Here is a 129181-nt window from a genome sequence, read left to right as displayed (position 1 = left end):
TGTATCTCACAGTCCCAGAGATCTTAATCCCCTAACAGTTATAGCTGAAAAACTTTCCAAAGCACTGCAGAAGGCTTTTACCTTCACTGCAATATTATTCTCCTTAAATGGAAACACGCTCCTCCTCCCAGCTACAGCAGTTTAACATTAAGGTCAGGTTTTCTTTAAAAACTTTGGGGACTCGTTTTAGACCACTTAACCACTTAGTCTGTTTATTATTATTATTATTATTATTATTATTATTATTACCTACCTCTTAACCTTCCCTCCACCATCGGCAGGAGCAGCATCCAGGAGAGGGGCTATGGTCCTTCCTCTGCTGACAGATAGAGGGCAGCACTGCTCCCTGCATGATGTATCCGTGGCTGAGCTGAGCTTTCACACAGCTACGAGCCACGGCTTTAAAGGCTGCAGACTCAGAGCTGTAAATGTGCCGGGACATTGTGTACTGAACGTTGTGTACTGCTGCTCACAACACACACACACACACTCAAACTCTTGTATGTCCAAAGTGTCCACACATCAGGAATCAAATATTGTAGTCAGTTGTTGTATACTGAACAGTAGTTGGACATTATTTATTATTTCATTTGAAATATGTTTTTTATTATTATGTGGGGCTGGTTAAAACCCAAATTAGTCTTTTAAATTCATTTAAAAGCATTTTAATTTCGACAATGTATCGAATGAAGTGGTGAAAACAATGTGACAGTATGTTGGTTTCCATTAAAATGTGGCACAAACTTTAACCTTTTTTGTTTATTTTTCATGGAAAAATATATGCATATTAATGTGCCCCCCCCCCCCCCCCCCCCCCCTACTGTTATGTGACTGTCCGCAGCTGATTTTGCAATTAAACCATTTCAGGAAAAGAGGGTGCAACAAGATGATTTGAAAAATCAGTTTTTTCAAAGTCATTGAAAAAGCATCAGTCAAACCTCAAATGAAGAAAAAAAATGCACATGATGTAGGTGTAACATTTCATGTATTTCTCTGAGGAACACTACAGTCCCCTCATCGCTCCACACAGATCTGTGTGACACCACCATTGTTTTTCACCATCTTTGGGCTCATCAGATGAGCAGCAGCTCACATGCATCATTTCTTCACCAAGTCCATTTCTATGTCATATTGTGTGTCTCACAACACTTACACAGAACATTTTCTCCAAACAACAGATTATGCTGTTGTGTGACCTTCAGCACAGGTTAACAGTGGCTCTGCAACGTCATCAAAGTTCAGGGGAACAGAAAAAAAAATCTTAGGTTATAGGTAGTGACATCAGCTCATTGCTCTGCTAAACTGTTAGGTTTATGTCTATAAGGACACAGAGCAGAGGTACACTCACTTCTATACATATGACAATCACAGCTTCTCTGTTGTTTGGTTGAACGAGAAGGAAAAAAGTTTGAAAACGTATATTCTATATGTACTGTGAAAATTGTGTGCGTGTGTGTGTGTTTGCTGAAGTTCTGTATCATCTGACCAGAGCCTGACAATGACTGTTTGACAGCATCATTTCAAAATCACGTTTCATAATCTTTTTTTTTTTCAAATCAAACAATGGTTGGAATTCAGTGAGGAAAATATGCAGTGTGATGCTTTTATAATCATGATGCAATGCCTAACTTGATAGAGTTGTTGTCATTTTACCTACAATGTAAAACACAAAAAAACATCATGGAAAAGAAAGGAGAGAATGATGACCACACAAAAAGAAATAAAAGGTTAACCAAAAAGAACATGTGGAATTGGAGTGAATCTGTCCTGTCTCTGGGTGCTGACTCCTTCTTCCTGCTGTGTCATCCTCAGCGGAAAGATTACTGTGGGCCGTCATCCAGGCCAGGTCAGACCTGGCAGGGCTATGTTGAGTGCGTCTGCAGCTTGTTCTCACAGCAGATTAAAGGCCTGAGGATTAGGATTAGTCAGATCTATGTTTACCTGTGTACACTTTCATCCTTAGTGCTGGTGGGACAAAGAGAGGTCAGGAAGTGAGGAGTGGGTTAAGAGTGTGTTGGAAATAAAACAGTGACCTGGCTCAGGTGATGATCCTCCCTCTTTTAATTGCACCTTCGTTTTTTAGTCCCACACAGGAGCCAACAACACTAAGGCTGACTCTTTAGTTTTCGTACAGCCAGCAGTTTTATTTAGTGAGCCCTGTTCTTCATACCTGGATAACTGAGTTAACTTTGATTTCATTGTGTAGGATTCGACACGAGCCTGGATTTTTCATTCTCTTCAAAAGTTTATCAGTAACTGTTGTCATAGCAACAAGTCATTCAACCCAGGTGTCTTTTTCACAAAGAAGTGTTAGACTGGTCTGTGTTGTCAGGCCATGTTTTAATTTGGCTCTAAGAACAGCCACTGACTTATTTGAAGCCTAAAAGTTAGCGACTCTACCCCGCAGGCTAACTCAGAGCCATGTTTCCAAGATAACAATCAGAGACACCTGCTGACCACTGGTGCCACATGTCAAACAAGAGGAAACCATGGTTCATTAACAAGTGATTTCACTGACCCACCCTGCCTGTTTCACCCTGGAGCTTCCTCTTGTGTTGCTGGAGGCTGGGTGGGAGATCTCCAATGATGGTGATTACAACTTTGTCTTACTATTTGTCAGTTATCCTCTGTGTCAGTGTTTGCTCGTCTGTAACTGACCCCAGATCTGTAAAAAGTGCAGCTTCTTCACAGTCATCTGGAACCTGATAATTAGACTGAATCTCCATTATTTCGTTTCACTTCATTCCTTCAACCTGACATTATATTCAGCTTAGCCTGGATTAGATAAACCATGTTTGAATGACAGGGCCCTAATGTGCCACAAGCTCAAAGAGCTGCCGGCAGAGTCCCACCTGCTCAATAGACAGGATATAAAATGTAGTTTGTTGTAGAAGTAGTTTATTTTTTCTTTTAGTGAAGCAGTGTCCCGCATATGCCATTGTCTCTGCTCAGCCCTTTGACACAACTGGGCACACAGAGATGAAACTGATGAGACAGAAAACAAGAGCAAAGACACGTTCTTCCTGTTGTTTATAGTATTTATTAATGTTCACGTTTTACACATCAGGCCAGAAACACCATCAGTGTTTTTAATCAGCTGTGCGGTGACACTGTGAGTGTTTCTATGAACAGCAGCTATGGCCACGGGGCTGATCTGAGAACAGAACATCTGATGTGCCTGATACCTTTTAGGCAGACAGAGAGGAGGAGCCACACAGATTTGGATGGAGCAGATTTGGATTTGGAACAGAAGGCAGATCTCAGCTTTGATTCAGCCAGCCTGTGTGTGTGTGTGTGTGTGTGTGTGTGTGAATGTGTGTGTGTGAGCGTGTGTGTGTGTCTGCATGTGTTTGAATACCTATCCAACAGTGGACATCTCAATCACTGCACACTCGCCAGCAGTGGACCAGTGAGCCAACAGGGTCCCAAAGGACTGGTTTGAAAGTTTGAGGTTGTGGCTGAAGTCTGACCTCCAAAGGACAGACTCAAAAGGTCACTGTTGACCGCTCACATGGTTTTTACCGAAGAGCACAAGGAGTCAGAGGACCGTTGAGAAGGTTTGAGGTCCAGTGTTCCATCACGCTGATATTCACTAAAAGTCAATGTCCAAAGGAAAGAAAGAAAAGTTCCAAGAAAAGAAGCAAAAGTGTGTCTGGTCAAACAGCTCAAAGTGGTAGAGGACCACCCTTACATTTTGAAATCAGTCCTCGGGTGCTGCACTGTTTGAAGTCCAGCACTTATAGTGAGGCTCAAGGCTCCAAAAAAAAAATAGGTCAAGTATCTTTCTTACAAAAGACTCAGGGTGTTAGAAGAGTGCTAAAAAGTTTTGAAGACACAGGCTGGATCCTTGTTAGGCTGACTGAATTTTGAAGTCCAACACCAAAGACTCAAACGAGGCTCAGAAGTAAGGGTGTATTTTGTAAGTCCAACGCAGAGATGAAAGACTTCATATGTCTTTGACCCAAATAATTGATAGACAGAGAAGCTCCCAGTGGCAGCATGGAGGGTTAGTTTGCAACAGTAAAGTGCCAGTGGTGCAGGCTCTGGTTCAAATCCTACCTGCTGTTTTGAGACACAAGTAGTGGATTATGGGATGGAAAACCATCAGCGGCTGAGGTTTTACTGAAACATGAAGTTTTTAAAAATGTTGGAAGATTTTTGCAGTTGTAACAAACAGTAGCACTAAAGTAACAACAGCTAATCCACAGCGTACTATATCAGTGGCCGATAATATAAACAGCACACACTAAATATAGTAATGATTTACATACTTTGTATGTCCAAACAACATGAAGTACAGTTCCAATTAGAATTCCAAGAGTGTAACACTACATGATTATTTTCAGATCATTTGTCAAACCAATGAATGTTAAAAATGTTAAAAAACAATATAGATCAATGGTCCATCTTTGATAAAACCTTTTAATAAAAAAAAAACAAAAAATGTGTATTTCTATTTCTGTCTTCAAACCGACTGGAAACAGTGATCTGACAGTCCACTGTTGGTAAGATAAGAAAGTACAGTTTGTGTGTCTGTGTGTATGTGTCTGCGTGTATCCACCACGTGCCGCCCTGGAACAAGGCAGCAGCACAGCAGAAGTGGGTCAGCCTGGTCTGAGACAGGCAGACAGACAGACAGCAGCTCACTGCAGCCTGTTTGTGTGGGGCTGAACCCACGTGTTCAGCTCCTGTGCCACTGCTGATATTTTTGGATTGGTCTGGTGTTTTTTTTTTTTTTTTTTTTTTTGTCAGTATGTATCTTTGAACTGGATCATTTTCATGACAAAAACATGAAGCCAAATTCAGAGAGACAGAGAGAGTGTTTCCAAAACTGTCTTCATGGCAAGCAAGCAAAACGTGACGAAATCCACAGTCCTCATCCCGTGAAACAGTGTATTTCAAAATGTATCTGATGTTAATGTGAGGTGTCAGCAGTCTGTGTTCATCTGATCAGGTTGACTATCTTCCCAAGTCGGTGTTGTTTTAGTACTAAATTCCCTCTTTGTGTTTCCCCAGACAGTGTTTCTATGCTGAGCACATACACACACGCGCACGCACACACGCACGCACGCACGCACACACGCACACACACACACACACACACACACAGGGAGTTTGTACTGAAAAGACAGTAAGGGTGGAAGATATTCACTGGATTTTTTCTAACACACTGCTGAAGCCTCAGATTCATTTACAGAAAGAAGACTCTCTCTCTCTCTCTCTCTCTCTCTCTCTCTCTCTCTCTATCTATCTATCTATCTATCTATCTATCTATCTCTGTGTCTCTCTTTCTATCTCTCTTTGCCTGTGTCTGTTCAGTTGGGTTCAGTTCACTAAGCTTTACTGTCACATTGCCATGAACATCAGGTGAACTATATTGCTATTGAATTAGTGATGTGAGTGATGTGATGATGTGAGAAAAAAGATTCATTAAGTAAACTAAAATATATAAAAAGATAAAAAGATCAGAACACAGTAGACATGTGTTCTGTGTGTGTGTGTGTGTGTGTGTGTGTCTGTCTGTCTCTTCCTTTTTCATCCTCCAACTCAACCAGTTGACTGACAGCGCTCACAGTTTCAGCTAAACCAGTCAGACGTTGTCATGACCTCTGTTAGCCAATCATCTCACCGCTGTCAGACTTTAAAAGTGTTTCTTTCAAATCACAGTTCATCAGACATCCTGCTCCACATTACATCCAACCAGATGTTCAGTTAGTGCTCCTCACCACCACCACCGGTGTCTGGACTCCACTGGGAGGGATGATCCTGGTTAGTCAGTCTTAGCATAAAGACTGGAAATGGGGAAACATCTAGACCACTCTGTCCACAGATCAGCTGAACTGTTAGAGACAGGACAGCTGGACTGTTAGAGACAAAAAAAAATCCCAGCTGTCTTAGGTCTCGTTCAGATCTGTTAAAGGTAAAAGTAGGAGAACATGTGAGAAAGACAGTGACAAGTGCAAAACTACAGGTTCACATCCTTCAGTCTGGACCACCATCACTGTTTGGATTCCCAATTAATCACAGCTTTGGAAAGGGCTAGAGGTTTTTTGGTTTTTTTTTCATCAACCAGAATATTTATTTTCCTTCAAAGCAGTGGTGAGTGTCAGCAAACAACCTTTATTTCTCAGAGATGTCTGGTATTTATTTTGTCAGAAAAACAGATTAGCTCTGAGACTGACATGAAATCAGCGTAGTTCCTCCTCAGCGCCTCCACCTCTGACAGACCAACAGGTCACCTCAGATTCCTGTCATGTTAACGTCACGGCCTGATCTGATCTTTATCTGTGTCCTTTTCCATGTGTGGGGTTGAATCCAAATGCTTCCATAGGTGCTCAGTCGACTTGGTATCACGATTATCTGTGTTAATCCGTTCAGCACAGCTTGCTAGTTTCCACACTGAAGCACACGGACCTGTTCCTCTGTAAACTTTGAATTCAAACAGATCAGAACAGAAAGGACTGTGACGTTCTCATGGCTGAGCTGTAGTTTGAATTTTAAATGAAACCGCCCTCCTGCCAGAACCTCCAACTTTGGCAATAAGTTTCAGAAGTTATTACTGCTCTTGGACTGATGAACATAGAGAGGACTGTATCTGAACAAGGCTGTTTTTTTTTTTATTCTTGTGTGAAAAGGTGACATTTCAGACCGGAACAACCTACGAACATAGAGCAACTGAACTGAGGTTCAAACCAAACTAACAAAACCCTCAAACGTCACCAGTCACTCCCCTGTGTCCTTTAACAAAATGACTCATAAAGGCATAACTCGAAAGGCATCAACCCAGATCAATACTTCTTTTATGAGGAGATGAAGCCTAAACAGAAAGAGAGAAGCCATTAGTCCCATTAATTAGCACGCTAACGATATCAAACAGCACACTGAGAGCATTATTTTTGCTCCTGAACACGTCCAGACTGAGCAGAAAAATCAGTTACCAAGTGTCTCAGTCACCACATTAGAGAGCATGCAGCTGAAAATACAGGAGCTAATGGAAGACTTGAAGATGAAGAAATCATTTGATGGTGTGACTGTTTTCACTGACACCTTCTCTGAACAGCTTTACAACACTGACCAAAACCCATGGAAGAGATTTCTAAACTGACATTCAGTCATATAATAAATGGAAGGTATACAAACTGCTATAGATCCTTTAGTAAGCTATGCTGAATTGATAATGTAAATGTAAATGTAAATGTAAATGACCTGATAATCAGATTTAATTGCTTCTTATTCCTTTCATGCTCTTTGTGTTTGCTGCTTCCTGTTTGCAAGAGAGATTATTTCTGCTCCAGCCGTTCAGCGGTGATTGACGTATCTGTCCCCAGCAGTATCAATTTTCAGTCTTCAACGCTGAAGACAAACTATAGCATCTGCTGGGAGCATGTTAACCCAACATTTGTCATGTGTTTATGATGGACTACACAAATGTTTCTTACTACTCAGGTGGTGTTTTTAAAGCTCTGGCCACTGGTTAAGATGACACCGTACTGATCAATGTGAGATTTTACTGCAAATAAACCAAAATGACTTGGAATAAAACCCAAGGATGGACAGTAAAATGATCACTTCCTGGTCCAACTTTGACTCACTGGACATTCTACAGTTGTTCACACTGTTTTCATCTACACTGAGGGATTATTACCAACACAATGGGTGTGACCACTTTTCATTGACCTGAAATTAAAGTCACTTAGATCTCACCTGGTTAAGCTGACAGTTTAACAGTTAGTTTACTACCTGTCTGATTGCCTGGCTGATCATGTTTCTTGCCTTCTTCTGTTGGACCTCTATTTTTTTGTCATTTCCATATCTTCCAGATCTATTTGTGGTGATTCAGAGGTCAGGAGCCTTTATATAAACAATACAAACTATAACAACCAACTGAAAACAAGAATAATAATGATGAAATTGAGGGCTGAGAGGACTAAGGGCCTGTAAGTTTCTATTTAGGGGCCCAAAAAAGCTTGTGTCAGCCCCCGTGGTAATCTGTGTTTGTAGCCTGAGATTAGAAATTTGGACTTAACAGTTACAAAGGAGCCCCTCTCTCTCACCGCTGAGTTTACCTTTTACTTTTCCAACACAGCTGCTCCTCACACACCCCTGGGTCTCGACGTGTTACTGACGTGTTCTGTTATTCTCACTGTGCTGCTGCTGCTGCTCTGTAGCCTCTCGTCCCAGTACACCAGTACACACACCCCAAGGCTGTTTGTGCATATTGTACATTTTCCTTTCCAAACAACTTTCAGTTTCAGTGCGTTGAAGAGGAAACAGAGGGCAGGGAAGAGAGAACATCTTGCTCTTACAGGAAAGTACAACCATTTTTAAGACAGTTTTAAAAAAAAGTTTTTAAGATGAAAAGAGCACAACTGTTAGCATATGCTTCAATTTTCTAAAGCTTATTTCCATCCCACAAGAGGTCAAAAGTCAGAAACATGATCTGACAGACCCAGTCAAACAGCATTATGGGTACTGCATCTCTTCACATGGATTTTTGCACTTCAAACATCCAATCTCATTAACAGCTGAATGCAGCTGCTGTTACTAAGCAGACGTCTGTAGCAATGACATCAGACATCATCATCTGTTTTTGCTGTTGACAAAATGAGATGAATGTGTTCAGTAAAATCAATGTGAGCTGATGTCACTGCGGCACATTTGAACAGTGTGTCGAGGTTTGAGAGAAGAAGAAAAGAATGACTGCAACAGTGACATTAAACGTGCACACCCATCAATGTTAATGCTATAGAGCATAAGTAAAGCAGTCCAAACCAGAGCTGGTACTGAAACTAGGTTTTCTGGAGCGGCCTGATCATCAGTATCCACGGTCAAACCATGAGAGAGGGAAGAGTCTGATTACAGCAGCCAGCTGATATTTACCTGTGGCTGTCATGTCTCCATGATGTTTAAAAGATTTAATTTCTTTTGGAAGATAAATTCTGGCCTCAAAGTTGAAAATTCATTCCTGCAAGATAGTTGACAATGGCTGTACCACGTATGGGTCAGTGTGCGAAACTGAGGATGTAGTTGAAAAGTCGCTAAACATTGTTAGATGATGTAACATGCTTGTTAGCATGTTCACGATGCCATCATGTCATATTTTCACTCTGCCCAGCGTCAGCCAGTTTCAGCCCTTTATCTGGTTGCTTCTCTCTTCCTGTCTGAGCTCACACATAGAGCCAGTTCAGTTTGAAAGAGCCACAGCCAATAGGGAAACTCCATCAGGCAACCAGCCGACCGGTGGTGTAACTTCATCCCTCAGTCAGTCAGTGACAGTCATTCCTGCTGATCCTGCACACAGCTTCACTCTGGAGACACTGAAGACGTTTTAACTTTTTGGCTGGACTGTTGTTTCAGACTGTATCAGTCTTAGCTGCCTGGACCTAATAAACCATCTGAGCGTATCACTAACTGTTGTATTATGATTTTCTAAAACCAGTCTAACTGGAAGAATGAATTGGGAATGACACAAACTAAAATGAAATACAGCACCCACTCATCCACATATTAACGAATCAATGTGTAAACAGACTGTGACAGTGATTGACAAGGTGCTGACTGAAGCCAAAGCTAATCACTTCTCACAGTAGCCACAGCAGATTCATTAAAGCAGTAATGGAACATGTGTTTTAGTCAGATGTGAGACAGTCTGAGTATATGCTGGCACTGATTTCAGGCCTGAGCCCAAGAACAACATGTTCCTGAACATACAGACCAGGAGGGCGGGGCTCAACACACACACACACACACACACACACACACACACACACACACACACACACACACACACACACACACACACACACACACACACAGAGCAACAAACACTCGGATATGTGTGTAGGCAGTGACAGACATATTCATCAGCGTATACAAACATATGGGTGTCAAGTGGCTGTCATTTTACGGCCACTTGACACAACAATAAAAGCTCCTTCATTAAGAGTGAAGAGTTTAGTTTTTGTAGAACCAGGTTTAGAGAAGTGCCGATTCAGCTGTATCGTCATTTGAACAGCGGTGGAGGAAGTATTCAGATCCTTTACTCAAGTAAAAGTACCAACACAGCAAAGTAAAAAAAAATACATCCAAGGAATACAAATGAAAAAAAAATCCAGCATGAAAAATCCTACTTCAGTATAAATACACAAGTATTAGCAGTAAAATGTAGCTAATGTATTAAAGTGAAAGCAGTGGTTTATTCCCTGTGATTATTATATATGACATGATTAGATGATTAATCCTGAAGCACGAGTGCGTCAGCAGCATGTTGTAGCTGCTGCAGGTGGAGCTGGTTCATATACAGCTTTCTACACAGGAAACTAAAGTTCTGATTCATAAATCTGTTTTCAGTTTTTGGACTCTTTCTCTGATCACTGAGTTTTGGTTCAGATGTTGGAACATTTGGATAGCTACTGAAATGAAGACATGAAAGACTGGAAACCACTGGTTTAACCTTTAACGTGTTGTATTTGTAAAGATTGCTACCTTATCCATTCTGTAAAATCTTCATCTTAAAAGTAACTAGCAAGATCAAGAACAAGTTTTTGCTGATGTCTGAAGCAAAATACTTTTCTGTGCCTGTCAGAACAGATCTGATTCACAAATATTTTTGTTTGGTGCAGAAACATATACGTTTGTGTTTGTGTTTGTGAATGACAAACACATGAGCTTTTGTATCAACATCTTACAACAGAACTGTAGAGAAAGTCCTCAGATGCGCTGCTTTCAGCTGATGTGGAACTTTGTTTCCCATAATGCACTGAATGTACTCACCAGAGTTCATATGTTCTTGTTCTTGGGGTGAGCTGATGAAAATGTGGAGAAAAAAAAAACAGTCTGACAGAAAATTCTTAGCTCAAGGTCCAGCTCCTAGAACTCTCTCAGGGACTGAAGGAGCAGCAAAGGATGTGTTCACATATTCCACTGATTTCACACACAAGCACATTAAAAAAAACAAACAAACACACATACATATATATTTTTTGTTTTATTTTATACAATAATTTCTTATTAATTTAATAAGACAAATTGATGAAATAAATAAATATTGATTGCAAATGAATAATTTACCAAATAAAAATAACTGTTAATTTTTTAACATTTAACATCTAAACAACAAACACGCTCAGCAGCTCATATAAATAATAGAGTATTGACTCTTGCAGCCTGATCCTTGGCTGTCGTGTCTGGGATTCGAGGCTTCTTGTGCTGCCATTGGCTGCTTAGAGCTCATGTCACAGCTGTTTCCATCTTCCCCGAGCCACCCTCCCCGCACACCCCCACCCACCCACCTTTTAGCTCCATTTCACTGAGTATAGCTGCCGCTCCCATCGCCAACCCCCCCACAACTCTCAGTACACTGTGTACCCAGCTGAGCATAAAGAGCACAGAACACTGACATATTATTGTCTGCTCTGTATGTGTGTGTGTGTGTGTGTGTGTGTGTGTGTGTGTGTGTGTGTTTGTGTTTGTGTTTGTGTTTGTGTTTGTGTTTGTGTGAGGCATTGTATGAGCGTCTCCATACTGCAGGAACTATCACTGGGGTTTCCCTGCATTATTCTACACATTCCAGTTAATCCAGCAGGCTAATCAGTCCGTGCTGCTCAGCGGTCACATGGAGAAGGGTTTTTGTTTCTGACCAAGACTGTGACACAGCAGCTCTGATCTCCCGTGGAGTTGTTTACAATCCCATACTTACTTATCGAGGCGGGGGGTATTCCACTTTCTCTCAGCCAACAGGATCACTGCCCCCGTTATTCTTTCTTTTTTTCTTTATTCTTAGGCCAGGATATGCTGTTGGTGTAACGCTCGCTGGTTTTTACTCCATTGTGTTATGTACATGTGTACTGTATAAGAGGCTCTGGATTGTGTCTTTGCCTTGGCAGTGAGCGTCCACACTTGCGAAGGGTCCCTGAAGGGAGGAGTGTATTTGTTTGTCTTCTCAGTTCAAATGTCAGCAGTCTCTCTCTAGAATGGCTTACTCCACCTTTAGCAGGACACAGACAACCATCAGTCACCACATCATGATGAGGAAAACCATGATGTTTCACTTCATAATACAGACCTTGATGTACAGAGTAAGTTTATATGACTCAGGTGAAATACTCACTTATTCCTCCTGACACTTAAATGCAGGCACAATGGAAGAAAACAAGACTATGTGAGTAACGACTGTGCATTTTATTAGAGGAAAGGAGAAAACTCTTAGTACCTACTGGCTACACTTCTACTCCACTGCTATTCGGTAGTTTTTATTCCACTGCATTCATCTGTTGACTTGAGTTCCTGGTAACTTTGGGGATTTGGACTAATTAAATAAAACACATTCAACATTAAACTGTAATGAAGTTAAGACCCTACTGATCCCTGTGGGGAAGCCACTCAGCAGGGTATAGAGTAATAAAAATGAGTTTCACCAGTCTTACCAGCTGCAACATTAAAATAATGTACACATTAATGCATCAATAATTAAAATCTCACTGTAATGTACATTGTTCTGAAACGGCTTATTCTGCATAATGAGTACAACACTTTAACTTTGGGTACTTTCAGTTTATTTTGATGCCAAAACTTTTGTACTTTTACTGGATTCAGATTTTTAAAACAGGTACATGTACTTGTAACCTAGTATTTCCACACTTGGTATTTCTACTTTTTACTTCTGTAAAAGATCTGAGTTCTTCTTGCACCACTGAGACATTCGGGGAAAATGGTGTTAAAACTGTTTTTTCTTATTGTGTAATTAAATAGTAAAAAGGGGGAGACCAGCCACACATTATATTACAGGCCACACACCTTATTCTTACTGTGTAATTAAAGAGTATGGAAAGGAAGAACCAGGGGTTTATAGCACAAAGTTCTGGGTCTCATATATAAGGCGTCTCTGTGGTTCACATTCTGTCCACATGAAGCTGTAGTGGTTATTAGTGCAGTCACTGATGGACTGTTCATTCCACCTTTAAACAGGTCATGATAATGTGAGATATGTGCTTAAGCCTGCACAGTGTGAAATGTCACCACACATCAAGGCTCTTTTCTCAGCTTACTGTAACTTACAGTGACTGTGTGGTACTTTTACAGCGTTAAATGAGGTTTGCCTGGAGAATCATGTTTATGAGAACATGACGTTCCTCAGTTTTGAAAACATTTACTATACTGCAGTAAAACACAACTGGACATGACTTCACCAGAGTCATGTTTTATTTGCAGAAACAAAAAGAATCGGCTTTCCAATAGACACTGGTCCATACCCCGCAGTCTGTACAATTTCAGTACTATTAATCTGTCTCAGGATCCAAGCTTACAGTGCACTGGTTCCAAAGCTGATATATATATATATCTTTTAAATGAAACTAAATATTAAAGTTCAGTTCCAAAATAATTCAACCATCTACAAGAGAAAAACTGAAACAATTATTCTCCTCCTCAGTTCTTTGATTACTTTTAACCCTCTGAAAATGATGGCGGACCAGTCTCCTTTAAACCAGACTGAATATGAAGGAGTTACTTATCGTGCTCCTCAGGCCTCAAGAATTAAATAAAATACACACACACGCACACAGAATATTTCATTATCCAGAAACTTTATTCCAAGAAAAGTTGTCAAACATATTTACAGCAAAAAGAAAACAAATATTGTTTTGATGCTTCCTCAAACATCTAATGGCTCCTGTCAGCTTCATTAACAAAAACTTGCTCTTATTATACAAAACATTTGAAACAAAACACTGTAAATATGCACTAACAAAAAGTTCAAGATATTACACACAATTGTTTGAGCAGGGTGTGGCTCTGTACTTTGTTTACAGTGAGGCAGTGAAACATTTTGCATAGTGTAAAGTGTTTTCAAGTGGAATCATTACTAGTCTGAAGAGAGCTAAAAGAACGGCTCATACAAAAATACAGTGACAGCAGGGAAGGTAGAAAACAAGGGTTAGTAGTGATGATTTTGTTGTAAAGATCCTGTGTTAGCTTATGCACTCTCACCACAGCAATGCAATATACAGTATGTAACCATGCTGAGCTGAACTGAGCTGAGCAGGTCAGAGATTCAACATCCCAAAGGCTAAATGACACACTTTCAGGAACGACACTAGGTCCTTTAGCAGAGAGACAAAAAAAAAAAAATCTAAGTCTCATCCCTAAATTGAACACCTTCATGTTTTATCAACAGCAACAGCTATATCAGCATTACCACAGCTCCCCATGAGCATCAAGGCCAATTACACTGAACACAAATATGAACACTTTGGTCACACTTTCATCCTTATTGCTCCTGCGAGCTCTGAAAGTTCCTGGAGTCCTACGTATGGGAGCTGCAGTTGTTGAACATGATAACTATACTCTGGTCATGAGGCAGGACTCTGCATAGCTCTGTAATACATCCAGAGAGAGAGAGAGAGAGAGGGAGAGAGAGAGAGAGACAGTGAGAGAGACGTGCTGCAGGTGTCATTATAAAGGCAAAAGCTAGATGTTACTGTTAGCTAAGCACAACACCACACAGAGAGGTCAGTCAGAGGTTGGTTCAGGATTGAAGAGATTCAGTCTGAGGTAAAAAAAAAAAAAAAAAAAAAATCTATCCCACACAAGCAAAGTGCCCCTTGTCTCAGAAAGTAAGACAAGGTTTATGAATGAGACCATCAAGGTAGATAGGTAGGTGCTGAAAATGAGGTAGGACCACGCTACAAAATGCCTCAAAGTCTACTACTACTACTACTACTGGTCTGTGCTGCTGCTGAGTCACTGGACTCAACCCAAATGCTACACAGTGCTATGAAACCAAAAGAAGGCTTTGGTCATTCCTCTGGTCTGTGCTGGTCTGAGTCAAAGATACAGGCTTTCTAGGTCTGAACCATACAAACCTTTTTATATCCCCCTTCTCCAGGCTTTTTTTTTTTTTTTTTTTCTGTGAACCTAATCCTAGTTGCTTCAAGTACCATCTCACCCAGTCATGAGACCTGCGGCTCAATATTCTTGTTCTAACCAAAAGTGATGTGTTTGCATGAATTAAAGCCAAAGTAGCTCTGATGTTCTCACAACAACAGGTAACAGGCTACAAGCAACCACTGTCTGACTGTGTTCTACACAGCTACATGCCACTGATTTAAAAAGAGTCTGAAGCACTTCAAAAAAAACAGGAGAAGGAGGGGAAGGGACAGTACGGATGCGCATCCCACTGGCTGCTTTGGGGGATTATTTCCAGATGGCAAATCTTCAAATTTCCTGTGAGAGTCCTCAAAAATCGCATACTCCAGAAAGATTCAGCCACAGATGGCTCAATACTGCTCAGGTGTCAGACTGCTCCCATACAATGATCCATGATCCACTTCACAACAATCAGAAACCTTTCAAACTCAAAAGGTCGCGTAGAGAACAATGCTCGCAATCTACTTCTATCATGTCTAGTGGTGGGGAGTGGTATTTTTTGGTTTTTGTGTAAAAAAAAAAAAAAAAAAAACATTCAGTTCAAGGTTACCAAACACACGCTAGTCTACCAAAAGATGATGATTGTTTCTTTGTCATAGGTTAATTCAGAAAATGTGTTCATGCTAAGCTTTGCAGTGATGATAGACACATACACAAAGAATTTGTCCAACAGATGCTCTTTGGATTGGACAGAAACTAATGTCCCATTCCCTGCTGGACACAGTTTGGTAATAACAGCACAGTGCTGAATGGAGCTGATACAGGCCTGTTATTTCTACAACAGCATTAATATTCCCATCTGCTGTGAAGCGTGTGGCACAGATGTATGAAACGTCCTTGTAAACCTGCGAGGATGATATCTGTCAGCTCCTGCATCGTGATTGTTCTCGAGCTTTTGGGTAGAGGAAGGAAACCGAATGATCACATTCTAACATTGACATTATTGCAGCCTGGGACGTTGTTTAAAAACGTGTGACATCACTGAAAGCAATTTCTGCAGACGTAAACCCGCATGAGACACAAAAGTAGTTCCAGACGCGTGAGGTTTGTCTTGGTGTGTGTGAGCTTCAACTGAAACCCACAGAATCATGTTACTGAAAAAAATCCAATCGCACTTGGTGTGAATCGTATTTAAGGCACGAGGCTGAACGGGGCAGCGAAGCGGTGTCTGTTCATGGTCGTTCACGTACTATCATCACTGGCTATCCCACGCTCTGACTTTAAAACACTGATACAGCACAGTACAGTGACCTGTGCCACAGCCCTATACACATTACACATGAAGAAGAGCAGGCAGCGGGGCTGCTGGGAAAAAAAAAAAAAAAAGAAAATCAACAAATCTAACAACATGTCATGAACCTGGTTGTCACATACAGTGTGATCTCAGAGACACTGGCATCATCCATCAGTTAAACATCCTCAGCTCCATGGAGACAGCCTCTTCAATGCAGGAATGTTATTCTGTCTCGTTCTGTATGAAGGGTACAAACACGGAATGGGTGGGGTGGGGGTGGTGGGGGGCATTGTTGTTGTTCCGGCACAAAGCCGCCGGCAGAGGTAGTCACAGAGCCGGATCGAAGTCTGTGTAAAAGGGAGAACCAGCACTGGTGGGACAGACACCGACACTGTTGTGTTACACGGACACACACTCTGAAAATCACACACTGAGGCAGCAGCATCACGCCGGCTTTGTTTGGTTCAGTGTAAACAAGCAAAGCCGCCATAACGCAGAGTCCTCTTAACAGCAAACACAGTCAATCCGTTTAAAAGAGGCTACTGATTGTAAGTGAGTGGTGCTGGAAGTACACTGCTGAGGTCTGATCTGCACCCTGATCCTGTCCCAGAGGTCTGGAATCAGCAGCCTGTTCGTCGCTTCCCACTCAAGATTATGATTGTGGATTCTTCACAGTTCAGTTTTTCCACTAGAGTCCACATCCATGTAGTAAACAAAGCTGCGGAGACACAAAGCATAAACATATCAGCAACATTTCTTCAAGAAAACCATTTCTAACAAACATAAGGTTTAACTGTCTTTAGCGATGTCATAGCTAATTAGAAACCAGCACTTTTTGGATATAATGGGCTGATTTCTACACGTTTAAATCCGACCACTGATAATCCAATAATCTAATCTGATTTGTTGCTCAAGTGCAGCAGAGGAGACACAGCAGTCGTTCTACAGCCCAGTCCAGGACGAGGCTGTGTGGGCTGTTCATCTTTATGTCAACTCAACAACTCAGTTCTCATTTGTTCAAAGTGACAACACAACAATTAACAACAAACCAACTAAGAAAATGGAAATTTGTTTTTAGGTGAAGACGTCAGAATCAAGACCTCAGTAGGTCCGGCTACAGTCTCACATTCTTCTCCCCAACTTAACAGCTAAACCTGACCTGTTGGACTTTTTTTTTTTTTAGGTCAAACTGGACTAAAATAATACAGCTTCTAAACACACAACCAGGTTAGACAGTTGCTAATAACCGTAACATGACAATGCCACCTGACACCTGACAGTACTTCCTACCCTGCAGATGTGTCAAGGCTCAGTTTAGTGCTAGTAATAGCCCATAGCGGCTGACGTGCCACAGCTATGGGCCAGCAGCAGTTTGTTCCTCTTTGCATGCATTGCATAACCTCACTGCACATGGTACAAACACAAGTGGGTCAGCTTAGCAGGAAGCGCGCATGTTGGAGATGCTGAATGAGGGATGATGTGCTGAATGGAGACATGGAAAGTGCTTATGTCACTGCTGAGGAGGAGCATGTTTAATACCATGTATATACAGTGTCCATAAATACAGCTTACTATTCTCAGGGTGGTGCCACTGGGAAAAAAAAAAGCAGATATCGGCCATGAAAACACAGAATTCATCTTCAGAGTGAGTTCAGTCCACATCCTAAAGGTTCCTCTCAGGGCTTTTCATACAGAGCAGGTCTAGACCGTCCTCTTTGTGACATTATTTACAGAGACCCAACATGTCCCCCATGAGCAGCACTTGGAGACAATGGAGATGAACAACTCCCCTTAACAGGTAGAAACCTTGAACAGGACCCGGCTCATGGTCGGTGGCCATCTGCCTCCACAGGCTGGGTGAGTACAGATGGAGAGGGAGAGGAGAGAAGATCTCAGTGCATCATTGGAAGTCCCCCCAGCAGTCAAGGCCTAAAGGATTCCATTCATTTCTGATATGGACTCTGTTTTCCTGTCACAGTGAACACAATGACGTGGCTCTAATGTTTGTCATCTCTTCGTTTTCCAGAGGCACCTCTGAGCGTCCTCTCTGAACAACTGTTGGACGCGTGTGAACTTTCTGAACTCTCCGACCTGACACACACGTTTTACGAACATGCCTCTCATACCTGAGGATTTACCTCAGGTTACACAACTCTACACTCTCTGACTGCAGGCTACACAGGGCAGTTTCTTTTTTTCCTTCCAAACTGAAGTGGATCCAAATGATAATTCTTACGTGATCACTAATAAAATGGTTGTTTTCAGGTGTCCCAGACTGCAGCACACCTCCATCAGCCAAGGTCTGACAAAGAAGACGCTCTGGTTTCCTTTGGAAGATTTACTGGTTAACTGCTTATCAAAGTAAAAGCTGGTATTAACCAGGAGAAAAGCAATCTCTCTGATGTGGATTCCCTCAGTAACCACAACAGGTGTCATGGTCGCACACACACAGAGAATCTTTGAAGAAGAGTTTGCAGGAACAAAGGTGCAGAGTAAGAGCAGCTGTTGGGTACATTTTCAATACATAATGAACCCAGTAACACAGAAAGTGTTGGAAGCCATGACCAGCCGTGCTGTCAGAGGGCGATGAGCACTTTGAAGCAAACTGAGCCTTCGGGTGTTGTCATTTGTATTCTGCTGTTAGGACGCATGACTGGGGACATGGTAGAGGACCCTGACAACTATTTCCTCTACACAGCAGCAGAGAAGCACATTACCGACCAGACCCAGACAAACTTTCCCTGTCTGCATAACTGCACAGATCATGATGTACGTTTCATCACCTGCTCATGACTTATGAGTGTGTCTGTAACTTTCAGTTTTTAGTTTTCTGATTGTTGATTAAGATGAATTATTTTTTTTAACAGACGGTTCAGTTGTAGTTTGCTGTGCTGTGGTCTGAATGCTGAACCCTGATAAAACTAACTGCTATATAAATAACCAAAACAAAGGAAACGAGGTGAAGGTCAAAGCCCAGCAAATCTGGACAAACGTAGGCCTGCTACCTCCTCAGCCACCCTGCCAGCCCTTTGTTGTTGCATAACACAAAGGCAGACTAACTCGTTAAAAAAAAACCAGCAGAGACCGGTATCTTTGGGGAAGTGGTGGGGGCTGGTCTCTCATGAGCCCCAGCAGCTCTCTATGATTACCACTCAGAGAGAGAGAGAGCGTTGGCTTTTACGAGCTTGGGGCGGTTTTGTGGCTGTGGAGCATGCGAAGCAACACATTCCACAAGGCTTGGCATTCACAAAAACTGTTTATTACATAAGTTTAGGTGTGTGCCCTCAACAGGGTAACATCTGATGGGTTGGGATGACATTCAGTCAAATGGGTGCTTCTGCTTTCTAATAAAACACAGCTGCCAATAAGAGATGTGTCATTCTGTCATGATCACTTATCTAGAGTATTTTTGCTACTAAAATTGTGTAAATAAAAGTCAAGAGAACTCTGCTGGGAATACTGGCCAAACTGGCCAAGACAAAGGGGGGACAAACAGCAGCAGAGTCAGGCCAAAATGAAAAACAAGCATTAGATTTTCCAGGATGGAAGGCAGACATCAGGAAAACATGCAGATCTTATTTGGCTGCCACACAAATTGTCAGTTGACCTGTCAGTCATTTTTTTAATTACTCGATTAATGTAGTAATAATCCCTGGTGACATCGTCAGTGCCTTGTATTGTTCAACCAACAGTCTGAAACCCAGTTTCCCAGTGTACCGTGAGATATATATCTATATATCTATCTATACATATATACATACACACACACACACACACACACACACACACACACACACACACATATATATATATTTGAGGGTTTTTTTTGTTTTTTTTTTTTGCTATTTAATACATTAAAATCTAAATCAATCAAAATTAATTTTCTCTTCATCTACTAATCTTGTTTCAGGTCTATATGAGAAAACCTTAGAGCCAAAAACAATTTGAATTTTCATTTATCCAAATAAAATCTGGAGAACAGAGAAATTTGAAATCTGGTCCTGAAAGAAAATGTTTCAATCATACAATCAAACAGCTGCACATTTGACCAAGCACCAATATTTTCCAAGGCCGAGTCTCACATCAGTTCAAGGTGTGTTTCACTGTTAGTTTCACCATCTGCATCCCTCAGGTGATCCTGCCATCTTCAAAGCTCTTCTGTGCGGCTGTCGATAACAGCAGTGACACAGCAAATCTCTGCTTTCTGCAACAGATGCTGGCCGCGCCTCTTTTCATCTATTATTTACAGGTCAAAACGAACCCTGTCGGCTTTGTTAGAACCATTCAAACAACACACACGAGTGAAAACCACAAAAGTACCACAGAGGATCCACCGAGAGGTCAAAACACTGCCACGCACAGCACCTGCAGTTAGCTGTGAGTACGCAGACTGTGAGGAGATTAACACGGTGTAAAGAGTTTACAACCCATTAGATCCAACATAGCCACCATGAATGGGGACGGTGGAGTGGAAAAAATGTGGATCCATGTTATTCCAAAGCACTGTGGGATCACAGGGTTTCCACACGGTGCTGGAAGGTGCATCCTAAACACTAGATTTTTAAGGACAAATGACATGAAAAATAAAAGGGGTCAGATTACTGAATTCGCTTCCTATTTTTACTCACACTCGTCCTCTTACTCTCTAATTTTCAACCTCTGAATAACCGCGACATAAAGAGGAGCGTCGGCCGAATCATTTGTGTAGGAACTTGTTTTTGCAGTTCTGAACCCTGAGGGCCCCAGAGGAAATATTTACAAGCATTACAGCCACTGAATGCTCACTTTTACAACTACGTTGCATAACAACACCAATGCGCCCATCACACCCAATCCCAAAATCTCGTAAAGGTGGCCTCCCTCTGACATTTCTCTGCCCCTCCATGATACCCCCCCAACTGACTGAGCCAATACAGAACATACCGTACCCTGCCCTCACACTACTGTCCAAACAACCTCACTTCCTACGGAGGAGCAAGATCAGCATTCTCTCAGAGCCTACTGTCTTTATTTAAAATGTACAACGCTTTGAAGTATTAAGATAAGATGGGTGACACATGTGCAGAGCAAAACATCAAACCTGCTTGAAGGCATCAGTATACTCGTTGCCGTACATGGACGCATTCACGGGCGTGGTACGAGGACAACACCCTGAGAATGCCTGGACTTGTAAAAAGCCTGATCCCGCTGTCAATAAAATCAAAAAGGATTCCTAAAGTAAAGACTGTGGATGTGGGGAGGGCCGGGGCTTTCAGTGCTCTGGCCTGGTTTAGACGGGAGGTGACACGAGGCTGGCAGACAGCGAGGGGACAAAATGTTCCCGACGCAAGCCTTCATAAGCCCTGAACCAGCAGCAGAGCTCTCATTGTCCAGCAGAGGAGGAGAGAGAGAGAGGGAGGAGTGATGGACAGGGAGGATGGGTGGGAAAGATGGGCAGGGCGATGACACACAAAACAGAGACACACACGGCTATGGTACGATGCTGACATCAGACATTTTTACAGGGATTTCCTCTATGATCCATTAAATATTCAACATTTCCCAAATACAAATCCTAAATTTATATTTTCTCATAGAAGAACACGAACACATCAGACAGTTTAAGATGAGATGTACAGGTCTGAACTGAAAACAACTAGCACTGATCACAGCATCTCCTTCTGCAGCCAGCATTCATTTTTAAATACAAGTCACCGACCATAACTTACTGCACCTCACATAAGAAGGTCATATTGATTATTATTATTGATTATTATCCCTGTGGCTGTTAGCACCACCTCATCAAACTTTGAGGCTGCAGAAACTACATTAGCCATAGGGCTGCTTTCATTTCTCTGTTTCCTAAGAGTAGAGATGGTTCCACACTTTCATTGTAAGTGCATGCGAACCTTTTAAAGGCAGTGCCCAGCTAATGTAGATGTGGATAATCTCTGTTGGTCACTAACACTTGGCAGCTGTGAAGGCGGAGCACAGTACAGTGAAGTAAACACGTGACTGACAAATGAGCAAGCCAATCAATCCAAATAAGACTTGATTAAATCAAGGACATTCCTACATACTCCTGGTATATCAGTCGGTGTCACTCAGTCCTGGTCTGAGTGTCTGCAGAGAAGTGATAATAAATCCCAGTATAGTAGTCAATGATGAACTTAAGTAAAGCAAGTATCAGTCAGGCTATACAAAAAAAAAAACTTCCACCAAGTCTTTTACTATCATCATCCCATTAATTGCTCTGTTACAGCCCTCAAGCCGAGTCATTCTATCAACAACAAACCAGATGAATACTAGTATAGTATAATAGTAGAGAGAGAGACTTATTCATAGGTAATTTTGATAATTCCAAGCATTTATGAAGTTAAATAACAGTCATTAGGTGGGTCACACACGTCCAGTGTGGAGGAATGGAAGCTTCCCTCTGTCTCTTTTCCACAGAAACTGAATAATAGCTTTGGGTTATTGTAATGTTGGTCAGACCGAATACACAAATTAAACGCATCCCTTCGGGAACTGCTGATGAGAGCTGGGGGGAAAACAGTTAGTGCATTAATCAATAACCAAGGAAATAATATCAGCCCCTTAGCCGTCCCATCAGACCAGAGATTGTCTCTGTGTTGTTTTTTTGTCTTCAGTCTCACCAGTGATTTGAGTATCGTCACTGTGCCGTCATCAGCCGTCCCCTCAGCAAACCAGCTCCTCAAATAAATACACACATGTAGCAGAAACAACAACCCCCCCGCCCCCATCCCCTCTCTATTTACTGCCACTAATCCCTCTCTCCAACAGATGACAGGTTTTCCCATTGAACCAGTGCAATGCTGTGGGCCTGTTGCGTAACGTCCTATCCCATCATGCAAGAGAACAAAGGCAATCTGCAGCCGCGAGCTAACACGCAGCACAGGGTCCATGGCCGGGTCGGCCGAGAACCGAGCAGTGTTACGTCACAGAGCTGCGCAGAGGGTCTCTGTGAGAGGAGGCGGGGCACGGTGACGCAGACACTCCAGCGTTCAGGGGTTATAACGGAGAATGGTTGCAGGACCGCACAGCTAATTGTCAAACAAAGGCTGGGATTAGTCCTGGTCAATGGAGGGTTCAAGTTCAAACAAACTGACGGAGGGTCCGGGTCACTGAGCAATCCACTCAGCGGCTGATTGATGTGCTACAAGGAGTTTCTGCTCTAAATAGCAATACTGGGACAATTAACATCCTAAAGGGACACTTTTCCTGCATTGTCACTACTGCAGGCAAAGTTATTTCCTGCTGAGTGTGCATGTTTGTTGGCGAGTGAGGGAGATTTCTGCCTGATATCTAAAATAGCAGTCTTTTGAATGTAGGGAAATCAGTGAGGCTGCGTCACGACTCTTAAAGTAAAAGTTAAGATCTTTTTTTTACCCCACATAAAGAAGCAGCTGACTTTCTGTTGGAGCGTTTCCAAAAACTCTGAGCTGAAAATATTATCACTGATAGCTGAAGAAAGAAAGGTATAAGGCTGAGTACTTATCCAGACACAATCTTTATATTTCCATACACAAAAGCAGATGAGAATTCAAATAGCAGCTTGACTTTAAAAGTACTTTTCAGTGGAAAAATATTTCCTGAACTTTGTTAACTATGGTAAGTTAGCAGCATCCCGCTGTGTAATTGGTTATATTTAAATACACCAGTACACCAATGATCCAATCATAAAGTGATGCTGATGCTGTGTTTTGTAATCTAATGGTAATAAGTGAAGTGCTAACTTTTCACAGGAAGCTGCACGTAGTGATGCATGTGTCAAAAGTTTCTCATTGGGATATTCTCTGAAAATAGAGATCACAGGAGGAACTTTGATGGAAACAGAAGTCAGTCAGGAGATGTAATTCACCTGCCAGGTGTGAATATGAATCAGATAAAGCACGTGTCCTGTGCACGTCAGGTTAATGCCAAGAAACTTAACTGTTAGTGCATCTCTGCCAATAGCTCATTGTTTTCTGCTTCACTCTCCTACTGTCTCTCTCTCTCTCTCTCTCTCTCTCTCTCTCTCTCACACACACACACACTCAGACACACACACACACGCACATCCTGACTGTGTGCATTTAATCAAAGCCAGGCTGTTTGCCCTCAGGCCCAGGGTGTACCAATCTCAAAAGCTGTCCTTCCTCCTGCTCACATAGCTGTGCCCTTACGCCACCGCCACCGCCCCCCTCCCCCACCCCCCGCCTTGGCTACACTTTAGTATTTGTTAATTCGCTTTAAGCAAGATTCACGCAGTGACAGTCACCGCTGAAGAACCTGTGTTAACAGTCACCTTGTTTACCCTATCAGTAGCTCAGCTTCGTCTCTAGACGTCAGTGCTCTGCAGTAGGTGCTTTCACTCTTCTTAATCCTGATTCTTCGACAGTGACGTGGGAAGCTTTGGCAGAAATCGGGAGCAGCAGGACTTAGGAACTATTTGGAGTGAAGGGACTAGGCCAACATGTCGTCTGAGGCCTTGTAACTAGAAGCTCCCATGGCTCAATCGATCACCAGGTTCACTGACAGAGATGCTGTTCATGAAATGTTTCTTATTTCTTTGTCATTTTCTTAAAGGTCAGGATTTATGGATTCTCTTCCAAATAAGGAGGAGAACACAAAAGGTGAAAATTAAAAAAAAAATCATCTCCCAAACTGTCTGTTGTAACCTGAGCTGTAATCATTATTTTCATTATCGATTAATCTGAGGATTATTTTCTTGATGAATGGATTGTTTTGTCCAGAAAATGTGAAATGTGAAAATAGTGAAACGCCTGTTTTAGTTTCCATATCATGTGCAACAAAGAAATTCTCACATTTGGCATTTTTTTATAATAAAAATGACTAAAACAATTACAGTTAATATAACAGTTACTATAACAACTACAGTTAATTCTGTCGACCAACTGATCGATTAATCAACCAATCCTAGCCACTGCTACAAACCTCACTGTAATATTATAAAGAGTACTAGACCTGCTCTGTAAGAAAAGTGCCCTGACATAACTTCTGTTCTGATTCGATGCTAAACAAATAAACCTGACATGACTGGACTTGACTGTAGCAGTAACATCCATCACAGCTTACAGACCCACTTCCAGGTTCAGCTTTGACCTACTCTACTTACTGTAGCTGTGCACACAGTTTCCCTCTGCGGGGAGGATTATTAGCAACATGTCAGCTGGACTAACTCTCAGCTTCACCTCCTGATAAAGTGGTTTAGGTGACATGTTTTGCCTTGTTTTATTCCTGGAATTTCTCGCCTAAAAAGCAGTGAACCACATTCAACCACTGACTTCGCACCACGGATAGCTAATAAATGAGAGATGTCCCAGCCGACATGACCAGGACAAGAAAGGCTAATGGCGTCAGCTGAAAGGAAGATTACCTGTGCTCAGCCCCGAGTTACCAAAGGCCAATGTTCCCTTTAAGCCAGTGGTGGTGAGTCCTGTGTCACAGAGGAGTCTGCATGAGGAGTCTAATGAGTTATTAAGGGATTCGAGCTTACCTCAGAAAGAAAGAGGTCCCTTCTTTGACTGGTCAGGGTAAAAAAAAAAAAGTAGAGGAGGGGGCGGTCAGGCAGTACACGTCACTTTGTCCATCCGCACCTCCAGCTGGAAGGCGTCTGGTCGGTCCTGAGGGTTGACGGCGAGCATGTCCTGGAGGAGTTTCTTCACCCCCTCAGACATGCAGCTCCTGGCCTTCTGAGGGATGTGGAGAACCATCTTGGGGTTCTCCAGCAGAGCCTCCCCGACAGGTACAATCTCTGTGCCCTGCCGTATGTAGGTGCCCAGCAATTCACGCTTGGACTCTGCATCGATGAAAGTGATCCGCTCGATCATTGCCCAGATGATGATGCCCAGGGCGAAGATGTCAGCCTTGGCTGTGTAGTGGCCCTCCCACACCTCGGGGGCCATGTAGAAGTCGGAGCCACAAGCTGACGACAACCAGAACTTGTTTATGTTGACGATGTTGTTCTGGTTGCTGCCTTTGCCACCCGCTCCTGCTGCCGGGTGCTCTTCACTGTTCCTGCAGTTTAGGCCAGCACAGACTTTACTGAGGCCAAAGTCTGCTACTTTGAGAACAGGCGAACCAGATTTCTGGGAGATGAGAATGTTGTCTGGTTTCAGATCACGGTGAACAATGTTGTTTTTGTGCAGGAAAGCTACTGCACTCGTCAACTGCCGCATAAAGCTCCTGTTGGTCTGGGGGTCGGGCCGGCGAGACAGGACGTACTGGTTGAGGTCCCCACCCTCGCAAAACTCCATGACGAACCAGAGGTAGCACGGCTCCTCTGGGCAGCCCAGGATGCGCTCCCCTGCAGCAGGCAGATCGGAGAGGGACAGATATGACCTGATCAGTGAGATACCAGCATTCAAACTGAGGCATTTAGTCAGTTCATCAGACCTCAAAACCCAGTTGTGCTCCAGGCCAGGATGATTATAAGTGCACAAACCCTCAGTCCATACCTCAAGACCACAAGAGTGAATCACAGACAAGTCAAGTACACACAAGCACAGCACTACTTTCACTACCACTTCAGCTCAGTATTTAACATGTTACTAATTTTCTGTCTGAGCTATGAGATTCTGATGTACACGCTCTTTGTCAGTCGACGACTTTTTTAAATTTCAATGCAACCAAAGAAAATAATAAATCCTCCACAGGTTTTTCACTGGGTTCTTGGTATGTTGAGAGACAGCTTTAAGACTTTAGTTCGTTTTTTTTTTTTCCCCTGAGGAAGCAACACCATTATGTGTGGTTTGGAACTGCACGCAACTGACAGTGTCGTGATCTGGCACATACTGTCACTGCCACTTCAAAGAGCTTCACGTGTGAGGTTTCAAACCGCAAACTTTTGCAAACTTTGTGCATTTCACATGCAACCAATGGCTCTCAGCTGACTGCCCTGCCCTGGTCTGAAGACATGACAGTCAGGTTTAATTGAAGTGATGAGCCACCTTGATCCTGACACATCACTATATTGTAATCAATTTAGTTAACAGATGGCAGCATAAACATATTAAGTAAATATATGGCCTGTGCTGTGAAACAGAACCTCCCCCCGCCCTATGGGTGGTCTGGAGCCCACCTCTGGACTGATATTTGTTTTGTTAGATAAACACACACTTTTTATAAACATCCCTTAAATTTGGTTATTGAAGGTTTGTGACCAAGTCATGTCTATGACACGTTACAGTGTAAAAATAAACTTGTCAAGCTCTCTGGTTGTAGCAGGTTATCAATGCCAACGCATCGCATTTGCAATAAGCTAATATCCGCTGATGTATCACACCAGTTGATTTATCCAGTGCCTAATCAGATTTGTTTGCCTCCCAGAGTCTTTGATTGAAAATGATGGCACTTCCTAATTTCTCCCTCTCTCTTCCACCAGCTCTCAGAAATGGCAGGTAACTTTGAGGCAGCAGTGAAACTGGCTTTCAAAATGTCCAAACAGTGTTGCTCCCCCGCACGACCTCCCCCGATGATCACTGTAGGCTGTCGCGCCGTGACTGCTGACTACTTGGCTTTACACTTGAAAAACTAGGTTAAGTGGAGGAGGACAAAAGCTAAGTGGGAATACATAAAAACAACAAGTCGTCTGAATTGTCATCCAGATCCTACAAACATTAGCACTTGATGGCTGCAAAAGATCTCAGCTCAAGATTAATATTTCATTTCAAGAGCCAGAATGGTGACACTTACATAACGGCCATGCTATTAAAAGAAAAGAAGCAAACACTGTACGTTGATTCAGTTATAACCACGGATTTTTAACTGAACAGGTCAACACTGGTGTTTCAATGCTACATTTCAATTTTGCTAAGATATATTTAACAGTTATTATTCATTTATCTAAGGACTACTGAGCAATAACAATAGAAGTGATAAGTAGGTCAAACTGGACTGATGACAACAATGATTTAAAGTGAATAAAAATGTCCCTGTCATAAGACAAAGCTGCAGTATTTCATTACACTACCCCATTTTAAACTGTAACACCATTTTCAGTCTGAAATTTATTTCAAAAAGTAACGTGTTAACACATTGCCAAGAAGTACACTGTGTTCTCTTATGAGCTGAGGACAACACAGTGTACTCACTGTGCCCACTATAGGTAACCTATAGCGACGTCACTGACACTGACAGAAAACTACAAAAGAAATGACTGTTACTTTTAATTCACAAAATCTTTTTTTAAAAGAATGAGCCTCACTTTACACATAGAGTATACAGTTTGTGCCTCAGAATTTACACATTATTTAGCTTAAGTACAGATAGAACACGTCACTGAAATCATACATTTATATAAATAATCTTTATATTACATAAGTCACTAATATAACTGCAAATCACAATAACAAGCAAGGTTTTTTTTAAAATTATTATTAATTTAATTAGTGATCCATTCGTGGGCTACAATTTTGGTTACACTTGCTTTCATTAATAACAGATTCATAGAGCTGGAAAGACATTTAAGCATTTTGCAGTTTTGTGTGAGTTTATTAAACCATGAAACCCCTGGGCCTTTAATACAAGGGCTCCTAAAGTTTGGATTTGGGGCTTAAGTTGGCAAAACCTGGCCATCACCTTGTAAACTACTTATGAAGACCAATTTTAAAGACATGTTTTTGTATTTAGAGTACGAACTCAAAGAAATGTTTGTAGCTCTCTTTTATTGCCTTATTTCTATATTATTTCATCATTGGTGGTATTAGTGTTAATGAACCAGATGTAAACATGACAGTAGCCTGTACCTTTGAGTGACGTCTCCACCAGGCGCAGGTACTGTTTGGACCTCTTGTTCCCGTGGCTCATCTTCTGGGCCAGGCCGTTCCTCTGAAGGACACACTCCTCCAGCTGGACCACATTCTGGTGTCGGTTCTCCAGGCTCGTCAGGGCCCAGAACTCGGCCAGAGCCAGTTCGACGTTTTCCGGGGCGTCGCACTGGAGCCTCTTCACCGCCACCCTGGCCCCTGTTTTCCGGGCTATAGCCTCATACACCACACCGTAGCTTCCCCGGCCGACCTCCCTAAGCAGACTGTACCGGGGAGACACCACCACGTCGGGCTCCAGTCGGTCATTCCGGAGGAAGCTGATGGAGAAGCAGTCGTCGTCCTCTTCTTCCTCCATGGGCTCCGTGTGATTGTTGTCCTCCACCGTGAGGGAGCGGAGGACTTTGCAAGCCTCCCGCTTCATCTTTCCGGCCGCACTCCGCCTGCAGCCCCGCACACCGCCGCTTACCTTTCTCCTCTTCTTCCCGTTGCATATATCCATAACTTCTTTTTTGTTGAAAGTAAGCATGGAGGGAGGACGTGTTTATCTTTCATTACTTTAACTCTAAACTAATAAAGTTTGACGTCCTTACGTCTCCGTGCGTGTTGTCGTTCGGAGAGGTTAAACGCCAGCCTGTCAGTAGTCTGAAGCTTTCCGCTGTTAACAGAGAGAAAGCCAGTGAAGTGCCACAGGCTGTGCAGCTGTACCAACTAATTTGGCTTCATAAACAAAATGTTCTAGCTCCCGAGAACACGCAGGGAACAGAGGGCGTGGCTTGCGCTGCAGCTCCGCCGCACGCTGATTGGTGGAGACGGGAAACAGCTCGCGGAGATCCTGCTATGGTCAGAGAGGTGGAGAATTGAGCGAGCACGCTACGTTTGTTTTTATTTTGAAACAGGAAACCAGTCGGTCGTGATAAGGATCTATTATATATTACAGTGTGGGTTATGATTTGAAATGCTTTACGGAGCTGATACAGCCTCAGCCGGTACCTGTTCATCTGTCCACGCGGAGCCGTTCAGTGGCAGCGTGGACAAACATGAGGGAGGCGGAGGCACGTGTACATAGGCATGGACAGAGCTACCAGTACAACACAGTCAAACACAGGCACACCATCAGCAAACATGGAACACATGTAGCCTGGGATTTAGGATTACTGAGGTTATTATGAGTGCCAGCACTCACAATGACCTCATAAATAAAAATAAAGTTTACGTAAATAATTGTTTTTATTTTGTGTAATTATTCGTTATTTTGTGTTAACTGTTAAATTGTTTTCATCTATATTTTTGCTACTTCTTTTCAATTTTATTCAAAATATAGATATATTATTTTTACATTATAATATATATTATATTAATTTCATTATATATTTTGTTTCTAAGCAAAATAGAAGGCAACGTTCAAATGCAGGCTCAGTGACAGAACAGACACTGTGAAACAGGTAAACAGAATGTTTAAATAAAAGGATGTAACTACTGTGGCCAGAAAAAGCAAACCCTTCTGAATTATCTGCATTCAGGGGTCTTACACAATATATTTTTTAATATATTTAACACAAATCATTGTATTGTTCTTGTCCATATTGAATACATAATTCAAACATTCACAGTGTTTGTAGGGAAAAGTATGTGAACCCTTCACTTAATGACATCAACAACAGCTAACAGGGGCTAGGAGTAAGTAAGCCTGCAGTCCAGTTAATGAAACCAAGTTGGAGGTGTGTGTTAGAGCCACTTTGACTTATAACAAACACTCAGACATTTTGAGTTTGCTATTCACAAGAAGCATCTGCTGATGTGAACCAGGCCTCACAAGAAAGATATCAGAGGACTTCCCATTAATAACTGTACATTTGCATGAAGCTGGAAAAGCTGGAAGATGATTCAGTTCTGTGGCGGCTCCCCCAGCTCAGATGACTCCAGAGGTATAACAGTGAGATCAAACAGAGGCTCAGAGTCACAGTAACAGCGAAAGGCTTAAAGGAATCATTGGAGCTGGTTAACACCTCTGTTCATGAGTCAATCATACACAAATCAGGGTGCATTCACCAATGAGGAGCTTGGGGCTTTGCTGCCTCTGGGTCTGGACAGAGTAACAACACTGAGGGGGAAATGAATTCCCAGGTTTATCCAGGTATCTCACAGGATAGTGTCAGGGTGACTGAACCAGCTGAAGCTCAGGAGAAGTTGGATGATGCAGCAGGACAATAACTCTAAAAATGGAAGTAAATCTACTACAGAATCTACAGTCACAGCTCAGACCTTTATGATCTCAGAGACCTGTTCCAGAATTCCTCCTGAACGTTGTGCAGGTCTGATCCACAGCTGCTGGAAGCTCTGATCTGAAGTTATTGCAGCCAAAGGACGTTCAACCAGTTATTAAATCCAAGGGTTCACTTACTTTTCTCCTCAGGACTGTGAGAGTTTGATGAGTATGTTTAATAAAGACATGGCAGATTAGAATTGTTTGTGTGTTATTAGCTTCAGCACGTTGTGTTTGTCTGTAGTTGTGACTTAGATCACATTTTATGGCCAGTTAATGCAGAAAACCAGCTTATTCTAAAGGTTTCACACACTTTTTCTTGCCACTGTACTTAATTAAAAATGCAAGGACATACAGTGTTTCTCATCTCCGTGACACAGAGGTGATATCTGTGGGTAAGGTACACATACATACTTTTGAAACTGCTTTTCCATTCAACTCCTTGGAATAACATTCACAGTACATATTACCATGTACTGTTCAACATGTATATAGTTACATGTTTGTTGCGTGAGCACATGTTGACAAAGACATAAATAAGTGGTCATTATATCTGTGAACAAATACCCTGGGGTTGAGTTGACTTTAAACACAAATGTATGTAATGCTATGCTGGGAGTGGGTTGGGAGTGGTTATGTTCACACACACACATACACACACACATATACAAAGCATTTGATTTGTGAGTTGTCACCAGTCCAGCTTCCATAGACCATATCACTATCAATGGTAGCTGATTTAACTACCACAACATCATTTTCTATGAGCCAGTGGAGCTGATCAGCTCACATTGTGCTGGGCCCCAGTCCAGGTTTTACTGTAAGCCTGCATATGAACAGGGTGTTTTTGAAAATGAGAACATCAGTTAACAAAAAGAGAAACAAACAGAGTTATGCTAAAAGTAGCTAAAACTCTGTTAGAGTAGAGCAGCAATAATCAATGACATGGCATCACTGACTTCAGTAGTCATAAGCAGCAGTGTCTTTTGGAGTGTGGAGTGTATACAGGGCTAACCCTCCTGTCCAAATGAGACAGGTCGTCTGTGCAAATAGCTTATTACGACCCATCGTTATGTTTTATTGTTATAATTATTCAGTAATCACAGTCATTATAATGGGAGCAAAGGAGGAAGTCAGGAGACTCTGTATAAAAGCAAGAAAGTCTTCATTAGGAGGAGGTTGGGGTGGGTGAAAACTGTCCAATGAAATGATGTAAATCCTTACTGATCAGTCCACAACCTTAACCACATGTTCATCATTGTAACCATGACAACAACGGTTAAAAGTTATAAACATAATGAAGTTGGTTTTTGTGCCTAAACCAAACCAAATCATCACCACATTTTTTTTTACTGTAACCATGACAACAGTCCGGTACACTTGTGCTATATCAGGAAACACGTCTCTCAGGACAAATTTGGTTGTTTGGGTCAGAGGACTTGTTGTTGCAAACATCAGATTTCAAGTTCCCTCCAGATGATCTACGGAGCACTGAGTCACCTGTAGGAAACACAGGACCTGACAAAATGAAAAAGAAGTTATGGTACAGAGGTCACTGTTATTGTACTGATGTGGTACAATATCTGGTTTTCTGGAGAGCTGACATGCATAAATCCACACTGCCAGTGTGTGTTGCCTGTTAAACTGTCAGAGTCTATGCTCTTCCTTACACCCAGCCGGGCCTGAAGTTGTCAGAAGTGATGTGCCATCCTGAGAGCCCTTTGCTTTTGCTAGCAGGGCTAAAAACCCAGTAGTGTCCGATAAAAACAAGTCCTGCCTTTGTATTATGCCATCCCACTGTAGCATTCATTACCCTGCATACCAGACTGACTGAACTTAGAGGGCAGACCGTCTATTGTCACAGCTCAGTGGCCAGTAAAGCTTTATTTGTGGCTCTAATCAAAAGGGGAATTTACTGAGGCTTATGCCCCTGAACTGTAATCAGCAGGAATCTAACTGAGGACACAGCACCACAGACTCTTTGCAGGGCACGAAAAATATAGTTTATTTCTCAGAGCCTCTACAAGACAGGGGTTTAAAGACTCTGTGATAATGCAGGTGTCGACTTAGTGCCCTGTTATTTCCATTAATATTGTGGTTTTTGTTTTTTGTACCTGCAAAATATCAAAATTCAGTGGCAGACTGCCATCATACTTCCATCAAGCTTTATTACTGACCCTGTAGTCTTCCTGCCAGTGGTCGATGAAGTATTCAGATCCTTCAGATCCGAGTAAAAATAGCAATATAAAAGTACTGTGTTACAAGTAAAAGCCCTTCACTCTACATCTTCCTTAAAAGTATGAAGTATTTTCCACAAAATGTATTTAAAGTATTAAAATATAAATGGCCTCTGTGACTGATGCAAGACTGTCAGATTGTCAGTACTGATGCATTCATGTAGAAGTAGCACTTTATTGTTGAAGCTGTTCATAGTGGAGCTGGATTCATACAGTTCTGTAGCTTGGTTCAAGGATCAGGCAACACAAACCTGAGGGGTCATGAGATGATGCACTGGAGAGAAAGAGAGAGAAAAATGAAAAAACATCTTTACATCTTTTGGCCTCATACAGTTATTTAAATGAAAGCATCTGAGAAGTTTAGAGGGGGAAAGGCATGGACCCGCAACCACTGATGATCCAATTTGTTTTTCATATTTTGTATTTCATTTTCTAAAATATAACATTTTGTGGCTTTGTGCTCTTAGCCTTGTAGGAGTAGGGTTAAATAAAAGGGATCCCACTGCCTGCTGCTCAGCCTTGGTTCTGCCTTCATGGATGAGGTGCTGGAACGCTCCACAGCTCCCCACACTGTTATCACCTTTATTTGAGAGGGGGAAAAAAACAGGACCACACACAATAGAGTGAGAACAAGAAGGGGAGGCAGAAAGAGCACATCTAGAAGGCTGCCTTCCAAAAGATGGAGGAGGTCAAATAATAAGCTGCTTCAGCTCATAAGCCAGATACTATAGAAGGTAGCAGAAAAGGGGAGAGGAGAGGCTGGATTTTGAGCTTACAAAAGACATTTGTAAATTTGGAAAATCTAGCAACTGAAAACCGAAACACTGAAATCAGATCATTGTAACTGAAGGGACAGTGAACCTTGCTGTATTTTGGATGAGCTGAAGGCAAAATGAGGATGACTCACACAGAAAGAGAGCTACAGCAATCAGGACATAAAGAGATGAAAGCCTGTAAAACGGTCTCCAGATCTTCAGAAGAGACTGTTATTTTCACAATAAACCTAATGTGTCAACCACTAATAACAGATGTATTTGTTTGTCATATATTCATATATTATAGCAGGATCACATTTGTTACAAGTTTTCTTGCCCATGTGTGGACATTTGAGGGCTGAGAAAATTGGTTAAACCACCCGAGGAAATTGTGAGACTGATGGTGGAAACCTCTGTCACACCTCTGACTCAGGTTGGATTTGACATCCTGGAGACAAGAGGCTGAATGTTCTTCACCTGGTTTGAAGGAGAAATACAGTTTAAAACAAAGCTAAGGGATGTAGTGTTTTTGATAATAGAAGAGGACAAAATACTACAGTACTTTATATGTTTTTGTAATTAAAAGACAAACTCATCTAAAGACGTAAAGTGCTTGAGAGATAATTGAACCCCGTCATTTCCGCTGGGGACTCACTTTTCAAAATCAGATTTCTGTCTCCCTCACTTTCAACGTCTCAGGTTGATTTTCTGACTGAAGTGTCTCTGAAGGTTATTCTCTCATTGTCGAGCTGCCACATTCCAGATGATGGAGATCTGAGTTGATAAACCTGTTGATCTGTTTATCTGAGGCGCCTCCACTTGTTGTTGCCCTGGGTTTCCACTCACAGGAAACATACAGGCTGCTCTACCTTACTGCTGAAGGTAGCAACTGCCAACAACACATTTTAGGTTAAAAAAAAAAAATCTGCTTTTCTTTACACATGATAGGCTTTTGTAAACATCGAACATCAAAACATAAAAGAAAAGATTAGAAAACATTAATGACTGAGCTCTGTGTTGAAAAGACGCAAACACAACATTAACCATGATAAAGAATCAGGAATCTATCAAAGGGAAACGAAGGGAAAATTAATTTAAGCAGGGGTTACAAGAGGTTTGTATAGCATTTCTACTTCTTTTACCCCCATAATAGCATAATAGCAAATTTTAACAGCCAATTTTATCACAATTTCAGATTTGCTTAATTAATTTAATTGTATACAAGACAGAAAATGAGTGTGTTTAATACAGAAGCTCCACAAACTGCAGCCTCCACAGTGACCATGATATTAACTCTATGTCTGGAGGACTGTTATATAATTAATATCTTTGTGCTTCCCTGAAATAAGGACACAGTGAATGCTCAGGTGGAACAAGGCAGAATTTGAACTTCATCGAGACAAGAGTCTAAGAATATGGAATATGACGCTGTTTGATTGCACTAGTAAACTAAAGAACAATAAAAAACTAAAAGTGATCGGCAAATGTATTGATTCAAGTTCAGAGTTTCAAAGCTTGAATGCACAGTCTGATGTTGCTGTGTTGTTGTACCTGTTTTGGTGGCATAAATAAGCTGCCACAACACCACTACCGTCTCTGGTGTTTTTGTTGCAATGTCCAGCATCCATCCCTGCACATAGGTTTGCAGACTGACTGCTGCAGTCAGCAGCTGACAGGACTCACATGTCTCTGAAATGTCTCGGTGTCTCGGCCTTGGCCTCTTCGCCTATTGAGAGACTCAACTCTGACATTTTCACTGATGATACACAAACGTTTGGAGGCAGATAAATATACTTTATGACTTACATTCACGTCAACTGTATGAGCAACTCACAATTTTCTCTCTTTCAGAGTAGGTTGTCATTTGTCCTATTGATTGGATGCCAACTGTCAAGAAGACGGGTCTTATCCAACATGAGCTGTTCAGAGGGCAGACTCCAGGAAAGAAAGAGAGGCAGAGGAGGAGAAAGGAGACATGAGTGTATGAGAAATCGTCTTTACACTATTATCTGTGCGGCGGCATAATGTTGGTATGATAATATGGAGAATATATGTTGGAAAAAGACAAGACATGGTTTCTACAGTCTCTGTGGGACTCATTATCAGATGCTGGACAATGCTGGACAATACAGTCCTGGGTAAGCCCTCACCACCTGTGTTTTGCTGTTGTTTATATTTGTTTTAATTTTTATTGATTTTTGTCATTTGTATTTAGTGTTGAAGTGTATCAATCAGACGTACAGCATGCACAGGGCAAGGAGGAGCCAGAGATTTCACCTCCATGTGCATTTTTTCTCAGTGACATGTTTTTGTTTTCTAAGTTGATTTTATCTTGTGAAATTTTTTTTATATCTCCAGGAACAATTTAATATATTTATAGCAGAGTGGAAGGCAGTGTTCATTTTTATTTTATTTGAAGTAGTTCTGCCAGTAACAGCCCTGCACTCACATTGTTACTTCACTTCTTTCTACATTCTCATAGCGTGTTGCCTCCTTTTCTTCCTCTCCCATCTTATAAATACTTTTTACCAGACTGAGTGTGGAACACACACACACACACACTCTCATATTATTTACATTAGACAATATATCCCCCTGTTCTTTGTCCTATATTCGTTGTCTTTTTCCTCCTGTTATCTGTTAATGTTAATGTGTGTACTGTCTTTTGTCTTACAATAGTACGACAGCATATAAAAAAATAAAAATAAATAAACACAATATAAAACATTGGGAGAGTGTCTGAAAAGAAAGCCACATTATCTCTCTAACACAAAGACACAATAAGCCTCTTTAAACACAGTTATCCTCTTTTGGACCACTACACATAATGTAATGCATCATACTGTAATGAGCTTAGTGTAACAGAGCTAACAGAGACTGGGAGCACTTGAAAAGCATGCACTCCTGACCTCTTGTGGCTGAGCTGGAATAACATGATGTAAACCTCACCTGTCGTTGTATATTTATCAGATTTATTCTTCACCTGCTGGTGGTGAAGTCAGCAAACTGAGATGTAAGCATCAAAGAAACAAAGAGTGTGACTTAAATGATGCGTGAAGTGTGGACGCACTGAAATACTTTAAACTAGGAGAGTGGTGATCAGTGTACTGCTCTGATAGAACATAATAAAGGTTTCAGAAAACTAAAATCCATGTCAAATGCATGGATGCTTGTCCAACTGAAATCGCCATGAGAATTAAATTCAGTCATATTCCACAGTAACAGGTGTTTGTGTGTGTGTGTGTGTGTGTGTGTGTGTGTGTGTGTGTGTGTGTGTGTGTGTGTGTGTGTGTGTGTGTGTGTGTGTGTGTGTGTGTGTGTGTGTTCAGAGAAAGACATCGTGATGAAGTGGAGGTGGATATTCATGCTCCATTCACACTCGTGGTACAGCTGTGTTTGTGTGTGAGTGTGAGTGTGTGTGTGTGTGTGTGTGTGTGTGTGTGTGTGAGAGAGTGTGTGCGTGTGCGTGTGTGTGTGTGTGGGGGGGGGGGGGGGGGGGGCGTCTGACCTTGCCATCTCTCTGCTCTTGTGTTTGCCTGCAGAGGTTTTGTGTTGGAGCTGTGTTCTGGCTGTATTATTTTGCCTGTTCTGCTCCCAGATAAATATCTTTCACAAGTTTCAGGGACACTCACTTTAGCTTCTGACTCAGTCACGCTCACAACCACATCTCAATGCCCGGTGTTACCACAGCAACCTGAAGGCCAATACTGCTGAGGTAGAACTGCATGGATGCTTGTCTATTGGTGTCTTTTGTCTTTTGTCTTTCCTGTGTCGTTAATTAACTTGGAAGTGATACAGCTCTCTGAATGCAGCACGGAGACCAACTGAAGTCAGTCTGAGATGAAATAATTGCATCCATCCAGAGGTTTCTGAACCATATCTTTGTTTTATGTGTCTTCATTTTTTTATTTTCATGTATATGGTTTCACTCATTGTGATGAATCCACAAAGAATTATCACCACCTCTGCAGTTCCACTCAGCTTTATGTGGCCTTTTCACATCTTTCAGCTCATTATTTGGGTTTTATGACACACAAAACTTTACTCTTTTACTCTCACTGCTCTCATCAGCCTCATTCCCAGCAACAGCAGCAGCAGCAGCTGTTTTCACAGAGAGAGCTCTGATAAACCCTCTGTCCACGACCAGCTCACCAGCAAACACAGAGACCAGCTGGTGAACATGGTGGAACATTTACCAGCTCAAGAGCCAGATCTGTTTCTCATGAGTTGGTGGAGCCTAAAAATAGAGCTAAAAAAACAGAAGGAATATTGGACTTTAACTCATCAGGAATTCCTGCATCTAAATAAGACTCTTTAACTGATGTTCTTTTTAAGTTACATTATTGGGATAGACTTTGCCTTAAAGGCCTGGTAGGTTGCATTTGATGTGCATTTAAAGCAGAATTAATTGGCTTTTTGACCGCTTGGCAACAAGCTGTAAACACAAGCTGACATATCACCTTCTTGTTTTCATGACAAAAATAGGCTAGCAAACACTAGCCTATTTACACAACCAGCTGTAACAGTGAAACATTAGCATTCATGTGTTTTCCACAGCCTCCTGCATGACTTGAAGCCAGCAGGAGGTGACCGACGTTTGACTTAAAACAGCTCTCTGCTGCTGCTTCAGCATCACCATCAGAGTGGTGGTGAGATTAAACTAAACCAGCAGTAATCTTCCAGTTTAGCATTGCACTTCTACAACACTGTCTGACTTGCGATGACTCGCAGGGCATCTGGAAAGTTCTCTGCGTTCTAACATCGCTATACAACTTTTTCAATAAGTCTATGCCTCTGTCAGAAAGCCATGAAAATTCCTGTCTATGAGGTGGTCTGAGCAGGAGAAAATGAAAGTGAGCACACAATCTATTGGCAACAGGAATGACACTATTGCCAACACAGTTTTCCTGCATCATTGCATTGTTCTCTGTTTCTTTGTCTCACTCTCTCTCTCTGCAGCCTTCGTGTGCCCATACAGTGCCCTCTTTCTCTGTTTGTCTATACTGCCTTTGACAGCAGCTCTGCAATAAGATATAACAAGCGCATAACGTCCATGCCATGGCGTCTTCTGCTTCTGTTTGTTGTTTATGTGACATGAATGTGATGTAGCCCTTGGGTGCTTCCAGTGGGTGGAGGCAATGAAGTGAGAGCTGGCTCCTCCACCTCCATGAAGTCCTTCTCACGACTCATACATAGCCTTTAATTTCTCCCTGGGGGGAGCTCTGAAACACACGCTATACTACTGATTTATCAAACCTCCTATCATCATATCCATTCCCTGGGCAACAAATGATTTATGTTTAAAGGAGTGATGTGTAAGTATTTGAGTTTAAAACAGTCAACAGAATGTGAAGACAAAACAGTTTTGACATCATGTCAAAGACGTCTGCGTCTTGTGTTGCAGAGATATCTACTGAAGTTAGCATGCTAACCAGTGAGCCCCAGCTCGTCCCGTCTCATAATACCACTTTATACCTCAGGAGGCGATAGTGAGTCACTGTAGCTTCTAGTCCGACATGAGAAGACAAAGAAGGAGTATCAGTGAGAAGGCTGTAAACTTCGAGCTCAGCTGTTGATGCTGCTGCTCTCCCTCTGTGTTCCTCCACTTTTTGTGGCTCATCCTCTGCTCCTGTGACCACTATATCTTCCCAGTATCTCTTACTGGGCAGACTGGGTGTGAAGTCATCATCTAACAATAACTAAAGGTTTGGCAACAGGTTAACAAATGCCCCATTCTGAGGATAGGTGTATTCAAACCAATTTTAGGTCAACAAGAGGGTGAGGGTTGAAACTTGGTTGTGATTTGCCAGTGAGCCTAGTCCTGCACGCATGCAGCATGCCCTCATGTGCACCCTGAATGACAGGTACACAGAGACAACCTGTAAAAACCTGGAACATGGATTTTTTTGATGGTCCACAGGCTCACCAATGACAACCCATCAGGATCTGTCATGGTTTCCCCAATGGCCAGTCTGACCATGGCACAGGTGAAGGTGAGGGACCAAAGAGTTTCTCAGGAGTGGACAACACAATGTTCTGGTATGCTGCCCCCTATTTGTTTGGAGTATGAATTTGACAATAGGCCCATTCTTTTATATTGCCCCTTTAAGGATTTTTGGTTGTTTTATTTTTAAGGAATAAACTTTTTGTAAATCATTTTACCCTTGACTGTTCTGTTTTCATAAATTTAATATACAGATCTATGGCAGATCACCACATGAGTTATCTAGGTAAGTATTATTTTTAGAATAAGTTAGGGCAGTTGGCTCATCAGTGATGTTCTACATGTGGGACAGCTTTTGTGAGAAAGAAAAAAGTTTTGTACAATTTCTAATTGTTTGTCCACTGATGCTCAACATGGTGCTGATATGTGTGTATATGGACAGTGACTGTACCAGGGATGAGAGTGACCAGATTTTTCCACCAGGATTAACAACACGCAGCAGGTGATGCAGCCAATAAGTATTTTCTTATATGACTGAGTGAGTCGAGTGTGGTCTTTACATTTATGCAAATCAAATCTTAGCACTGCATGTTTGCACTGTAACCATAGAAACAGACAACAGCCACCTGGATTACTTTGATACTGAAAGAAAATTTCTGAATTTAATTATTATGAGACAAGATGGGAGGTTTAAAGCAGGTTTGTGAACATTTATTTTTGATGGAGATGCAGCTGTGGCTGGCACACACTGGCAGTGTGTGAGGGGGTGCAACGAGACCCCACACAGTTTTTAGCAAGAGCTTTTTGCTTTAATGCAGAGGTGCCCAACCCCTGCCCTCAGAATATTTGCTGTCAGGCTGCATACAATATTTTTAATTAAAAATTAAAAAAAAAAAAAAAGAATAATAATCAAAGAACTTCATAGGCACTTTGTGTAGTGATGAATCTGATGTTAGTAAAGTCTGTGCTGCATCCTCTTTAATTTATTGTCTATTTCTTTTCAAATCTTTTTTTTAAAGCTTTCAGATCTTGGTGTTAACAATATTTGTTCAGTTTTATTACATTATTACAACTTACAACAAATGCATACATTTAAAATTAAATAAGTAAAACGTGTTTCTGCCGTCATGAGCCTTAAGTGTGCTGTGCTCTCTGACATCATCATATAAGACAAAGTCAGAGGTATTGAACCATGTGGCTTCCTGACACAGGATTTCACTCCAACCAAACTGACCAGCAGCTCCTGGTGAGAAACCAACATTTTCACCCAGGTAGGGAGCTGATGTGCTGTTTGGTTTGGAAAACTGATGGGCAACTGCTGGAAAAAAAACAAGGCCAGTGATTTCAGGCCAGTAATAAGAGTGAGTTTCCCCAGAGCACACATGAGGCAACTTGTCAACAATCGCTGCCCCCTGCTGTTTGTGAGGAAGAACTCAAACACACACACACACACTGGAGACCAGCTACTGTCTTTAAAAAATAAAACAGGAGAAGAGGAGACAGAACGGGCAGCTGCTTTAAACATCAGCTCTTTTATTGTGAGAAAAGTGTGAAGTGTCAGCCAGTACAGCCATCGTCACATAAAAGAGACACAAAAGACAAACTCTTTACACTGAAAAGGTAATTGACTTTCAGATGATGACATGTAACGGCACTAATTAGGGCAAGTACCATTCACACAGAGAAGGGCACATGAGAGGGGACCAGGCCACTGCAGAGGAAGGACAGAATTACCCAGCTATGTTGAAAAATAAGAAATTAAGCTATCAACAAGCTCTCTGATGGCTAATGTCCCCAGAGCTCAAGAAAAAAGCAGCAGATCCAAAATACTATGAAAGAAGCTCCATCTGAAAAAATAAAATAAAATGCTACTCTGCATTCTAGCTGCTCAGGCTCTGTACTGCAGATCTAGCTGCACACTGCAGTGTGTGAACTGTGTAATACTACATATTAGCAGAGGTATGAACATACAAAGGGTTGAGTTACACCCATCTGTACAAGCAACCATCATACATGTGTCTGTTTCTGTGTTCATTAGCACATACCTGCTTCTTACTGTGAAATCAAAGGAATTAATAATTACTAGGTTCCTCGTTAAACATTAAAGATCAGCCATGTTTGATCCACCTACATCCACATGTTATATTACATGACTCTATCATACTTTCCCCTCCTTGTATCACAGAATAACAGAAACTGTCTGTAGCTGTACACTTGAAAAAGGTGTGTTTGTTTTCTCCTCCAGCATACCTGTCTGGAGCTGCAGCAGTGCTGGACCACATTTAGGAGCACATTTTCAGAGGTGTAGACCCATTTCTCACTTTGTCCCTTTTTCCAGATCATGCAATGAAGTCGAGGTCATGATAATAAATCTCTGTTGTAACCCGATATACAACATTGAGTTGTGGCAAACTGGAGCAATTCCCAATTCCATTTTATTTGACAAAATTATAGTCTTGTTCAAAAACTTCACAGTAAAAAATGCACATTGGGCCAACCAGAAAGACAAAAGTAAACAAAAAAGGGGAAGAAAAAATTCTCAAGCGCACTTCTCAAGAAGAATCAAAATAATACACAATCAACAATCAATAATGACCAATCAACTGCCTGAAGACTGAGATCAGTTGATTAAATGAGTCAAGTCTGGTGTGCTGCTGCTTGGTCAGTAACCTTAGGGGTGTTGGAAAGTGTCTTTTTGAACTGTGGACAGAGCCAGGCTTACTGTTTCCCCTTGCCTCCAGCCTCTATGCTCAGCTAGGTTAACCAGGCCCTGGTTTCTGTTCACTGCTAAGATCTGGAAGCTGCTAAGATCACAGCAGGGTAATGTGGCTAAACTGATGGCTTGTTTACAGTCTGTGTGATGTCTGACTATTTAAAGAAACCAGAGAGGATGGTTGATTTAAACTGAAAATCAAGAGGAAAGAAGTCAAAGATACATGGTCCTGAGGATGTTAGGGAAACCCTCGCTGTGGAGGGTGATACCGCTAACATCCACAGCAACAACGCTTTCTTTCTCTTTAACACGGAACAGTGTGTTTGACAGTGACCTTTGTCAGGTGAGGTCACACACTGAAATAGCCTCCATAGCATGCAGCAGAAGTGAAGTCCTGCTGCTCAGCTCCCAGCAGGGATTTCTGTGTGATCTTGTTGGGATTGAGTGTGCAAGAAAAACTAGTCCATGTAGCAGGAGAGGAAATGACAAAATGCTTTTAGGTGCCTTGCAGGAAGTCTGAACAACACGCTGCGTCGAAGCCACACAAAGGAAACGTGGGAAGTCAAGCAGGTGACTGTCTGATGCAACATTTATTAGTGAGTCTCACAACAATGGAAAGTCACTGTTATCTCCCTCAAACATACAGTGGGATAAATGGGGAAGGCAGATGTCAGAAGGGCATTTCCACCATGTGTCAGCCACTGCACCGGAGAAGAATTAGAAAGTGAACTGTCTTTATGGTGCTCAGTGGAATCACTATTAATCTGAGCTCTGAAATGATCAAGCATTTTTATATACTGTCTATAAAGGTTTCTGTGGTCTCATTACGTTGCCATTATTTACCTTTTGTGGACTGAAACACACACCTCAGCCTTTCAGAGTATGAATGTAGCCAAATATTTTGCTTGTCAAAACTCTGTCTTCAACAAGGAAGATCTCAGAGTTTTCATGGCTTTCTCCAGCATTGTGTGCTATTTAAAAAATGAAGTTTATTTATATTTATTTTATACAGGTCCATCTATTTATTTTATACAGGTCCATCTGTCCAAGAGGTTTCTTCGGTTCTCATAACTGCCAGTCTGCCCTTGTCCAGGCCTTCCGTCCTCACAAAGACAAACCTCGGCTAATTCTGTCTCTACAGAATCAGAGATCGGGCACACTGGGGGAAAAGAGGGAAGAGAGCAGACAGGTAGGCAGGTACCTAGGACTGGGGCTGTGGAGCATAACAGAAAATGCAATGTTTGCCATCATCACATTTAAGTTACCTTAAGTAACTAAGTTACCTTTTTAAACAGCAGAAATTATTTTTTTAAATTAATTTAATGTATCGTTGTAGTTGTTTAATATGTCACAGCCAATGACACGACAACTCAAAGTTGCCTGGAGTTCTTCAGGAACTCAGCAGTCAGAAAAATATCAGAGCCGAAATCCGTCTGAGACATGACCTGACCTGACCATAATTTAGCAAATGAAATGATCTATAGAGTAGAATATAAGGAGAAGTAATAGGATTCAGGACAGGCAGGTCACGTTGAACAGCCCCGTCTCCCTACCCATTATGCTTCTATACACCTAACATGTGCTTTAGTTATGTAAATCACAGACGGGACTGTGCGTGACACAACTGTCACACCTGATTTAGGCGTGACAGGTGAGACAGCACTTTGTACACCCACCATCCACCTCAACCATCGCTGACAGCTCCTAATCCAGCCCGTGAAACACTTCATTTGTATGTGAATGGACTTTCTACGAGACAGGATTGTACTGAACAATCAAATTACCTGAACATTTAGTTCTAAACACTGACACTGCATCTTTGTACCATCCCGTAGCTTCTTTATTTCTTTCTTTATTTAAAATCCTGTTTCATCTTGTGTTCCTGTCTTCAGTGTCTGACTCAGGAAGCTCTTATTCATAAAGTAAAATTTACCCTGCTGCAAAACGACCTTGGGCTTCAAACGAACTGAAAAGAATATGAGAATGTGCCTCAGAGGAAGATCTCCTTCAAATCCAGAGAATTCAATCAGGATTTTTTTTTTTAATTAAATACTCAGGAAATAATTTTTTAAGAGAAACATCTTTCTTTTTCAACTATTCACGTATGTGCTATAAAAGCATTTCATTCCACTCTACAAAGGACGTTCCACTTGTATTTCTAAGGCAGCACCTCAGGTATTTGTCACTACATGGCTCTTTCTCACTTCCATGCTAAGTCAAGGAATAATCCATCACAAGTGGCACAAGGGGTGGAGGTGGTGGTGGGGGTGTTCAGATAAATGGAGCTGATGGTGTTTAACACATGATGCATGTTATCTTACATGAAAGACATGCAGCAGTATTGATTACATATATGTTGTGAAAGGGATCAATAGTTTGCAGATTATCTATACAAAGCCCTGAATCTGAACTGATATTAATCAAACATATTGATTTATTTCCGCACAACTCTGTATGTGTTTAGATTTATTATCGTTAACCTGAGATTTAGTGGAGAGTTTCATGGAGACAAATTAAGATCCAGTGGATGTGACAGTGACAGGAGCAGGGAGAGTCAGGTGGTCTGCCAGGTTGGACTCAGAACCAGGCAGGAGAACTGTAACCAACGTCGTCATCATCATCATTAGGTCTGTTGAATCGCGTAGCTTTCTGAGACATGGTATTGTCCAGGGCATACGATGTGTCATGGTCAGTGCCATGATTCCTGTTTTTCCCTTCCCTCTGTCTCTCCTCAGGCCCCTGCCTCACCTGCCTCACCTGCCTGTGTTTTGGTGCCATTCAAGCAGTTTAGATGTGAGACGAGCTGCACGTCTGTGAAGAGAACCGTTTGAATTTTGTGTTTTGTTTGTTAGCAATAAAACAAAACATCTGTTCAGCTCCATTCAAGGCTACCTGGGTTTTTGAGTTGCCTTTGATTCGAACATGCGGACGCCTGCTTTTCAGCGCTGCACTACTTAGCTGAACTATCACGCCTCATGCCTGCTCCCTGCCTCTATCGCATCAACTCTGACAACTCCAAAAACTCTGCTTTCATAATGTCATTAGCTCTGTACAGGTGGAGAATGACGTCAATGAGAAAGTTCCACGCTCTTATTAAAACATTTAAAGACTTCCCCTGCCTAACAGCGTCTCCACCACCTTGTGATTCACTTTGTCTCTCTATTCAACGAGGTGAAAATGTATAAAGTGATCGAGAAGGTTTATTTATGGTGGTGATGGCAGCTTTTCTTACCGGCTGCTATGGTTACCTTCACACCAGATACGGTGTACAGCTCAGGTTGGCAGTGTTGTTGTCGCTTGTGCACTCAGCTCACTTTTGTCTCATAACAGATCTCTTTCATTGGTGGAGGTGTGAGGCATCACCAAGGAGTCAGTGGGTGGAGGGATGGAGGGGAGCTGTGTTTTTGACGTGTGTGTAATGATGATGATGATGATGATTGTGATGCCTGGAAAAGCCTGAGGAGAGGTCACAGTTTACCCGCGAAGAACTGTGTCATGATTGTGTGTTTCTTGACATACAGGAGCATGTCTCTGAATGAGAGCAAGGAAATGGACAAACAGTGAGGACGTTCATTATTTCATGGTCATTGAACTCAAGACAAACAATACAAGGTTACTATCTGAGTAATTGTGCTGTAAATCATGACACATAAGATAACACCAGGTTTTACAGTGTAAAGTGTGTGTTTGTGTGTGTGTCTAACAGCATGTGGGAGTAGTAAGCTGGTGTTCTGTGTGAGATGCAGGTGTCTCCAGGTTACTGGGGAATGTAAATGCAAACAAGGCTGCTCAAACAGAGGAAGGGGGAGCGTTTATGAAACCCGGGGCTACACACATCATTGAGTATCGTGTGAGAGTGTGTAAGTGCGTGAGTGTGGGTGTGTGTGAGGGTTAGAACGATATCTCATTGGCCGATATATATATATATATATATACATGTGGAAGGTGCGTTCCTTCATCTCCTCATGAAGGAGCTGTTGTTTAATCTGAACCTGATTATTAAAAATGCAGGAGCTGCCTCCTTTTCTGGCCTGACTGACTGACAGTAATAGACACATCCCAGAGTTTCTGTTTAGTATTAGAGAGGGATCTCGAAGCTGGTTATCTAGATCCCTCTCTTCCTCCCATTCCCAGCTCATCCTCTAATAACTGAGAAGGTTGAGGTCCAATTTTTTTCCTGACTGTTTTACCCTCCTCCACCTCCCTGTGATAGAGCTGCCACAAAATTCTTAAAAATCCGTCCTTCTGTCTGTCCTGTCTCTCAAACTGGCCCAGTTAGAGAATTATAGACCAATGTTCAACCAAACATTTTTATCCAAAATCCTTGAAAAAAATCATTATGAGCAAACTGCACAAGTTGGTTCAGGGTCATTAAATCTTTGATTTCATTGAGTTTCATTCTGGCCTTTATAACATAGTACTGAGACCACATCAGTAAGAGTGACCAACAATTTTCTTATGCATGCAGACACAACAAAAAAATTCCTTTCTTATTTTATTTGATTTGACTGCTGCCTTTGATGCCACTGATCATCAGCTTAGGGTTGGTTTCATTGCTATTTTTCAGTGGTTGGATCAAAAGTCTTATGTCCTCCTCATCTCCCCAGGTGTGAGGAGTCCCTCAGGGGTCTGTCCTTGGATACAAGTGTCAAGATGTAGTGAGACCAGACAAGACCCTGTTCTAAAATACTGATGGAAATCATGACAAGTCGGTGGAACTTGAGAGGACCCACCACTCTGTCCCCGAGCCCAAAGGAGGCACTGTTCCCAGAACCACCAGTACATCTTCATCGGAACTAAGACATAGAACGTTCTATGCCCTGGGCTGGACAACACAAACTCAAACAAACGCGACTGGAGACTTTACTGAAAAACACATTTAATGAGGTTAAAGCTCTGCTGCACCACAAAGGCATATGCTCCAGACTCGCCGCACGCCGCCCGGCTCTGAATCACACTCTGAGAGGGAGAAAATGTAACTTTCTACACACCTGAGGAAGCCAAGGCTCTCTACTCTGAACAGAGCGTTAATGCAGAAGCTATGTTAGGAACAGGCAGAATAATAATGTGGTCGCTTGTCTTCCAAGGGTCATTTGCCATGCCACCAGACTGCTCTGTCACTGCTCTGTAGGAGTAACGTGAGCAGCTAATACCTCTGTGTAATCAGCAAAGATCACATGTATTTATTTGACTGTGATTCTGCCTTTGCACAGTAGACATGGGAAAAATACACCTAATACCTCCATTCCCATAGAACACTATACAGTTTAGTCTGGGTCACTCAGTGACAGTGGCGGTTTTTGGCACGGGTGAACCGGAAAGCTGCCCGGGGCGGCATCACATGGGGGGCGGCAAAACCATGTGAAAAAAAAAATCATCTGTGCTGCTAAGCGGTTTTCTGTTATCTATCATATTACTGTGTGGGGAATGAACAAATTGGCGCCCCCTGCAGCTGCAGGCGCCCCTTCTTGCTGAGAAGGTGCCGTGCTCAGAAGCTGTGTGAGGAGGGGAAAGGGGGGGGACAGTTCACCTCTGGGTCTCTCCCAGATGGAACGGACAAGGCGGGGGGTCCACTGTATAGAGGAGGCTTTTCAAAGCTCCTCAATAGGGGAGCAGATTTCGTATGATGACATTATTGATGATTTTGCATCAAGGAAGGTCAGAAAGGTCAGGTTTTAGTTTTAGCTTTTGTTTGCTGCTCTTAGTGCAATAGTGTTATAATTAGATTTCCTGTAGTGTTTTTTCATTTGTGTGATGAAGGATTTGTTATTCAGAATATTTATTCTATATTTCATTTGTATATTATTCTTTTTTTATTATTCTAAAATAATAAAATAATATTATTTTTATTTTATATTATCGTTATTCTCTGCTGTTGTTGTGTGTGATTGTGATTTTTCCCACTTTTATGTATATAGAGTATATTTACCTCCCATGGGCTCACCACCTGTGGGAGATGCTGTAGCACTTCGGTGCATTGTGGACTGGGCGGGAGTTGCCCCCGCGACCTGGGCCTGGTAGATGATAAGCGGCAGATGAATGACATGACATGACATGAGTATATTTATTTAATTTCTGATAACATTAATTTCTAAATTGTTTTGGAAATGTTGGGGTTGGAGACTGTTATAAATATTGTTATAATAAAGTATGGCTGTTCTTAGGTTAGGGGTTAGGGTTGGGGGGGGTGCTCGGAGGGGGTCTCACCCAGGGAGAAATTCAATGTAGAACCGCCACTGCTCAGTGAGGCTGCCTCTGTTCAGTCTGCTACAGTGTCAGTTAAAGCACTGATGAGCTGTGCATTACACAAGGAGTATACGTTCTCTGTTTGTCACCACTGAACATCTGCATTTATTCCAAATATTTTCTTCCATATAGAGCAGGTGTCTGGCGTGCTTTTAATTGCTTTTCATTTTAATTGGGTCTTCAGTTTTCTTCTAGACACAGTTCTTGACGGATCCTCTGAGAAGCCACTTTCTCTCACCAAGGCAGCTGAACGAACTATTTCTTTCATGAGGGATTTCAGTTTGACAGATGTTTGGAGGTGGTTACACCCACGAGACAGAAACGATTCTTTTTATTCACACCCTCGTGGCACCCACGCGCTTATAGCTAACTTTTTGTTATCCACTCCTCATAGAGCGTTGGACGCTCAACACCTTGTTCAATTATTGCCAAACGGAGAAATCCATCATGAGGTCTAAACAAAAATACAATGAGCTCGGAGAAAAAGCTGGTAAAGTGCTGGCATGGCAGATAAATACAGAAGAACGTAAGAGGGCAGTTAATAGAATTGTCAGAATCTCAAACAATCCCACTGAAATTAATGATGCTTTTAGGAAATATTCCAGTGACTCAGCCATGTGGTGACGTGTCAACAACAAACTCTATTAATCTTCCATGTTTATCTGCTGAAGACAGAAAATTCATGAGGAAAACATTTTCAATATCTGAATTATCTGAGGCTTATGCATTTCCACCTTCAAATAAATCTCCCACGGATGTTCGTCACCCCCCAGTTTTGACAAATTGAATGGTCACAAAACTTTCAGTTCAGTTTATAAGCTTGGTGATCCTGGGCCTTCCCCCTGTGCATAATCAGGTTCAAATTTTTAATTTGTCCAAATTTGTAGCTGGAAGTACGGCTCACAGTGTGCACCATTTTTATTAAGTGTTTAAACCAGTCTGAAGAAATCCAATGCCAGTCCAATAAATGTCCTCCTGTGGCAGGACACAGACACAGTACAGATTTAATGTGATTTGCTCTTTTTAAAAAAATCTGTTTTGGTAAGGGAAGAGATCATTTCTCTCTATGGTTGTATCATCGTGTGTTCCACTTCACTTTATGATCTGAAATAATCAGATAAAAAGGCTGCTCTGTGGAGGAGCCGAACCCTAACCCCTCAGTCTGTGCATTATTAATGCTCAGAGGAGAAGTGACAACACAACTGAAGCATCAGCTTGTCTACAAGCAGAGTTTAGTTTGAGGTAACATCAGTATTTTAAAAGCTGCCAGCCTTTTAAAGTGGACTACACTGAAGTAACAATATGTTTTTAGCCCTGTGCAGTGTCTGCATCACCAAATCATATACAGCAAAACCTCAAGACACTTCTGCTGGATCACTCTCTAACTTGCTCTGACTGGAAGTGTCTGTCAATAAAACCCATAACAATAAAATCATCACTCTGGTATGGCTTTCAGTGAACAGCTCTACAGTAACTGTCCCATGATGCACTGAATGTGGTCCATGTATTTTTACTGCAATAACCACTGTGAAGTGGTTCAGTTTAAATGACATGTAAAAGATCAGCTGTTGTCAGAGTCAATAAAAAATTATCGGCATTGCCTTAAATACTGTAATCGGTCAGACCCCGGTGTGCATGTGTGTGTCTGTGTGTGTGTGTGTGTGAGTGTATGTGAAAAGCCTAAGGAGCGGATTAATCATTTATTGAAAAAAAACACAGCAGAAACAAACGCTGGCTTGTCCTTCAGGAGGTGAGCAGAAACATCAGCGTCTTATTTGGTTTGCTGGAACGGAAGCTGCTGTTTCAGGTGACTGGTGCTCAGAGATCCTCCTCCTCCTCACTGTGTCATCTGACTGAGGGGAAAACAGTGCACATAAACTACGGCACAGTGGAATAACATATACCAGTATAGATCTATATTAGAGTGTATGTAACATTTGTGTTGTTCTTTGTGTACAAATGAAACATGCTAAGCTAAGCTAACCACACCCTGACTTCGGCATCTGAACATCTCACTCTCCTAAAGAAAGTGAATAAGTATACCTGACCTGTCCTCAGGTGTCACACACTCACACAAATCACCTGCTGCTTCTTCCCATTTTTAATCTGATAAACTCACTGTTTTCCTATAGTTATTCTCCATCCAGTCAGTGGATTCCTCACTCCATTTTTACTACCAAATCTTTTCCTTCCCAACAATCATTACCTCTGTGTCAAATGTTTATTCCCCTGTCATCAACAGGCAAAGCTCATAGGGAACCAGTCTAAACAGTGATGGTGTTGTTATTCTATGGTCATGACATATGGTCAACATTTACTTCATAATGATAAGTTAAAGCAAAAAACATGTCTATTTCCACTTTAAGAAACAAGTTGAAAGAGGAAAACAGATTTATAAATGAAAGGGAAAAAAACTACATAAAGTATCTCAGTAAAGTGTTGAACCAGCATGTGCTCACTGCTCCTTACCACTGATTCTCCAAGTCTCTGGACTCTAACTGAAGGGATGGACGCAGTTCTTCCTAAAGATGTTCCCTCATGTGCTTTGATGATGGTGGTGGAGAGAACTGTCTAACAGAGTGGTTGAACTGGGTTGAGATCCGGTGACTGTGAAGGCCACAGCATATGATTCATATCATGTTCATACTCATCAAGTCACTCCTGACCCGTGCATGGGGGCGTCTTCGTCAATTTTCAATTCAATTTTATTTCTATAGCTCCTTCCACAATCCTCAGAGCAAGCACTTAAGGCGACAGTGGCAAGAAAAAACTCCCTTGTAACAGGAAGAAGCCTTGAGCAGAACCTGGCTCGTCCTGTTCCTTCATTCAGTTTTTCAGGTTTTTTCCTCACTCTTCTGTTTTGCCTCAGGATAATAACAGAGTGTAAACTGTAGCTGTATGTTTACATTGGTCTCTTTGAGAGTCATTGTGTCATCAGTGTGTATGATCACAGTCCGGTATGTTACCATTAGCCAATGAAACATGTATTTCTAATGGTATCTCTGAGGAGGAGAGAGTTCGCATGCTGTGTGATTTAAATGAGATTAACACAGGCTGATTCAGTGATTAAACAACTGTTCTCCTAAAGAACAAATTTTAATTTTTTTTTTTTTTTTGCCTGATGATAATGAAAGTTGTGTTATAGGACATTACTGTATTTTTTCTGTTCTGTGTGTTATTTGTAGAGCTTGACTGAGGACACAGGATTTTGTCAGTGTAGATGTTTGTGCAGTAATTTTTGTTTTTGCTAAGAAAATCTGTTTCACCACGGCTGATTACACTGTGTGCGTCACAGGGAAAACAAATTCATTCACTTGTCAATAAGCTTCAACTAATATGACTAAAGATGGGTTGAAACCTTTCTACCCTGTTAGAAAGTGAAAGCTGAAAAATCAATTTAAAAATTCATTATATCTATAAAATTACAAAAACAACATTTGAATGTATTGTGAAAAATCCGTATTCACAAAACACACATTAGTTTATACAAAGTCATAGGATAAACGTAAGGAGAGCGTCAGTCCTGACTTTAGTTTTAATTGATGCTCTTGTTGCTGATTTAGTTGATGATGTCTAATCTTTAATTTTGGATTTTTCAGTCTAATCAAATTCAGTTTAATTAAATCTAATTTTCAATTTCAATTTATTTTATTTAATCTTTTTTTTTTTAGATTTTTTTAATTTAATTTAGTTTAATTTTCATTAAGTTTATAATTTTGAAAACATAAAAATAAAAATACAATGCTGAAATCTTCTGAACTCTGTTTTTCTGTTAGATTTGTGCCTTTAGAGCGTCAGTAATAGATTTTTTTTTTTTTACAGCAGAACAAGCTGAACACGATGTGACAATTACCTTTCTAAAGTTATGCTAACAAGCAAAAAAAAAGAAGTGTGAGAAACCACTCTCACTTTCAACATGTTAGTTGATCCATTCTTCATAATAAAACATGAATTAGTGCAGCTTTAAATGTAAAACAAAGAACCTTTCAGACAGGACTAAGTCTAACCACACTTACACTTATACGTCTAATACTTCATGTTACCGCGGCCTTTCAGCTGTCAGTCCACTCAGGTTAGGGATTCACACATGAAAATCCACATCTTCAGGCAGCTCACAGCACAAGACTAGAGGACTAAAGTTAACAAATGTTGGTTTTTGTTCGGAACCTGATTCACACTGTGAATCAAGGTCAGTGTTTTAGGCCATGTTTAGTCCAAAAATAGCTCTGCCTTTAAAAAAAAAAAAAAAAAAAACCTCAAGAGGCTACAGTGGTGTGGGCGTGTTGCTAACAGTCGCAGTGAAGATGGCACACAATGCACGATGTCCGGTTTGACTAATACATCAATCATTTGAAAGCCACGGCACTGCTGCAGATCGGGTTCTAATACTGTGAGACATCATTTTTAGAACTTTGAGAACCGTGACTTTCTCTCAGTAAACAACCTGGGTTAAGCGTGGGTTAACGTTGAGGATATCCCACAGTCCAAGTGTAAAATGACAGTTTCAGAGCTTTAATCTTTGCTTTCACAGTGTCCATGGCAAAGTGTGAAAAGACCTAATCCTGTAAATTCTTTTATCTTCATCTCTCTTTGTGTCTCATTATCTACCTCAGCTGCAGAGAGCGGGGCCAGTATCTGAAACAGGCATCTACTGCTCTGTTATATCTCATTTTAATTAGAACTCTCCCTGTTTTCTGATCTGCTCCTCTTTAATTTGCTCTTCCTGCTGTTTTCTGTTAATTCATGCTTCCAATAAATCAATACGGCAGCCGCCGCTGTTACACACAGTCTCAACCAGCACCTCACTGAGCATCAGATCAAGACATAAACAAGAGAAAAGAGGAAGCACACAAAGAGAAATCCCACTCCAGGTTGCTTAGGAACCTTATAGCAAAGTGACAGATTCTCATTAAGAATGAGATAACGTGATAACGTATTCAAACACTTCACGGTCAGGCCCTTAGAGAAGAATCCAGAAAAGATGAATAACATACAGCTGAGCTTCTTCATCATACAGAGCACATTTTATCACTGTGTATACAGTATGTCTTGAACACATGCTCAGTCCTGTGACAGCCCTTTTTCTTCTTTCATAGATTCTTTTGACCGGAAAGTATCACAATTTCAATTCAACGAAGAATTGTACATTGTACATTCCAAGTCAATGACTGTTGTTTTGTTCTCTGTATGAGAAATGTGTTGACTGATGTTCCACTTGAGTCTGTTCACATTACTTATACACATTACTTATACACTGCATTAACACAGACAGTATCATACCCCTTCACTTTTTGCACACTTTGTGTAGATTTAGTTTTTTAAGAAATAGTTTAGAAAGATTCACACCTGTGTATATAAGGTCCCACAAATTTCCCTCTGAGGGATGAATAAAGTATATCTATCTATATATCTATCTATCTATCTAATTCACACTGCGAGTCAGGACAAAAACCAAACCATGCATAGTCCACGGAACTCTCTGTAGACCTCTGTGAAATTGTAAAATAAAGTTGTGGCATAGATCAGGGTAAGGGTACAAAACCATTTGTAAAGCTCTGAGTGTTCTCAGGAGCTCAGTGGCCTCAATGACTGTGAGATGGAAGAAGTGTGGAATCACCAGGACTCTTCCCAGAGTTGGCCATCCGGACAAACTGGAAGGAAGGGGCTTTGGTCAGGGAGGTGACCAAGAACCCAACAGGCCCTCTAACAGAGTTTCAGAAGTCTACAAAGTCCTGAATTAAGGGTCTGTACCACATAAAAATATTTTAAAGGACAATTTTGTGCCTTGTGCATTAGTTTTTTTATTTTATTTTATTTTAATTTATTTTATTTTATTTTATTTATTTATTTATTTTGAGCTTTTCTCTGAACAGCAGCATCAGTGGTTGGGGTCTGACTGTGGACCTTTCTCTTCGTGGCACTCCCCATCTCTTCCCCCTCACTTCCTGTCAGCTCTGTACTGTTGACGTGACAATCAAGCTATAAAACACCCCCCTGGTGCTGAGCAGGTAGCGTACAGCGGCTTCGGCCAAGCTTTTTCACAGAAAACAATCTGCCTGCTGCTGCGGAAATGCTGCGAGCATTGCTGACTCCAGGAGGTGGAGCATGAGCAGCACGTTAGCAGAGAAGCAACAGCTTCACCCATGTTTTGGCAGCGCTCAGATCCCTCTTCAGATTGCATTCACGGGCATATATCAAAATTTATATGGTGTATGTTCCTAATTAAATCTGCGTGCAACCAAATTTCCACAAACAAGGGACCACAGCTTTTTTTTTTCCAGTGTCGTTCTTTGACTATGGGTTAACCACCTTTTACCAACCACCTTTAACTATGTGTGTATACATGACCATTATGCCTCCCAGGAAAACCAGAACTATCCATAAAGTTCAGTCTGTTGAACTACAACTTCTGAGTCAGGATGACATGCAGGTTCAAAAAAAAAAAAAAAAAAAAAAAAACACCTACATTTTCAGCTCTGACTGGTCTTTGTAGCAGGATAAAAAACAGAAATGAAAGAAAATCCAGGGGAGAACCAGGATTTCCACAAAAAAGTAAAGCTGGACAAATGCAGGTGACAAAATACACCATGGTAACCACAGTAACTGTTGTGCTCTGTGCTATAATTCCATTACAGATCTATGAGAGTTAGTTTGTAGGCTCAGGTTTTGTCTGGTACTGCTGCTTTCAGCGTGTTCAGGCTCTGTTCTCCTTGGTGTGGAGGACGGTTGTCTCACTGCTGTGGAAGAAAAACAGAGGAGCTTGTCAGTGCTGAGGCTTAGAATCGCCAAACTGTGTCCATCGTCTGATTTGTCATGTGACTCACAATAGAGTCTAAATGGCATCATCAAACCAACCCAGTTAACTATGTGTATTTTACTTCAGACTCACAGCTCTTGGTTGAAGTTAGATAAAGATCGTAGTCTGATCTAACACAGAAAATGTTCACACTGACTTCAGACACGTTTATTCATATTTAACCAAAACCGCCATCTTTGCTGAATCTTAACCAAAGAGCTTCAGTTACCTAAACCACGGATGGGACTGTGGATGAACTCAGAACACAGAATCAGTTGTTTTCAGCGACTGCCCCCCCACCTCACACACATACACACACACAAAATACATCTGGTTACATTCAAGAGACCACGCTGAGTCCCTAACACTTCACTAGAGCGTAAAGCTGCATCACTTTGGGCTGGAAACAGGGCATAAAGCACGGGCAATAAACACAGCATTTTCAATCAAGTTTTATTAACAAAACCTCCTCTGTACATGTTTATCTGTGTTTATCTAGTTACAAACCTTTAGTATATTGTTCAAAACCTGAGTGAGGATGGGTTTGACATGTTGCTAAAGGCATCAGCATGTCAGAAAGTGTATGAGGTTATCCCCAGTTATTCATTTATAGTCAGCAACAACAACAAAAACAAACAAAAGAATCAAGTGAGCGCTTCCTGTTTGCCATCATCCTTTTGTTCCTGTTGCTATTGTTCAGTCCTTTAAAGCATGTCTTGAGTCTGTACGCTGCAGTCCTGCAGCACTGGGAGACAGGAGACAGTCTTGTCTCTATTCACTCCTGGAGAGCTGTTAGTAAGAAAAGAAAGAAGGTTAGAGGGTCACCAAAAGCACTCAAATCCATCTTCTGGGGACCATGAATATCTAGAACGGATTTTATGGAAACATGTTCACTTGTTCAAGTTTCTCTTGTGTACAATGTTGACATTTTGAGAGCAGCGCAAGAGAAAACCACAGGAAGGGAAATGGAAAGGGTTCATCCTCTGTGAAGCATCAGTTCAGTAAATTTCATGACAATCTGTTGTTATATTTTGATACAGTATGTCTTTAACAAAAGTGGAAATTAGTCATGTGGTGGTAGAGGGAAGGTCAGGCAGTCACCAAAAACATTAGGATTCATCTTCTGGTGACCAAGAACATCCACAGCAAATTTCACAGCTGTCTGGACAGTAGCTCCAGACCACAGTGCTGGACGGACTGATAGACTGTGACTGTGATTTAATCTCTGTGTTTAAGTCCTGCCACTAGTGTGAGAAACTCACAGTTGGGCCGTGTGAGAGTTCTTTGCATTGAAAAAATATGTTTTAATTTTAGAAGGTGTCAGCCCTCTGAGTATTGCAGAGCAGCACCTTCAACACAACAGAGGAATAGGGCACAGTCGCAGTGTAGTGAGTAATGAAATGTAGAACACAGTTGTCATGGTAGTTACAGAGATTCATTTTTAATCTTAAAGAGATATATTTAAAAAAAAAAGTGAATCTAAAATGAAAGAAAATGTGCAAACAGAAGCAAATGTCAGCAGGTTCTCCACATCAGCAAACCAGAAATCATTTCTGACAGGTATTTTGGAAGAAGAAACATCAACCTCCACCCAAGTAAAAGACTAATCCCAGAGTGAAAAGACAGACCATGCTTTTGTGGGCTGTAGCAGTGTGCTGTATGTTAATGTATTCCCAAGGTTTCTCTTCATTCCTTCTCTAAAACAAAGGCAAGAAATAGTATAGTGTAACCTTGATCTGCCTGTGAGCCTCTACTGGCTTCGGCCTTGAAATGGGATGAGGCTGAGTTGCCCTGTGTGGATCATTTCATCGGGTCCTCCCACTGTACAGCACAGATCACTGGCTGGCCTCGGTACTGCTTGTCTCATACACAAAGCAACCTGAAGGCCTTTAGGCTAACATGGGCCACACAGATGTAATAGTGACAGTGGGTGTAGATTTGCTGAGAGGTGGGGGATGTGTGGGCATAAAAAAACTGTATGTTACACATATAAAAGAATTGTCAGTGACTGAAAGGTCAGGTATATTTTATTTTCTCTTGAAAAATAAAATCAGATTATTGAAACGTTGCTCCACAGCCTGTGCAGGTCCTGTAGGTACACCTCCCTGTCAGCTGATCCAAGACGGAATTGATCTACAACAATAAATTACACCATAAAATGAATACAGGATCAATAAATGACTTGAATATTAGCTGATAAAGACTTGATGTGTAAGAGCTTCAGTATAGCTAGTTTCTCTAAGAGCTTTAAACTTTGAACAAAGGCATTGCTATTTCCAATAAAGAGCAGCTTCATTATCTGTAATTTCAAAGTAATTTTTTCCAACATTAGTGACAAACCCACAGAATTGTCACAAACACTGGTTCTTTTATGTTCTATGGAGCATTTTAGCATCTTTCAGCTCATTGTTTTGGTTTTACAGCCTAAAACTTTACTGTTTTGGTTCAAAGTCAAAGTCTGTTTCAGTCAGGTTTAGGAAGCTGACAAACTCACTGTGCTCTACCTGCTCAGCAGCAAACAGCAGACACAGCAGAAACAGTGGAGCGTTTAACAGCTAAAGAGCCAGATATTCTTATCAGGAGTTGGTGGAGACCAAAAACAGAGCTAAAAGAGACCAAATACTGGACTTAAATTCAGGTGGACACAAACACTTCTCCACATGGTGATTGTGATCATGTTGCTCTGTGTCTGCTGGATGTGTGAACAGGTGACTGTTCTCTAACACATTAGCCATGAAAACGTTATGAGGTGATAATCTTCTGCACAAGTGCAAAAAAAAAAACAGTTCAAGAACCATCAGGTCTGCAAACTTCAAACTCTCACACTAATGCTAAAGTTGGGATAGAAAGGTCAGCCTCCAACTGACTTTTGGATTTTGGTTCACTTCTGAGCCTATTAGCAGTGTTTGGTTTCTGATTTGGGGCGACTAAGTGTTAGAGGAAGGTCCTAAAAGTATGTGGCCAGCCCTGCAACACCACAGCAGTGTCAATCCTTGTTTTTGTTGCATTAACTATCTAGTTACTATTACCCAAACCAACCATTGAGACTATTGAGACTTAAGTGTAAGACATTGTGCTTGTAGCTGTTGAGGTCAGTGTTCAGCTCATGGTTCAGTTCATATCTGAATTCAGTGATTTTTCATTCCCTCTTGAAGGTTCTTTCTTTCAGTCCCACCAAAAGAGACAAAACACTTCGTTCATTGTGTGATTTACAGCCCAGGGTTTGATCCAGGGCCCCCCCAGAGATGGAATGATGCTGATGATGATGGTGATGATGATGATGGTGATGATGGTAATATGCTGATGGGATGAACTGAGCTGCTTCTCCTATACCTTCTCTGTGTGGGCGTTGTTGAAAGCTCCTGAAGCGGGGAGGCGGTGGGATTATTTACGCAGTATATTTCCCTCCCATTGGTCCGTTAATAGAAGCTGCTCTGATGCGCTGCGGTGACACAGCCAAGTCTCCGGCGATAAAAAGAGAAACACAGAGCCGGAGAGCGGACAGCGAGTTAGCGTTTGATGGTCGATGCGCCTCTGCGAGTCTTAACACGGCTGGAAGTATCTGTCCAACTCCTGAGGTACTGACTCTTCACTTTAATCTTTGTAGCCTTGTGAAACTGTAACTTCGACCAGATTTAATTCTTTATTCTTCTGCTTGGTATTAAATAACGAAGTGACAATGGGAAAGACTTGGAGCCAGTGCGCCATTACGCACTGCGCACAGCTCCAGACAAATGTGTAGCTGTAATGAGTTCTTTTTAAAAGAGTCTACATGAAGAATATTTTAAAGCACTGTGCATTAGTACAGGTCAGGTTATTTCATGACTCCCTGTAGACTGAGAATCTTTTAACCAAGCCGGTCCAACTCTGAGCCTTATCTAATCCGCTGTTTTTGTTCGTGTGTGTGTGTGTGTGTGTGTCAGGGATCTGGTGAAGAATGGAGTGGTATGTCCTGGTGCTGATGCTGAGCTTGCCGCCCTCCATCCACTCAGATTGCTCTTCACAGTGTCAGAAATGTACGCAGCAAATGACGCCTGACGCCGCATTCAGCAGCCTGGTAAGACCAACTTTACTCCCGCTCAAGGATGGAGAACTGCTGCTGACTGGATCATTTATTAGGCTTTTTGTTGTGCTTTTTTATTTTATTTGTGTTAATATTAGGCAGCAGAGGGTCGTAGTAGAATTGGGAGGACCTCTGACCTCTGCTTAGTGATTATGATAATTCAAAAGCCTTCACTTGTCTCTCCATCAGAACTTTACTGTTCTTATGTAAATGTATTGCCTAAGTGAGACACACTAGACAACATGTAGAATATGGGTGGAGTAAAAACATGACATCTTGGCTGTGAATTTGTCACTCATACGCTCCAATAAAGCTCTGGAGAAGTAGCTTGTGTGATGGAAGCACTTTAAAGCAACTTACAGAGAAGTGTACCGGGGAGATGAGGGTTCAGGTAGGGGTCTAAGTGTTTCTGTGTGTGTGTGCCCCGCAGTCGTGCAGTGAGGAGTGTGAGGGGCAGCTGGAGAGCTGCGGCCAGGCTCCGGGGATAGCGGACTTCAGCCAGGATGAAGCTGCGGAGGAGGAGGAGAGCCAGCAGGCAGACCTGGTCAAACGCTACGGCGGCTTCATCAAGAGGATCGACAAGAACAAGAACAAAATCTTCACCTCCCCGTGGCGCGACAATTTCATTCTGAAGGCCGCAGCTCTGCCCAAGAAATACGAGGACTTCTTGAAGAGGCTGGAGGAGCGAGACGCTGTTGACGCTCCGGAGGATCAGATGCTCCACAGTTATGTTAAACGTTACGGCGGATTTTTACGCAAATTCGGCCCCAAGTCAAAGAGAAGTAATTCCGTGGAGCAGGAGAGCCAGGAGCCAGAGGAGCTGCAGAAGCGCTACGGAGGCTTCATGAGGAGGATCCGACCAAAGTTGAACAACCTGAAGTGGGACAAGCGGTACGGAGGCTTTCTGCGCCGCCACTTCAAAATCTCTGTGCGCTCAGTCGAGGAGCCGTATTACTCCTATGATGACTCGAGCCTATAGAAGAGCCCTGCTGAAAAAGAAAAACTAGAAGGAACTCGCGCAGGTGCACTTGAAATGCCAACATTTATCAAAACGTGTCATATGCCTGCCTATCTTGCTTGTAGCCTACTCAGTTGCCTTCTGTGTAACAACTCTCGTCTCTGTCATTGGCATCATCGTCTGTCTTTCAATAAAGGATGCTTGTTTAATAAAACCATCAATAAAAAAAAAAAACATTTTTGTTTGTCCAACACGTTCAAAGTGGGGAAAAAAGTATCGGTGCGACTGATTTAGCCTCGGTGCGTCCCGTTACGTCTTACCAGACTCCATTCACAATTTTGGCAATTTTAGATTTTCTTTCTTATTAAATGTATTTTATTAAAAAAAAATACCAAAACACGCTCTTAAACTCTGCATCATGTGCACTGGGTGGCTTTTAAATACATTCTAAACTTTTATCCTAAATTTAGTTGCAGCCTGAGAATATAATTACAGCGGTGCTGTATAAAGGTACAGTGAATTCAGCTAGAAAGGTGGAATTAGAGCAGAAACACGGTCAGGTTACTTCTGTGCCAAATTATTATTATCCCCGATTTTATCATTTTAAAAAAAGAAAATAAAAACGCTGTGTGCCAGCCTATAGCAAATACGGAATCCAACCCAAACAGAAGTCTGATCTCTGTTTGAATAATTTGAATGAATATGGTGAGGCCTGGTTGAGCATCTTTTTTTTTTTTTTTTTGGTCAAACTAGGACATTTGCTGTTTTGTCTTTAGTCGGTGTCCATCGATCTAAACCAGCAATCAATTTATCCGCGATCCAAATCAGACACTGAGCAAAGAATATCACACTGAACCTTTATGTTGCTGCGCCATCTTGTGGCCACTAAAGACAAAGTCACCTGTTGCAGTGGTTTGCGTGACTGACCAAACACTCAGCTTGACTGAGGCAGTCAGTGAGCGGTAATCTGATTACCTGTCCATTTGTTTTTGGTATTTGGAAGATACAACAGAACTAAAGCACAATGTCAGCGGATGTAACGAGGCCTCAGTGTGTCTGCAGCACGATCATGCTCTGATCACTCCTGCTGAATTTATCTGACTGGCCTGGGAAATGTTTCTACCAACAGATGGTCAATATCATTTAACAACAGTACAGTGAATGTAAGCAGCAAATCACTGGTCCTTTATTCTCCTCATTGTTCTTAATGAATTTAGAATCAGTAAGGCTCAGCTGAACACAGCTGACACACTTCCATGACAGCTGATCAAACTCCATGTGATGAGGACAGTGAGATGGAACTGAAACTTCCTGAAAAAGCTAGTAAGTGACGACTTTCTTATTGAATTTAAAATCTTTTTCTCCTCACATTCAAGGCTGAGATACAAAAACAAAAACAAAATTCCCTGTACACATCAGTTACACACGAATGAAAATATTCATATTTACAATATAAAACAATGCACACTTTGTTCTCGAAAACTGAGCATCAGGTCAGGGAATAAACCTGACTGAACATGGAACAAGTCCATACCACTGTATCAAATATATTAGGTACAAATACATATTTACAGTGAAATCACTCATCAAAACCCACACGCCTGACTCCAGACGCCACTCTAACACAAATCTAGGTGCCCTGAAAGTTGAAGGACATTTAAAAGCAACAAATGAACACAATGCAAAGTGTGGGCAAGAAATAAAGGCAAATACAAGCAGAGACACAGGAGAGAGCACAGCTGTCCTTTGTCTCACTGCTGCTCAGCCAACTGCTCCTCATCCTCCTCTTTAACCTGCTCTGGCTGACCTTCATTATCACCATCGGCCTGCTGTTTCTCTTGTGAATCATCGGTAGTCGCCGTGGCATCCACCACACTGATGCTGCCCACCTGCTGTTGGACGGCGGCGCCCTGAGTGGTGGCCAAGCTCTGCAGCGTGGCTGGCAGCGTCACCAGTTGGAACTGAGGGCCGACCACCTTAACGAAGGCCGTGGAGGCTGCGGAGCCGCTGGCGCTGGCTGCGCCCTCCTGACCCGCCGCCGTGGACAGCACAGTCAGGTTAGAAGAGTCGGCCACCAGCTCTGACCCAGAGAGCGTGGAGGTCACGAAGGTGTACCCGCCCAGGTTGGTGCTGGCCGGGGCTCCCGCCATGGTCAGCACCTTGCCCAGCGGCAGGCTGGTCAGCTGGTTGAGAGGCAGAGTGATCTGGGTGGGAGTAGTGCTGACCACGGCCGGGCCGGAGACGGCACGGGTCAGCCGGGGGCGCTTGGGCGCGGGGGGTGTAGGAACCGGGGGAAGGGTCATCAGGACGTTGTTGAGGTGCTGGGATTTGCTCTTCAGCTCCTTGGCTCGCTTCCTATGCTCATCACACTGCTGCTCCAGAGCTGCAGAAGAAGACAACGCGTCATCAACGTGCACTAACACACAGACTGAGTCTGATTAACCCCTTCAAGCCTAAAAAAAAAAAAAAAAGACTCTATACATGAAGACCCTACTGAGGATCCTTGTACTGACCAGCCAGGCTGCGAGTGTACTGCTCTCTGTATCGGTCCATCTGGCTCTTATGACTGGCCAGAACCTTCTTCACCAGGTCCAACATCCCAAAGTTCTGCACTATATTGTTGAGCAAAACTGCATCTGAAACAACAAACGTTAAAGATGTTAAAAGATTTCAGGAGAACTCCACTGATTTTCACACCACAGTCTGCCTCCAGGTGTTCTACTGAAACTACAATGGTTCTACGCCTCCACCAACCAGTCAGGCTGCACTTTTACATCCATGTCTATCCAGACTCTATAAGTCTCTATAATATGTGTAGTGAAGACTCTGAAAGAATTTAATAAAAAGTCATCACTGCACTGACATGTATGATTCCACTGAATAATTACTCCTTGAGTTGTGGCCAAAAACGTGTTTCATGAAGTCACAGTGACCTTGGCCTGTGACCTCCAAATTCCTCCTCGAGTCCAAGTGAACGTTTGTGCAAAACGAAGAATTTCCCTCAATGTGTCTCTGAGACACTGTGTTCATAAGACTGGGATGGACGGATGTCCAACCCAAAAACATAATGAGCACACACACCACAGACAGCACAGCATGTGATCAAATAGGAACTCGTGCTGTGTCAGATATTTTAAAAAGCAGACGGCTCTTTGCTCCAGTTTGTTACAATCCATTTAGGTGAGCCAGTTCAAGAGCTCGGCTATTAGTACAGCCCCCTCACTGACATGGCTTAATAGGACTCTTAATGAAATGGAGCCACAGTTAATGACACACACACACACACACACACACACACACACACCCTGTGCTTCTAACCTTTGACCTGTAGTGGTGGGTCACACACTCTCTCCTGCAGCCCCTTCAGCACCTCCTGCAGCTCCTTCTGGAAGTCCTCCACCACCTCCTCCAGCAGCCCTGCCTCCTTCACTGCACGCCAGAACACCACAGAGTCCTCTGAACACACACACACACACACACACATATATATATCAGAGTAAAACCCTCCACTCAGGCAGTTCCTTCCACATGATGGTGAATGTGTATATGCAGGTTGCTGATCACCTCCGATGGCTGTGACCCACTCTGAAGTTTCCTCTGTCACCTCATGAAACGAGGCTGCGGCTCCGTTCACTACAACACAAACCGTACACAACACTCACTAAAGCACATCGCTAGACATACACTGATGAGAGAATCCATCTGGAATCTGTGTGTGTATTTACTCTGGGTTACAGTGCAGACCTTGGTATTGGTTCAAAAGATTTTCTGTCATTGTGCTCACAGTTTGTCAAACTACATCTGGATTGGTTCTTTTTTTTTTTAAGTGTCCAAACTTTTATTTTGTTAGCTTCATCATCACGGTAACTCCCCAGTAGGAGACAAATCAGGTCCACATTATCTTTAGTCTACTCTGGTCTGCTACTGGTGGTCTGGCACTGCGTCAAAATCAGATGTGATCACACAGTACTTCATCCTGACAGCAGCAAAATGTGTTTTTTAAAGTGACACGTACAGCTGTTTGTTGAACATCAGATCAGAATGAGCCCTGAACTCGTACGATGGCTGAAGCTGGGTAACTTACAGTCAGCTGATGTGGGGGTGGCAGGGACCAGGTCAGCAGACTGATCACTGCTGATGGACACTTTAGTTCCCACCAGGTCTATCTTAGTGCTGCGGCAGGTGTTGGAGCAGACCTTTGTATGCTGGTAGAAGTCCAGTTCACCTGAGTCCATGATCTTCCTGTGAAATGAAATATGATGAGGTCTGATTCACAACATCTGGATCCGCAATTTGTGTTTACTGACAACCATGTGTGAGGGAACAGTGCCACCCTGAGGCACACTGGTCAACTGCACATCAGCCACTGAGAGGAAGGAAGACCTGGAATCACATTTGTTTATGGAATAGGTCTATTCACACGCAAAGTAAGTCGTCTGCACAACCCTGTACAATCCAAAACCATTATCCTCCTGGATGATCCTACTGTAACACCATCCATCCTGGTCCAATGCTGACAAACATCACCACAGTGTGCTAAAGAGAACGTAAAGCAGTGCCAGGCTTGACTTTTGATGAAATCCAACCCAGTTGCAGATGACTCACTAGTCTCAATCACAATATGGTACTTTAAAGCCTTTAAAGGGGTCCGGTCTCACATTCAGCCTGACAGCCACACAGAGTTAGATCCTTTATAGAAGTCAAATTAGCAATGCTACAATTCCAAACCCTTCCATTAAAAGACCTGAACTAAACATCTGACTGAAATAATAATAATATGGACGTACTAGCCAAAAATTGAGATTATTTGTGAAGCTTGGATTTTGTCAAATTCCTGCTGTAATTCTGCAAAGTGACCAAGTCCTTGTTTAAACGTTACTTATCACCATGATTGTTAAAAAAGGGTCCAAGAGCCAATCAAGAGGTTCTGGACACCAGTATCATGATAAACCTCAGTTTCTCTGAGATGTTTGACTTTCCATGAACCCTGCAGCAAATTTAACTTACCTTTAGTTGAAGTGTTGTAAGTGTTGTATAAAAAGGAGGCAGTGGGGTATAAATATCCAATAATATCAAGCCAAGTAAAGTTCACTGTCAGTGTAACATATGAGTCCAGACCTGAGCATGGTGCCGTTGAGGCGGATGGCTCTCTTCCAGTCCTTCAGAGTGGATTTCCCTGCTAAACACACAAACTCCTTCGGGCTGATGAGCTGCTCATTGAACTGATCAGAGAGGAGAGAAAACCAGCGGTGAGCCACTGATGATCCATCTAATCCTCATTAATGTGTTCAGAAAACAGATCTTATACAAGCTCGGCTGTGTCAAAATAAAAGTCCTACCTGGACACATTTGACATTGATCCCAGGACAGACAAACTTCTTCCAGACCAGCGTAGCTTTGGTGTCTCCGCAGGTGATTGGGTAGAAGATATCAGCTTCCACGTCCACCTCCTCAGTTAACTTCACTGCAGAGACAGAAGCAAATTCTCATACACTTCTTTCACCTGGTCATACAAACTGAGGATGTAAAAACTATTTACAACATTATAAGGATTATTATGTGATTTGAATCATTGAGACAAGAAAGTGTAATAAAGTCACATTACCAATGACTGCCTCTTCCTTCGACAGTGAATCTGATCTGCTGCCCTCAGCTTCTGCTTCCACAGGTGCTACTGTGAGGACATCCTCCCTAGAAAACCACATGAACAATCACACAGCGTTTAAGTTTTAATTTAGCAAACTGAAAAACAAGACAATCTCCTCAAAACACTGCTTTCTGTTCAGTGTATCTGTGCTGATGACCACTAAGCTGTGTGTGCAGTGTGTACACCTTACCCTGGCTGAGAGGTCAGCCCTGAAGTCATCAGGACGGCTTTATCCTCCTCCTCGCCCACACCTTCTGGTATGGTCACAATCACAACCTCACTCATTTCCTGCATGCTGACCTCTGATGAAGCCATGGAGGACAGGTGGTGCTTCACAACCAACAATTTGTGGTTAGAAAGTTGCTATTAATATTTATTGTATAATATTTAAAAGAGGGATGGGTATTTCAAGAAAAGGGGTTTCCTGGTAGGGTGAAGTTTCCTGAAGTGGCTAAACATTGTCAAATCAAGAGGCAAATTAAAAACACTGGGGACAGCGAAGGGCAAGAATGTGCAGCGTGAACTAGAGAATTGGAAGCATAGTAACTGCTACTACTAACTACTCAAACGATACCCAGGCTAGTTATACAGTCCTACATCAGGGGTAGATAATACGGGCTACGGCAGTCAATGGAGACAGTATCGTGGAGGGAAGGTTAGAGTTAGGGTACACTCTAGTTGTGAATGTCTTAAATCGCGGATAGCTTCAAATATTTTGCTGTACGTCAAAAGCAATTTAAACTTGTAAGAGTTCTGAATGTAGTTTGGTGTGCCCTCTCATTTAGCAAAGACTGAACAGGACATAATGTGGCTAACGCTTAAAGCCAAAGGCATTTGAGATATTGGACAAGTCTTACTTTTTTATTCTTACCTTAAATCAGTCGTGAGTTGATTGATGCTGCGTCGTCTTGTGGTGAAAAAGGATATGCGACTGTTAGCCTGACAGGATGGTCACTAGCTAGCTTTACTTGGACCTATTCAGCAAGCTAGCTGCAAGGAGATAGCTGCAATTGATCCATGAAGCTAGCAGATGTCTCTTTTATTTTATAAACAATATACCTCTGCTCAGTTCTTATCCTTAAAGATGTTGGAGACTGCTCACAGAACACATCTCATCTCAGCTTCATAAGACTAGCTAGCTAAAAGAGTGTACTGCATCATTTCTTCTTCGTCGTCTTTATTAGCGGGTCTGAAAGCAACGTTAGAGCTATACGTCGCCACCCACTGTACAAGAAAGAGCACAGTCGACTGGTTTCAAATGTATGAATATCAGCACAATTTCACACATACATATATATTTTTGCTGAAACCGTATGTTTACGCTTAACTCTGAATGTACATTAAAACCGAGGCCTTAACCTTCCAGGATTTTCATTATATCCCAAATCAATTTGCTTAAGTCTGTGTTTTGTTTTTGTTTGTTTTTTATCCTGGGTCAGTTTGGAACTGCATACCTCATTTTATGTTTGGCGAAGACAAACATAAACATAAACACAGTGTTCTCTCAACAGAGACCAAAAACAAAAAATGTACCAGGCTGTAAACTTGGCTATTTTAACATGGGCGGTCAATGGAGAATTGCTCACTTCTGGAGCCAGCCCCCAGCGGCAGCCGAGGAACTGCAGCGCGGAAGTGATCCTCACTGGTCTCAGGGAGACACGGTCCTGAGCAGCCACGAAGAAGAAGGAGGGGACATGCGCATCACTGCGGGCTGCAGGGAGAACTTCATGGAGCTTGGTTTAGTGTGAACCACAGACTGCGTTAGCTAAAGGCCATTCGTTTAAAGTTTTTCTTGAGAAGGGATTTATTGACATTACATTTAAAATGTCGAACGCTGCCTGGTCAGAAAAAATACTCCAACTCCTCCGCCGAATGAATAACTTTTATTCACCAGGTAGACGAGTGACACTGTGTGAGAGTATAACATGTAGAGAGTCGCCGGTGTGCAGGGTTTTACAGTAACCACTCGTGACTTGTTCCCACAGGCTCCTGTCTTTCCAGCTGTTTTAGGTTTGAGATAGACGGAGCGCAGGTCGGGTGGATTCCTCCTCACGTAGCTTCGCTGTTGACCCGGTATCAGGAGGTGTTCAGTCCGCCACACGGTGGCGCAGTGTCACTGCGTCAGAGTCTGGACTCACACGGGAGGAGATCTGAGGCTGTGGACTCTGTGCTGCAGGCTCTCAGGCAGGAGGACTCCCTGCCCTGCCTTAAAGGATGGAGAGATGAGGTGAGATACACACACCTCTTGTATCATGGGACTGTCTGATTCTGCTGTCAGGGAGGACAAAGTTGTTGATGTATATCTAGTGACCTCACGACCACCACCACCACCCTTTGTGCTTTGTGTCTTTCAAGTCAAACTTCCTAACAAATGTGCAGTTGATCATCTTACTAAAAATCAGTTTACATTCAAAGAGCCTAGGCTTTGTGGGTCCAATGCGTACAGGGGCCCCAGAGCACTGTGTCCTGCTGGGAGTCCAGCTTGCTCATACAACATCTTTCTTTTAGTCCACTCAATCTTGATTTTTTCTTTTAAATTCAGAGGATAATCATGGTCCTCAGAGGATGATGGTCGTAGTGTGAATCTATTACATTTTGTGTGATACCACTGTAAGGTCTGCACTTTTATTTGTAAATGAGGGGGGGGCGGGCATAAACTGTTCTGAGCACATTCGTGCTCCTCAGAGGATGGACCAGTTCCATTTCTGACCCTCACATCAGATTGTTAAATCTGTACACATGATTTTATTAACTAATGGCTGAATTTCCATTAGTGTTGTTCCACAAGTGTTTTTCTGAATCTTTCAGAAATACAGTGTGATGCCAAAATTCTCAGACCCTCCTTTGATGTGGATGGAAAGAGCAGCTACGAGTAAGTTTTGGCTCGCCATGGCAGCTCCATGTAATGCTGTTTTATGTTCAGGGCTGGCCCAAGCCTCCATGGGGCCCTAAGCAAAATTCAATTTTGGGGCCCTTCATTACTGCCAATAATACTTTTTATTGATCATTCACACACCTAAACGTACACTTCTTATTGTACTCTGTCAATCTGAATACACTTAAAGAGATAAAAGTAAATGTGAGAACTTTTTCTTGTAGTTACATTGTAATCCACAGTCATCAATGCCATGGAAGCAGACACCAGATTTGCAAACTTGCAGAAAAATCTTTCAATTAATATTTGGCAAAGTCAGCAACATTTAAACATTTTAACCAAACTTGGATGATTACAACAGAGTGCAAACCAGATAAGGTATGAAAAAAAAGACATCCACAAACTTAGTAAGAGCTTCATAAATACCTTTATTGAACATTAAAAACGGTTCTTTGCTTCGCTCGGACTTGCGCATCTCCCTCAAAACAGGGCCCCCCTCCGCAAACGTGGGGCCCTACGCACAGTGCGTGGTCTGCGTTATAGGGAGGGGCGGGGCTGTTCATGTTGCATGAGCTGACTGTGATGCTGCACTACAGGTCTGTTTGGGGTGAAGCGGTATGGAGTCCATATCAATGGTTACACTGTCAGTGACAGTGGGGAGGTCAGCATGTGGCTGGCTCGACGCTCCCCAACTAAACAGACGTACCCCGGACTGCTGGATAATGTGGTGAGTACAAAGGAAGCATGTTTCCATGGAAGGAAGAGAAACAGAACTGATGTCAATTTAAAGGGAGAGTTCAGCATTTCAAAATTCACAGTGAATTCCTCAGGTGAATCCAGGAGGCTGATGGTGTTGTGTCTTTGAAGGCAGCAGGTGGTCTGGCTGCTGGTGTTGGCATCAAACACACTGTGGTAAAAGAGTGTGAGGAGGAAGCATGTATCCCAGCATACATTGCTGAAGCGGCTCATCCTGTAACCACAGTAAGGTGAGGTTGATACCAGCACCCATCGATAAAAGAGACGTCTTAGAGGAGGATTAATAATAAAAAGCAGCTGCGTAATGTTTTTAAAAAGTGACGCTCATCACTGAGTGTCACCAACACTAGTGTTATTATCACATTCAGGCTTCTGTACCTTGACTGCCTCCTCTGTCTGTACAGTGCATCTGCTGTTTGCCACGGGCATCAAACCATGTGACGCTACGCAGCTCTGCCGCTGCGTGTTGCACTTGTAGAGTTTTTGCATGATGTCGCAAGATGGGTCTGTTTTGTAAGGAAGGAAGTGCCTTCAACACATTTGTTAAAGCTTAAGGATACACACATTGCACACTGAATGTAGAAATAACTTTTGTGTATTGAGTTTCTTCTTCAGCTCCTCTGTAGAACCACCCTCATGTGCAGTGTCCCTCTGTTCTGCAGGGACTTGTCATTATGAAACAAAGTAAAAGACCTGAATATTACAGAAGTCATGTAAGAAAAAAAAGGCTCTTTAGATTCTATAACTTAACCCACTGCAATATATTTTCTAGCTACACCTACGAGGATGAAGAGGGCGTGTTCCCAGAGTGTCAGTTTGTCTTTGATTTGAAGCTTCCTCTGGAGTTCAGGCCCAGAGTAGGAGATGGAGAGGTGCAAGACTTCTACCTCCTGCCGATGGATAAGGTGAGTATCAGCTAGTAGACAGCACCACCTGTTCTGCTTCTACACAGGAACAACTGAGAGCATCCTCAGAGCAGCTCCGACAGTCAAACCCATAAAACCCACCACACATCACTGCATTAGGGATCTTGTTCTCCCTGGTAAATGAGTTATACATCACTCCCCTGTCAGTCTGCATGTAACTCTTGTGATGTGTGTACAGTTATTTGTTAAATTGGTTAAACGATGCTGGTACCAAATCCCTCCAGCTCCACTTTGTGCTCATTGAAGTGAACCGAAGTGAACAGACGCACCGAGATTTTGATGCCGTGAAACTAAAAGTGCTGTATTTCCTCACTACCCTGTCCTGGTCTCAGGTGAAGGAGCTGCTGGCCACCGATGACTTCAAACCCAACTCTGCCATGGTGGTCTTGGACTTCCTCATTAGACACTCATTTATTGAGCCTGACACAGGTTTGTTTGTTTCTGTCTGCAAAATTTCAACCACTGAAGTCAAAAATCTGTTGATTCTTTTCAGGAAGTCTTGTGTTGATTGTACTCTTTTCATTTCAGAGCCACGCTACCAGGAATTTGTGGCAGGACTCCATCACACATTATAGGGTGACGTTGAGCCTGTTGTCAGAGGCCACATGCTGTGTTTACATGATTGACATTTAACGCAGCAAATCGCCTCACAGAAGCCAACCAAGAAGTGTTGTGTTCCCAGCCTTTGCTTTGAGAGAATATCCATCTGGAAGTGACTGAGCCTGCGCTGAGAAGACTGGTCCACATGATGCTGAGTGATGGATCTGGGACGGACTTTTACCAGGGTGATCTTGTCAGCTGCTAAGGTCTTTCCAGGCTGGCTGTGCAGAGACACAGCAGACTGTCTGAAGAAGTGTGAGTAAATAAACTCACAATACTGAAATATACATCATGTTAAAATATGAAGCAGTCTAATGTACAGATGCAGAACTCCTGTATAACTGTATATGTCAACAACATGAACTTATAAACACCCGATCACTTCGGTGTTGAGTATTCATTTACTTTGTACTAATTAAAGTGGCAGAGATATGAGGACAGAGGAATGCTCACCCCATGTGTTACGACTGTAACTCATCAGTGAGCAGGTCTGCTGTCTGTGCTGTGTTCAGCTGCTGTGCTGAAATACAACGGGCCTCCACAGAGTTTAAGAGGGGGAAGTGTGTGAGCACTGACACAGTGGCGGGGTTTGGTCATTCTGTTACAGTTTATTTCCTGTAGAATACATTAAAAAAGACAACTGGAGAAATGTGAGGATACATTTGTATACAAAAGAATAGTCCTCTTACAAATAACCAATCCTCTTGGAGTTGCTTGCATTTTTTTTTTTTTTTTTTGTATTTCATAATCTGACATCATTTTTTTTTTTCAAAGTGTATAACACACTGACCATTTGTTTGAAGTTGTGTGCAAATAATACAACATAAGCCAGTAGAATATCACAAAGTTAACATAATAACAGAGTACAAAGCAGAAAAAGAAGAATTGTAGACGTCATGAGTGAACAGGCAGAGAGTTCAAACGCCCTGGCGTACAAATATACCATACACCACACATTTAGACAGCAGATTGTTTAACATCTGCAGAACAGCAAATAATGGCTGGGTGAAAAAAACACTGAGGGGCTGGAATTCATTTTAATATCATGTCTTGCAAGTTAAAATTCAGTGTAATGTATATTTCTACAGCATAAACTCCATCAACAAAATCATGTCGTACGCAGCGCTTGGTTCCTCTGAGAGTCACTTCCCTAACAGAAATACTGTTCTCAGTCACTCACTTCCACATTGCAAATTTTTTTTTTTTGTTTTACTTGCTGTTAAGGTACTAGTCACTGAAACTCAATACTTCCTGCAAATGTTTCAAATTAAAAGCCCACTGGTACATAAAATTAGTACATGAACTCAAACATCAAATTCTGACATGGCACGGCATGACTGTGTTGTGTTGGAAGAAGTACCGTAGAAATGTACATTATACTGACAAATCTCAATGGATCAGATCAAAAAACAGGGATGAGTCTTACTAAAATATGATGAAATATTCTTATAGAACAGGAAATGAGAAATAAAGGTCTCTGATATCAACCTGTTTATGGAAGAGTCTGGTCTTCTCTGTAGATTAAGTAAGGCCCTGCAACTGTCTAACAGATAATAGCCAACTGCGTACAGTGTGTTTGTATTAGCCAACAACCTTGTAAAAGCACTCAAATAAGTTGGTCTCATTACCAATGCGTATTTTTGCTCAACTGCAAATAATAAAACTCAGTTTTTTAAACGGATGCACATTGTATCAAATATTAAAGGTTCATAAAAAAAAAAAAAAAAAGAAAAGTTAGTCTGGTCTAACCTTAGAAATAAAGGAGAATGAAAAACTTAGAGAATGACAGGGCAAAACTGAAAAACAAGCACAGTCACACTGCAAGCCATGGAAGTCTGTGGGTGCACTGTCGCCCCTGTGGAGCTCGTCTCAACCACAAACCACAGAGCTACGCTTTAGGACAGAGGAAACTGTTGAACTCCATCCAAAGAACTGGAAACCCTTACTTACAGGACATACCCTACCACACTTTTTTAAGTATGAATGAGAGAGATGCTCCCTTCTCTTAAATTCAGGTTTAATGAATCCTAAACACAAGATTACAGTATTTTTATTTGAAAGCTAGAAGCTATAACCTTGAACTTAAATGTATATATTCCCCTTTTCCATTGCATTTGACTTTCCTTTTTTTTTTTCCTTTGGCCCTGTTTGACTTTTCTCCCTCATCCCTATATTTTCCCATTCGTTAGTGCCCACCATGGTGACAAAGCAGACACGAGGGAGGGATGTTTTTCTTGGCCTTGTTTATTTACCCCTTCCCTCCCATGCCTGTGTGAGCTGACACTATAGGAGAAGGCAGCCGCTCTTCTTGCCTCGTCTCTTGGCCTGCAGCGCTGCCCTGGTGGCCATCTCGAACACCTCCCTCACCCCATCCTTCGTCTTGGCCGAGCACTCCAGGTAACCAAAGGCATTGATCCGGTTAGCCATGTCCCTCGCCTCCTCCGACTTCACTGGTTCCTGTTTGAGTAAATCCAAACCATGAAAGAAAATCCTGTAATACTGTATTATCTCTATGTTGATAACATCTTTGTATCTTTTGAGCCATTTTTTAAAATAGAAGAAGATCCATCCACAGGTTTAAACTTCTCACAGGATTTGAACGAGCATCCTAAAGAAAAAGCCTCACTGACCTGTTTCATCTTAGCTAACTCTCGACGTGTGTGCTCATCATTTCTCAGGTCTTTCTTGTTTCCCACGAGAATAATGGGCACGTTGGGACAGAAGTGCTTGACCTCAGGAGTCCACTTCTCTGGGATGTTCTCTGCATCAGGCACAAGGTTTGCATGTTGAATACGAAAGCAGATGGAATAGAAGAATGTTTGTCAAAAACAATGACAGAGAGGAACTCTCACCTAAACTGTCAGGGCTGTCGATGGAGAAACACATGAGGATGACATCTGTGTCTGGATAGGAGAGAGGCCTCAGTCGGTCGTAGTCCTCCTGACCTGCTGTGTCCCAAAGAGCCAGCTCCACCTACAAGATCCAAGGATGTTACTACGTACATTCATCAGTACATCAATGTGTCTTTATTAGGATTAAATGTCAGGGGGCTCAGAGGCATGCACTAAGAGGCTGTACAGTTTCTACATTCTGAGGTTAGTTACAAAGTTTACTCACTATATTTTGACATTTTGAGATGGAGCAAGTAACGATAGACACCCCTGATTTGCATTAGGAGGCAAATCTCTCTAATATATGCAAACACATGACTCTTTGGAAACTTGTGAAAAATACTCTGCAGGAGAAATTAAAGTTTGTGAATTATTAGAAAAGATTTGAAATCAGTGAAGCTTCACAAGGACACAGAAAATAGAAGAGCTTTGAGGAACATCTTATTTACAATGACACTGAGACGTGGGTATTACACAGTTAATGATGTCTTCACTAATAACGCTTTGAATGTTCACTTGGATTTTTTTTTTTTATATATATTAAAGGACTAGTGCAACATTTTGGAAAATATATTTATTGTCTTTGTTTCTGAAAGTAAGATGTTCAGATGGATCTCAGTCTCATGTCTGTGTGTACAACGCATAAAGACTGGAGGAACAGCTAGCCTGGTTATGTCCAAAGTTAAAGAATACACCTACCAACACCCCTGGTATCTCATTCAAAAACTGAAATGTGAAGTTTTTACAAGGAGTTACACGCTGTTACTATTTCTAGGTAAACAACAGCCACAGTCAGTCACTTCCTAAAGTTTTTGCATTATCTTGATACCAGCAAAGACGCTGCATAGAAATGTTAGGAAGAAGGATCAAACAATTCCTGTAATAATATCAGGTTTAAATGCTAAGGTTCATAAATCAGCTTTTGTTATCCACATAAATAAAAATTTTAAAAAAATTTGTAATGAACAACTTACCTGTTTACCATCCACCTCAATATCTGCCACGTAGTTTTCAAACACAGTGGGCACATAAACCTCTGGGAACTGATCCTTGCTGAACACTATGAGGAGACAGGTTTTGCCACAGGCTCCATCACCAACAATCACTAGTTTCTTTCTGATTGCAGCCATCTGAAAGAAAGAATAAAGACATTTATTCTCTTATTTACTCTGGGTATTCAAACCAAAATCAGTGTATATGCTGGGTGATAAGCAAGAAGAAAGTACAGTACTCAAGATGAAACAGGATCCAGGAAGACTGAAGTTTACAGGTTTATCAGACACCAAAACACTACTGTGGTTTCTAATACGATGAGGAAAGATTTAATAAAACTCTGGAAAGTTGTGATGATCGCGACATAAACTGTGGAATTACACACAAAAATAAAAAATACCACAAATGTTACTGTCAAACCGGTGTCTGCTAGATGATGGCAAATTACCTTGCAGCTAAAATCGTGCAAATGTACGCTTGTTTTTGCAGGAAAACCATGTGGGTTTTTTTTTTTTTTTTTTTTGCTGTTGACCTCTGTGTTGCAACCCTTACTGTGGCCTCACTGAAATGAGTGAGGCGGCTGCATCTTTCATGCAGTGTTGCTGTCAATCTGAACACAGCCTCAATCCCAAAGTAAAGCTGAAGCTGACTAGAATTAAAAGCAGTATTCTGACATCAGCATGTAACACCTCCATTTGTTGTTTTCTATGTACGTTCACACACTGAAATCACTTTGACATGTCATTGCAACTTGAGCACAAATGCTTTATGATACACCGCTCTCCTAACTCTCCAGTGCTAACGTCAGATCTGTCTAATATTTATGATGCTTTCAGTGTTTGCTACTGACAGCAGCAGCAGTGTGTCAGATGACATTCCCCAACACAGCTGCTGTGTGTGTGTGCTGTGCATTTTAGACAGGCAGTAAATGGGACCTACTTGTGGCACTAGATGACACTTCAAGAGATCAACAAAGTCATCAGTCAGCACTCTCAGCTAAAGTGGTGGACTGACCAACACTGATTTTTAAAACTTGTTTCTGGCATAAAACAGCACACTGTACATACATCAGACTTGTCAAATACCTTCCCCTGAGTCCTGCCTCTTGTGTGACAACAAAAAGCTTAACACTGGGCACATCACTACAGACCAAGTTCCACTATAAACAACAAACACACAACAAAATACTAAACATCAAACATCAATGTGGGCCTGACAGCAAAAAAAAATGGGATGAGGCATTGTCCTGTTTACTTTAGATTGTTACCAATAGTCAATTCAATTAACAAAACAAAGCAAAAAAAATCACAATATAACACGATAATTAACAGAATGATTCCTATGCCTTTCATTAAATATAATCAAAAACAACATGAAGATCCTGGATAACATTTGGATTTGGTGTTAACATATGCTGATAAAAATAAAAAATCTCCCAATTAGGCTATTCAATCTCAGCAGCAGGGACATCACCATTTCAGACGCTTCAAAATTGTGCCTGAATTAAGATTCCGTCAGCTCAGACATACATTTTTAGTCGATGCCTCTCACTCAGTTTGCATCATATGCAGCCAGTGCGTTTAAAGCCACCTAAATAAACTATTAACCGCTTTAAAGAATGAACTGAGTTAACGCTACACACTCTAACACACTGTCTGCAAAGGTTAGCTTTTCTGATACAGCCAGCTGGCGTATCTAGACAATTTGGCAAGTTTACGTTGCATTATAACTTCACTTCCTCACTGCTATTTACCTCTAATGTAGAGAGCTATTATATCTGTCAACTCAGCCTTCGGTGAATTGCTTCACGTTACAGATAACCTGCCATTCTAATGTTACCTTATTTTTTAACCAACATTATCTTTTGGCCTATATGAATCAGTGGAGTAGCAGCTAACTTCTAGCTAGCAGCAGGTTCTATTCCATCTAAGGAAGCTTAACTGTTAGCTTGCTAACTTGGCTTAGTTTTTCGGGACAGCTGGCCTCTTAACAAAGCTGGACACAAACAATTTTGAGACCGAAATATTTTGCTTGAATCTAGCAGCTACCCTTACATACAAAGCAATTAAGCAGAGACGGATTCAGAGTAGTTACTTAAACAAAAAATTTTTACCGTTTTTTGATTAAAGATACTCGCCTTTCTTTCGTTTTCCTGTCGGACCTACCAGTCCCGCCCCCGACACTGCCACGAAGATTGCGCCCACCCACATGACATACTTCCAGCCAATGAGACACGACGAAACCATGATGAAGAGGAACTTAGCCAACCAATATAACACATACATGAAACTCGCCCAGGTTTGTTTTACCCCTGAGAGAAAAATAAGGACTATTTTGCCCTGCGTTAAGCCTTGCAGGAATGTTTTTCTCCCAATTTGCTCACAAACCTTGCCCAAGTTGTATTCCATCTTCTGTCTTATCCATGTATAAGTAATTATACGTGTTTTTATCTCAAACAGCAGGTATTATATTAACCTCTTTAGGAGTCGTTATAGTCCACAAAGTTTGGAGACTTGAGGCAGATTTTTAAAACAATGCTTAAAATCTTAGCAGCATGGGCCAAAATATTCAGACTAAAGTTCCTTGTATGGGTCATGTTTGAAAGAAGCTGGATCCTACACTTCCCAGAATGCAACTCAATATCGCCTCTTCATTAAAGCCTACTGCCTGCCTCTATGACCCCTGTTGTCTGTAGTTCAAGCTGAGAAAAACATCATGGTTATAGTCCCAGGGAGAATGGGAGGAAACCCTTTCCAGTGCCAGGTGCTGTGACTATGCACAGCTTCCCAGAATCCTGTCTGTACAGCAGCCGCTACAAAGACCCAAACCAAAACCTGTGCTCACTGTCAGTACTTACCGTACTACTTTTAGCTCATGGCTATGAGGATAATATCTCCTTATCCTCGGAGAGAAAGCCAGTGAGTGTATTTCTCAAAAAATAAAAAATAAAAGTACACGGTGAAGTTTTTTTTACCTCTTGTATGTAACTATGAAGCAATACACTGCACAGAGTGCCTCCATGAGAAGTCACACAACACTGCCCAGTCACAAACATGCGGTGCTGGATTGCTTGTGATTTTGATAACTTTTCCTTACCGTGAGGTTTTTATCAGTACAGCTGTCTTTCTCATTTATCATGTCCTCAACTGATCTCAACCTATTTCTGGAATACCCTCACCATGGCAAGTGCATCCCACTTTACCATCAGGTGATGCAGCAAGTTAAGCATGTTCTGGCGTCACTGCTAACCCTGAACACTGCAGAATAACATTCCCAGGATGGTCAAGTTGTCTATTTCTACACTGCTTTTGGGCAGTTTCCTCATTTTCTTCTCCCCAAACAATGGCTGCATTTTTCAGGTTGATAGGTGAATCTGAGCATGTGGAATTCATGAGTGAATGTGCTGGTTTAGAAGGGTTAGTATGGAGAACAGAACAGGCAGCTGAGGAGGTGATCTGGCCAGCTCTGTTCAGTCCATGCAAGGGAGTTTGACTGCTGGGCTGTTACTTCCTGGATGTAATCAGACTCAGTAAGAACTGTTTCCTCTAGCACACTTGTAATCAAGACATCTAGGGGGTTGGAATCAGAAGAGAAAAGAATGTGAAGTCCCGTTGCTTCTTAATATATCAGGTTTTGACTTCTATAGTATAAAGTTTGATCAAGCTGAGCTGAAAAGTTGGGATTTAATGGGGCATCACTCAAGGGAATCTTCTTTTCTTCTTCTGACTGTTTATCAGTTGAGACTGGTTTACGTGTAGGACTACCACCTTTCCTTACAATGAGTTAAATCTCATACATGAGCCCTCCAAGGTACGAGCAGGACTCTGATGATAGCAACCCAGGGGTGATGTGGAGGATTGTTAACATGGAAGGAAGGTACAACATCTGGACAAAAAACCATCAAGTTAGGGTTCTCAGGCTTCACATGGTACATTGTCTGAACCCAAACTGACTCCAGCAACTTGTAGGAAGCCAGGCCTTTATAGTTTTTAATGGCCTCCCTTGTGTGGACACCTAAAACAGAACAAAAGACATACTGGCCTGCAATAAAATTATGACAATGGACTGTAAAACCCATTCATTTAATTATTTGCAGTCAGATCAATGATTTTTACTCGAGCAGTCATAAGCAAGAAAGAAGAAGAAACTGCTGGGTTAGAATAGAATAGAATAGAATAGAATAGAATAGAATAGAATATACTTTATTAATCCCTTTGGGAGGTCCCTTGGGGAAATTTGGGTACCAGCAGCAGTACAACACCAAAAAACACAGTAAAGCAGCAGTACAAAGTAAAAAGTAAAAAGTAACTAACTAAGTTAAGTTAGTTACTAAAGTAACTAACTAAGGTGCTGGTATAAAAATGGAATGTAAATGAAATAAAATATAAAAGTAACATAAACTCTTTAATAATCTTAGTACTAAAATAGAACAAGGGTGGATTCAAATAAAAAATTAAAATATAAAGTATATACAAACATTGCAAACAAACATTGCACTCTAAGAGGTTACTAAATACTTTTGGGACTTTGCAATCAATGGAATTCAAGTACACACGGTCTAAAACAGATTCAAGTATTTAACAGGTCACAATGTAGTATGCTCATGCTAATATTGTCATTCTCAAATTCCAAAGCTTTATCGTATCATATTTTGTCTTGTCTTTCAAAAAGGATGATTACTCTTGTTCTTTTGTAGAATCTGTATTAGATCAGCATGTACTTTATCTCTCTGGGATTTTGATCCAGATGGCTTCTCTCTTCCTCATATTTCTGACAGCGTAACATTCATCCGTGGTGCCAGTACTTGCACACATATTTCCACATCTTGTTGTTCAGTCTATGACGATCACGTGGTCCGGTCAGAGGAAGTTGACTTGTATGGACCAATAAGAGGCGAGCTGATGAACATGACGTTAGCCATTGGCTGGTTCAAAAGGAAGGCAATTTAAACGCTAACGTTGCATCCGCGCGGCGTCTGCAGTTTTATCAGCTTCGCCCTGAAAACAGACGGCGTCGGTAAGTTTTTTCAACAAATCTTCCTTATTTAGGAATGCATAAGAAAATGTTTTCCTAGTTCAACTTTACTTAACGAGGTCGTTGCATAAATGTAGCAATATTAAAGATGTGCTAATAAAAAATAGCTGGAAGTTTAATTCGTATAATCCTAAGGATGCCTGTGAAGGCAAGTTATGTTTAACGTTAGGCAACGTTAGCCTGTTGTTTCCTCTCGATGGTTACCTTAAAAACTACATCTCATACTAAGAAAATGTGATTTCCAAACGTCATTCAGTAACGTAATGTTACATTAGCACAATAGTTTATGCTTTCTTATGGGCAAAATGCTTGTTCTTTGTAAAGCTTTTCCGGTCCAGTTCGTTTGCTAACTTGGTACAGACAGCCATTTTCCATTAAAAATATGCAATCAGATGCAACTTAGCGCTCGTTAAAATGAAATAAATAGCTAGTCCGGTCAGTGAACTAAATGTAGCCTTTACCAAGAGGGGCTCTAATGTAAGATTTGTTCAATGGTTTATATTTTAGGCGAGTTGTCGAAAAACAGCCTAAGATTATGGCCGAAAGCGACTCCGGTGGAACCTACGAATTTGATGCCCCGTCCCACGTAGTCGACCTCAGAGACATGGAGGATGCAGACAACGACGATAAGTGGTTTGGTGAGTCTGTCTTAAACATTTCAATCTGACTGGTATTCAGTTGGCGTTGTACTTAGAGTGGTAAACACTATACAGTGGTAAACACTTGCTAATTCTCGTTTTCACTCGCGGTATTTAAGTCTTACAACTTAATACTAGCGTTTATTTTCTTTCTCTCTCTGTGTGTGTGTGTGTGTGTGTGTGTGTGTGTGTGTGTGTGTGTGTGTGTGTGTGTGTGTGTGTGTGTGTGTTCCCACTACGCCAAACAGCAAAATGCTCAGGCTTTTTGTGTTTTTTTTTTTTTTTCCCTCTCTCTTTTTGGGGACGATTTCGTCTTCGATTTCTCCTCGTCCAGCCTCCTTGACCGCTGAATGGGCCAAGGAGGCTGAACAGACAGACGAAACAAAATGACCAGAAAGGCGTTTCCATTCACACAACACTGAGTCCTGCAACAGTGGCTTCACTTTGTTCAGCTTTGGCATTACTTTGGTGAAACAATGGTATATTTAGAGTAAAATGTGCAGCTCTACAGTCCCTGTTTGTGTTGAAGGCGTTCCACCTTTTTTGAACTGATCTGTATTGTTTGTGTTTGGGATTCATGTTGCTGTCTTTTTCTGATTCTATAAAGAGTACACGCTTCCAAGGTTTTCTTGAGTAACCCTGGATCTAGAAGTTGTGAAATTACAATGCTGCAAAACATACATGCTGGAAACTCGTTTTTGAGAAGCTGGATCAGATGGTTTAGTATTTTTGGCGATGCATCTGCAGTCTTTTGCACAGTTTGAAATTGAATTAGGAATTTTTTTTAAATGTTGCACTAGGTTCAAATTTAAAAAAACGGTGCAAGTGGATTTCTGTAATCACAAACTTCTGCAGGGATTTATTTGAAATGCTACGTTTTTGGTGTTGGGCATCTCACATAGCCATAATTAGGGTTTCTGTACATGCTAAATTTAATAGACAGTCTCTTGATCTCATATTACTACAGGTGTAATGCTCTGAAATGTGAAACTGATTATGAGAAATGCCCATACTACAGTGGCCTTTGCCTCCTATATTAACCAGTATGTAGGTTAAAACATCCTTTTGAATCTTTAAAGGAGTCCTCACTGACTTTATCTCTGACTGTGTCTCACATGCAGAACAACAGTCCGGGGGAGCAGATGGTCACCTTACTACACCTTCCAGACCTGACTGGCCTTTTATGAGAAGCGATATGCCCAACCTGCCTAGAGCCATTGTAACTCCTCAAGTCAAGACAGATGTGGAATCTGGTTGGTTTTTCTTTTTTTAAGCTTTATATGTAATTACAGAGGATTAACTCCCAATTATTTTGTTAAGATAAATGCATAGAATTAGAATTTGATACTTGTAAGGGTGGTTCTGAAAGGCCTACTTGCTTCTAGTATGTCGTTCTCCAGTCTTCTATTACTCAGTGAGTGTGAACCCATGTGGACTGATCAATGTTCCAGGTCCTGGCACCTCCACCTCCAGGCAGGTGGCTCCATCTCCACCTCCAAACATTGTCACATCATGGGGTGCTGAAACTGATGCTCAAACAAGGAGGAGGACCGCTAATCAACCTCCTGCCCAACCACGCAGGTACAGTTCCTGTGATGGCTACGCTTACACTACAGCATGGAACTGAGTGCTACAATGGGGCTCCACAACATAGCAAATGAAACTATGCTGGTCCATAACTCACACTGGTGGCATCAGCAGTTTGGGGGACTCAGCCTTTACTCGAGATTAAAACTCTTCAGCATCTCACAGTATAGTACAATTTGATATAATTCCAATTTATTTATTTTTGTTTCTTATTTTTTTTTAAGGGTTTCAAAACGTAAAGGGATAAACAGCGGTACAGCTCCACAGTCAGCAGCACCACCACCAACAAAGAAACACAAAACGTAAGTGTCACGACTGTCCTGTCACATCCTCCTCAAGCTGTTCTCCTGCCCTTTACAGCAGCAAGTGCTTTGAACCTAAAAGGCTGTATAGGTCCAGTACCAACTTGTGCCCTATCAAAGCAACTACTCTACATCACCTTTGTTGTTTTTGTTTAAGTTTTCAACTGCAGTTGTTTGTTCTAGGAGTCCTGTTGTCCAACCAGGTCGGAAATCCAATAGCATCCTGCGCAGGAGTGGGCAGCAGAATTCCAGGGCTAGTCTCCGCAGGAGTGGGCTGCCAAATTCCAGAAGTGCACCCAAGACCCGGGCAGCAGCTTCCAATACTGCAAACCCAGAGTAAGACTACTACTTGATCTATTAGTGAAACCAGTGTTTCTCAGCCTCAGCCTCCTGGACTTGGAGGGAAAAGGGGATTATCAGTTCTTGCTTGCAGTGATTCGGTTGATGAGATTAAATGTGATGACATAAATCATCCTGAAGGCTCTGATAGAACTGCTGTGAGGTACAGGCACGTCCAAGCGAACATGTTTTTATACAACCACAGTCTGAACAGCCAGAGAATAAAGAGAAATAAAACTAATACTGTCAAGCCCCATCTCCATCAGCTGGGCGCCTTCATCTACTCATGCAAAACCTGTCAGGACTGGTTTTGTCTTTTCATAAACAGAGGCATGTAGGGAAGTCAAAGCATCTCAACACGGGTATCTTACTGGAATTGAGAGCCCCACCCTCCATGATCAGTATAGCTAATGGATGAATTTCCACTTTAATTGACACTGAAATGGAGAAGCAAGCTAAAGCTGTATTTTTGCCAATGCATGTGTCAAACAGGACATGTAGCTCTGAAGAACAGGAGCTAGAGCGCATCAGGAACCTCCAGAAGGAAGTGGCTCTGCATCGCAAGAAGAACGAGGCCAGCTACAAAGCTGCTCTGGCTGGCAGTGAGTACACACAGCTATAATCAAGCTTAGTCTGTTGTTATAAAAGATCTGAAAGTTTGGATGAGAGTTCACTTTACTTTTTTGAAAGGAAATCTGTGTCACTCTTATTTCAGATCCACCACCAAAGAAGGCAGCAATGTCCACAACTGTGCCTAAAGAATTCCATTTCAACACAGACGCTCGCGTTAAGTCGTCCGCTTCATCCAGTACAGGTCACAAGGAAGTGGACTTTGTTGGTCAGCTTCGCAAACCTTCCTCCCCTGTAAGTACTTCATATATGCTGACACCTTAAATGGTCTGCAGCCTGAGGGCTTTTGACAGAACTGAGACCCAGACCTTATAAAGAAATGTCAGTGGTTCTGTTTTGTGCACAAATGATTCATGTTTAGAATCAGAAATCACATGACAAACACCAGAAACTACAGTTAATATTGATTAATATTAATAGTACATCTGTAGTCTACTATGATATCGATATGTCAAAAACTTTGTCATGGTTTTGATGGTAGACAGTGTTCACTCCTGTGTAATGTGCACTGTAACGTTTTAATTTCATTATTTATTTTTTTTTCCTTTCTGACAGGCAAAGGTCAAGAAAGGTGCCACAGTACCCAAACCCTTTAACCTGTCAACAGGCAGCAAGAGAAAGGCGGAGGGTCCAGATGCATATGTGCCCATGGCTCAGCAGATAGAGCAGTTCCAGAAACGCACCCCTGAACGTTACCATCTCCGCAGTCGCCAGACTCATGAGAGAGGTTGTGCGAGAGCCTTTTCAGTGTCACATTGTTTTTAAGACGTTAACATGCTTTTCTGTGTTGTGGGTTTAAATGTATAACTGACTGATGTTTTGCTTTGTTAAGGTCCATCCCCAGTGAAGGGGGACCACCTGAAGCTCACCCAGCCTCACACCCCACACCTGATGACCCGCCAGAGAAGCCGGCCCCCCACTGTTAAGAGCAGTGCTGAGCTGGAGGCTGAAGAGGTGGACAAACTGCACAAGTAAGGGCCTTTCATTTATCCCCCACTTTTCTTCCCAGCACTTTACATTGACTATGATTTTCTCAAATATCTGGTCAGAATTATCTCGTCCTTCCTGTTGAGTGGACAGGTGTCCTAACTGATTCTAATGCAGCTGAAATCAGATCACTGATTTTGATAAAACCTGTGTTCAGAGCTCCAGGATCCTGACATGTTGAGCCCACAGTGCTTTTCCTCTCACCGTTTCAGGGGGCTGGTCTTTAATGTTGTGTTCTAATCACAGGTTTAAATTCAAGGCCCTGGAGCTCAACAGGAAAATACTGGAAAGTGCAGAGGACTTAAAGAAGCCTGAAGCCAAAGAACCCACTATACCTGAAGGCTTCGAGCTGCAGATTGAAAAGAGGCTCCAGGGGAGACAGGCCACCAAGAAGCCTGAGGAAGGTGAAGAGAAGTCACACAGCTTTAAATCCCAGCCCCTGCCCAAAAAGATCCTGGCAGGAGTGGTGGTAAGTTAAAATCCTGCTGTCAGCAGGTCAGCGTCAAATATACCGAGGCTGGCTTGGTTTTTATTGTTTGGAGAGAACATGAAGCTTTTAAGGTTATTTCCATAGATGAACTTAGTAAAGAGGATTTCCTCCTGTCCACAGGGATTGCCAGAAAAGAAAGTCCTGCATCCAACTGTGCCAGAGTCTCCAGCTTTTGCCCTCAAGAAGAGGGTTCGTGTGGATCGCAAGGTCGAGGAAGTAAGGACACGTTTGGTTCATTTGAATCCAGCAGCTCAGCTTTTCCCTTCACTCATTTAACAGACTTGACTTTTCTTCAGCTCTAAGAAACCAGAGCTGCAACAATGGTGATCATTAGTTGCAGCATCAAAGGTAACTGAACCCTCCACCCCAGCCACACCCATGTGAGTGACCTTAAACCTGGTGTCTCTTGTCAGGTCAAACAGCCCTCGCCTATCAAGCCTCCCCCGGTGCCTCACTTCGGCCTCCCCTTCCAGCCCCGGCTCCCAGAGAACCACCATGTGGAGATCTGTCCTTTCTCCTTTGAAGAGCGGGAGCGAGAGAGGAGGGCACTGAAAGAAAAGAGGCTGGAGGAGAAGCGAAATGAAGAGGTGTAGTTGCACCTCCACAGCCGGTGCTCTTAACACATCCTGAATAAAGACACAGCTGTTAAATCCCTTTCCTTTTCCTGAACGTTTGCAGGTACCCCAGTTCAAGGCTCAGCCACTGCCAGACTTTGACACCGTGGTCCTCCCTGAGAAAAAGAAGCTGGAGACCACAAAGCCTGAGCCCTTCAGACTGCTCCTAGATGAACGTGGTGCTGTGAAGAACAGCCGCTGGGAACAGATGGTATGAGAGGATCTGAAAGCACAAAGAGCTATGCTTATTCTCTGCAGTGCTGGTCTTTAACCTGGAATTCAAACACACGCTGTCCTTTGTAGGTGAAGGAAGAGCAGAAGCACCAGGAGGAAGCAGTGGTGTTCAAAGCCAGGCCCAACACGGTCACTCACAAAGAGCCTTTCCAGCCCAAAAAGGATAGCCGACCTGCAGTTGGTAAGACTATTGACATGCAGAGCATGTGTGTGTCTGAGTGTACATGTCCTATGGTTGTGTAGACAAACTTAGATTCAAAGCAGTTGTTGAGGTTCTCTTGGCCGATCGTCCCTACTGTAAAGGCAAAATTTAGCCCACATTCATTTTAAGAAAAGAAATCTAAGCTCTTTGTCTTTAGTTGCGAGCTGCTTTGCCTGATGTGACAGTCTTGTGATCTCTGTGGCTCAGACCGGTTTATAGCACTGCATCCTGATGAAATGTATGAAGTGTATGACACCATTCAAAGCTGAAGGCTGCTGCAGCTCTGTGCTGTGCAGCGTGCTGTAACTCCATGCTCCTGTCGCCTTCACTGTCATCTGTCGCCGCGCTCTTCAGAAGGCATTCATTCTTCCACAGTTGCGGGGGCCTTCGAGCTGTCGACGGAGCGGCGGGCCCGGGAGCGACAGGAGTACGAGCGACTGGCCAGCGAGAAGGAGGCTCTCAGGGCGCTCATGGAGGAGGAGCAGAGACGGGAGGAGGAGCAGAAGGAGAAGGAGGAGATCGCCAGGCTGCGGCAAGAACAGGTCACTGCAAAAACACTTCATGAATCATGAAAATGTGTTCACTGACTCAGTGGTCGTATATAATGAAGTGTTATAGATTCTAACGTGGTGGAACGGTCAGTGTCTGACGTCGTTTCTCTGCCTCCTCTGCAGGTTCACAAGGCTCAGCCCATCAGACACTACAAGCCTGTGGCAGTGAAGAAGAGTGAGATTCCTCTCACAGTCCCTCAGTCACCAAACTTCTCTGACCGCTTCCGCTTGTGATCCGCCTCCCACCCACCGCCCTGTACAAACATGCATCTTTTACCGCTTCAGATGTTTTGTTGAAGTTTGACTCTCCATCAGTGTTCATCAGTAGAATACAGACTCTGTAAATAGACGTGTATTTTAAATGACTGAAGCTCTGTTTTTCTTTTCCATGTTGAGCTTTAGATTTTAACTCTGTGCTGTAAGGTTTTTCTCTCCCTCTTCTTGTTTTATTAACTTTTCATTAAATGTTATCAAACATCAGTTATGGTTATGGATGTTTAATTTGAAGCTCTGACAGAACTTCCAACATTTAATGCCAGTGTAACATGGGTCAGCTTAAGCTTTTAACTTGGGAAAACTGAAAATTTGAACTGGAAAAAACAGTGCTGAATCCTGACTCTGGGTTTATTGGCTGTATGGAAATTTGCTTGAGGATACACAAGGATAAGTTACCCAGAAGACAAGTGCCCCAAAGGCTCCAGGTTCAGTTTGACTGCTCCACTAAAGCAAAGTAGAATTAAGGACCTTTAAATCAGCACCTATAAAACCATATAATCCTGAGGTTGTGTTCTGATTTGATTTTTTTTATATACTGTGTATATGCTGTAGTGTTGTTAGTTGTGAGAGGGAAGTTTGCAGGAAAATTGATCACCTCAGTCCAAATGGTGCTTATTCACTTTTAGGCTTTTACATTGTTGAAAAAGAAAAAGCTGAGTGTCGACAGAATGTGACCTTTAAACCAGATGTGTCTTTAATCTGAATCGTCAGCTGCACTGGTTCCAGAGGTAAACAGGTTTTCTGGCGTATTTTTGTTTTGGTTCCATGACTGTTGGTGACACGTTTGTTCTGTGACATTAATCCCATCTGTTAGTCACTCACACACCCGACTGACCCGCCATGATTGTTGGAAATAAAGAGTTTATACGTCTTTTTGAAACTGCACTTGTTTGCTGTTTCATGTGATGCTGCTCTGACCAGAGAAGAAGCTCATCTGTGCTGCTCTGTTTATATTCTGTATCTGAGGTTTGGGTCTGATGCTTCTGTGATGTGGAGGCAGAGTGAAGTTTGCTCAGAGTTCACACACACTTCAGTTGGGTTCACGGTTTTATTCAGGTTGAGGTCAAAGCACAGCGATGACTTGAAATGACAGAAAAGTGTGTTAATATGGGGTAGTGATACTCTAAATGCCCAAAAAATAAAAACGAGTGTAGCTTTTATCAAATATACAAAAAAATAAATAAGAGGCTTTGGAGTGTCTCAGTTCAAGAAAGAATCTGAAAAAAAAAAATCTTTGGATACAGAAAAAAGGCACTTTGTGTAACTTACTTTAGTAAAATTCGACAACAGAAAAGTTTTCCTAACACATCTTACAAAAGTCTGAGGCTGAACTCTGGGTGATTTCCTGAGAGACGTCCAGCTCAAGGCACAATTTCTGATCCACACCACACACTCCAGACCAAACAGGAGCCTGCACATTGATCCAGCAGCTGCACCGAACACTACACTTCCCATGATGCATAGCCAGTTTTGGTACTTGCCTGGTGAACTCCACACTCCTGGGTTTGTAACAACAGGTTTTTGTTAAAAAAATTTGGTAACATCATCGAGGGTTATTTTCTCAGGCTGTGTGGAATTTAACTCATGACAAGCAGAAACCGGACGTAACAGCCCTTTAATCTCTGAACTCTGGGATTTGTGACAGTGCTGCTGCATGAACGACACTGATCCAGGTGAAGTACCTGTGCTGCTACACATTTACAGGACATGAGGAAAATCCAACTCATACTCAGATGTCACCCATCATGTCTGATGTCCATCAGGTCTGAAATCACCTGCAGGCTGTCTCTATGTAAAAAGATCTTGTGAGACCTCTAACATGTTCTTGATATGTCCTGGTTCCACTGTGCATCAGTGTTTTTTACGTCTCATCACAGAGCTCTGAAATTCTACTGCTGATGAAGGTCGATCACAAACTGCGTCTAATTCTTCAAGTGACACACAAACGATATCATTGTTAAAACGGGGACATGAATGAATGAATAAAGAAAACAGAGACTAAGGAGCAGCTGGGAGGCTGAAGGATGTGGACAGTGTGGTGTCCTCTTTGGTCTGGACTTGTTGGGTGGGGGGGGTGGCGAGCTGTGCCATCTTTGGGAGTTCAGGGATCCACGAAGGACACCGCGATGTACCGGGTGCCCGCGGTGGTCGGCAGGCCTTCGTGGTAGTGGGTGAGGCGGCCTGGGTGCATGAGGGCCCAGCCTTTCCGAGGAGCCTGAACGGAGCAGTCGTAGCGCAGGAACCTGCATCCACCGCCCTGCAGTCACAGCACAACTCACATTAACATCACACACATAAAGGTGCACATGCTGGTTTTGCTTGTCTTAGCCATGTTTATATCATCCTCCATCTTAAAAACATGTTCCTCTGAACTGAACTGTTATTTAACAGGATGTGATTAGAGTGGATGACGCTGAAGGTGAATACTATGCTTATGTTTAATCTTCCTGAACTCGTTATTAAGAAGACAGCCTGACTTAGTACTAACACTGACACTGTTGCACTTTGCTGCTGCGTTGACCAGCTGCTGTCAGTGAGCCTCAAGCTTCCTGCATACGTAGTTCCTTTCCTCCTGGGCTTTTATTGTGAAAAACCTGTGCAAAGTATTGACTTGCATCAAGTGTATAAGGCCTGTCCTGATAGTGACACAGCTTTTATCTGAGAATTGAGGAACGTGTGATGTCTCCAGCTTAACAAGCAAAACCACCGCTGTTGGTCACCGTCATTAGAATGAGCAGTGACCACATATTAAATATACATTACATCAGTATTCAGCTGTTGTTTCTGATTGTTTAGTCCAGTTTTTTTTTTTTTTTGGAAGATGCAGGGAAACAACATGGATGCAACAATAAAACAAGGCTTCTAGCTTCAGCTTCATGGTGTCATGCAAAGAAAGGCAGACTCACAACTCAGAAACAACACAAATGGAAAGTGTGAGACACCAGCGATGTAGATGAACATGCCGGAAACACGGTGGCGTTCTGTTTTCAGTGACATGACTCTGACTCCAGCATCATGCTTTATCAGAACCTTTGTTCTGCTGTTTGATCTCTTCTGTGTTCACCTGAGAGCTGATATGTTCCAACCTGAAACACGGTGGATTAACCCTGTTAAGAGGCCCCTGAGCCCAAACTGAGGCTTGGACCTTTTTTGGTCCCTCCCTCTCTCTGTACACGGTGTATGTATTATTTAGTAATTTGTTTATGCTAATGTAATTAAGAGCTGGTCAGAACATGTTTCATTCACCACACTGAGCCTTTAAACAGACAGTTATGCTAAATGCATGAAGAGAAAGTGAATGAATGAACGTTCTAAACTGGGTCTGTGTTCTCTACTGTCAGAACCAAATCCCATTGTTCTTTCTAGGAAATTATCAGGACATGAACGAACCATAAGATAAAGATTCCTCCACCCTGAGATGTTGTGTGTCTGATTTACAGTTACATGTTGTCTGTTTGAGGGAAAAGTCCACCTTAAATTAGAATTCACTGCATTTCTATTATAATGTGAATCATTTATTTAACACGCTTGGTATTTTGAATTTTGCAAATGTGAAGCAGACAGGTCACCGTCAGAGGGCCACCCTCAGAGGGCCACTGTCAGAGGGCCACCGTCAGGTGCCACATTCACACACGTCCAGAAGCTACAGGTGATGGACTGAAATGAATCCGTCACTGGGTTTTTCACTGGGACACATTCATCAGTCAGAACTGTCCCACTCCGTGTTCACATGCAACTGTTTCCAAAGGAACAGCCTGCATCGACACAACTGCCCAAACTCATTCTGATTTAAGGTGGATTTGCCTGTGACATAACCCGCTGAGTTTGCCAGGTCTCGTCTAACGTGTCCAGTTGTTTTTGGGGTGTGATGGGATCATATGCTGGGTAAACAACATTTCATGCTACACTAGCGGTGTTTTTTAGGATGCATACCTGTTGGAAATGCCAACCTCTAAACACACTCACCTGGTAATCAAGGCCCACTTGATTGAGTGCAATGTTTATAGTGAATGTGGAGGCGTCATGGTGTGGCCTCAAAGAGGGCTGCTCATCTGGCCTATATCTAACTACAAAGGCCAAGTCAAACTGAGCCTGCAAACACACAGACAGAAAGGAGTCATGCAAGCATTCGCACAGAGAACACAGAGAGTGTGTGTGCGCGTGTGTGTGTGTGTGTGTGTGTGTGTGTGTGTACAGGTGGACGCCCCTCGCAGCCCCTGATCATTAAAGACAAGCACCGGCTCGCTTCCTATTCCAGCATTCACTTCCAGAGATGGAGCAGAGAAGCAGAGAGAGAGAGAGGTGCAGATCACCTGCATCATCATCATCATCATCATCATCATCATGTCCTGTAGCTTCTATTACCTGCCAGCTCCTCCTCATTTACCTGGTAGTCAACGCCTTTGCTGTTGAGAGCTATGTTAATAGTGAATGTGGAGGCGTCGTGGTGAGGGGCGAGCAGGGGCTGCTCGTCAGGTTTGTACCTCACCACAAAGTTCAAGGGAGTGGAACACTGATGAGAGAACACATGTAGGTCAGCAGAACACACAGGCAGCAGCACAGGAGCCAGCGAGAGGGGGGGAGGGGCAACCCGTGGTTGCTCTCATCATCATCATCATCATCATCATCATTCTCATTCTCATTAGTCTGCACATGATTCACTCAGTCCATAGGATGCAGTGATAACTCACACATCACATCTGAACAGTGTCTCTAAAGAAATAAATGATCAGCATTTTTCTATCTGACATATTCTCACAGGTATCTGATCACAACCCTGTGTGTGAACACACACACACACACACACACACACACACACACACACACACACACACACACACAAATGAACTATTTCCTCCTGTTTGTGCAGTCCAGCTGTTTTAGGAAACGACTGAGCCTATTTTTAATGAAGCTGCGTCTCTGTGAGGAATGTTACAGCTTTTATGACATTTGGAACTATCATTAGTCTTTTTTTAACACCAGCTATTTCCCTGTCATTTTAAAATGCTTTCCCCCCTCCCTCCTTCACGTCTTTAACACAAGTTTCAAAATGTTTTCTTCGGAATATTAACTGCTTGTCCCATAGAACCATAAATTCTCAAATCAAATCTCCAAAATTTAGCTCATCAGCCAAGAGAAAGAGGCCTTTATTTTGACACAGGCTTATAATAGAAAGGGGGTTTTATTTCTAATTCCCCCCCTGCTGTGTAAATATATGTCATTATAATTAGACTGCTCCTGCTGACACAAACTCAACGCTAACACCTTGTCTTTTTTTTTTATCTTTGTTAAAAGACTGTCACTAAAAAAAAACCCAACAACTTCCTGCCCAGATGTTTCAAATTAGAAAGTGTGTGGATCAAAGGGCATAATCCCTCCTTTTACTGGTAGGCTTTTAATTTGAAACGTGTGTATTGTTGACAGTAGCTTAGCAATGATTGAAAAAACTGTAATGAATGTAACATGGCTTCCACCTCAGAGCTTTTATCAACATTGTATTGTATTGTATTGTATGGCCTTTGTGCAAGCCAGAGCTTGTCATTTGAGTCTTGGCCCTTATTTGAAAATAACTTTTTATTTGAGAATTTATGGTAACAGCTTGGTTAACCCAACACATCTTGGAGAAGATGTGGGCTCGTTAGCATTAGCTAAAAGCTTAAAAGTACAATCTATCAATTCATCGGCAAAGAATCCACCCACCCAAAAAAATTATTTCACAGTTCGAGCCTATAAAGCAGCAAAGTGGCTGAGGTCACAGGTCACAGTGTGTCTTAAAACAAAGGTCAGGTGCCAATATGAACACTGACACAGGATATAAATATAAAGCTCATAAGGCTTCAGTAGAGTTAGACCAAGTCTAAAGTTTCTGTCTTTCTGGTCCAAAATTCTTTAAATAAGAGCTGCTCCTTTGAGCTGAGATAAAAAGTAACCATTCCCACTTTGCTACTCTATTGGACTAAAAGGTGCACTCTGGGAAATGAAGTACAACCACTACAGTACTGTCACTCTGCAACAAAGCTGGGAGACAAAGAAGAATAAATAGGGACAGTCAGTTTATAACAGACATCAACATTTCTTCTTAATCAAGTTTCAGCCAAGGTGATCGATTAAAGATGTTGAACTGTTGGTATGAGACATGAAGGGATTCAGCTCAGACTTATTTTCATTTCCCTCTGGAACACTGCTGGTTTTGTTCTGAAGTCTTACCTTAGTGTAGTAACCCGGATACATTTTCTCTGTTATCGGTGCTATGAACTCCAGCAGGAATTTATGCCACTCCTTTTCAAAGTTGATCTGATTCATGTGGATGTCGATGGTGGGGACGTTCTCATAGCCACCTTGGATTCTGGTGTCCTGGGAAAAAATAAATAAATAAATAAAATATCAACAAAACTCACTGAAAGACTCTTTTGGCAGTGAAATCAGAGCTGACACTCGAGCTGAGGTGATTTACCTCCAGAATCACTGCACTGATGCAAGAAGGTGACAAACATGTGCTGCCATGTCAGCCATACACACACACTCCTCATATGATGACATACCACATTGCCTCCTCCGGACCACTTCCCAAAGTGCTCCATTTCTTCAACAAGGTGGTTACAGGCAACATTCGAGAAAATTGGGAACCAGTACACATCAGGACAAGGCTGGTGGACAGAAGACACAGCACCATAATAGCACCACTGAGTGACATCAATCCCTCCATACAATCGGTCTGCATCTTTACTCTGTCTCAGAGTGGACAGCTAATGTAGTGACTTCATCTGTGTGTGTAGGACAACTTGTGTCGTGCAACTCACAGTTTCAACCAGCTTGTCTTTCATGATGCGAGTGTAGTTCTCATGAATGTAGCGCTCCTGCCAGTCCTGAAAGAAACACACGCCCCACAGGCTATTCAATGCAAACACAGAGCGTGTTTACCATGCATCAGCACTATCCCTGCTACTGTTGATCCTACCACTGAAATACAGCTGTTACAACTTGCTGCTCAGAGCAGAATTAAAACTCTGTCTCAACAGCTGATGTTAAACAGGTCACCTTTCCAGGCCTGCTATTGGCTGATTCAGTGCGTGAGGGAGGGCACTGTGCACAGACCAAGCTGCGGTCCCTTTAGGATCATTCCTAAAGGGACAACACAAGGAGAACCCCTCCTGCACCCCACACCGAGCCTATCACTACCACTACAGTAGCTAGTAATATAATATATAATAACAGTGGATATTTTCAGGCATTTACTCGAAACAGAGTCTCACCATTGGGTTTTCAAAGATCTGCCACAGATCATTATGAAGGTGGCTGGTCTGGTAGTTTTCTGTGGAGAGGATCCGACCGAAGCTGTGCACGTTGGTTACATACATGAAGATTCCCTGTGAGAAAGATACACAACAGGTCAAATATTATAATGTACAATTTTACATTTACAAATTATAAATATGATTATATTATTCTTATAAAAAATAAAGAATGTAATTCCATTTAGTCGAGTCTCTGTCACCTTGTCGCGCACGTTGTGGCAGTAAGCCATGTCAGGGTCTAAGGTGTGCGAGTTAAACAGATCGTAGTCTATGAGCTCTGATCGAAGGAGGCTGGCCTTCATCAGGTACACATTGGACACGTACGGCACATTCCACACACCCCTAAAAACACAGGACAGTCTAAGACAACTTACACACCCAACACTAGGAAATAATACCACAGACAGACTGTGTTAAAACACTGAGAGAACCAGCCCTATATAAAAACACACAAATTCAACACTTCCTCCATGTTTGGGTACATTCAGCGTAATGTCTGCAGGGATCTGTAAAGCTGTCTCGACCTGTCTTTTGTCGCTAAACACCCTTCTGAGGTCAACGGAACAACGTCTAAGCAACTTACACTCTGCGTCCTTGAACTATGTCCACGTAGTCCTCAGACCTGGCATAGTAGCCTTCTGCACTGAGGGCTCCCCAGAAGTTGCTCCACAGTCGGCCAGCTCGAGTTATCATCGGGGCTACAACAGGACTAAAGGAGCATAAAAGGGAGTGTTATTGTTTATCTTCACTTGGCCAAATACAGAAAGTAAAAATGCCAACTCCTGCTAATAAATCTGTGGAGTGAAGAGATGTACTTTATATGGTTCTAACTACAACAGTCCCAGGACATCAGCAAGCAGAAGATTATCATTAACATTTGAGTACTGATAAATATACGTACAGGTTTTGTTCAATGAGAATTTTCAGTGTGTTCTCATTCTTTAAGACCACCTCAATGTCCAAGCTGAAGAAGTAGTCACAGTCCTTGTCTTTCCGACACAGATCACTGAAAGGAAGGAAACACACTGAAAGGTCAGCATGTGGCGCATCCTCTATATAAAACCATCTGAATGTCATACATCACATTTCATGGTATGTGACAACGTCAAACTCTTGTGTGCACAAAAACTCCTATTTTCAGTCAACAAACATTTAGCATTAAGTCCAACTACAATTAACTGAAGTTTTTTGCTAATAAGTCGATCTATACATTTTCACAGTTCAACTACAATACACAAGAACTTTCCTATTTTACTGTAAAGATGGTTCTCAGTGTGACCTGGAGGCTGATGCACAGAGAAACCTTCGTCCATCACTCTGCACAGTAAGGTTAAAACATCCTAGTGAAGAAGCATTAAGTTTAACACATTCCTGACAAGAGAGAGGACTCTGAAGGTGCTACACAACATAGGAATTTTAGTTAACTGAGATCATCAACAGAATGTGAAGACGTTACTGGTTACAAACTCACAATCCCAGGTTGCGGGAGGCAGGTGCATCCATGTCTTCCTGCCCGACCAACTTAACGTCCTGATAAAGGCTTCCATGATCCTGCAGGAAAGAGCTGACCTGACGCTCGTGATGAGCTTCCTGGAGGGAGAGAAGAGGAGAGGTAACAGGTAGAAAAAGAATTGAAGAGCAGGAGTCTGAGTTCCTGCAGGAGAGAGCAAAAACTCTTTTATTTTAATGTTAAGCTCTTGAATGTTGTTTAATAGGGCATAAAGGAGGCATTATCAGTCAAAGAGGTTCATTCCCGTAGGAGAATTAACCATTTAAATACTTGCCTTTTTGTTTGGTTTTCATTGCCATACACATTGTTATTGTCTTGCCCTCAGTTTGTAAGTGGTTAGTGGACACTTATGAAAACCATAATGTGTCCATAGGTAACACATCTCTGAAATCTGTATATGAATGAACCGAGGAGTGTGTCAGTGTTCAGGCATGTGAGACTTAGTTCTCTTTAACCAAAGACAGTGCAAAGGAAAAATAAAAAAAGCTGTTTAAAGGGTTGGCACTACAGTTCCCATCATGATTTTGGGTGATGAAAACACACAGTATCATGTTGTCATGCAGTCAGTTTGGGTTGGACTTGACCTTTTTTAGCCTTTTACTTTTCTGTGTCGATGAATCAGCACCATTAAACGTGAGGTTAGCAGTTCCTGTTCCCACTGAAATCAGATCAGTGGGGGAAGTCCTCTGCACTGACTGCAGCAGTCCTGAGTGCTGGCTCTATGTGTGTTCAGATTAAAGTTGCATAAATTGGGTTCAAAGGGATTAATTATCTTTTCCTATCCATCTCTTTTTATGTTCATCCTTTTTTTTCATTTCTTTCCAAGTTTGTGTAGCAAATGAAACTAAGAACCCAAATCTATTTTTCTATGGGACAACTCATTTGCAGCCTTGTGAAGTATTTTAAAAGTCTTGTTGATTCCTAACCAGAGCTTTCAATTCCCTATCACTACCTTTTGATTTCAGTGTCCCACTGAATGAGGTGAAGTTTATTTTGCTGCGACAGTTCCAGTAAAAACACTTGTCTTCAACAGGGTTGTTAGGATAACTGTCCTCCTGTTACCTGGTTGTAAATGAAGAGTCTGAGCCTGTTTTTGGGGTACTGGAGCTTCAGCAGGCGTTCAAAAAACACTGTGACAAAGGGGGTGGGCTGCTGAATGAAGATGCCAATCACCACCAGTGGGTATTCACTCTCCTGTTGGGAAAAAAAATAATAATTAAAAATAATTAAATGTAGTTTGTGGGGATCTTGCAAAGACAATTTGCTAATCAGGAGATGTGATTATGAAGATCCTGTGAACAGACCTTCAGAGCAGTGAGAGAGCGGAGGTCCTCATGACACACTGTGCATCCAGTCTCAAATGTCCATGTGTTGGGGATGTAGTTTCCCAGGTAGTTGATCTGGAGCTAGAAAACAAATGTATGTTCTTGTCAGTGTTTATTGATAAGATGAACAAACAGTCCATTAGGAACAGCCCTCTGGGTAGGTGGGCGGGCTAGTATACGTGTTTGATTGACAGCTGAGCCTGCGGTGGCAACAAGACACACTGCAACAAACCTGTGGGGTACACAAGTTTGTGTGATTTCAGTTGGACTTTAGCAGACAACAGGACACGTCATTTGCAGGGGTAGTGTGTACGATGTCTTCAGTGTGAGCAGTGCCTGATTCAGCTGCTCTCATGAGGAAAACACCAGGTCTCGTGCCGGTTTCAGACTCCACAGTGTGAACAGATCTGCTGATTGAAGTACTGGAGTTCGCCTGCACCAGCTGCTTTATCGGGCTGCTGTGTGTTTGGCATGTGATGGGTCAGCATGGTCTGATAGGTCAGTACCTTGGTCGGTCCATTCCCGTGGATGGTGACAGGTAGAGTATCATACAGCACGTTCCTGGCTCGTACCCGACTGTCCTCAAATTTCAGGACCACTTCATCTGGAAATACACACACACACACACACACAGATAAAGCGAGGAAAGGAGTCCACTAATTATCAGCAGATTCTGGATGCAAATGTCCTGCAGCTGTTGGCTCATTTTTTTTTTACCCTTGAAAAAGATGCAGGACAAACAGCTGTTAATGGATGAGCTTAGACAGTGAGGGTTTGTGGGAGCAGGCTGTCCTCAGGGACACCATTCACGGACTCTTGACGTTGTCGATGTGAGCTTTGGCACATCCGGCTCACGGAGAACTCACAAATTCCTTCCTCTCACCCTCAGAAGGAAAAAAAAATCCTGCAGAGTTCAGCTCATGTCTAAACGTGCAGCCCCGTCTAAATCACGACAACTGTAAATCCCAGAGCACTGAAACCTCGCAGGCTTAACTCCACTGCGCCTGTGATGCACTGTGATGAGGAATTAGCAGTAGGTTTAAATCATACACAATATTGTTAAGGATGAGCTGTATCGTTATCCTTTATACTGAACTGCACCAAAATCAGTCTGCACTTTGGTCTAAGAAGAATTCAACAAACTTCCACAGAAAAAAAAATCACGTCACTCTAAGAACACTGTGTGTACTTTATATCAGTAAAGTACACACAGTGTTCTTAGAGTGACATGAGAACACTGTGTGTACTTTATATCAGTAATGTACATCAGGTTCTCCTGTGACAATAATGCTTAGGGTGGAAAACCCTCCCTGTTATTAGTATCACTTCCTCTGCTTCTTTGTAAGATGGTTCTAGCTCAAGTAAACCATTGTGTGTAAAGATAAAGGAGGTAATCTGATCTGGTCATCACTGACGTACAAGCACACAGTGGACGAGTTCATCTTTTCAAAATAGGCCAACAGCTGTCGCATATAAAAGCAACAGCCCACTGTAGCTACTGCAAATGAAAACGCACCTGTAGTGTGTATGTGGCTGTAGTTAGCAAATGAATCGCCAACATATAAAACGGCGTTGGTGTCGTTCTGATACTGGTCTGCACATCAGTGACAACATTTATGTGATGACTCCTCAATGGCTAATAGAGTGTGAACTGCCAGAGGAGAGGAAGCTGGTTCTTTTCATCCAGAGGTTGCCTTCTGGATGAAGAGGAACATACAATTTCTCAAAGCTGTTATTGGAAGAGTGCACTTAACATTTCTAACATAGCAGCAAACAAGACAGTGTGTGTTTCAGGATGCTTCAGTTCTCGTAGTGTCAGCGGCTGGACTCACCGAGGGCTCCATGGAGGTTCTGGAACAATCTGCATTTGCTGTCCAGTGTGATATTTATGGATTTCTGAAATATTGAAAACACATTTTCACACATTTTCGTTTTCACAGCACAAATTCAGTACAACAATCAGTACGACAACAGAATCACACCACACTCATTACTCTTTTTAACACTAACACTGCTCTCATTCAAAAATGAATTCAGGTCTCTCCTACTCAGCTGTTTTGTTGTTGACAGTTAAACTACCGTCATTAAAACACACCTGCAGATGTTTCAAATTAAAAGCCTACCAGGAACAGGAGAGATTAATCCCACTGAGCTACTGGAAGGTTTTTAATGTGAAACATCTGCACAGAAAGTGCTGAGTCTCATTGACAGCAGCTTAACAACACTCAGAAAAAAAAACTGCAAAATGGAAGTGACAGGAAATAATTAGTGAACAGAAACAGTATTCCTGTTAGAATTATTCAAATATGATAAAAATAAACATCTCAAATTAGAGAAATTAAAAATAAATGAATATCTGTTTCAAATAAAGATCTGTTTTTCTCTGGAATTATCACCTATATGTTACAGTTAGTAATTCTAGTATTGTAAGTACTTATTGTGACTCTGGCATGAAATAAATCAAAGTAAATCTTACTCTTTTAGCTGGATCAATGTAAATCTTGGTGAAGAACAGTTGGTCACTCTCACTGTCTTTACCCGTCCAGCTAGAAACCATTTCTTTGATGTTGGGCAGGAAGCCAATGAAGCCTGAGGACAGACAGAAACCCAGGGGAAACATACAGGAAGTGAAAAAATATGGCTACACTCGCTCATCAAATATATTTTCTTAACAAAGTCGCATTCTGGTCAATAAATCAAATGAGTCCTACGTGTATGTGTTCTCACATATACAATTACACTCCATTAACTCAAGCATAACAGGTACAGTAGTACACCACTCAGAAAATTTAAGTGTTAAGCATAAGCACAGCAGCCTTGGATAAATTCCATGGCCTTCTCTGGATTGCTAAATGCTAAAACCATCTCTTGTTAGTCCTCCCATATTAGTCCTTTCTTTTTCTGCTTCCATGTAGCTCACAAAGGGAGCCGCTATCTTCAAACACATTTTCATTTCCATATTCATGTGTATGAACTCTGTCATATTGTTTCCACATTGAACCACATCAAGTGAAAAAAATGAAGTCCTCTGTTTCATATTGCCATGACTGATGACTACTGCCAGGTTCAGTTTTTATGGCCGCGGCGCTGACTGCTGAATACAGACCTACTTTTTCCTCTGCTATAAAAAGAAATGGCTGTACTCCTTCATATAAAACAAGGCTAAACGAGTCCACGGCCATACCGGTGGCTTGTGAGCATAAAAGTATTAAGAAATGTGCATGGCAGTATCACATTGTGTGTGGATGGTGTAAGGAGAAAGGTTCAGAAAGGAGTCTATAAACAAACATCAAGTTTTCAACTTGTCAAAGAAGCCGGTGGACCAGGCCAGATGTCTTCCTGTGTGCACATATGTCTCCGCTGTTTGTTTAAAGCTTAACTACAGGAATCATTGTTACAAGCCCTGGTCAAACCTCACATCACTAAACCAGCTTTCTAACACATACCGCATATTCATGAGGTTGTCTTATGAAGTAATACTTGTCCCCAGGCTGTTTATGGCTCCCAACAACATTCATCAGTGAACACTCTGGTAAACCATTTTCTAACCTTCTCCCTAAACTGAGCCATCTTGAACCGGAAACCTCAAATAAACGATTTGGTCTACAAAGCTTTTTAGGAGCTCTACACAGTAGAGGAGTAAGAATTTCTCAAGTGAGGGAAAAAAGTGTCATTGTAAGAAAAGATTTTGTAAGAAAGTAATTTCATCACAGTGTCAAAGATGTGTGGCCCGTGTGATAGACAGGACGGATGGACCTACCCCCTGAGCCCAGGAACCTGTTGCCCTCCCTGACGTGGGGGTGTTTGTCCTCCAGGTGTCTATCGGGCCAAATCAGGCTCTCAGAGGAGAACACCACCTTGTGTCTGGCCTGCTGGAACTTCTTGAGCAGCTCTTTGGGACCCGAGGCGAAAACCACATCATAGCTGTGTCAAACAGGGAGTGAAAATAGAAAACGTTACTGTACTGTGAGTGCTCAGCAGTGTGTGAAGCCAGTGGCATAGTTAAAGTAAATGAAGGGGTTTGCGTTTATAAGACGACAGCATTCTTTATTTGGAGGGTTAAGTTGCCAGTGGTTGTGTTTACTGGCATAAAAGGAATTAAAAAAAACATCACACTCACTGTTGATTTCAGGATGACTGCACTGCACATACACCCACATTTTCCCAGCTTTTATTAAAACTGAATCAGTTCAAGTCCAGTGAATAAACTCAAAAGGTACAAAGGTCAGCAGTAAAGTAAAAGTTAAAAAAAAAAAAGTTTAACTCACTATAAACTGACAGGGGAGTGTTCAAATGCTGGATAAGTCAAAGATTTCAATACGTTTCCCATACATAGGCTCTGCTCTTGCAGCCCGTCCGAATCAAATCACTCAGTTTCAAACTAACACCTACTAACTAACGAACTCTGCAGTAACTGAGTGGGGACCAGAGGCTTTTCTGAGTGCAGCTGTCAGGCTGGCAACAAACACGGCCCGTTTACCTACAGGCAGCCTCCATGTGAGGCGTTTAGGGGACATCTGTAAATTATAGTGTCTACCAATAGTCTGCATGTGAGGCATTTAGGGGACATGTGTAAATTGCAGGTACACAGAATAACCTGGGATACACTCTCTCCCTCTAAACTCCATGAGTCTCTGCATGCACCTCAGTCACACACCACACCACCCACCACCACAAGTAAACTCTCAACCTGTGTACTCCATTTAGTTCAACAAGAAGATTCCAGTTATTTATTTGTTCCATGCCTTAATTTGAGAAACACTGAGACACTGAATTATGCAAATTTCTTCAGTGGGTTTACATGATTTATCCTTTCTACTACAACTCTCATACCATACATTCATTTTAATGTTGCATTTAGAAGGTGATGTAGTGGTTTAGAGTAAGTACATAAGTATTTACTGACAACAAATCTTTGAGGTGAATTGAACAAAATGACATCTGTCAGCAAACCATTCCTTTAAGTGACTCACACAATGAGATATTACACATTAAGCTGCTTGATACTTCTTTAAAGTATTCTTCCCTATACTAATGTTATTGTACTGCTGAGTGGCAGAAAAACTTGTTGACTCTACCTCCACATTCAAATGCACAACTATGCAATTTTGGAAACCAGTGGCTGTATGGAAGACAGGAAACACACACTGAAAAATCTAAACCCGTCCGGTATGTTCTGGAAAGTGTTCAGCAAAAACTCCCTCAGGTACCAGTGTGTTCTCTCTGGCCATCATATCTGACAGGTGCAGTAAAATCTGAAAAGCCTGCCTGCAGTGAAGAAACTCTACCTGTCAATAAAAAGGATGATTTTGTCCTCATCCTTCATCTCCTCCAGAGCCCCTTTGAGCAGTCGCACTTTCTGGCCTCCTCCTGGAGCTGACATGTAGTCGCCTCCCCTCCATTTCTCACCCCGACCAAGGACCTTAAAACATACACGCATTACACATTTACTGCAATTCAAAAAAAATACATGTAAATATGTTTAATATAAGATAAGATAAGATAAGATAATCCTTTATTAGTCCCTCATTGGGAAAATTGCATTCAGCAACAGCAGGGGTACAGTACAGTAAGTAAATATAAGTAAGAGGCCAATATGGCCAGAACAAGATTAAATAAGCTGGAAATAAATAAGATGGAAATAAATGCTGCACATTGATATTACACTGATAGTTGCCTGGAGCTGTTATTAAGTTCGTGTGTCAACAATCCTCAGATGATCCTCTTTTCTGGCACTAAAATAAAAGTGTTATCTTATCTTACTTCCAAAGTTTGACTTTATTTTTGACAAAAACAGTGGCTTATTGTTGTGACTCAAATGCACCAGAGAAGGTTTCAATATGAAAACACTGAGGTAAAACTATGTCTAGAAAAGAGAGGAATTTGTTTTCTTTAAAAGAACAGATAAAGAGGCTTTCATGGCTAGACAGCAGGAACTCTGACCGAGATCTTGCTGTAGGGGCTCCTACCTTGACAGTGTAGTTAAAGTGTTTAGCCGACCTCAAGAAACGCCTGAAGCCATCTGTCTCTTTGGTTGCAACTGTCACAACAAGAAGTTTCTCTGGAAGACACAAGTTTGTAGACGCATTCAGAAAGATGATACCATGCACTTCTTTTTTTTTCTTTTGCCTTTGGCTTGAAGCAGAGGTACTGCCATAACTGACAACCTCTGTGATATATGTCTTTATTGTGCAGAACAGGAATCTTGTCATTCAGTAACTAAGCAGAAATAAAACAGAAAAGTATGAGCTTTAACTCATTAAATCATAAGCACTGGGGAAAAGTCCCTGTATCTACTACCACGTATCATCCCGCTCATTAGAAAACTAGATTTTTAACACAGGCAGTCACTATAAGCACCCAAAAATTACATTTTAATGCAGGGATCCCTTTGTTAATAGTGTGGTGCACATGACAAGTGCAAATTTTCTAAGAAAAAGCAAAGTGGCAAGCTGCTGAATGGTTATTTAGCCTTGCTGATGACAGATGTGTAAAAGTATTTGTTGATGACATTTAACACACTGGAGCACCAGCTGTGGGCCATGGCATCCCTGTTTGAAACCTTTGTTGCATCCCTCTTCTTTTCATTTCCTGTCTTTTCTCCACTGTAAAATAGCCAAAACAATAACTGAAAAAAATCATTTAACATACCATTGTTACTGTTTACCCCACTAATGATTGATGGCATGTTAGCGTTTGCTTGTAGTAATGGGATGTAATCGGTTAGTAACTGCAGGGATGTATTTTATTACACAATATTTTTGATTAATGTGATAGTAACTCCCTAATCCATCTGACACAGGTCACCTACCACCACTACTATCACCTCATGGTAATGGACAGCATCTGAGCGCAGCCCAATATGTAGTTGGAAAGTCAGCGAAGTGAATACCATAAACCATGCATATACTGACAAAGCAATCCTGTTCAAAAATGTTCCTCTTAACACTGTAATCAGATGTTTTCACTGATGCTTTGGCGAAAGAAATGCATCAGTAAAAAAAGTAGATTCATTCATTCAATTCAATTAGCCCTGAAATCTGCCAGTTTCACCAGTTTTCAGTAGAAAAGATCTTATATTTTTATTGTAATGCACTTTGTAACCGCGTTTTATAACGTGTTTTTGTTCTTTATTGTTCTTATAATTATTTCAGTGTTATTTGCTTTGTTGTTGTTGTTCTGTTTCCTCTTTATTCCCTTTCTGTTTCAAATTACTGACATTCATTTCTGGAAAATTCCCAGTGGGGACTGCACTGGAAACTGGAAACAACTACCATTTTACCACATCTGGTTGACTTTTTCCTCAGAAAACTGGTCGATAGACTTACTTAGGGCCAATGTGTGAGACTGCAGGCAGTAAGGTGAAATGGTTTTGTGCAGCGCTAATAGGAGAAGTATTTGTCCAAACTCACTGAGACAGAAAGGAAGTCTCAGCGGTCTCATTTTTGTTTCTTAATGATCCATAACAGACTTCCCTCAACGCACTTTTGACTCTTTAATGTAGCATTCCTGACCCCGGCTTCAGTTAATGTTAACCTTAATGTATTAATAGCAGAGCTGACAGCCCAGCGCCTGTCTGCAGCAGCCCCGTCCACGTCAGCGGCATGGAGGTCCTCCACAGCCCCTGCGTGCAGTTTTCTCTCTCACGTAAAGAGCAGGCACCGTGTGAAACTCAATTCATTTTTTTTTTCTTAATACTATTTATATTTAACATCGGGGAGGAAAAAAAAAAATCAAGTTTGGAGACAACGTAGCTAACGTCTTTTGCAGATGGTCATTTGCCATTTCGCGTGCATGAAGCGGCGCGAGCAGCGCGTGCAGGCTGTCAACAAAAAAAATCTCAGCTTTTTTCTCACTGGCTAATGTTTAAAAAGCTAAAGGTTTAGGTCGGAGACAGCCCTCTCAATCCTTTCCTATAGCGCTTATTCAGTACGAGCTCTGCTGGAATGTTCTACCGGCCATATCAGAGCTAGAGGTTTCCCTTCAGCCGGGGGAGCACATGAGCTGGGGAGTCACCCCTCAGACTTTACCGAGCTCAAGCGTCCTAAACTGAGTTATTATAAATACAGAAAGGTTAACTTTAACTTTAACGAGTGCCATTGTTGTGTTATTGGCTATATAATGCAAGCTGGGCGCAGACATAGCGTTAGTCTCAGGCAGCATTCCTGGCTTACCTTCGGGGATTCGCTGCTCCTCACAGTTTGTAACATGGGAAAGTGCACAAATAAAAACCCCTGGAAACAGCAGCCAGGACGAAAGTCTCATTTTTACAGAGTTAAAGTTGAGACGCTCTCACGACTCCCAGTGCAAACCGGACTGGACGCTTTTCCAGATGATTCCGTCTGAGAAAGCCAACTTTGCAGGACAGTGTTAACGCTGCCAGCAGAGCCAGCCCCCCCCCAGTCTCACTGTTTGTCTGTCTCTCGCTCCCTCCCTCTCTCTCTCTCTTTCTTTCTCTCTCCCTCTCTCTCCGTCTCATTCAACAAGCTGTTTACCCAAACTACAGAGCTGCGGTACAACAATAAGAGCAGAAAAACAGTCTGGTGTTTTCAGTGTTATGGTTTTTATCATGTATATTTCTGTAATACAGTACGCTCCTGTGTTAAAACTGCATGTATCCGCAACGCCCACTTCCAAAATGGGGAAAAAAAAGCTGTTTGAATATGATGAGCCAGCTGTTCTGCGGACATGAGCACTTGCACGTAGCCTGCGCTCCCTCTACCAGACTACCATGGTTTTGATGAAGTCAATATAAACTGTAAAAATTCACAAATTATAACTATAAAATTAAATATCTTACCACAGTACAAACCTCATGGAGCACACTGTAACAATAAAAGAGAATTTGGATAAACAGGATATGGATCATTTACTTTCATTCATAACAATACGGGTAGATTAAATATTGGAAATACAAGGCAAAGTGACTGATTGTGAGTGGCTGCCTACCAGCAGGTGATATGAGCAGAACTGATGTGAAGGGACAGAGGATGATCAGCCTTAAATATTCCATCCTATCATATTGCTCGATATCACAGCTACTGATTTTGTTTTCTGAATCTCTGAACTGTGTCCCAGCTTGTTTCCTGCACGTTGTGCATGAAGAACATGTCCAATCCCAAGCTGATCTGGTAGCACCAGGGCCGCTGAACTGATGCAACAGTGGCCTTTTCATATTACAGAAATATTACTGTCCCCTGTTTAAGATGTTCAGGTACCTATACAAACACTGAAGTAGGGTTTGCTTGCTGTCACATTCCTCCTGTTCTACTGATCAAAGCAGATCTCTTTTTAACATGCTTCCAAAATGTATAAGTGATGATGGGGGACAAAGTCAACATCAGTTTTTTCATGAATTACTTTCCAAAGTTTATTCTGAAGCTAATCTGAGGCTTCAGCACTCAGAGTAAGACAAATCAAAGGGACATCTTCCAAAGTTCCAGCTTTTTAGAACTAGATTCCCTCTTTGTAACTGTCCCTCCTGCAGCTCAGCATGAAAACATTTAGCAGAGCAACACAAAGAAGGGGCTTTTGTTTGGAACAGGCTTTGGAAGACGTCTTTGGTATTTCAATGAATGCATTTTTGGATAAAAGGAGGACTGTGGATATTGTGCCCCATCACATATAATGGAAGTAAAAAAGCAAATGACTATTTATTGGCCAGTATGAAACAGAGTAGGCAAAAGTTGTTTTTAAATGGGCACCTGACTATTGTTTTTTTCCCTGTTTGTTCTTTAAACTAAGTTTAAGTTTAAAACAGAGGGCCCCTCTTCAAGACAGGGCTATGCATTTAGCTATTAATGGAAGACCTGCTTTAAGTGATGTTAATAAAAAAAATCAAAGTGTTTATTGTCATTGTCTCTTTTGGAGATAGATTCAGTAATGTGAGTCTGTCAGTAGCTGACAGTCAGACATTTTGATGCTAAACAATGTCTATTTTGTGAAACGTATATCATGTAAAGTTTTCATATGTTTGGTAATAAAAAGGGTGCTCACATTCATACAGTTTGAAATGTTATAGATAGTAATTATTTTTATTTAATATTTTTAAAAAATATTTTTTCACTTCCAGTAACTTAATTTATATTAATGAATTCAATAAATCAAAGTATTTAAACGCATTATTCCTCCTAATGTATTTAAGTGTTATGCTGTGTTTTTATTTTCTCCTTTTCTTGCACCGTATATGTCCAATATAAATAAATATATAACACATGACTACGCACTCATGTGAGGTCACTGGTTTTGCGACAGTTCCGGTCATTACTGTGCCGTTTTGCTTTACGACAGTTGTGACAAACCAGAAGTGTCAACCGCTGGCTGCAGAGTTATCTGGAGAGACAGGTGATTTTCTTGACCCTGAAGATAAGCCAAAAACCGAAACGACCTGAGATTCAATGCTTTGATGATCGTCACACACATCTGGCGAAGGATATGACAATAACCACGATGCGAGAAATAACAACACATTTTCGACGGTTTTCGTTCACGGCCCTAGCTACCTAGCTAAGCTAACTTAGTCGGAAGCTAGCGAAGCCAGTTTGTCAGCTTTCATCCTGGGAACATGATTTGAGTTGGAGCCGAATTCGATGTGACATCTTTATATTTCCACCGTGGGTGTAGTCTTTAGACGCCGACTCGTAGCTGGGCTTCCATAACTTAAACGCACGATGTGGCTGCAGCAAAGACTAAAGGGGCTACCGGGCTTGTTGTCAAGCAGCTGGGCGAGAAGACTCCTCATAGGACTACTGCTCTTCCTCATCTTCTACTGGTACCTGGGAGCGGAGAACAGGTGGAGGCTCTTCAGCGGCTCCGCCATGCCCGGTGGGGCGGCCGGACAGTGCCTACTTGCTGAAATCCACAGATGGAAGTCTCTCGTAGACCGAGGAGAGGGAATATATAGCACACCTCAGGAACAAGTAGACACACCTTTTGTATCAGGTAACGGCCATATTCTGCTTGACATTGACTCTAACAAACTATGGGTAGCGTCGTCTTCACAGTCCGGCTCTGCTCCGGTCCACCAGACTGAATACTCACCGAGGGTCGGCGTCCATCTGGAGGGAAAGCGGGCCGAGGCTCAGGCTAGCATGTTGTGGTTCCGCAAAGGCGCCGTGCTGTCGGTCCGCTGTGCCTCACCAGCCGCCCTGCAGTCATCCCGGGACTGTGTCACCATCAGAGAGGAGTTTATCGCGCACAGAAGCAGACCCAACGTCTATCTGCAGCGAATCCACATCAACAACCCGTCTGACAGGGCTGCCTCCTTGGAGGTTTCCTCTGATAATCCCTCCTTCGGTAGCAAGTTCTCCACAGGTGTGGAGAAACTGGAGGACAGAGAGATAGTGCTCTCCTCCGGCAGAGTGCCTGTGGAGAATAACCGGATGGTGCTGGTGGTGGTGGTCACCAAGAAACTGAACAGCAGGATCCAGGTCTCTGCTAAATCCGAGTACAAAGACAACATTCTGTCAGTGGTGTGGACCTCGGAGCCCATTGAGTCCTCCAAGCTGGAGGAGACCTTCAGCACCCTCAGAGAAGGAGCCAAGAAGGAACTGGGGGAGCTGCTGAGGGCCAGTGTGGAGGAGCTGGTTGTGGATCACCAGCAGGCCTGGATGGACCTCTTCATTTCAGGTGAGCATGATGGTAGTGGAAACTGGCTCTGGGCTGTAAAGGACCACACAAAAGTTTTAATATATTTTGGTCCATGTACTACAAACTCCACACATTATACATTACTGCACTGCATTACCACAATCATGATGCAACTATGACCGTAATGAAAGCAGATGACGATTAGTTTGAGCCTGATATACCTGTGCTGTATTAAGGCATATATTATGAAATGCAGCTGACTGCTTCTACCATAAAAGTGATTTTATGGTAGATCATACTTGCTCACATGTTCTGTCAAGAGGTTACTCATTGCATAATCTGTAAAGATGTAAAACAACACTTCAACAACTTCAGAAAACATAAATCATTTAACTGGGGCTCCAAGCCACAGAGGGCTGGGGCTACACATGCAAAGCAGCTGACTGTTTGTCAGATTCTTCTGAAACTTCAGTGTGAATCATCCACAGACCATGCTTGCTAAAAGAAAATGTGACACATCAAACTATTTTAAAGAAATACACAAACACACCACAACAGCACTGCTTGAACTGAGAAAATGAACTGCTAATCAGTGTTTATTGGCCAGTATCGTCTTTAAAAGTTACATCCCCATGTCTTCCCACGTAGATCAGTGTTAAGCTGTTTGTCTCTCAATGCTTTGGTGGAGGCATCATAAACTAGTTCAGTTCAGTTGTTGTTAGATGCTGTAATTAAAGGTGCTGTATGAGTGTTTCCCACAATCACTGCACACACACCCGCAGCACATGATGTTGTTCAGTCACGTTCAGTCTCATTGTTCTGATGGCCAGGATGCTTCATTTCACGGCCCCCAGTGTCATTAATAACAAGGGTTTTCTGAATGTTACAATTTAAAGATCTGTCAGTCATTTTAAAGCTGGTTCCAGTCCTGTGTTGTGAGTGTTGTGGGTTTTGTGGGTGTGGTTGCCTTTGTGTCCTTCTGCTGACCTGTGGGCTGCTTTTCAACAGTCTCACTCTCTTTTCCTTCTTTATCTCTTTCTTTACATTTTGAAACAGTTGCACCTTCTTTACCTTCTCTAGCTTTCTCTTTCTCCTTATCCTCCACTTCTCCCTTCCCTCAGTCTCTGATAATAGGAAAAACCTTTATAGAAAATCTTCCTATGCATGAGACCCTTAACTTGCACAGTGTTAATTGACAGTAATTGTGAATGAGTAACATATTGCCATTTGCTATATAAGCTGTGGAGTTTGAATTCAGCCTAATTAACTATCAAGCAGCAACCGGCTTGATAAAGTGGATGGTTGAAACAACAGCAGTGGGATTAAAAAACAACTGCAGTCTCACCTCATGTTCTTTCAGAGCTTTCCACTTTCTTTGTGATCTAATTGACAGCTTCTAATTTGATGCAGCCTGTTTCAGATATTGTCTGTCCCCTGAACCTTGAGTCATTTGTCTCCCCCTGTAAAAGCTCCATGTCAGCCATTCTCTGAGGCCTCGGAGTGACTCCAAAGTGCAGGAACTTCAACAATGCTTATTGTGTAGAAGTTCATTTACCTCATTCACTATATTCATTGACAGAAAGTCATCGTTATGCCTGACCCTGTCCACAAACCAGGTGCCAGGTACATGCTGGGAGCAGACAGTGCATTTATCTGTCACAGGACTGAAGTAAAAAATTCGAGCACACAAACGACAAGCTTTCCAAGCAGCAACATCACACATGACAAACAATAGGTCCTACATACAATATTGTGATGGGTTCACAAATAGTAATAAATGGTTATTATATGGGCCAGTTTCAAAAGTAGCATTAGCATAATTGATAAAGGAGTACTACCACTACTTAGTATCACTAATACTTTGAGGAATTTGGGTATTATGAAGCTCACACCAGAGCTTTTCCGGTCTGAGGTGCTGCAGAACTTCCCCTGACCACAGAGAGTGAGTGGGCACTGTGGGCTTTTCCAGCTCAGTAATATTAACCTGTGTGTTGTTAAAGCTGTAATTGAATGTTTGACTCCAGTTTTGTGGCTGTTTTTCATTTCAAACAGCACATTTTGAAATGTTGAATTGTTTGTGAAGAACACACAGCAGCTACATATGGTGTAAAAAGAGCTCTGCATGAAAACATCACCCTGAAGGTGAAAGATGGTGGAGGGAGCATCGTGATTTGGGGCTTTTGCTGCCTCTGGGTCTAGACAGCTCCACATCATCAGGTTTATCCAGGTATCTGACAGGATCATGTATAGGGTTATTTTGTACAGGCTGAAGAGGATCTGTACCCAGACTGGATCACTATCAGAATGATCAGGTGGTTCCAATAAGGACAGAGAGAGACTGGAGATTGCAAGCCCAGTAGCAGTACCTGAACTGCTAATTCCCCCAGTTCATTTTAGTATGAATGAAGATGCAAGATAAAAACAACAGGGAAAATGTCATGATCCTGAAGTAAAGTGATCATGGTTGAAAGCTCTGGAAAAGCTTATAGGTGAACATTGAGTTAAGGTTATTTTTTTGCCAAACTACTTTCCAAGGTCAAGAATAACCTGTGATGTTCAGACTAACTGATCCTCGCTTCTTGTTCCTTCAGGTATTGAAATGAGGAAGATCACTGACTCCCACACGCCGTCGAGCAGCACGGTGAACACCACCCTCTACTACATCCTGTCCTCCTCCATGGCTCCCCTGCTGGACCGCAGGCTGAGTGGCGAGGAGCGCGCTCGTCTCGAGTCCAGCCTCAACTATGCCGACCACTGTTTCAGTGGCCACGCCACCATGCACGCAGAGAACCTGTGGCCCGAGCGGGTGAGCAGTGCCGCCCAGATCCTGCAGCTGGTCACGCTGTGGACTCTGACTCTGCAGAAGAGAGGCTGCAAGGTGCTGGTGGCGGCGGGCGTCCACGGAGCCATGCAGGGCATGGTGCTGAGCTTCGGCGGCCTACAGTTCACAGAGAACCACCTTCAGTTTCAGGCTGATCCAGATGTGCTCCACAACAGCTACGCCCTGAGAGGGATCCACTACAACCAGGACCTCATTAACCTGGCGGTCCTGCTGGACGTGGAGGGGAAGCCTTTTCTTCACGTGTCGGTGAAGCCACAGGAAAAGCCAGTGAAGCTGTACGCCTGCGAGGCCGGCTGCCTCAACGAGCCCGTGGAGCTGACGTCAGAGATCAAAGGTCACACCTTCCCGGTGATGGTGACCCAGCCCATCACACCGCTGCTCTACATCTCCACAGACCTGCGCCACCTGCAGGATCTCCGCCACACCCTGCACCTTAAGGCTATCCTGGCCCACGAGGAACACATGGCCAACAGATACCCGGGCCTGCCCTTCCTTTTCTGGTTCAGCGTGGCCTCGCTCATAACTCTCTTCCACCTTTTCCTCTTCAAGCTCATATACAACGAGTACTGTGGCCCCGGCGCTAAGCCCCTCTTCAGGAGCAAGGTATAAACAGTGGAAAGGAAAAAACTTCAAACTGATCTGCTCTGCTCCTTTTTTTTTTTTTTGACTTGTGTGTGATGGCAAAGATTTCCCTCTCTCTCTATCAACACTCTCTCTCTCTCTCTCTCTCTGTGGGTTGGTTTCTCAGTTTTGACCTTCACCCTCTCTGTGAGTGAACTTTATTTTCCCATCTCACATGGTACATGGTTTGGAGTGGGTTGGCATTAATCGCCTTACACAGCTTGCCCCCCCCCCCCCCCCCTCACTAAAGATGATTCCACCATTGTTGTTGTTGTTCAAAGTTGTTTGGTGACGGAGGAAGTGATTAAGTATTTCACTGCAGCTGTTTCCTGTAAAAGACCGTGAGCAGCGGAAAAGCTGATCTGAGTTTAACGCAGCCGTAGAACAGTAGCCCTCATTGAGATTACAGACCTTGAAGTTACAGTTAGCCATTTGGTCTACGGCGTTAGCACCCCACCTGTTCCACTGCTCTTCATCTCCGTTGTGGAATGTAAAGAATTTGTTGATCGCAATGGAAGAAAAACAAGCACAAGAGTTATTGTTTTCTCTCAGAGGAGGAGGCGACAGCTTTTCCCTGTTTCTCTTGTTAGTTTAAAATTTTCAGATTGTGCTTTGTACAAAGGGCTTCACTCCATCACAGTGTCAGCTTCAGTTTACAGAGTAATGTAATCCAATACAGCGGAAATCATGTCTGCTTTTATTTTTGTAAAAGTTCAAACTTATTGTTATTTTGTAAGTTGTGAGACCTTTCAGTTCAGACCTGCTCTGACAACATTAAAGGCAGCCTGTGGAGTTTCTGAAGACTAGCAGGGGGGGATGGAACACATTGGTGGTGTTAATGTATCAGCAAACATAGCAGCGGGGGGGGAAATGGAAGCCAGTGTAAACATGGACGTAAATGATCTAAATCTCAATGTGCTTTAAGGAAGGAAATGGATCCAGCATGTGTGCAAAACCAGTGTGTTTTTTGGAGACACAATAAATGTAAACAGAACCTTTGTTTGTTTATAAGATAGTTCCACAGGGTACCTTTAACTTTGGCTAAAGTAAGAGCAGCTTTAATGCTCACTGTGATGGATGACCTGACTACAACACTGCAGCTGAAATATTGACAGGAAAAGTTTACTACAGCTGACAGTTCAGTTTTTATAGCTCTGCTCAGCAGTCCTGATTACACTGATAACGTTGTGCTCAGTTAATAGCTGAAAACTAGGAACACAGCAGTACTGTGAAAAAAAACAGACAGACTGTAAACAAACCCACAGGTTAGCCAGAGGTATTTGGAGGAAAAAAACAAAGGCAGATGGTGAATGTATTACCCAAACTGTCTGTTGTAGTTTTGTGTGTACATACAGTTTTCCTGTGCAGTGAGGGATTACTAGCATTACCAAGCTGTGCTCGTTTTCATTTGACCTCCAAATACAGTGGGTTTAGATCATCAGTTAGATAAACTGTCGGTTTGTTTCCAAGCTGTCTGTCTGCTCATGTTGTTGACCTGTTGAGAGCTGCGATAATGAAACTACAGCTGGAATAAATCTTCCTGTTCCTGTATGTGAGATGATCCCAAAGCAAAATGATCCTCCACATGACAGAAGCCCAAAATTAGATTAGTACAGCATGGTGGTGCTAAAAGTCCATAACGTCTGTTGTCATGTCAAACTGCCTACATGTTTACAGATGTCGTCATAGAAACGATGGAGACCTGCCGGACAGTTAGCGAAGGTTGTGCTGCAGGCTAAATGTCTAAATGCCTCAGCTCAGCACGGGCTGTGCGCTCACTTTGCCAGGACTCTTTTTTTTTTCTGCTATTCCCTTTTCTTCCTGCCTTTTGATGATGTTTTATATTGAATCACTCAATTAAATTAACAAGAAATCTGCGGGTTGGCTTTGGCTCTTCAGTTCTGACCTGTCACACTCTCTGCTGTGCCTCAGTCACAAATCTCTCGTCCTCATGCATGTCTGCGTTTTATCCCTTTCTCCCGGGAAGCAGTGTGGTGGATGGATTGGGTCGTGTTAGTCAGTTTCCCAGCTAATCATACGATCTAATGCACTACCCCCCCCCTCCTCTGACTTCACCAGGTCGCCAGCAAAAGTGAGGAAGGCTTCTGCGACACCAGGAATGCTGCTTGAACACCACAGTGCTGTGCACACGTGTGAAGATGTAGCCGTGGTTCTGCTTGAGCTTTGGCAGCATGGGAGATATTAACATGGGTGTGCAGGCGCTGAGTCTGAAATGTGCTAAGGCTTTTTTTCTTCCCTTGGGTCTTCAATGTGTCGCAGCTTTGATAAATACATGACTCTGCTTTTATAGGAAATGGCTGTGGAGGGAGACTGCTCAGACGGAGGTGGAGGTGCGCTGCTGAGAAGGTGCAGAGGCATGTAGGGTAGAACGATATGTATTTAGATAGTTACACATTTGTTGTTCTTCAGGCTCTGTACTTCACTTTGAATTAACACACAGCATCTAAATTGGAAGGGTTCAGTAAGTAATTGGACATGTAGGCTGGTAAATGCTTCCTGGGCAGCTGTGTGTAGTTTCAGAGTTAGTTCATGCACAGAGCACACACACACACACACACGGCTCAGAGCTGACTGAGGTGAGCTTGTCTGTCGGTATGAGGAGTAAAGATGTGAACATGCCAATGAAGAAGAAGATAATGAGGCTTATAAAAAAAAAAAAGCTAAAATCCATCAGAGAGATATCAGAGGTCTGAGTCTCCCTCACAGTTCATTCTATGATCTGATCTATGATTCTGATATAAACCTCCTCAGGTTAAAGCTGAGACTCTTCACTTTAGTCTCCATTATTTTATTTTATTTTAGTTTAGATTCAATGAGGAGAAGCTCAGAGCCTGAAGAACAAAACATGTGTAACCGTCCAAATACTTATGGCCTGGACTCTGTCAGTTATAAATCTGGAGTCCACCCCACCCCCAAAAAGTATTGAAAAATATATCAGCAAATATTCACGTGGGAAACTGGAAGCACCGATTGTTTTTGCATTTTTGCTTTAAAAAGTTCATAGATAATAAACATGGTGGCAGATTTATTTTCTCTCTGACATTTGAAAAGCATTTTAAAGAAGCATCTGCAAAGTTTTCCTGGGTTTTTTTTCCTTCTGCCCCTCTGCACATGTGCTTTAGTGTTTCTACTGCTGCCAACGTATTTAATGGACTTTACACTGGATGGATGTCACACACACATTAAGATCCATTTTCTAGGCCTCATCATCACATGAAGAGTAACAACTGCCCGTCTCTTTTATAATGGTGGTTTATGGGGAAAGTCTTCTTTGGGCTGCAGGGGATTTTTTTTTTTTTTTTAGCTTTAGTGCAGCGCTGTGTCACACATTCATGATTCACACAGTCAAGCATGTTGCACTTGTGGCCATCACCTAATCAGCAGCCACATGCTTGAAAGAGTTACCACGTGCTTGTTTCCTACATGTCCTTTCAAAGTTAACACTTTTTGATTAGAGGACACACACACATGTTGTGTGTTCAGTGTAGCTTTAAAACACAACTGCACTTCATAAAATGCTTTTACATCTAAATGTATATCTAATGTTATTTAATAATGGCAGCCATTCATCCACATTTATACTCTGACACATCGAGTTCATTTGACTCTGTGAAATATGTCGAGGGAGCGATTAGTGAATATTAATAAGATGCAAATGATGTGTTAGAAACTTTTGCTTTTGTCATGATTTACATGTTGTTTCTGATTCAGGATATATGGGGATTGTTCAGCTTTTTCTTTTTCTGTCGGTGGGTTTTATCCAGTCTCTTTATTTCCTGTGAACTACTGAGTGTGCCTTAATGAAGAAATGAAGGAGGAGGTTAATTTATTGTGGCTCGTGGCTGTGGAGCCATTTGTCGGATTAGATTGTACTTGAAGGGTTTGTGATCATGTGAAATTGAAGCAAAAAAAAAAAAAAAGTCATTTTGTCTCATGTGAGGGAGAATAAATGACCTTCTTGTGTTGTCTGAGGATTTGTTCCATATATTTCCTGCGTTTTGAAAGTGTATAAACTCTGGGGTTTATCACTGGAATAATTAGACCAGGCTTGTCCCCAATCCCAGCAAACACTGGGTGAGAGGCGGGGTACACCCTGAGCAGGTCTCCAGTCTGTCACAGGGCTGACATAGAGAGACAAGCAACCATTCACACTCACATTCACACCTATGGACAATTTAGAGTCACCAGTGAACCTAACCTGCATGTCTGTGGACTGTGGGAGGAAGCTGGAGAACCCGGAGGGAACCCACACAGACACGGGGAGAACATGCTGTGAGGCGACAGTGCTAACCACTAACCACCATGCTGCCTCCAGACAGTGCTAACCCAACCAGACGGATCCCAGTGGGACCTGCTTATGTCTGGACTGTCGGAACAACCATTCCTCCACCCCCACCCCTGAGAGGAAGACTGAGCGGTGTATAATATCATCATGGCATCCCATTTAACAGCTGTGGGAAACGCAAGAGCCAAACTGGTAGATGGTTCCACAGCAGAGGAGCCTGAGAGCTGTGTATGATTCTGGGGCTGCTGCTATGATCCATCAAGTCCTTTGCAGATGATGTTGTTCTGCTGGCTTTATCAGACCAGGACGTTTAGCCTTCACTGGAGTGGTTTCAGAGCATGGAGCAGCAGGGATGAGAGTCAGTCAGCACCAACTGAAGCAGTTTCAGTATCTCTGGGTCTTGTTCGTGAGTGAGGGTAAAATGGAGCCGTGAGCTTGTCGCGGTGAAGAGGAAGCTGAGCCCGGCCCTCACCTGTGGTCATGAGCTTTGGGTGGTGAGGGACATTATAAGCAGCTGAAATGAGTTTCCTCTGGAGGGTGGCAGCACTCTGAGATTATTGGACGTCTCATCTGGTCTGGGAGGAGCTGGAAAACACTGCTGGGGAGAGGGACGAACTTGCTTAACCTGCTGCCACTGCAGCAGAAGAGAGATGGATGGATGGAAACGAACAAAAGTCTAATATGTTTATAACGTTTAAACAACGTTCTGCTGCTGGATGTCCTGTTGGCAGACAGAGTTCATTCAAATCATTGGCATCATATCAAATATTCAAATACAAATAACAGACTAAAACTACTTGATTCTATTATTGTACGTGGTATGGTATCTGGTGTGTGAGCTGTGAGTGATAACAGGAAGTCATTTACAGGTTTCAGTTATCTAATGGTTTTATTTTTGAGTTTAGAAAAAAAGTGAAAAGAAAATAAACCTCATAAACAGTGTCTACCACTAAACAAACTAAAAAGGTGTCATTACCATGACACCCATGCTTTCAGATCCGTCTCCCGTAAAGACGTGCAACGTCACAGTCATGGCCCGATCAGTATTGCATTTCAACTCCCACTAAAGAAACCAGCTTTATTCCAAAATAAAATACTGTAAACAAACAACACCTATGCTGACAACAGGACTGTGATAGAAACTGCCACTGTCTGAGTGGAGACTGATAAATTACAGTGGGATTTCCCCCCCCCCCCCACACACACACACACAGATCCTGGAAATCTTAGTTACGATGGTATCTAAAGTGAAATGGATGCCTCGGATTTTATGATCTGGACTAATCAGGTGCAGCTTGAACACGTTTCTAGAGAGGAAAAATTCTGCAGTAACACTCCCCAGCCTTTGGTTAAAGTATCATGACATGACATCCAAACCATCCATAGCTCTCTCAGCTTTTTATGTTCAGAGTCTGAGTTATACTTCTGTGTCCACATGTCACCATAGGCACTTATGGTGGTCATTTCCTGTGTGCATAGACTCTACCTGATCTCTTGTGGAACATAAGAAAATTCCTGTTTGCATTCATTCTCATTCACTCACTCTGACACAGAGCTGTACGGCGATGGAATAAATCACCTGTTTATAAAATACAGCACAATATCCCCACAAACTCTTCAAACATGGAGGAAATGTTCTGGGTGGATCCCATACAGAGACGCCGTGACACAGAAGTATAAATCAGCCTGGACCAGGAAACAAACCCTTTTCCTGATAGATGAGGTTTTCTGTGTGTTTGTGCTTAATGTTACTAAACGTTACTTAAAAACCAAATTAAAATACTCAGCATCTTCAGACCAGTGGTTCTTTAGTTCTTCTTAGATTACAACAACTACTGACCATTCACAGTCAAGGCTTTTTCTGACACCTCTGGTCTTTAGGGAAATAAAATGTGAGCAGTGTTGTTCTCGGCTTCATCTTTTCATCACACGGCGCTCGATCTTTTTAATGGCTGTTGGTCAATAAATGGCTCCGACGGCAAACCATAAAAGCAAAAACCCTTTTCTCCCACCGGCTGATGTGTGAGTGGTGTGAGGCAGCTTCCCTCCCCCTGCTTCCAGTCTCTGTGCTAAACCCACCTTCTGGATGAATCTTAGCCCCGATCCAGGACTGTCACGGTGCACATCACTGTGCTGCATCGCCATCTCCTGGAGCTCTCCAGCGCTTCGTTCACTGAGCACCTCATGAAAAACGAACAAACGAACAGAAAACAACACGCACAGTCTCATCAGTCCACTGATGAAGACCATGGGATGTGGTTGAGAAAGCTGTGGCAAAAAAAAAAAAAAAAAAAGCTTCAGAGAGGGAGATTGGATCTTGATTGGATCCTGCTTGATATTCCTTCTTTCTCCTTCATTCAGCATCTTTGATTTTACATGGTTTGTATTGACTTTAGTGGAAGAGACCTTTCTCTGTCTAAAAACAAACAAAAAGTCCCTCCTTTTGAGTCTCTAAAAAGACGTTTACCATCCAGCGCTCTCGTCAACACAGCCTACCTAACACATGGCTCCTGTCAAACTATGGGGTGGAGTTTTCTTGACGTAGTGTCAGGGTGAAGTTATCAGAGTCAAAGGTGAGTCAGACAGTCCCAGCTGACGTCCCAGCTGACGTCCCTGTGTTCAGCAGACGAGACAAAACACCCAAGCACAACTATTCTGGCCCAGTCAGTCTTAGCCCACACATGGGATCCTGAGCACATCCTGTGTGTGTGTGTGTGTGTGTGTGTGTGTGTGTGAGAGGAGTGAGATGGGCTATGAGTCTTTGAGCATGCTAATCTGGGCAAAGATCTTGAGTGCAGGGCCCAGTTTGATGTTCATGGTTCCCATGAGGTGGTCCTCCTTCAGCAGCAGCAGGGCCTGCCCATCGATCTCCTGAGAGCGGAACTCCTCAGCGATCTCCAGACAACCTGCAGCCACAAAGCACCAACAGTCAGCTCACACCACCGCTCTGCACCGAAGACTCCACCGGACCAATGATAATCACCATCACAGCCATCTGCATTCACTTTTCAACTAAACTTTATTTCCATGCTGTTAAAATAATCTGTATGGAACCGACTAAACATCCAACGAAACAGCTCTCAGCTCTAAGACACTCTCACTATCAAAGGCAAAGGTGAAAGTAAACATCTGAACTCCGTCACAGCACAAATGTGACGGAGGGACAGTGGAGACAGGGCCCACCTGGCAGAGAGGAGATGAACTCGTAGACGTCCCCTATGTTCCACTGGCCGGGATCACTGGGCAGGAAGTTGTGGGGCAGCAGGGGAAGCTCAGAGCCTTGAACCGCAGGCACCCGCTGGCTGGCTGACAGGGGGGACGGGGGTTTCTTGTAGCCAGACAAGTCTGAACATTGGCTGGACTCTCCCTGTGCAGGGTGGACAGAGTGACCAGTGGACAGAGCAGCAGCAGGCTTCTGCACAGACAGAGAGTAGTCTCAGAGTCAGAGAAAACATCTGCCTCTGATGTGATGATATGATCCAGTGAAGTGAGATAACAGCTATTAGTCACATACAGAGGACAGATCACATCCATACTGAACAGATTTCAGAAGGGTGCAGGTTTTCCTGCTACATCCAGGGGCCAGTTACCCTTTACTTTTACTGAGATAAGGAATAAATTAAATGTTCAAAGCTGTCTCACCTTTTTTTTAGACTCTAAACTGGAGTTTTTGTGGTTTCCATTCAGTGCTTTTTGTTTCTTCATGTTCTCCAGGGTGGTTTTGCGGTTTGGGAAGAGACCCATTCTCTTTGTGCATCCCACGTTGTAGCTACAAATTAAGTTAACATGGTGAGCTGAAACTTAAAGAGCACGGCTTGATGGTGAAGCAAGGTCATTAGGGTTCAAACCCTGAATTGAACCGAAACCCTGAAACCTGAAATTTGGGCCAGTAACTGGAAATGATGTGCAAAAGCTTCCCAAGAAACATGAGCCCAATCAGCCAGAAGGTGGCGCTGTAATTAAGGCCCGAAAATGAAAACTTGGAAAGGCTACGCACCTCACACTAGAAGTCCACTACAAGTCCAGCTCTGTGTCCTCTACAAAAAAAAAAACAACTCCTGGACAATTCTATAATTAATGGGTAAGACTGGTCAAAAAAACATGGCCGCCATCAATCAAAACACTTAGCAAAGGACAGGGTTTAGCAGGAAAGAATGGCTCAAGCTGTCTTAGAGAAATGATGAAACAAGCTGGGGACATCTGGCACTGTGATAAGATAAGATGTTATTTACTACATGGACACTGTTGAATTTAGAATTTTTTTTTTTTTTCTAAACTCAACAACACACTGAGACGTCAGCTCTGTAGCTGACTGCTTCACATCAGTTTCAGGAGTCACATTCTGAACATCGGGGCATCGCTCGTTTCCACCAAAGGGTGAACTATGGAAATGAAACCAATGAAGAGACAGGAATGTCTTTGTTAACAGGTCTCACCGTTTGGCACACACTGTGGAACAGAACCTCTTAGACCTTTTGAAGATGTAGGCAAAATCCACCCTGCCACACAGCTCACAGGTCAGCATGGGCTCCTGCTGGGTCTTTAGCTCTGAGGGAACAGAGTCAAAACAAGGTCAGCTGAACACAGACAAACACCTGACACGTGGCAGAGGTACCATTATCAACAACATCTGCAGAAAACACATCTGTGTAGGGACAAGTACTAAGCAGTGCAACATGTCCAGATTATAATGATGACAGACATGAATCTGAAATTTGTGTTTATTCGAAGCAGCTTAAAATTCACCTCACACTGTTGTCTGAGCAACCTGCAAAAGTGCAGCGTCCTGACTGGTTGCTGCATTTTCAGACACAAAGGTTTTAAGTTCAATAGGATGAACCAACCAGACACACAGCAGATATCTTGACAGAGGGAGAAGGTGCAGTCCTGTGACAACATTGTGTTTTATACAATATCACATTCGTATATGGACAGAAGGAATGTCAGCTCCCCCCATGTTAACCACACTCTGATACAGAAATAATGAAGCTGTGCTACTGGTCTGAGAACTGAAACAATATTAAAGAATCTGAAGAACTTTACCCTTTGGTGAGACTCCGTCCATCTTTGAGTCTACTGTGTGTCTCTTTAGGCTCTCAATTGAGAAAGATGGACGTTCTACCTGCAGACAGAAAACACAGACATTAATACAGCAGCTGATACCACTGCAAAGGACAGAACACTATTAGAACACAATGTAAAATGTGCTCTGGCTCCTTGCTCCTAAGTTTAGATCCTGAATTCAGTTGCTTTGGTTCCATAGCTTCTGCAACTATTCATGATGAAAAGGACCACAGACAGGTTTCTGAAAAACATGAAGGTTAAAAGGTGTGCTTTTAATCCGAGCTGTCAGTTAAAGTTCTTTCTCTTTGCATTCACTGATTGCATCAGAGCTGAGCAACAGAAAAAACAAAGAACGACAGGTAGACTCAGGTGTGCTGTTTTCCTGCGTCTAAAAGGAGATGCAGGCAAAGCTCCAGTACTCACAGGAAAAGGCTCAGCACCCTCCTGGATGACAAAGCCTTCTATCAGATGGGTGAGGATGTGGGTCTTGACTAGGGCCTGGGCTGGTTTGCTCTCTCCGCTGTGTTGGCTGCTGTTAGTGTTCCCATTCCCAGAGGTCATGACTGGAGCACAGGCCGCCCCTCACCTGTCAACAAAAGCAGCATGGCAAATTCAACAAGAGCTGGCCCCATGGACCTGACCAGCCCTCCCAATAACTGCTGTTCAAACTCCAATCATTCAAATGTGACAGTTTAATGTTCCCAGTGCTTTGGAAAAAGAACACAGTGTTACTAGAATTTTGCTTGTTAAATGACAAGTTGTATTTTGACTCAATAGAAATAATTCATTAAAGCAGCATTTTTCTGATTAAATGTCTGCTTTTGGAATTAGCTAACTTTATTTCTTTGCCAAACTTCCTGCATGTAGTTGTTCACAGTGAGAGTCAGTGCGACAGGAGCTTTAATGCGTGACTGTGTAAAGAGCAGCTCCCAGTGTGCCACAGTCCTTTTTGAATTTACTTATTTGTTGTTGTTGTTGTTGTTGTTGTAGTAATGAGGCAGACAGCCCTGGACAGGCGGACAGTAGAATGGCTGGCATGACAATCTGTACATACGAGCAGCGCGTTAGGCTAACGACTTGTGTGTGTGTGTGTGTGTGTGTGTGTGTGTGTGTGTGTGTGTGTGTATTGTTGTTGTGGAGACCCATGAGCTTCAAACCTAGCAATGATTATTAAAACAGAAATGACAGATTCAGTGCCTGCCGTACACAGCTGGACCTTTGAAACGTCCAGCAAAATAGCTTATTATGCAGTTGGCCGGTATTCAAGAATTATAACAGCTAGCTAACTCATTCGACGTTAATACGCCAGTTAAATCATAACTCGGTATCCACAAGAAAGTTTCCTTGTTTCCCATTAAATTGCAACAAATGAAATAGTGGAGGTTAGTGGACACTAAATCCATTCACTGCCTTAGTTTATCTGTCAATATGAACGTTGAGTAAAGTTCCAGCTAGCCTTGTATCAAATCAAATTTAGCCAGCGGTTAAAGGGATTTGTTAGTTGTTTATGTGAATGAATTAAACCACACAGCATTAAAACCCAAGTTTTCGTGAACCCCCCTTTCTAAAAAAAAGACGAACTTCAGAGTAGTTAGCTTACTTTTACAGTCTCAAACCACCTCTGAATCAGTTAGAAAATAGGCGCTCCGCTCCGTAACAATGGTAGAGGGAAGAAAAGCTCTTTGTTCAACGGCTCCAAACAACGCTTTCATTTACTTCCACTCCCTCCGCCAAAACGGCGAAGAGTCAGTCCGCCACTTTAATACTGACAATTATTTAAGCAGCTAAACGAGGCGCAGGTCCACCCCGTCACACGAGGACACGCAAAGTTAGCTCCTGATTCATATCCTCACTGTGGCTTTCTCCTTATTCGAACTGCATACACTACAGCCCTCTTAGTGTATGTGCGCGTGTGCGTATGTGATGCCCAAACCCGAGACACTAACATGAACGACTTCCGGCAACAACCTTCAAAATTAAAGCGTACACAAACAAACAAACGGCTACAGCAGTTAACAATCAGAGCTGATAATGTCAAGCGTATCAGTTTGGGGTTGTTGAGAATTAAAGTTTGTTCTTGACATTAGAAACATCACTTGAGCAAAATTCCCACCTTTTCACAGAGCTTTAAACTCGGTGTGCAGAATTTGATCAGTTGTCATGACGACCCTGAGATACGGTCGGAAAAAAAGCGGTAGTGTATTTTTTTAATACTACTGTTTTTGTGTCAGCCATGAACTTTCACTTCGTTGTAGACGATGAAAAGAGAGACCTTAATTTAATTTCTCAAATTTGCACTGGTGAATCTTGCACTGGTCCATGAAGCCAGGTTTTCCTCTACAAGTCACGCATTTATTCTGAAGGCCAAGTGTAGGAGTTCTGGTCTTATTGTGGTTACGAGTGTTGGTTAACTTTACACTGGTGCATGTGTAGTAGTCGTAGTAGTAGTAGTAGCGGTGAGTAGGAAATAGAAGCATATGGACATCGCAGCAGTCAGAGCAGAGCACCGCTCCATGTCTGATGAAGTGATTCAAGTGTGCCAGGATAATGGGAGGAGCTTCGAACAGAGCGCTCACACTGCTGTCCCACTGTGTGTGGGAACTACATGCAGACAGAATACAGGCCATACTGAGGACACCGTTTCATTTAACAAATGGCAGTGACCAATTTGATATAATAAATATGATTTATATTTAAGCTGATTTACACTGTTGCATATTTTCCTTTGTGGTGTAAGTCCGATCTGAACCACCTGAGGGACAGCCGATCAATTTATACAATGATAGGTAATTTCAGATTAATCCTTTATTTAGAATTTCACAACTGCGTATATTCACATTATAAATGAGAATAAATGTCATATTTTCTCAATATGTCCAAAGCTTTTTAACTTTAACTGAATGTAATCGAATTTAATTTCTTTTAATCTGTTCAATTTAAAATTGAATTTAAAATTGTACAAATTGAATTCAATATGTGAACTAGGAACAGGTAAGACTGACTGACAGCCTGAGTCTGTTGTAAAGAGAGAAAAGATGCAGATCTCAGAAGATAACCGCTTCTTGCTTAACGGGTTCAATTTCAAAATAAAAACACAATTATGCTCATTTTTGACAACTCTTAACAGCTTCACTGCAATTAGAAGTATTGTAATAAAATCTGTATAAAATGTGAGAAGGCTTGTCTTTACAGTTGAATTAAATGTGGTGCTGCTCAGTGATTTTAAAATGGATTTATTTTATTCCACAGTGTGCAAGTCTCAAAAGGAGAGAGCCACCTAAAAAGAAAAAAAAAGTATACTACCCGTGTGTTCTCCATACATTTTCAGGAAACAAATTTGGCGATTTCCTGGCCAATTTACTGAGATGACTTTCAGTATACACAGTCCCTTACAGCCGAATAAACCCGTCACTATTTTTAATTGACCATAAAATCCTTTATTTTGAAGTTTGCAACCGGAAGTTGAGAAGACGCTGCTGCTGACTTGGTGCTTACACTGACCTCCAGTAACGGGACAACTGTTCAGTACGGTCCTGCCTCTGCGATGACTCTGTCCTGTGAGGCTACAGTCTGAGGTGGTCAACCAGCTGCAGCGCGAGTCTCATGTCATCGCTGGACTTGATGAAAAAAGAGTGTTTCGCATCTGGGACCCCGTCCTCGGCCTCTCTCAAAAGAAGATTCATAAAGAAGAGGAGGGTCGCTCCGAGGGCGCAGCGGGATGCGGACAGCGACTGTCAGCTGTGCAGGTGAAGCGCACGAAACTCCCCCACAAAGTTTGAATTTTCAGGAATAAGCCTTATCCAGTCTACTGTACTACTCTGTATTGATTCTGATCTGCATTAATACTGATTGATCAAATGTTATTCTGTATTTAAATACATATTCTCATTATTCTTACCCCTCCTTCACTAATTCACCCGTTGTATTCCTGTGTTCCAGGTGTTCCAGGTTTTCTCTGTCTGGCAGTAGTCGCACCGTCCGTCGGATTCTGACAGCCTGCCTCCTCTCTTTCCTGGCTCTGCTCGGCTCCGTTTCCATTGACCTCAGCTCCAACTTTGACTTGCTGCACACTACTGAGGCCGCCTACGAAGAGCTGACTTCGTGCAGGACGATAGCCATCCTGCAGCTCGTCAGCAAGCTTCAACAGATGAGACGTTTATTTACCAAGCACACGGGCAACGAGACGCTGGAAAGCAGCTTTTCAGAGGTCGTGTTTCCAGTGTTTGGTCATCTCTGTGGTGAAATGGCAGGTCACAGGAACAGCTATGGGCTCCCTTGCAATGTTGAGTTGGCTGGATTTTGCCGTGAGATGAGGGGGAGCGTTCGAGAGTTTCTAAATGCCTCCTCACTGGAGACAAACAGCACAAATGAAAATGGTACTTCTGCTTTCTCATTGGTCATTGAAAGACTTCTTGACATCTGGGGAACTGTAGAAGATACTTTAGACAGAGTCAAACAGAATTCTAACTGGAGAGATGTACTGTCTGCAAGACTTCTGGTAGCATTCACAGAGCTCAACCACCAGTTGATGGACTTCCCCCACATGGCAGCTCACACTGACTTCCAGTACAAGTGGACTTACGTGCTAAACTACCTCACCTTTGCCAAGGTTATGACAGAACAACTGAATGACTGCTGGTTAGAGAACATAGAACTCAAGTTAAACTTGAGTCAGCATGTAAAGCATGTTTATAGTTTTGACACAAGCCATTGGCAGATCTCTGGAGCAGGGACTGGGCTTCTGTCCGGGTCTCACGTTGGAATTCAGGCTCTGACAAACACTCAGCAGTGCTTGTTTGACAGTTCTGTGCCGGCTCTCAGGTTGGCATCGCGATCTGTGTCTTCGGGTCTCAGTATGAGGATCTGCCTGCTGGCCATAGCCTGCCTCATCTACCCAGTGGTCATGTTCTCGTTCAAACAGATGACCGAGTGGATACAGAACTACGCCCAGAGCCTGAAGGAGAAGACCGAGGACCTGAAGCACCAGAGGCAGCTGGCTGAAGATCTGCTGCACCAAATGCTGCCCAAGTCAGTCGCCAAGCAGCTCCGACAACACAAACACGTTGAGGCCGAAAGCTATGAAACGGTTGGTGCAAGATACACACACACACACGCACACACGCACACAGGTTGGAATAAAACATATTTTACCTCTTCTCATGAAATGATTGTGACAACGTGATTTATTCTTGATAGATAAAGTGTATATCTTGTCAAAACTTTATTGATCAGTCTCTTCCAATGTGATTACTGTGTTCATACCCCATGAAATTGTCACAAATGTTTGAGGAAATGCAATCTTGTATACTATTCCAAATGGTCCTGGTAATTTCTACCATGTGTTAGAGAATTTGAATCAACTATAAATTAAGAACAGCTGATATAGTAGTTCTCTACTCAGTTACCAGTACATTGGCTGAAATCAGAGCTTAGTGAGGATCTCTGGTTGGGCATCGTGGTTGTTCACATGATGGGGACAGATTATGAATAGCCAAGTGTTTTCAAGCGCCGGTGGCCACAGTCTAAAGTAAAATCAAAATGCAACAAGGAGTTCCATAATGTGAAAAATCTCAAAATGGCGTGGTAGGAAGCAAGAATAACAGCACGGCAGGCCGAGGAGAATCCAGGAATCACCACCAAGGTCAATTCTTTGGTCAGATAAGATAAAAAATTGAGTTGTTTGGACAGAGGGACGTGGCTTTTGTTTGGCAAAAGAGAGGAATCACATTCAACCCCAAAATCATTATCCCCATGGTCAAGCATGGTGGTGGGAATGTAATGCTTTGGTGTTTTTCAGTCAGCTGTCCAGGTAAACTTGTCAGAGTAAATGGCATCATGAGAAAAGAGAAAATATCAGGCGGCCTTGGGCAACACTGGGCCTTCTGACAAGGCAGTGATCAGAAACATACAGATGAAGTGGTCAAGAAATCGTTAACAGAAAACAATTTCATCATTTTAAATAGCCCAGCCAGAGTCCAGACCTGAATCCCATCGAGAATCTTGGGAGGGAAATAAAGACCAGAGTGATGGCAAGGAAGCTTTCCAGCCTCAAAGAGCTGGAGATAGTCCCAAAAGAGGAGTGGTCCAAAATCCTAGAGGAAACATACAAAATGCTTGTTAGCAATTAAAAGAACCGTTTGATGTCTGGGAGACAAAAAAAAAAAAAAAGTGGATTTTGTTTTCATTTATATCTCTAGCTGTTGTTGTTTTGCCATCTCCTGTCACCTGCTTATATCATTTCCAGCCAGAGGAAACCTACTGGTCAAATAGTAATTCACTATAAATCAAAATCTGGCACAGGTATGAATCTTTTTGGGCTTATCTGTATATATATTCATTTCTGTGCACATATTTGTCATTTATTTTCATACCAGGAATGAAAATGTTCAGATAGACACCAGCTCTGAAGTGGGCCTGTGAATTGTCACTGCAGGAATGCTGACACACAGAGCTCCAGCTGAGCCTGACTCAGCGTTTCCCCCCAACAAATTAAACTTAACAGAGCAATGAATCATACATAACCAATGAAACACATGCATGTTTATCTGGGATTGTTGTGATGAAGGTTAAAATTCCTTCCACCTATCATTATAAACCACTGTGCAGTCCCTGGCATCTAATAAGGCTTCAGACTCACGGACCTGTTACTCAAACTGGAGGTTGAGAGGAGTTCTTGTGAAAAAAAACAAAACAAAATAGTTTTGACCCGTAAACCCGACCCTGATGAAATTAAGATGATGAAAAAAAACCTCTTCTCTATTCTTTAGTAGCACCTCTACCATTTCAGAGCCGGGGATTTAAATCTGATGGTTTGGACTCAGGGGTCCGGGTCTTGAGCTGATGACTTTGGACCTGGCAGAATCAGGACTTGGATTTGACTCGGTACTTGTTGGTCTAGACTTTTGTCTTAGGAGCAATGGCCATGTCCAACACTCAACAGATCAATGGTACAACTTCATGACTGACTGCTGCTGTCCAGCCTAAAAGCACAAAAAATAATGCTCCACAATGCTGCCCTTTTGTTAAAACAAAACGTCAAACGTGACAAAGAAAAGCTAGATTTTGAGGTGAACGGTCATCTTGACATACAAGGTTTCAGCCAGAGGTTTGTCTCTTCTGGTCAGTCTGTTTTGAAGGCAAATGGTAGATAAAG

At 42.3% G+C, this 129181-nt stretch overlaps 9 protein-coding genes across 16 annotated transcripts; 4 read left to right on the top strand and 5 right to left on the bottom strand.

The window, feature by feature from the left end:
• Positions 1 to 13561: 13561 nt before the first annotated feature.
• On the bottom strand, positions 13562 to 29626 carry stk35 (serine/threonine kinase 35). The gene is made up of 3 exons (XM_041062675.1): positions 28909 to 29626; positions 25659 to 26468; positions 13562 to 16877 (listed from the first exon to the last, which is right to left on the bottom strand). Exons 1-2 carry the CDS (start codon positions 29453 to 29455, stop codon positions 25726 to 25728), a joined length of 1290 nt encoding a protein of 429 aa, XP_040918609.1. The 5' UTR covers positions 29456 to 29626; the 3' UTR covers positions 13562 to 16877; positions 25659 to 25725.
• Positions 29627 to 59402: 29776 nt separating this feature from the next.
• pdyn (prodynorphin) lies at positions 59403 to 60925 on the top strand. Its single transcript, XM_041063517.1, has 3 exons — positions 59403 to 59461; positions 59820 to 59940; positions 60377 to 60925. The coding sequence occupies exons 1-3, from the start codon at positions 59403 to 59405 to the stop codon at positions 60923 to 60925; spliced, it is 729 nt and encodes a 242-aa protein (XP_040919451.1).
• A 961-nt stretch (positions 60926 to 61886) lies between these two features.
• Positions 61887 to 67719, bottom strand: gmeb2 (glucocorticoid modulatory element binding protein 2). Of its 2 annotated transcripts, none has more exons than XM_041062525.1 (10): positions 67423 to 67719; positions 66742 to 66897; positions 66510 to 66595; positions 66244 to 66368; positions 66023 to 66126; positions 64989 to 65146; positions 64469 to 64537; positions 64223 to 64360; positions 63418 to 63540; positions 61887 to 63287 (listed from the first exon to the last, which is right to left on the bottom strand). In XM_041062525.1, the coding sequence occupies exons 2-10, from the start codon at positions 66864 to 66866 to the stop codon at positions 62656 to 62658; spliced, it is 1560 nt and encodes a 519-aa protein (XP_040918459.1). In that variant the 5' UTR covers positions 66867 to 66897; positions 67423 to 67719; the 3' UTR covers positions 61887 to 62655. The 2 variants fall into 2 exon arrangements, with proteins under 2 accessions (XP_040918459.1, XP_040918468.1); XM_041062534.1 differs by having other exon boundaries at positions 66742 to 66881.
• Positions 67720 to 68226: 507 nt separating this feature from the next.
• Positions 68227 to 72527, top strand: tpk2 (thiamin pyrophosphokinase 2). The gene is made up of 8 exons (XM_041063196.1): positions 68227 to 68445; positions 68537 to 68778; positions 69360 to 69423; positions 70023 to 70153; positions 70294 to 70412; positions 70955 to 71087; positions 71441 to 71537; positions 71637 to 72527. Exons 1-8 carry the CDS (start codon positions 68376 to 68378, stop codon positions 71681 to 71683), a joined length of 903 nt encoding a protein of 300 aa, XP_040919130.1. The 5' UTR covers positions 68227 to 68375; the 3' UTR covers positions 71684 to 72527.
• A 750-nt stretch (positions 72528 to 73277) lies between these two features.
• LOC121199101 (rho-related GTP-binding protein RhoA-C) lies at positions 73278 to 77784 on the bottom strand. 2 transcript variants are annotated; one of them, XM_041063580.1, is made up of 5 exons: positions 77730 to 77784; positions 75574 to 75729; positions 74561 to 74681; positions 74339 to 74469; positions 73278 to 74165 (listed from the first exon to the last, which is right to left on the bottom strand). In XM_041063580.1, exons 2-5 carry the CDS (start codon positions 75727 to 75729, stop codon positions 73992 to 73994), a joined length of 582 nt encoding a protein of 193 aa, XP_040919514.1. In that variant the 5' UTR covers positions 77730 to 77784; the 3' UTR covers positions 73278 to 73991. The 2 variants fall into 2 exon arrangements, with proteins under 2 accessions (XP_040919514.1, XP_040919522.1); XM_041063588.1 differs by having other exon boundaries at positions 77706 to 77770.
• A 2758-nt stretch (positions 77785 to 80542) lies between these two features.
• Positions 80543 to 91136, top strand: tpx2 (TPX2 microtubule nucleation factor). Of its 4 annotated transcripts, none has more exons than XM_041062306.1 (17): positions 80543 to 80608; positions 81134 to 81264; positions 82386 to 82517; positions 82716 to 82845; positions 83076 to 83153; positions 83337 to 83489; positions 83985 to 84094; positions 84208 to 84356; positions 84678 to 84849; positions 84955 to 85093; positions 85356 to 85578; positions 85720 to 85815; positions 86013 to 86186; positions 86278 to 86424; positions 86517 to 86628; positions 87025 to 87191; positions 87324 to 87680. In XM_041062306.1, exons 2-17 carry the CDS (start codon positions 81162 to 81164, stop codon positions 87432 to 87434), a joined length of 2196 nt encoding a protein of 731 aa, XP_040918240.1. In that variant the 5' UTR covers positions 80543 to 80608; positions 81134 to 81161; the 3' UTR covers positions 87435 to 87680. The 4 variants fall into 4 exon arrangements, with proteins under 4 accessions (XP_040918240.1, XP_040918232.1, XP_040918225.1 ...); XM_041062298.1 differs by having other exon boundaries at positions 87007 to 87191; XM_041062291.1 differs by having other exon boundaries at positions 87004 to 87191.
• Positions 88512 to 105998, bottom strand: plod1a (procollagen-lysine, 2-oxoglutarate 5-dioxygenase 1a). 2 transcript variants are annotated; one of them, XM_041062337.1, is made up of 19 exons: positions 105781 to 105998; positions 103576 to 103667; positions 102895 to 103028; positions 101367 to 101530; positions 100083 to 100195; positions 99439 to 99502; positions 98113 to 98210; positions 97586 to 97687; positions 97344 to 97475; positions 96243 to 96361; positions 95673 to 95777; positions 95355 to 95480; positions 94972 to 95113; positions 94730 to 94843; positions 94277 to 94342; positions 94019 to 94123; positions 93684 to 93830; positions 91864 to 91989; positions 88512 to 89733 (listed from the first exon to the last, which is right to left on the bottom strand). In XM_041062337.1, the coding sequence occupies exons 1-19, from the start codon at positions 105869 to 105871 to the stop codon at positions 89578 to 89580; spliced, it is 2196 nt and encodes a 731-aa protein (XP_040918271.1). In that variant the 5' UTR covers positions 105872 to 105998; the 3' UTR covers positions 88512 to 89577. The 2 variants fall into 2 exon arrangements, with proteins under 2 accessions (XP_040918271.1, XP_040918262.1); XM_041062328.1 differs by lacking the exon at positions 91864 to 91989 and adding an exon at positions 91443 to 91568.
• A 1914-nt stretch (positions 105999 to 107912) lies between these two features.
• On the top strand, positions 107913 to 116650 carry kiaa2013 (KIAA2013 ortholog). Of its 2 annotated transcripts, none has more exons than XM_041062423.1 (3): positions 107913 to 109234; positions 111787 to 112640; positions 114738 to 116650. In XM_041062423.1, exons 1-3 carry the CDS (start codon positions 108277 to 108279, stop codon positions 114786 to 114788), a joined length of 1863 nt encoding a protein of 620 aa, XP_040918357.1. In that variant the 5' UTR covers positions 107913 to 108276; the 3' UTR covers positions 114789 to 116650. The 2 variants fall into 2 exon arrangements, with proteins under 2 accessions (XP_040918357.1, XP_040918367.1); XM_041062433.1 differs by having other exon boundaries at positions 112786 to 116650.
• Positions 116651 to 117840: 1190 nt separating this feature from the next.
• On the bottom strand, positions 117841 to 123906 carry LOC121198975 (polyhomeotic-like protein 2). The gene is made up of 7 exons (XM_041063392.1): positions 123629 to 123906; positions 122452 to 122614; positions 122008 to 122086; positions 121401 to 121512; positions 120607 to 120733; positions 120148 to 120379; positions 117841 to 119870 (listed from the first exon to the last, which is right to left on the bottom strand). The coding sequence occupies exons 2-7, from the start codon at positions 122587 to 122589 to the stop codon at positions 119716 to 119718; spliced, it is 843 nt and encodes a 280-aa protein (XP_040919326.1). The 5' UTR covers positions 122590 to 122614; positions 123629 to 123906; the 3' UTR covers positions 117841 to 119715.
• Positions 123907 to 129181: the final 5275 nt, after the last annotated feature.

The sequence above is a fragment of the Toxotes jaculatrix genome, chromosome 2 (genome assembly GCF_017976425.1).
Source record: "Toxotes jaculatrix isolate fToxJac2 chromosome 2, fToxJac2.pri, whole genome shotgun sequence".
Taxonomy (NCBI): domain Eukaryota; kingdom Metazoa; phylum Chordata; class Actinopteri; family Toxotidae; genus Toxotes; species Toxotes jaculatrix.
The sequence above is the reverse complement of the archived record's forward strand: the minus strand, read 5'-3'. Positions and strand labels throughout refer to the sequence as shown.

What these genes read in the sequence shown, in the direction of transcription:
- LOC121198975 (XM_041063392.1), bottom strand. Translation starts at nt 122,589, where the DNA reads ATGACCTCTGGGAATGGGAACACTAACAGCAGCCAACACAGCGGAGAG. An exon ending in AGGGTGCTGAGCCTTTTCCT is followed by an intron (nt 122,087 to 122,451) that starts GTGAGTACTGGA and finishes TTCTGTCTGCAG; the next exon opens with GTAGAACGTCCATCTTTCTC. An exon ending in GGACGGAGTCTCACCAAAGG is followed by an intron (nt 121,513 to 122,007) that starts GTAAAGTTCTTC and finishes CTGTTCCCTCAG; the next exon opens with AGCTAAAGACCCAGCAGGAG.
- stk35 (XM_041062675.1), bottom strand. Translation starts at nt 29,455, where the DNA reads ATGCTTACTTTCAACAAAAAAGAAGTTATGGATATATGCAACGGGAAG. An exon ending in GGTGGAGACGTCACTCAAAG is followed by an intron (nt 26,469 to 28,908) that starts GTACAGGCTACT and finishes TGCCTGCTGCAG; the next exon opens with GGGAGCGCATCCTGGGCTGC.
- gmeb2 (XM_041062525.1), bottom strand. Translation starts at nt 66,866, where the DNA reads ATGGCTTCATCAGAGGTCAGCATGCAGGAAATGAGTGAGGTTGTGATT. An exon ending in GTGGGTCACAGCCATCGGAG is followed by an intron (nt 64,361 to 64,468) that starts GTGATCAGCAAC and finishes GTGTGTGTTCAG; the next exon opens with AGGACTCTGTGGTGTTCTGG. An exon ending in CCCACCACTACAGGTCAAAG is followed by an intron (nt 63,541 to 64,222) that starts GTTAGAAGCACA and finishes TTGTTGTTTCAG; the next exon opens with ATGCAGTTTTGCTCAACAAT.
- tpx2 (XM_041062291.1), top strand. Translation starts at nt 81,162, where the DNA reads ATGGCCGAAAGCGACTCCGGTGGAACCTACGAATTTGATGCCCCGTCC. An exon ending in CAAGACAGATGTGGAATCTG is followed by an intron (nt 82,518 to 82,715) that starts GTTGGTTTTTCT and finishes TCAATGTTCCAG; the next exon opens with GTCCTGGCACCTCCACCTCC. An exon ending in AGATCCTGGCAGGAGTGGTG is followed by an intron (nt 85,579 to 85,719) that starts GTAAGTTAAAAT and finishes TCCTGTCCACAG; the next exon opens with GGATTGCCAGAAAAGAAAGT.
- pdyn (XM_041063517.1), top strand. Translation starts at nt 59,403, where the DNA reads ATGGTCGATGCGCCTCTGCGAGTCTTAACACGGCTGGAAGTATCTGTC. An exon ending in GTATCTGTCCAACTCCTGAG is followed by an intron (nt 59,462 to 59,819) that starts GTACTGACTCTT and finishes GATCTGGTGAAG; the next exon opens with AATGGAGTGGTATGTCCTGG. An exon ending in ACGCCGCATTCAGCAGCCTG is followed by an intron (nt 59,941 to 60,376) that starts GTAAGACCAACT and finishes TGTGCCCCGCAG; the next exon opens with TCGTGCAGTGAGGAGTGTGA.
- kiaa2013 (XM_041062423.1), top strand. Translation starts at nt 108,277, where the DNA reads ATGTGGCTGCAGCAAAGACTAAAGGGGCTACCGGGCTTGTTGTCAAGC. An exon ending in GATGGACCTCTTCATTTCAG is followed by an intron (nt 109,235 to 111,786) that starts GTGAGCATGATG and finishes TTGTTCCTTCAG; the next exon opens with GTATTGAAATGAGGAAGATC. An exon ending in AGCCCCTCTTCAGGAGCAAG is followed by an intron (nt 112,641 to 114,737) that starts GTATAAACAGTG and finishes TGACTTCACCAG; the next exon opens with GTCGCCAGCAAAAGTGAGGA.
- tpk2 (XM_041063196.1), top strand. Translation starts at nt 68,376, where the DNA reads ATGTCGAACGCTGCCTGGTCAGAAAAAATACTCCAACTCCTCCGCCGA. An exon ending in ACCTCCTGCCGATGGATAAG is followed by an intron (nt 71,088 to 71,440) that starts GTGAGTATCAGC and finishes TCCTGGTCTCAG; the next exon opens with GTGAAGGAGCTGCTGGCCAC. An exon ending in ATTTATTGAGCCTGACACAG is followed by an intron (nt 71,538 to 71,636) that starts GTTTGTTTGTTT and finishes TTTTCATTTCAG; the next exon opens with AGCCACGCTACCAGGAATTT.
- LOC121199101 (XM_041063580.1), bottom strand. Translation starts at nt 75,729, where the DNA reads ATGGCTGCAATCAGAAAGAAACTAGTGATTGTTGGTGATGGAGCCTGT. An exon ending in TTGAGGTGGATGGTAAACAG is followed by an intron (nt 74,682 to 75,573) that starts GTAAGTTGTTCA and finishes TGGATCTTGTAG; the next exon opens with GTGGAGCTGGCTCTTTGGGA. An exon ending in CGACAGCCCTGACAGTTTAG is followed by an intron (nt 74,470 to 74,560) that starts GTGAGAGTTCCT and finishes TGCCTGATGCAG; the next exon opens with AGAACATCCCAGAGAAGTGG.
- plod1a (XM_041062337.1), bottom strand. Translation starts at nt 105,871, where the DNA reads ATGAGACTTTCGTCCTGGCTGCTGTTTCCAGGGGTTTTTATTTGTGCA. An exon ending in ACTTTAACTACACTGTCAAG is followed by an intron (nt 103,029 to 103,575) that starts GTAGGAGCCCCT and finishes GTATGTTTTAAG; the next exon opens with GTCCTTGGTCGGGGTGAGAA. An exon ending in GCTCTCTCACTGCTCTGAAG is followed by an intron (nt 97,476 to 97,585) that starts GTCTGTTCACAG and finishes TTTTCCCAACAG; the next exon opens with GAGAGTGAATACCCACTGGT.